Source organism: Chionomys nivalis, chromosome 8 (genome assembly GCF_950005125.1).
Source record: "Chionomys nivalis chromosome 8, mChiNiv1.1, whole genome shotgun sequence".
Taxonomy (NCBI): Eukaryota; Metazoa; Chordata; class Mammalia; order Rodentia; family Cricetidae; genus Chionomys; species Chionomys nivalis.
Window position 1 is genome coordinate 55,579,661 of NC_080093.1, and position 117,364 is coordinate 55,697,024.

The 117,364-nt window shown below is 47.6% G+C and overlaps 2 protein-coding genes across 3 annotated transcripts; one reads left to right on the forward strand and one right to left on the reverse strand.

Moving 5' to 3' along the window:
• The first annotated feature begins 4,885 nt into the window (after positions 1–4,885).
• On the forward strand, positions 4,886–33,220 carry Muc6 (mucin 6, oligomeric mucus/gel-forming). The gene is made up of 40 exons (XM_057778710.1): positions 4,886–4,946; positions 9,366–9,419; positions 9,574–9,814; positions 9,884–10,010; positions 10,284–10,374; positions 10,459–10,568; positions 10,728–10,935; positions 11,059–11,181; positions 11,516–11,636; positions 11,740–11,878; positions 11,959–12,063; positions 12,173–12,245; positions 12,341–12,478; positions 12,728–12,889; positions 12,977–13,071; positions 13,153–13,285; positions 13,497–13,746; positions 13,833–13,885; positions 13,985–14,094; positions 14,573–14,724; positions 14,915–15,056; positions 15,140–15,250; positions 15,756–15,941; positions 16,040–16,279; positions 16,982–17,138; positions 17,332–17,475; positions 18,285–18,347; positions 18,779–18,814; positions 19,203–19,382; positions 19,939–20,157; positions 21,952–22,201; positions 23,570–23,710; positions 25,079–25,219; positions 26,588–26,728; positions 28,097–28,237; positions 29,606–29,746; positions 30,552–30,880; positions 31,693–31,708; positions 32,597–32,699; positions 33,155–33,220. The coding sequence occupies exons 1-40, from the start codon at positions 4,886–4,888 to the stop codon at positions 33,218–33,220; spliced, it is 5,493 nt and encodes a 1,830-aa protein (XP_057634693.1).
• Positions 33,221–34,455: 1,235 nt separating this feature from the next.
• Positions 34,456–105,693, reverse strand: Ap2a2 (adaptor related protein complex 2 subunit alpha 2). 2 transcript variants are annotated; one of them, XM_057777875.1, is made up of 22 exons: positions 105,471–105,693; positions 78,950–79,018; positions 71,711–71,853; positions 70,211–70,404; positions 65,915–66,044; positions 63,238–63,339; positions 57,458–57,566; positions 55,369–55,516; positions 54,189–54,357; positions 52,474–52,611; positions 50,559–50,741; positions 49,998–50,095; positions 49,527–49,758; positions 49,260–49,433; positions 46,503–46,666; positions 42,281–42,363; positions 39,780–39,871; positions 38,330–38,451; positions 37,310–37,426; positions 37,134–37,203; positions 36,921–37,055; positions 34,456–36,197 (listed from the first exon to the last, which is right to left on the reverse strand). In XM_057777875.1, the coding sequence occupies exons 1-22, from the start codon at positions 105,535–105,537 to the stop codon at positions 36,120–36,122; spliced, it is 2,817 nt and encodes a 938-aa protein (XP_057633858.1). In that variant the 5' UTR covers positions 105,538–105,693; the 3' UTR covers positions 34,456–36,119. The 2 variants fall into 2 exon arrangements, with proteins under 2 accessions (XP_057633858.1, XP_057633857.1); XM_057777874.1 differs by having other exon boundaries at positions 55,369–55,519.
• Between the last annotated feature and the right edge of the window lie 11,671 nt (positions 105,694–117,364).

The window sequence follows — 117,364 nt, forward strand, 5'->3', positions numbered from 1 at the left end:
AGCCACCCTCACCCCAGGCTAAGACCTATTGGCTCCCTGGGAGTTCAGGCCCACCGAGCACCCCTTTCTGATGCCACCCTATTATCTACACTCCTTCTAAGTACCAATACAAGATATCCATGAACAAAAGGGACTAAAGGGCCCCAGCTAGAGGAGTATGATAGTGAGCTCTCCATCCATTGCAGAGTACAGTTCCATCCCACCCAGGTAGGACCTACCTTAGGTAGTCACTTCTCTGCCAAGGCCAGAAGTCAGGGCCCATATCCAGAGGGAGGGGCTGATCACAACCAAATCCCAGGCCAAGAGTCAAAGCCAAAGCAAGTGGTAGAGTCTAGGCACTCTGCTAAGTAGAAGCTGAGGGAGGCACAGTCACTGAAGGGGCTGTGGAGGGCACATACACCCTCTAGCTGTGGGCCACAGCACAAGATTTGCTAGCTTCATTGTTACCTTCATCAGAATTGACTCCAGCAGCTCAGGGTAAATTCTACAAGAGCCAGAGAAACAAGAGTTGGCTCGAGTAGGGGACCAGAGGCCAGGAGTTAGACAGGATCTTGAACATTCTGTGGAGCTAGTAGGGAATAGCGCAGCATGGCTCCAGGTAGGCGTACCAGCCGCTAGGATCCTAGGGCAAGAGCTGCAGGTCCCTGGAGGAAGTGGACCAGGACTACTTATCTCCTGTGTACTCCCAAGACAACCAGGAGGCCAGGGCATATGAGAGAGAGGGGCGAAGGGGTGTGACAGACCACTGACACTTGGGACAGAGAGGGGGATGGGACAGTCCCTTTTGGGACAGCTAATGAAGCTCAGGTCCCACTGAGCCACAGAGTACAAGGCTGACTGCCACCTACTACACACAGGACCCCCACTCCAAGGCTTGAAATCCCTCAGCCACTTGTGTCCAGGTCACCAGTTCTCACCTTCTCCCCAAGAGCAGGTGCCTATGAGCCAGCCCTGAAGCTCACTGACCACCAAGGTACATACAGCCCACCCCCAAGAAACATCAAGAAACATCAGGCCCACAGCCCCACACTTTATACCCAGTTCTTGGGAATTTTGAGCATCAACCTTCACCCAGAGTCCATACTGGCTTATCAGTCCTGGTTCACCCTCCTAAAGCAGGGCTCAGCCACAGAGAATTCCTACTTCTGGTGTGGACATCATTCACAAACACCCCCTAAAGTCTTTCCATCTGATGGTGTATGGCTGCCAAGCTGAAGGAATTAGGAAAACACTTGTTCTTCCCCCACAGAATGTCACCCCTAACCCAGATGAGCTCAGAAGCCAGGGACAGGTAGTCTGGGTGGGCTGACCAATGTGTTAACTTTTGTACCTCTGCGAAAGAGACAGAGAAAACCCAGAGTTTGGGGCTTCTTCTCTGTGGCAGGAGTGAGGATGCTGGAAGCACCTGTTAGGGACAAGAGCCCTCAACCCCGCACAGAGGCCTGCTTTTAGCTGGGCATGATCCTGGGCCACCACTCTCTAGACCAGTGGTTCTCAATTTGTGGGACATGCCCCCCCTTTCAAGGGGTTGCCTAAGACCATCAGAAAACATAGATATTTACATTATAATTCATAACAGCAGCAAAATTACAGTTATAAAGTAGCAATGAAATAATTTTATTTTATGCTTGGGGTCACCACAACATGAGAAACTGTATTAAAGGGCTTCAGTATTAGAAAGATTGAGAGCCACTGCTCTAGACGCTGGGCTCTAGGACCAGAGCTGGCTTAGGCCATACTTCAAAGCCACGCCTAGGCCCTGGGAGGCCACTGTCCAGGGCCCGACCACACTGATGGATGTGGAAAGCAAGGGTCTGAGCTGGACGTGAGAACGGACAATCATACGCTTGTCCAGCTGTAGGCTCCGCTTTCCCAGCCCGCCAGAGGGATCTGGGGCTTATCGCTGCGATAGCTGAGGGAACAATGGCGCGCACACACACTTATCTCCCTGTCAGAGCTATCTCAGCCGTCAGAGCTGTTTGCTCAGTGCATTCGCTCTCCCAAGTCAAAGGACAAAAACACTATTGAGGCATGATTTCCCACCAATCAAGTGTGTCGCAGAAGGTGGGCCCTGATGCCCTCCTGGGGCCCCTCCTCACCAGGATGGAGCCATCGACCCGGGAAAGGCCATGCCACTCCCTAGAGCTACCTTCTTGCCACAGGTATATGCAGCCCAAAACAGCCCAGAAGATCCTGGAAAGCACAGCTCTGAACCACTCATACGAGCTCACATGCACACACCCCTGCAGACTGTTAGACAAGCACATCCAGCCAGCCAAGCAGACACAGGGCTCCCGTTCTACATGACTGCCCTGTGTCCGGGTCCACCCTCAGTCCCTCCTCACCTGCCCAAGCCCAGCTGCAAGGCTGCAGTCAGAGCTAAACAAGTTTCATTTGTGTCACTTTGGGTGAAAATGTCACTCTGTTTCCAGTTTCTCACCTGAGTGGGTGCTGCTGAGTGGGAAGAAGCCACCAAGAGGGCAGGAGACACTGGCTCTATGGTTAAGATCACAGCCCAACACTGCCTACAGCTGGAATTCCAGCTCCAGCTCTGACTCCTCCAGCCTCGCTGGCATCTGCACTCACATGCACATACACACATAAATACCATATACATATAAATCAAAATATAAAAACTAAAAAGGAGAGAAATTGCTAAGAGGGTGGAGAAAGAGTTCAGCCATCCAGAGCTCTTTTTTTTTTTTTTTTTTTTTTTTTTCAAGACAGGGTTTCTCTGTGGCTTTGGAGCCTGTCCTGGAACTAGCTCTTGTAGACCAGGCTGGTCTCGAACTCACAGAGATCCGCCTGCCTCTGCCTCCCATTTGCTGGGATTAAAGGCGTGCGCCACCACCGCCGGCTCCATCCAGAGCTCTTGTTGCCATTACTGGACTGTTTATCTCAGTGGTTAAGCATACTGGTTGCTCTTCCAGAGAAACAGGGTTCAAGTCCTGTCACCAATATGGTATCCCACAACCATCCATAACTCCAGTCCCAGAAAAGCTGATGCCTTCTGGTCTCTGCAGGTACCAGTCACACAATTAGTGCTCTGACATACATGTAGGCAAAACACTCACACAAAATAAAAATAGACCTTTTTTTTTTTAAAAAAAAAAAAAAAGGAGCACCTATTGCTTTTATCAATAATCCAGGTTTAGTTTCCAGTATCCACATAGCAGCCCATAACTGCCTGTAATGCACTCGGGTTCCAACCCTTTCTGGCCTCTGCAGGCACCTACACGCACATGGTGCACATATACACACTATGGCTCTCACACACGTGCGCATGCATACACACACACACACACACACGACAAATGAATCTATTAGATAAAAGGAAAGATGGGAGGAAGGAAAGAAGAAAGTATAAGGCCACCCAGAAGCACACACAGCAGTAAGTGACCACCCCACCCACCGAGGCTGAACTCAGAGTTTCTGTATAGATCATGTTATTTCTCTGATTTCCGTGGAGAGTTGTTGGTTTTTTTGAGGGGTGGTGCTGAGGTCAGCTAGACACACACTGTATCGTGGTGCCACACCTAAAGGTCAGAACATCCTGATAAAGCTGAGGTTTATTTACAGCAAACAACATCCGTTGCTTTGTCACAGGATCTGCGGGGTTTACTCTGAGCCAAGCGAGAACAGAGTCTGAGAGCTACCTGTGTAGAGACGGGTGACCAGAGGAAACAACCTGGGCCCAGGCTATGGGGCTTGGCTTAGGTTGGCTATGAGATACAGGCTCATTTGGGAATCCAGACTCAGTAGGGCTAGAGCCAATACCAAGCCTGCAGTGGACACAGCTAAGGGCTGGTCCTGAGTTCCTTCAGGGGTGCAAGTGGCACCCCCTCAATACTCGCTGGAGTGACCAAAAACACCACCAGGAAATCTAAGTTCCATGCCCCTGGCTCCCAATGGGACTGGACAAATTCAGTGACTTGTTGGACCCCACCTCACATTCTGGCTGAAAGACAGTCTCAAGGAAGAATCTGCCCTTTCCTCACCCCAACCTTACCCCTGATTCTAGCCCGCAGCCTAACCTTTGTCCTAACCCTAGCATTAGCCCCTTAAGGGCCTGGCATGCACCCCACCTTTGGCCCCCACCTCTCATATTCCCAGGAGTCCATCTTCCCAGTAGGTTTGGCCAGCTGTCTAAGGGGACCCCATAGCTCACTCAACCCACAGAGATGCTGCAAAGGTAACTTCACCTACCAAGCAAGAACACAGATCACAGCAACCAGTGCTGGGGAACCTCCCCCAAGTACAGGAAGCAGGACCCCTCCCCAGGTGGTCTTTCTCCTGGAGGGAAAACTCACAATGAATGGAGAAAACCTGGCAAACAAATGTCTCTTGAGGTTCCAGGATCCAGGGTGGAGGCTGGATTGATTACCTGGCAGGGTCAGCAGGAGGCCCAGTCTCTCTGATACCCCCCTGGACCAAGCCCATCCCAGGCACCCAGGCATGTGACTGATGGTGTCCACGGTGATCTGGCAGTTAGGATGGATTGTGACAGGACCCACCATGGCCCCAAGGACAGCCGGAAGCAAGAGGTGTGTGTAAGGGCCCCTGGAGTGCATGTGTAAGGCCCCCCACTGGGAGAAGAAAGATAAAGGGGCCACAGCCACTGCAGAATTTTCCAATGAAGTCTTGAGCCCTGATAAAGCAGAACCCCATATCCTGTTTGGCCACTGCTGTGCCCAGCAGGCGGTGGCGATCACAGGCCTGGAGTATGGGGCACAAGTGGGTGCGGCAGGGGAAGGGCACACCATCCCTATATAAGCTTTGGAGAGCCAGACACTCAAGTCGCAGCAGAGGCAGCAGCAAGACTGCCTAAGCGCCCAGCAGTAGAAGACCGGGGCTGGTGGCCGCCTTCTGCTCCAGGGGTGCCACCATGTTCAAGGGTCAGCAGCTGCTGCTGTTGCTGTTCTTCAGGGGATCCCTAATCAATGCTGGTGAGTGGGCATCTGCCAGGCTATACCCGGGCGGGGAGGGGGAGGCAGGTACCCTATGCCTTCCACAGGACCCTGTGCATGGGAGAGTCTTCAGGTCTTCTCGCCTCGTTGACTCTGCCTAAGATGGGCTAGCCACGCAGACACTGATGGACAGGAGGCAGAAGCGGCCTACCTCCTGTGAGCTGGGTTTGGTGGCCAGGAAAGGAACATGCTCACCTGAAATGGGGGTGGGGCTCCCTCTTGTACAGTCTCAGCAGTTCTGGTGGCAGCAGCACACAATAGTAGCAGCAGGGCAAACCTGGCATTCTTCCCCCTCTCCCGTGGCTCTGGCCCTGAGAGGTCTTTGAGGAGCCTGGGGTATGTAGGGGCAGGGGCATGTGTCACCCTCACAGAGTTGCTTCTTTGGTGCTGAAGTCAAAGTTTCCAGGCTCCGTTACTCCTGACCTCACCCACTAACAGAACTGAATGGTGGGCTCCAGGTCTCAACTTCCCCTTCTGTTAATGTGGGGAGATCATATAGAGCCCACCCTCAAAATATGCCCAGCCTGGGGGTAAAGGTGCTAGGAGGGTCTCAGACTTGAAATAACATGATGCCCACCCCCACACCAGGCTGCTCTGCTTCTCCCCAGCAATGGTCTTCCCACTAAATAAGGCCAGTTGTCCACAACAAAGGTAGCGCGGAACACCATAAAGCAATGCCTATAGGCCCTACCTGGGACCCTGTCTTGCCTCTTACCCAGCATTCCTGGCAGAAAGAGAATGAAGTGCTGACTAGAACCAGGTCCCTTGGGTCAGAGCCAGGGATAGGGGACTAAGTCCCAGGAGGACCTGAGCGGGGCTGGGAGGCTGAAGGGACTGAGCTGCTCCAATAGCAGTTTTAGTGCCACTCTGTGCAGCCTAGAGGGCGGGCAGAGATGGGAGAATATGAAGTTAGACAGGCCAGATGGGACCTGAGGCTACAGAAGCTGAGAAGGGATTAACCCAAGACAGGTAAGGTCACCAAACAGACTGAAGGAAAATCATATGAACGAGTCCGCTTGGGCCATGGCAGAGGAGTCAGCTAACACAAGGTGCAGATGGTCTTGGTAGAAGGGGCAGCGATGCTGGTAATCCCCTGAACATCTTCAAAAGATCCTGCAGCTCAAAGAAAATCAGGGAAGCCAGACTCAAGCTGGGGCCCGGGAAAGGGAAACTTGTCAGGGGAGGGAGCCACCTACACGGGACAGGAGCCCCTTGGGAGCACACTAGACAAAACAGTGAGGCAATGGAGCCAGACCCATGGGACCAAGAAGGACCAGGACCTGGCCATTTGCTACTCACACCTCCTAGAATGAGGTGGCCGCCAGCGTTCCCATCCTGCCTGAAAGATGGCGAAATCTGAGCTACTGAGGGTGTTGCCCAGGGAACCTAGCCCATTCTCCACACCCTGAACAATCACTGGACAGGGGCAGGTACCGACTTCCCTAGACATTACTTTAGATCTCCCCTTCCCATTGCGGGCTGGATCCTGAGGAGGGATCCAGTGATCCAGGCTGAGGCTCAGTGTGAGTCCCACTCCTGCCAGACCCCCCATGGTATTGCCAGAGAGAGCCTAAGTCCCAAGAAGCACCCAGAAATGCCATGGTAGTTCTTCCTCATTAGCACAAATCACACAAGCCCTCAGCTGGTCCATTCTGCTCTTGGTGTCACTCAGAAGTGTACATATTCTGGAAATGACTGGCAGTAGTGACAGAGAGAGCATCTTGCCCAAAGCTCCTGAGATGACGTGAGGGCTGCTATCTGGCTGCGATATCTGTCGCATTAATGGGGAAGCTGATTCTTGGCTGATCGGGCTAGGTAAGCAAGCATCCCCTTCCTCTCTCACTGTTCCATGTGAGACCCTCCTGAAGTTATACTTGGTTCAGGATGCCCTTCCTCAGTACAGGGGACTGTTCCTTGATCGAGAGCACAGCTGTGCTCCCCAGCTAGAAACAAACGCCCCCAAACACCTCAGGAAAGCTTGGGGTAGGGCCCAAGAAGAGAACTGAAACCCAAAGGATGGAGTGTGGGGGCCAGCTGGTCAGCAAGGTGGAAAGTGTGTCAGATAAGGTGCTGGCAGAGGGATCGGGACATTACAGCCCCATGGGAGCCCGAGAAGAGTCCTCCCTCACATAGTCATCTTGTGGTTGCCTGTCCCTGACTGGCGGTCACCGTGACCGATGCTATTTGGCAATGGTCACCACATTCTAAGGGCCCACTACAGCTGTCTTAGAGGCTGCCAAGGAGGAAAATGGGAAGAAAACCAAGCACAGGGCCCCAGATGGGAGAGTAGGTAGCTTCTGGGTAGTTTACGGGATAGACCCACAGGGAGACTAGATAGCCAGAGCAGGGACACGGGGAGTGGCCTGGCAGAGGAGACAGCCAAAATCTGTCTCAGCCCTCTGTCCTCTCCTTGTTACCTCTCAGCACACCCCAGGTCCACCCTCTTTTTTTTTTTTTTTTATTCTTTTTTAATTAAAATTTCCAACTGCTCTCCGTTTCCCATTTCCCTCCCCCTCCTCCCACATATTGCCCCCTCCCCCCACTCCCCTCCCCCATCCCCACTCCTCTTCTCCTCCCCCCAGTCCATTCCCCCTCCCTCTCGATACTGAAGAGCAGTCCAAATTCCCTGCCTTACAGGAAGACCAAGGTCCTCCCACTTCCATCCAGGCCCAGGAAGGTGAGCATCCAAACAGGCTAAGCTCCCACAAAGCCAGTTCATGTATTAGGATCGAAACCTAGTGCCATTGCCCTTGGCTTCTCATCAGCCTTCATTGTCCGCCATGTTCAGAGAGTCCCGTTTCAACCCATGCTTATTCAGTCCCAGTCCAGCTGGCCTTGGAGAGCTCCCAATAGATCAGTTCCACTGTCACAGTGGGTGGATGCACGCCTCGTGGTCCTGATTTCCTTGCTCATGTTCTCCCTCCTTCTGCTCCTCATTTGGACCTTAAGAGCTCAGACCGTTGCTCCAATTTGGGTCTCTGTCTCTCTCTCGATCTATCGCCAGATGAAAGTTCCTGTGCCATTCTCCTTGGCCTCTCGTCAGCTCTCATTGTCCGCCACATTCTGAGAGTCTGGTTTTATCCCATGTTTTTTCAGTAGCAGTCCAGCTGGCCTTGGTGAGCTCCCAATAGATCGGCCCCACTGACTCAGTGGTTGGGTGCACCCCTCATGGTCCTGACTTCCTTGTTCATGTTCTCTCTCCTTCTGCTCCTCATTATAACCTTGGGAGCTCAGTCCGGTGCTCCAGTGAGGCCCACCCTCTTGTATCCTTGCTTACCAGAGTTTCACGGAGAGGAGTCCTGTGCAAAGGAGGTCCCCTCGGAGGCTAGTCCTACATTTAGAGTCTCCATCTGCAGGGCTCTGCAGCCTGGCTCAACTGAGCAGTGAATGGGGAGTGATCCTGGCAGTCAGGCATCCATGCTCAGGATATCCCTACCTGACATGGCACTTGCTCCCCAGGGATGTCCTGCTAGCTCTACTCCAGCCACAGGATAGTGTGTCTCTCCAGCATGCCCCAGAGTGGCCAGCACCCTAGGCCCTGTTCTCATGTTACATCCCTAGCAAGGCTGCCCTCCCGTTCCAGAATGCACAACAGCAGCTGACTACTCTTCCTTGTTTTGTGTGCCCATCCCTCCAAGTCACTTAAGCAGTGCTGTATGAGTGGGTGCCACCTTCCTGGGACCCTGCAGGAACAAGCTGTGTGCTATAGACCTATAGCACCTGACATGGTGACAGGCACCAAGCAGGAGCTTCATGCAGCCCAGGCTAAGCCAAAGGTGGAGTATTTGAATGAGTGAACAAACCAGGAAGTAATGAGAGCAGGAAAGATGTTACAGCTGGGGAAAACTGAGCTGGGATGCCAGGGCTCGGGCTGGACTCCACCCTCTGTCCTCCCTCAGAGCCTGCTACCTACTCAGTTAAGCATACTGCAGACAACTTGTGCCGTTCACAACAGACTGCTGCTACAAAGGACAGGCAAATGGGGGGTATGCACTTGGGCAGACCTGGGTCACAACACTAACCATGGGTCCTGCCCATGCAGGTCTGGACACCACCTCCTTTGCCAGCCTAAGTCCCTGGAAGCTGAAGGACTCTCCACAGACAGGTGAGAGCCAACAGCATCCACATGGCTGTTGACCAGAGTGCCAGAGGCCCAATGGCCCAGTGTGCAGAAAGGAGGGGGCCACACTTCAACACACACACACACACAGGCACTTGACTGACCACACCCAAGTATAGCATGCAGGTCTTGGGGGTGCTGTGGTTTGGGGTTTTCTCAAGAAGGATCCAGCAATGAAAGTCACAGTTCAGGCTCCAGTCAAGAGTTCTCATCCAAGGCACTGTGACCTCTGTGCCTACCCCTGGAGAAACACTGACTTGTAGCTTCTTGCCTTACAGGTGCCTGGACTGGAGATGCCACCAATTCTAACAGTGAGGACAGCCTGCAATCCTGTAAGGCCTAGACAGAAGGCAGACCCTGGGCTAGAGCTGGGTGGGCATGTGGGGTTGTGGCTACGGTGGGCTCTCCAGGGTCCCAGCTTCTGGGTCAGGCTGTCCCTGTCTGGTCACTGGACTCAGGACTGGGAGTGTATCGTTTTCTTTGCAGCCTCAGAAAAGGGCTGGTGCTCCACGTGGGGAGCTGATCACTTTTCCACCTTTGACCACCATGAGTATGAGTTCAGAGGGATGTGCAACTACATCTTTACGGCCACGTGTGGGGATGCCTTGCCCACCTTCAGCATCCAGTTGCGGAGAGATAGGGATGGGAACATCTCCCGGATCATCATGGAACTGGGGGCCTCTGTGGTCACCGTGAACAAAGCAATCATCTCTGTCAGGGACATTGGGTAAGCTATGGGGCAGGGCAACCAGGGGCAGGGGTAGAAGGGACAGCCGCTAACTTGTCTTACCCACAGGGTTGTTAGCCTGCCCTATACAAGCAATGGCCTCCAGATTACACCATATGGCCAGAGCGTGCAATTGGTGGCCAAGCAGCTGGAGCTGGAGTTAGTTGTCATGTGGGGACCAGATGCCCATCTTATGGTGAGAGTCATGAGCTGACAAACAGCATTCAAGAAGGGCCCTCCTCAGAGTCCCAGGAGCCCAGACTGGCAGAACAGCACTGACTGTAGGCCAGCAACCCAAGAGAACTCGAGCTTAAAGAGCAGCTCAGTTTTCCCGTTTGAAAAGGAGGAGGAATCAGCCGGAAAGAAACCCCACCCCCCAGAAAGGGCAGGGTGGGCAGGTGGGAACACCTGAAATCTGGGTGGGGAACCCCTATGCATTCGCACAGGGACCAACAGTGTCACCCCGCAGGTCCTGGTAGAGAAGAAGTACATGGGCAAGCTGTGTGGACTGTGTGGGAACTTTGACGGGAAGACAGATAATGAGTTTCTAAGCGAGGACGGTAAGTAGGCTTGGGGCTGAGTGGCTGAGGCCCAGGTCCCTCAGTGGTCTGTTTCTCATGCTGACCTCTGTCCTATGTCCCCAGGCAAACTTCTGGAACCTTACAAGTATGCTGTACTCCAGAAGCTAGATGATCCCAATGAGATCTGTGCCCATGAGGCCATTCCCAGGCCTACCACCCTGAAGACCAGATATGTATGTGAGGTGGCCCAGAACCCAGGGTCAGAACATTGCTGGCATGGGGGGGGGCATGTAAGGGTCTCTGCTACCCCCACTTTCAGCTTCCCAAGCTCTGGGTATGTATGATGCAAGAGGTGACCTCACCCATATGACTTTGAGTGGCTCTCTATTCAGGCCCAGATCTGCAACCAGCTACTGACCCTGGTGTCCCCTGGGTGTGATGTGCCTAAGGAGTCACTGGTGCTGAGCTGCCAGGCAGACATGGATAAGTGTGCCCAGCGAGGTCAGCAGAATTGCAGCTGTGCCACGCTGTCTGAGTACTCCCGTCGCTGCAGCATGGCCAGCCAGTCTGTCCGCAACTGGAGGACCCCTGGACTCTGCCGTGAGTCCTAGTCAGGGTCAAAGGGAAAGTAGCCTGGGTAGGAGAGGAGCTAAGTGAAATTGAAGTGGGAACTGTGGAAGGTGGGTAGAAATCTTCTTACCAGACCATGCCTGCTGCCTGCAGCCGTGGGCCAGTGCCCAGCCAACCAGGTGTACCAGGAGTGCGGTGAGGTCTGCGTCAAGACTTGCTCCAACCCACAGCACAGCTGCTCCAGCTTCTGCAACTTCGGCTGCTTCTGCCCCCATGGTGAGGACATATACCAGCACCCACTTTCCCCCAAACTCACTTGCACGCTGGCCCAGCTTGGCCTAGACATTCTGTATCTCAGCCCTGGGTCCAGGCCTTATCCACCCACCCCCAAACTTCCAGTCAACCCAGGACTCCCTACAGAGTGAGCAGGAGGAAGGAGGCTCAGAGTACTAAAGAGAGGTGGGCTTGGAATCATCCAAGGCAACTTCCTAGGGCTGGCAGGGATGGGGGAGTGCAGAGGTGGGACTGACTGACCAGCCAGCTAGGGAGAAGTCCTCACAGTGATAGGCCACCTAAGGAACATCCATCCAACCTGAGCCCGTGCCATTAGGTACACTGCTTGACGACATATCCAGAAACCACACCTGTGTGCCAGTCAGCCAGTGCCCATGTATGCTCAATGGTGTGATTTACGGCCCTGGGGAGATCACGAGAACAGCCTGCCAAACCTGGTGAGTACAGAGAACGAGTTCTACTGGCATGGAACCTGAGAAGGGGCACTATTTACCTTGGGCCTCACAATCCACTGGGGACTATTCCAATGCCCACCTGTAGCCAGTGTACCATGGGCCGCTGGACGTGCACAGAGCAGCCATGTCCTGGGCACTGCTCCCTAGAAGGTGGTTCCTTTGTCACCACATTCGACGCCAGACCCTACCGCTTCCATGGCACCTGCACCTACACGCTTCTCCAGGTAAGAGGAGTCCCAGGGCTGGGGGGAAGGGAACAGTGTGCTCACTCACTCACCCCTCCCCTACTCACTCACCTCCCCAGAGCCCACTGCTACCCAACAATGGCACCCTCCTGGCTGTGTATGACAAGTCAGGTTACTCCCATTCAGAGACCTCCCTAGAGTCTGTCATCTACCTGTCCAAGAAGGTAAGGCTACCTGCCCTGAACCAAGCACACGCTGGGGACAGTGGCCTGCAGACCTAGCATTTGGCCCCTGCTTCTCTTACTCCCTACTTCTATTCCTCTGTCCCTCCAGGACAAAATTGTGATCTCAAAGGATGAAGTGATCACCAACAATGGAGACACCAAGGTGCTGCCATACAAGACACGTAAGTCCTTCTGGGTCTGGCACTGAGAATTTTGTGTTGCTGTGCCTTTGGGGGCTGGCAGCAGGGACAGCCTACTTAGCCCTGAAATCTTGCAGACAACATCACCATCTTCAGGCAGACATCTACCCACCTCCAGATGGCTACCACCTTTGGCCTGGAAGTCGTGGTCCAGCTACAGCCTGTCTTCCAGGCCTACATCACAGTCGGGCCCCAGTTCAAAGGCCAGACTAGAGGTGAGTCACTCACTGTCCTGCTGGTCACTCCCAGAGTCAGCCTGGCTGTCTCTTCTGCTGCAGCTAGATGCAGAGGGGACCCAGGAGTGTCTTGCACTGGCTCTCCACATCCAGGGAACCCACAGACACAGCCCCCTGAGGACAGTGGTGACTAATGAGAGGGGCATAGCTGGATGGAGGAGATAGGGTATACGGAGGGGCTGGGTGGGAGGGCCAGGACTCAGTTGCTCTCACATCCCACCCCTTTAGGGCTCTGCGGCAATTTCAACGGAGACACGACAGATGATTTCACGACCAGCATGGGCCTTGATGAAGGCACGGCCTCACTCTTTGTGGACTCATGGCGCGCAGGGAACTGTCCAGCTGCCCTGGAGCGGGAGACTGACCCCTGCTCCATGAGCCAGCTCAACAGTGAGTCCCCTGAACCCCCACCCTCAGCCACCTAAGCCTGTTGGTGGGAGGGAACAGGATACCCACCGCTGTACCTGTTGTCCCCAGAGGTGTGTGCAGAGACCCATTGCTCCATGCTGCTGAGGAAGGGCAGTGTCTTTGAGAAATGCCACACGGTGGTGAACCCCCAGCCCTTCTACAAGGTGGGTCCAATGGGCAATGGAGACGGGAAAGTGATAGCAGCGGATGTAGTCCTTCACACCTGGGTCCTGCCCTCCCCACAGAGGTGTGTGTACCAGGCCTGCAACTACGAGGAGACCTTCCCTCACATCTGTTCTGCACTGGGGGCCTATGCCCATGCCTGCTCCTCCCGAGGCGTCCTGCTCTTGGGCTGGAGGAGCAGCGTGGACAATTGCAGTGAGTGCTGGCTGTGGTGAGAGGGTGGAGAGGGGTCAAGAGCAGGGCTGTGGACACAGGACAAATGGGAGCCTGAACCCCAACAGAGCCCCTGTGCACATCTTGAGGAATTTGAGGGCCTTAACCTCTGCTCAGCCATTTCTCATCCCCAAGCCCCAGACCCTCTCCCCACAACTCTCTGCCCGAGAACCTGACCTCTAGTTCCCCACAGCTGTGCCTTGCACTGGCAACCGCACGTTCAGCTACAATAGCAAGGCCTGTGACCGCACCTGCCTGTCTCTGTCGGACCGTGAGACAGAGTGCCATGCGAGTGCTGTGCCAGTGGATGGCTGCAACTGTCCCGAGGGCACCTACTTGAACCACAAGGCAGAATGCGTGCACAAGGCCCAGTGTCCCTGCCTGCTGGACAGCTCCAAGTTCGTCCAGGCTGATCAGTCAACCATGATCAATGGGGTCATATGGTATGGAGGGCATGGCTGGGCAATACCTGGTTTGTGAGGGGCCCCACACACCTGTAAGCTCATGGGTCCCTTCCCCTTTCTTATAGTTACTGCATCAATGGCCACCTGAGCTGCCCACGGCAGGCAGAGATGTTCTTGGGTAAGTGGATACTAGGAGCTGGCCATGAGGCCATCCCATAGGACCCTACACAACCTGGTGTCCCCCAGTCCACCTGACCCATGTTCCTCTTCCCTGCAGCAACCTGCGCAGAGCCCAAGACCTTCCAGTCCTGCAGCCAGTCATCAGAGGACAAGTTCGGGGCTGCATGTGCCCCCACATGCCAGATGCTGGCCACAGGCATTGACTGTGTAGGTAGTGAGGAGGGTTTCCACGAATCTTCAGGAGCCCGATGCAGGGCAGGGCCATGCTGCACCTATAATATCTCTCTAGTCATATCTACATCTCCATAGCCAGGGCTGGTACTGAGTCAGAAGCTGGCTGGCAGCAAGGTAGCTGGAGGACAGGGTCTTTGTCTATACAGTTGTGTAAGAACATGGACTGGCTGCCGCTTGGGAATTATGGCTACCTGTTCCTGTGCATGTGGCAGCCCATTCTGATAAACACACACATGCAGAGAGAGAGAGAGAGAGAGAGAGAGAGAGAGAGAGAGAGAGAGAGAGAGAGAGAGAGAGAGAGAATATGCTACTGGAAGGGTGGCTTCTCTAGAAGCAAAACTCAGCTACCCACAGAAGGCTAGACAAAAGAAAAGACGACATGGGGAAGTCTCAGGAGCTGGAGCTGGCGTAGCAGAGTGCTGAGAAACTAAGAACCCTGTCTCCCCACCAGGTACCCACCAAATGCGAATCTGGCTGTATTTGTCCTAAGGGGCTCTATGAAAACAGCTATGGGCAGTGTGTGCCTGCAGAGGAATGCCCATGTGACTTTGCAGGGGTGTCCTATCCTGGTGGTTCTGAGCTCCATACTGACTGTAAGACCTGGTAGGTCATGACTTAGTCTGAAAACACAGAGCCTAAGTGCCATCTGGGCAGGCAAGGACTCCCAAAAGTAAGTTGTTCCAGGTGGGGCTCTCAGAGGTGGGGTATCCTAGGGTCATGGCCCAGGTCTCCAACCCACCTCCTTGTGCGGAAGGACTGTCTCTTAACTACTCCTCCCCCTCCATCTCCCCAGCACTTGCTCACAGGGAAGGTGGACCTGCCTGCTCAGCGCGCAATGCCCATCCACCTGTGTCCTCTATGGCGAAGGCCACATCATAACTTTTGATGGACAGCGCTTTGTGTTTGATGGCAACTGCGAGTACACTCTGGCCACGGTAACCACTGGGCCCAGGGCCAAAGGCTGCAAGAAGCCAGGGTGGGGACCATGAGGGCTTTTCCTCAATACCCTTTCCTGCAGGATGACTGTGGTACCAACAGTTCACAGCCTACCTTCAAGGTCGTGACAGAGAACGTCATCTGTGGGAAGTCAGGGGTCACCTGCTCCCGAGCCATCAAGATCTCCCTGGGTGTAAGTGGCTGGGCCCCACAGGGTGGGAGTTCCCAGGTCTCACAGCCTCCACCTTCATTGCACATCCTTTCCACCATCTCTCATTTGTATCACAGGAAGGGGTGGCCGGAGAATGGTGACCGACTGGGTAGTTGCACACTCAGAACTAGCGGCCACATGGTCTCCACCAGTTTCCCAGGGATGTATAGCATTTGGGGGACAAAAAGTAAAGGTGCTCTCCAGGAAGCTAAGCCTGAACCTTCTATCCGGAACTGGCTCCCAGCAGACACTCCTACACATTGTTTCATTGTTCTTGTTATTGTTTTCAGACAGGGTCTCATGTAGCCTAGCTTAGCCTCAAGTTTATCATGCAGTTTAGGCTGGCTTTGAAATCTTGATCTTCACAAAGATGAGAATTTATTATGTTGGATTACACCTCTACCTTCCAGACACTCAAATCACAGACACCCTGGGTACTGGGGTAGGCAGGAAAAGAAAGCAAATGGTGACAGCCCTCCCCACACAGGGGCTATCCATCACAATGGCAGACAGAAACTACACAGTCAGCGGGGAAGAACCCTTGGTGCACCTTCAGGTGAAGCCCAGCCCCCTGAATCTGGTCCTGGACATAGACATCCCTGGAAGGCTCAACCTGACGCTCGTGTGGAACAAGCACATGAGCGTCTCTATCAAGATCCGCCGCGCCACCCGGGTACGCACCGCACGTCCGCCAGCCACGGGTCCCAGCTGGTCTCAGGGTGAGGGATTCCCCACCAAGCCTACATGGTTCCCCATCAACTGCTCCCACAGGATGTCCTCTGTGGCTTGTGTGGCAACTCCAATGGGAACATGAAGGATGACTTTGAGACACGCAGCAAGTACGTGGCATCCAATGAACTGGAATTTGTGAACTCATGGAAGGAGAATCCACTATGTGGGGATGCGAGTTACGTGGTTGATCCCTGCAGCCTAAACACCTTCCGGCGCTCCTGGGCTGAGCGCAAATGCAACATTATCAACAGCCAGACCTTTGCCGCCTGCCACAGCAAGGTAAGCCCTGTCCTCCAAGATGGAGGCATCAGACACAGTCCTCCTACCATGGGACTCCAGTTTGGCTGGAGGGTATTAGGTGTGGAGAGGGGAATACCCATCACCAGAGGCCAGGGTCATCCACAAGCTAAAGAGATGGTTAAAGTGCCCAGACCTCTGTCCACTAGAGGACCATAGCAGACAACAGTGAGTCAAGTGTCACCTCAGGCAGACAGCTGGCTGCTCTGGGATGCATGGTCCAGAGAAGAGATATTCAGTCACAAGGGACCAGCCATGGCCAGGGGTGAGTTTTCATAGACTCAAGAGTTTTTAGTACAGCCCTGATCCTTGGTGCTCAGAAAGAATGACAGGGGGCTACCCCAGGCGGTGCAAAAGCCCTGTAGCCAGGGGCCATCTGTGTTCAGGAAGGTAAAGAAGGGAGTAGAGAGAATCAGGTATGCAAGCAAGAGACATACTGCCTTGGTTTGCCACACCCTGGTCCCAACAGGAGTTGCCTCTCACAGACACCGTCGGGCAGGGTTGACTGAGTACCAGTGGCACCCACTTCTAGAAGGTGGCAGCTACTGATAACGGCAGCTTACACTAGAAGGTGCTTTCTCAGAGTGCCAGGGCACTCCCCCAGTACCTATACCCCAAGGCTGCAAAGTCTAACTCTAGCCTGCCACCATTGTAATGCCAACAGGAGACCTCTCCCCTCCACAGGTATATCACCTGCCCTACTATGAGGCCTGTGTGCGTGATACCTGTGGGTGTGACATGGGCGGAGACTGTGAATGTCTGTGCGATGCGGTAGCTGCCTATGCCAAGGCCTGTCTGGACAAGGGCGTCTGTGTGGACTGGAGGGCCCCAGACTTCTGCCGTGAGTGTCTCACCCCATGTCCAAACATGCTCAACCCAGGGGCCTACCCCGGAAGCCTCTCTCCAGGCGGCACAGGATGCCCTGCAGGGCAACCCTGGGTCACCAGCCGTTCCCCAGGCTCTCCCATAGAACCCAAGCCCTTCATACCGGTGCTCGGGCCTTGATGCCAGCTGATGTACATCCTTCCTCTCAGCTGTCTACTGTGACTTCTACAACATTCACACACTGGTGGGTGAGAATGAATACCAGTATGCTCAGGAGGCCAACTGCACGTGGCACTATCAGCCCTGTCTCTGCCCTGGCAGCTTGGGGACCTTCCCGGACACAAACATTGAAGGTATCAGGCATGGGGATGCACATGCGGTGCATGCGGCTTTTGTTCGTGCATGTATTCACATAGGTCTACTTGTTTATTCTCTAATGCAGATATATTCACAATGCATCCATTCGTTCACACACAGATCCACTCTCATGCATGAATTCACCCACACGTTACTCGGCACACATCTGCCCTACAAGTACACTCATTCACACACATAATCACTCATGAACACTCAGCAAGTGTGTCCTGAATTCCAGGCCTTGCTCTTGACTGGGTACATGGCCTCACACAAACTAGCCCTGCTCTCTGGCCTGGGAAAGAGCCTTAAAAACCAAAATAAGGAATTAAACTGCCCAATGACACACCCCACAGTGGGAGGTTAAGACAGGTCCACAGTTAGACGGGTTGCTGCTGGCAGAGTGAAAGATAAGAGAGGCCAGGAGCTGAGGCAGACAGGAGTCTCCACATCAAAAAAGAGCAATTAGGCCAGTCATGGTGGTACTCACCTTTAGTCCCAGCACTAGGGAGGCAGAGGCAGGCAGATTTCCCTAAGTTCAAAACCATTCTGAGTCACATAGGGAGTTCCAAATCAGCTAGAGCTAAATAGTGAGATGTCTCAAAATCAGAAGCATAAAAAGGCAGTTAAGACACAGGCACCGAGAGCCAAAACAAGGACACACAGGGCAGAGTTCTAGAGTCTGGAAGGTGACTTTAGAGCTGGTGTGACGTGAGAGGAAAGAGGTGGTGGCAGGAGCGTTGAGAAGGGAACAGAGAACAGTAGTGGGTGCGAAAAGGAGGCTGAGTCTGACCATTTTTTGCCCCAGGCTGCTACAACTGCTCCCAGAACGAGTACTTCGACCACACAGAAGGGACCTGTGTACCCTGTGGTAAGTCTAGCAGGTGTCCTTGCCACCAGGTAGTACAGCCCTTGTGTGGGTAAAATCCATCAAGCCTGTCCAGCCCAGGGACTCCTTCCTAGATCCTCTCCCTCAGGACACTGACGCAGAGGCTTGAACAGTGTCACAGGACACAGCAGAAACAAAAATGCAGTACTGGTCCCCTTGGCCTCAGTTCTATTCCCCATCTCAGGCATTACTTAGCCACAATCTTAGGGCAGAGTACCCCAAGCCAGCAAGGTAACTTGGGTACATGATGGGAATTTTCCTATGAACCCAGCTCTACGTTACCCTGCCATGGCACCCTGGCTGGTCTCACACTCTCCCTGCCAGGCTGACGAGGGAGGGAGAGAGGGAGGAAGAAAGGAGGCAGGAGAGGAATGTGATAGGCAGCAATTCCTGATGACTCCCTTCTCTTGCAGCACCACCCGCTACCACACTACCGCCAGCCACCACAGGTGATTGCTTACCCACTTGGTACCACAGGATGAAGGCCTCCCGCCTAGGGCTTACCCTAGCTCCAGTGGACAGCCCTCTCTACCCCACCAGCCCAATCTCTGCATCTGCTGGGTCCTGGGAGGGTGGGTAATGTACCTTGCAGTCCCAGGTCAGAAGGGAAATAGCAAATAGCATAGAAAACTTAGCCCCCGGCCACCTGATTGACTTTATGTGAAGTAGGAAGCAGGGCCTCAACAGGTAAGTCAGCCAGGAGTCCAAGTTGCCTTCATAGGTCCATGAGTCACTCTGAGCCTTTTGTCTAGCATTCAGTCAGCAGATCAGTCTCTTCTCAAAGAGGTACCAGAGCCAGGTCCTGCCCGTTCATGAGAGTACATATGCCCCACACAGGTTCACAGCCTACCACAGCAACCCCCACCAGCACCGAGTTCCGCAGTTCCAGCTCTGCAGCTACACCTATGGGCCCCTCCAACTTCCCAGGGCTTCCAACCCCACCACCTTCAGCCCCATCCTCCACTGAGGAAGTAACAGGATGGACCACCCCCAAGAAATCTACAGTCTCCTCAGGAGGTAAAAAGGAGGGGACGCAGTAGAAGCCTAGGGTATGGAGTAAGCATCACTGCCTCCCCACTGAGATATACCTGCAGGCAATGTCTCAGCACAGAGTTCCCTGGGCATGAAAGGCCGGGTGAAAATTTTTCTGAAGACCTAGCTTACAACTCAAGATAGCTGGTCACTCAGAGTGGACACTCAAGGTCATCTGAAACTCCCACTAGAATGTATGAGGGATCTGCTGGGCCTCCATCCTGGAGCCCGCCCTACTCACACACGGCAGCAATCCCAGATGCTGCTGGGGACACCAAGGAGAAAGAAACATCTGCCCAAAGAGCAGAAGTGTGGGCAGTGGGATGATCAGTGGCCCATGAGAGCCTGTGGTCAATGCCCTTGAGATGAGCCCATTCCAGCTAGGGGAAGTTACAGGCTAGGAAAGAAACAAGACTAGTGTTCATCAAACTATGAATAGATAACAATAAGTATCATGAAGGCAGGAGCAAAGAGGAAGGGACTCAAATATGCATCTGGAAAAAGCAGGTGGGAAGAACATTGCCATGACTTTCCTCTACAGAATACTCTCCGACTACTGTGGGTACCACACCACAGACATCAGATTTGTCTCCTACATCCATACCGAAGTCAACACCTACAAGGCTCCCAGTGACACAGGCTACAACTAAGCCCACAGCATCTTCCTCTAGTTCGTCCACAAAGACCACAGCTCAGTTCACAGAGAGTACCACAGTGACACCACTAATCTCAGCGAAACCTGGGATGTCCACCAGCCAAGGTGAGTCAAAGCCCACGGGAAGCGAGGGCACCTGAGTCAAATGTTCACCTCTGACCCTCAGAATTGCACATCTAACTCAGAGAGAGGGTCTGTACTGCTCAAGGGGTGAGGGAGAAGGGGAGGTCAATGGGGCAGATGAGTGGCAAAAGGAAATGGACACAGCATGACTCCCAGTCACACGTCAGGCCATTGGACAGTCAAGTACAGGAGAAAAGGGCTACATCAGGATACATGTACAGAAGGGAAGGTAAAACAGCAGAACACTCCAAAGAAAGCCAAGTGCCTCACTGAGGTAGGAAACTGGCTTAGAAAACAAAGTTAGAAAACAGAAAATCCAGTCCAGGAACACAGCACACCATATATGAAGGACTGTGAACATAAACTGAACATTGTTCACTGCCATGATCCACAGTGACATCAGCTCATCAGGAAAGTCACCATCCAGCCACAACAAGCCGAGCAACTGAGACCACAGAACTACCTCTCTCGGGAAAGACCACCCTGACCACAGGGCAAAGCAATACCCTACCACCACCTACTACAAGCACTTGGACCCAAAACACACTATCACAAACCAAGCCGACACTCATGCCATGGACCACACATTCTCAACCAACCGCTTCTTTCCACACTACAGAACAGTCCACAAATGCTCCATCAGAAACACCTATCCAGACAACAACCACCATTTCGCAGACGCAGAACTCACTGCCCTCTGTAAACCCAACACTTTCTACAGCACAGGCACCAACATCTCAGGCTCTCATGACACCAACTGCATCACATGTACCGCCATCACCCTCTACAACACACCATTCTACCACAATATTTCAAACCACCACAATCAAGGAAGTAGACACAACACAAACATTAGCCTCAGGCACACATACAACCAAAAACATGACACAGAGTCAAACCTCATTCTCCACAGAAACCACCTCAGCATCCTTAACACACCCTTCCAGAACAACACAGCAGCGGTCCACATCACTTCCTCCCACTACAGTGTGGAAAACGTCAACGATGGGTATAAATAGTAGCCCGGAAGTCCACACAACTTCAGGAACACCAAGTCGTCCTAATGCTCCACATACCACAGACCTTTCACCCACTGTTCCTGTCTCCAGCACAACACACACCACAGGGCCCCCGTTAAGAACATCTCTGCAGACAACTATCACGATCTCAAACCCTTCAACTCCTCAAACTGCATCCACAAAACTGCCATTACCTTCAATTTCCTCGGTGACACCAAATTTAATGACAATTAGCAGCCACACCAGCCAACACACAATATCACCACCCTCAACATCCATGACACTAGAAACTGCTCTGCCAACAATGATGGAATACACCACAAGACCACCACAAACGACATCACCTGATACTTACACATCCAGTACCACAACCCAAACCAAGAGCTCTTTCTCCACATACAAGACATCTACTTCCCACAATCCACAAACTTCCACCTTGACCACAACTCAATCAACATCAGCTCCAGTCTCTTCCATCTTGACTATATCCACTTTGGGTGTAACTGGCACCCCTGTGGTACACACCACCTCAGGTACACATAGCAGCACCAAGACTCCATATACCCCACACTCTGCACCCACAGCAGCTACCTCTAGTACAACACACACCTCCATTACCTCAGGAATTTCACAACAGACCACCATCACCTTCCCAACATCATCACCTTCTCAGACCTCTTTGACCACACAACAGCCATCTTTGTCAACCTCCTCTGTCACAACTTCTGAGGCACTTAACACCCCGACAAGCCAACAGACGACATTATCAGCTCCTACATCCAGCCCACACAGCACCCCTCTACAAACCACAGTGGAGACCACAGGGACCCCACATACACCGACAGCTGTCATTTACACAACCACAGCTACCACACAGCCTCAAAGCACATTCTCCACGGGCAGAACCTCTACTTCCCACCTTTCACCCACTTCCTCCATGACCGCCCATCCGTCCACATCAGTTCCCGCTACAACCGTATCAACTGGGACCACCACGGCTGTAACTGGTACCCCCGTGTCCCAAACCACCTCAGTGACACCTAGCAGTCCTCCAACGCCACACACCACACGCCCTTCATCCACTGCTGTTTTCTCCAGCACAATACACACCACAGGTCTCCCCTCAGAGACGTCCATACAGACCACCTCCAACGTCCCATCCACATCAGGTCCTCAGACCTCGTCCACACACCTGCCACCATTATCCACCTCCTCTGTGACACCAACTACCGAGATATTTAAGACCCCAACCAGCCCTCACTCGGCATCACTGGCCTCTACCTCCATGCCATTGAGGACTGTTTTACCAACCACCCTGGAAGGCACAAGACCATCTCATACATCAATACCTGTCGCTTATACAACCAGTACCACCACCCCACCCAAAAGCACACTTTCGACAGACAGGACCTCAACTGCCCTCCTCTCACAATCTTCCTCCATCACACCTACTCAGTCAACATCAATTCTAGCAACTACCAACTCGATGAAGCCCACCATGCCTGTAACTAGTACTCCTGTGTTCACAACCACGTCACGCATGCCGAGCAGTGCAAACACTGCATACACCACACACTCTCAAACGACAGTGGCTGTCTTCAGCACAACACACACCACATCTCCCCACTCTGCGTCACCTGAGCAGTCCACAACAACCTTCCCAACACCATCAGGGCCTCAGACCACTATGGCCACATCACAGCCTACATCATCAACCTCCTCTGTCACAACTTCTGAAGCACTCAGCACCCCTACAAGCCAACAAACATCATCATCACCTCCCACATCCAGGCCACACAGCACACCTCTACAAACCACAGTGGAGACGGCAGTGACCCCACATACACCAACAGCTGTCATTTACACAACCACAGCTACCACACAAGCTCACAGCTCATTCTCCACAGAGAGGACATCTACTTCCCACAATCCACAAACTTCCACGTTGACCCCGTCTCAGTCAACATCAGCTCCAGTCTCTTCCATCTTGACCACCTCCACTATGGGTGTAACTGGCACCCCAGTGGTACACACCACCTCAGGTACACATAGCAGCACCAAGACTCCATATACCCCACACTCTGCACCCACAGCAGCTACCTCTAGTACAACACACATCTCCAGTACCTCAGGAATTTCACAACAGACCACCATCACCTTCCCAACATCATCACCTTCTCAGACCTCTTTGACCACACCACAGCCATCTTTGTCAACCTCCTCTGTCACAACGTCTGAGGCACTTAACACCCCGACAAGCCAACAGACGACATTATCAGCTCCTACATCCAGCCCACACAGCACCCCTCTACAAACCACAGTGGAGACCACAGGGACCCCACATACACCGACAGCTGTCATTTACACAACCACAGCTACCACACAGCCTCAAAGCACATTCTCCACGGGCAGAACCTCTACTTCCCACCTTTCACCCACTTCCTCCATGACCGCCCATCCGTCCACATCAGTTCCCGCTACAACCGTATCAACTGGGACCACCACGGCTGTAACTGGTACCCCCGTGTCCCAAACCACCTCAGTGACACCTAGCAGTCCTCCAACGCCACACACCACACGCCCTTCATCCACTGCTGTTTTCTCCAGCACAATACACACCACAGGTCTCCCCTCAGAGACGTCCATACAGACCACCTCCAACGTCCCATCCACATCAGGTCCTCAGACCTCGTCCACACACCTGCCACCATTATCCACCTCCTCTGTGACACCAACTACCGAGATATTTAAGACCCCAACCAGCCCTCACTCGGCATCACTGGCCTCTACCTCCATGCCATTGAGGACTGTTTTACCAACCACCCTGGAAGGCACAAGACCATCTCATACATCAATACCTGTCGCTTATACAACCAGTACCACCACCCCACCCAAAAGCACACTTTCGACAGACAGGACCTCAACTGCCCTCCTCTCACAATCTTCCTCCATCACACCTACTCAGTCAACATCAATTCTAGCAACTACCAACTCGATGAAGCCCACCATGCCTGTAACTAGTACTCCTGTGTTCACAACCACGTCACGCATGCCGAGCAGTGCAAACACTGCATACACCACACACTCTCAAACGACAGTGGCTGTCTTCAGCACAACACACACCACATCTCCCCACTCTGCGTCACCTGAGCAGTCCACAACAACCTTCCCAACACCATCAGGGCCTCAGACCACTATGGCCACATCACAGCCTACATCATCAACCTCCTCTGTCACAACTTCTGAAGCACTCAGCACCCCTACAAGCCAACAAACATCATCATCACCTCCCACATCCAGGCCACACAGCACACCTCTACAAACCACAGTGGAGACGGCAGTGACCCCACATACACCAACATCTGTCATTTACACAACCACAGCTACCACACAAGCTCACAGCTCATTCTCCACAGAGAGGACATCTACTTCCCACAATCCACAAACTTCCACGTTGACCCCGTCTCAGTCAACATCAGCTCCAGTCTCTTCCATCTTGACCACCTCCACTATGGGTGTAACTGGCACCCCAGTGGTACACACCACCTCAGGTACACATAGCAGCACCAAGACTCCATATACCCCACACTCTGCACCCACAGCAGCTACCTCTAGTACAACACACATCTCCAGTACCTCAGGAATTTCACAACAGACCACCATCACCTTCCCAACATCATCACCTTCTCAGACCTCTTTGACCACACCACAGCCATCTTTGTCAACCTCCTCTGTCACAACGTCTGAGGCACTTAACACCCCGACAAGCCAACAGACGACATTATCAGCTCCTACATCCAGCCCACACAGCACCCCTCTACAAACCACAGTGGAGACCACAGGGACCCCACATACACCGACAGCTGTCATTTACACAACCACAGCTACCACACAGCCTCAAAGCACATTCTCCACGGGCAGAACCTCTACTTCCCACCTTTCACCCACTTCCTCCATGACCGCCCATCCGTCCACATCAGTTCCCGCTACAACCGTATCAACTGGGACCACCACGGCTGTAACTGGTACCCCCGTGTCCCAAACCACCTCAGTGACACCTAGCAGTCCTCCAACGCCACACACCACACGCCCTTCATCCACTGCTGTTTTCTCCAGCACAATACACACCACAGGTCTCCCCTCAGAGACGTCCATACAGACCACCTCCAACGTCCCATCCACATCAGGTCCTCAGACCTCGTCCACACACCTGCCACCATTATCCACCTCCTCTGTGACACCAACTACCGAGATATTTAAGACCCCAACCAGCCCTCACTCGGCATCACTGGCCTCTACCTCCATGCCATTGAGGACTGTTTTACCAACCACCCTGGAAGGCACAAGACCATCTCATACATCAATACCTGTCGCTTATACAACCAGTACCACCACCCCACCCAAAAGCACACTTTCGACAGACAGGACCTCAACTGCCCTCCTCTCACAATCTTCCTCCATCACACCTACTCAGTCAACATCAATTCTAGCAACTACCAACTCGATGAAGCCCACCATGCCTGTAACTAGTACTCCTGTGTTCACAACCACGTCACGCATGCCGAGCAGTGCAAACACTGCATACACCACACACTCTCAAACGACAGTGGCTGTCTTCAGCACAACACACACCACATCTCCCCACTCTGCGTCACCTGAGCAGTCCACAACAACCTTCCCAACACCATCAGGGCCTCAGACCACTATGGCCACATCACAGCCTACATCATCAACCTCCTCTGTCACAACTTCTGAAGCACTCAGCACCCCTACAAGCCAACAAACATCATCATCACCTCCCACATCCAGGCCACACAGCACACCTCTACAAACCACAGTGGAGACGGCAGTGACCCCACATACACCAACAGCTGTCATTTACACAACCACAGCTACCACACAAGCTCACAGCTCATTCTCCACAGAGAGGACATCTACTTCCCACAATCCACAAACTTCCACGTTGACCCCGTCTCAGTCAACATCAGCTCCAGTCTCTTCCATCTTGACCACCTCCACTATGGGTGTAACTGGCACCCCAGTGGTACACACCACCTCAGGTACACATAGCAGCACCAAGACTCCATATACCCCACACTCTGCACCCACAGCAGCTACCTCTAGTACAACACACATCTCCAGTACCTCAGGAATTTCACAACAGACCACCATCACCTTCCCAACATCATCACCTTCTCAGACCTCTTTGACCACACCACAGCCATCTTTGTCAACCTCCTCTGTCACAACGTCTGAGGCACTTAACACCCCGACAAGCCAACAGACGACATTATCAGCTCCTACATCCAGCCCACACAGCACCCCTCTACAAACCACAGTGGAGACCACAGGGACCCCACATACACCGACAGCTGTCATTTACACAACCACAGCTACCACACAGCCTCAAAGCACATTCTCCACGGGCAGAACCTCTACTTCCCACCTTTCACCCACTTCCTCCATGACCGCCCATCCGTCCACATCAGTTCCCGCTACAACCGTATCAACTGGGACCACCACGGCTGTAACTGGTACCCCCGTGTCCCAAACCACCTCAGTGACACCTAGCAGTCCTCCAACGCCACACACCACACGCCCTTCATCCACTGCTGTTTTCTCCAGCACAATACACACCACAGGTCTCCCCTCAGAGACGTCCATACAGACCACCTCCAACGTCCCATCCACATCAGGTCCTCAGACCTCGTCCACACACCTGCCACCATTATCCACCTCCTCTGTGACACCAACTACCGAGATATTTAAGACCCCAACCAGCCCTCACTCGGCATCACTGGCCTCTACCTCCATGCCATTGAGGACTGTTTTACCAACCACCCTGGAAGGCACAAGACCATCTCATACATCAATACCTGTCGCTTATACAACCAGTACCACCACCCCACCCAAAAGCACACTTTCGACAGACAGGACCTCAACTGCCCTCCTCTCACAATCTTCCTCCATCACACCTACTCAGTCAACATCAATTCTAGCAACTACCAACTCGATGAAGCCCACCATGCCTGTAACTAGTACTCCTGTGTTCACAACCACGTCACGCATGCCGAGCAGTGCAAACACTGCATACACCACACACTCTCAAACGACAGTGGCTGTCTTCAGCACAACACACACCACATCTCCCCACTCTGCGTCACCTGAGCAGTCCACAACAACCTTCCCAACACCATCAGGGCCTCAGACCACTATGGCCACATCACAGCCTACATCATCAACCTCCTCTGTCACAACTTCTGAAGCACTCAGCACCCCTACAAGCCAACAAACATCATCATCACCTCCCACATCCAGGCCACACAGCACACCTCTACAAACCACAGTGGAGACGGCAGTGACCCCACATACACCAACAGCTGTCATTTACACAACCACAGCTACCACACAAGCTCACAGCTCATTCTCCACAGAGAGGACATCTACTTCCCACAATCCACAAACTTCCACGTTGACCCCGTCTCAGTCAACATCAGCTCCAGTCTCTTCCATCTTGACCACCTCCACTATGGGTGTAACTGGCACCCCAGTGGTACACACCACCTCAGGTACACATAGCAGCACCAAGACTCCATATACCCCACACTCTGCACCCACAGCTGCTACCTCTAGTACAACACACATCTCCAGTACCTCAGGAATTTCACAACAGACCACCATCACCTTCCCAACATCATCACCTTCTCAGACCTCTTTGACCACACCACAGCCATCTTTGTCAACCTCCTCTGTCACAACGTCTGAGGCACTTAACACCCCGACAAGCCAACAGACGACATTATCAGCTCCTACATCCAGCCCACACAGCACCCCTCTACAAACCACAGTGGAGACCACAGGGACCCCACATACACCGACAGCTGTCATTTACACAACCACAGCTACCACACAGCCTCAAAGCACATTCTCCACGGGCAGAACCTCTACTTCCCACCTTTCACCCACTTCCTCCATGACTGCCCATCCGTCCACATCAGTTCCCGCTACAACCGTATCAACTGGGACCACCACGGCTGTAACTGGTACCCCCGTGTCCCAAACCACCTCAGTGACACCTAGCAGTCCTCCAACGCCACACACCACACGCCCTTCATCCACTGCTGTTTTCTCCAGCACAATACACACCACAGGTCTCCCCTCAGAGACGTCCATACAGACCACCTCCAACGTCCCATCCACATCAGGTCCTCAGACCTCGTCCACACACCTGCCACCATTATCCACCTCCTCTGTGACACCAACTACCGAGATATTTAAGACCCCAACCAGCCCTCACTCGGCATCACTGGCCTCTACCTCCATGCCATTGAGGACTGTTTTACCAACCACCCTGGAAGGCACAAGACCATCTCATACATCAATACCTGTCGCTTATACAACCAGTACCACCACCCCACCCAAAAGCACACTTTCAACAGACAGGACCTCAACTGCCCTCCTCTCACAATCTTCCTCCATCACACCTACTCAGTCAACATCAATTCTAGCAACTACCAACTCGATGAAGCCCACCATGCCTGTAACTAGTACTCCTGTGTTCACAACCACGTCACGCATGCCGAGCAGTGCAAACACTGCATACACCACACACTCTCAAACGACAGTGGCTGTCTTCAGCACAACACACACCACATCTCCCCACTCTGCGTCACCTGAGCAGTCCACAACAACCTTCCCAACACCATCAGGGCCTCAGACCACTATGGCCACATCACAGCCTACATCATCAACCTCCTCTGTCACAACTTCTGAAGCACTCAGCACCCCTACAAGCCAACAAACATCATCATCACCTCCCACATCCAGGCCACACAGCACACCTCTACAAACCACAGTGGAGACGGCAGTGACCCCACATACACCAACATCTGTCATTTACACAACCACAGCTACCACACAAGCTCACAGCTCATTCTCCACAGAGAGGACATCTACTTCCCACAATCCACAAACTTCCACGTTGACCCCGTCTCAGTCAACATCAGCTCCAGTCTCTTCCATCTTGACCACCTCCACTATGGGTGTAACTGGCACCCCAGTGGTACACACCACCTCAGGTACACATAGCAGCACCAAGACTCCATATACCCCACACTCTGCACCCACAGCAGCTACCTCTAGTACAACACACATCTCCAGTACCTCAGGAATTTCACAACAGACCACCATCACCTTCCCAACATCATCACCTTCTCAGACCTCTTTGACCACACCACAGCCATCTTTGTCAACCTCCTCTGTCACAACTTCTGAGGCACTTAACACCCCGACAAGCCAACAGACGACATTATCAGCTCCTACATCCAGCCCACACAGCACCCCTCTACAAACCACAGTGGAGACCACAGGGACCCCACATACACCGACAGCTGTCATTTACACAACCACAGCTACCACACAGCCTCAAAGCACATTCTCCACGGGCAGAACCTCTACTTCCCACCTTTCACCCACTTCCTCCATGACCGCCCATCCGTCCACATCAGTTCCCGCTACAACCGTATCAACTGGGACCACCACGGCTGTAACTGGTACCCCCGTGTCCCAAACCACCTCAGTGACACCTAGCAGTCCTCAAACGGCACACACAACGCACCCTTCTTCCACTTCTGCTATCTTTAGCACAGTGCACACCACAGGTCTCCCTTCAGTGACGTCCATACAGACCACCCCCAATTTTTTAAGCTCACCTGCTCCTTGGCCCTCATCCACACCACAGCCATTATTTTCAACATCGTCTCTGTCTCCCACTCCCAAGACCCCTAACACCCCAACTCTCCAACACACACCATCAGTTTCCACATCTATGTTACTGAGTACAATTCTTCCAACAAGCCCAACGATGGGTACACGTTCTCCCACCACAGAACCACCTGTCTCTTCTAGTACAACTGCCAGCACCCAATTTAATTCTGCATTCACAACAGCAACAACTCCCTCGGAGCTCAGCCCATCCTCAGTTCCCTATAGTTCTGTTTCCCCTTCCCCTTCTCCTCTCCCAACAAGCTTCACATCCACTGTGGTTTCTCTCAGTAGTATCCCACATTCTGCCTCTGTTCCATCCCCCACCTCTCTCCCATCCACATCTTTTCACTCTTCAGCATCCTCCCCCTCTTCTTCCATGACGTTCCCTCTCACTGCTACTCCCAGCTCAGCATCACATTCGCCATTGTTCACTACCCCCGCCACAGTGTCTTACCCTTCATCTGTTTCTTCCTTTGAGTCCCCAACTGCTGCCTCTACTCCTGTTATCTCCTCTGTTTTCCCCCTTGTCACGTCGTCCATTCCTTCCTCTGCTCTCCCCACTTTCTATACAACTCCCACCCTATCTCGTAGGCCAACCGCCAGCGTTAGCCTCCCATCCACTGCCAAGACTACATCTCACGCCCCCACCTTTTCTTCATTCTCCTCAAAGTCCACCACCTCCCAGTTCACCTCCCTCACTACCCAAGCCTCTACATCCGGGCTGCTGTCTTCAACCATGGGCATGACAGTCTTCCCAAGTTCCCCATACACCAACCACACGGCTAGACCTCCTGGTACCAGCCCACTGCCTACAACTGCGTTCCTGAGCAGCCCTGCTACTACCAGTGGAAGCTTCTCGCCTTCTACCCTAGAGTCACCCTCCAAACCAGACTCTTCGATCTCTCCATCCCCCCAACCTGGTAAGTGGTGCCATTGGCCGACTCCTTGGTCCCAGCCTACTTACATTCCAGCTGCTTACTCCACAGAATTCTTCACAAGAGTGGTCTGCTGTATAGTGTGTTTTTCCTCCCATTGTCCCTTGGTGCTTCCATGAAGGCCTGATCCTGAAGCTTCTTTTGGGTATTTCTGGACCTAACTGCAAGTTCCTTTTTCTTCGCCTCTCAGAAGCACTATTCTGTATTCCCCCATGTGTCTGAATTAAGGACTTGATCCCATACATTTCAGGTTCATTTGACTTCTCTACCCTCTGTTTCCTGCAAGGGACTCACCAGTGGCCCACGTGCCTCTCTTGTTCCTAACGTCTCTAAGCAGCGCTCCACACCTGCCCCTTGGGTAGCTAGCATGTGAGATCTGGTTGGGCCCTGAATTTAGAAATGCAGTCTACCTCAGTGCTAAAAAAAAAAAAAATGATAGCTTTAGTCCTGGCACAGCTCATCCGAGGGGACATGCAGGAGGCACAGGAGGGATGGAGGCCAGGTAAGGCCTGGAAACTAGTGTGTACATTTCTCATTGCCGTGGTTTCCACTCGTTCTCTACCCAACGACAACCAGGGTCCCCACAGGGCAGTGATCCCTACAGGGTCAGCCTGTACAGGAACATGAGTTCAACATATACACCCGATTTGAGTGTTCCTCTCAAGACACCCACCTTGGGACCAGGCTGTGCACACATGCTCTAGGCCTCCCTTGTGTAGGAAGTCCTCACAGAGCCAGCAATCCGTTCCTGTCTTATGGTTACAGACTGTCACTTTAAGTTCAGGCTCTTTCCCTAGAAAATGGCCTCAAGAAGTGAGGAGAGAAAGCAGAGTGTCATTTGAACAGAAGAGCACCAGACCCTCTTAAGACAATCAGAGCAGGGATAAGTGAGCACTTGAGAGACAATAAATATATGGAGCATATGTCACCCACAAATCATTTTTAACTTAAACCGTGTTGTGTGGAAACTTGCAGGAGCCAGTTCTCTCATCATGTGACTTCTAGGGACCTGTTGGACCATCTTACCAGCCCCCAACTTTTTGTTTTGTTTTTCAAGAAAGGGTTTCTCTGGCTGTCATAGAACTCTATCTCTGTAGACCAGAATGGCCAGGAGATCCACCCGCCTCTGCCTCCCAAGGGCTAGGATTAAAGGCGTGCGCCGCCACCACCCGACCCCAATTTTTAACTTTGTAACCCAAGTACCACTGGGCAGTATCTAACCTGGGCTTTTCTTGAACTCACTGACTTCCCACCTATGCCTCCTGAGTGCTGATTCTACAGGTGTTCACCCCCAGACACTGCCCACACTGGCAGTTCCGAAGGTCAAGAGAGCTGCCAACCTGCTGAGACATCACCACCACCATTTGTCACTGGATGTCATAGTCTCTGAAACCCTTCCAGAAGTCCAGAGCAAAAGGCTTTCTCTGCTGTGTCCCTTAACCCAGGTGGCACAATGCTATTCTTAGATACTGCATGTTCTTTTGTGAGGGACCCTCCTTCGATCCTTATTATGTCCTACATCCAACAAACCTAAGACACTTTTACTGGGGATTGTGGATGACTGACTCAGATCTACCAGGGCCTGGTTCAATGATTCTTTAAGAAAGCCTTGAATACTGAAGGGAAAGCTGCTGCATAGAGAAGAGAGTCGGGTGGGGACTAGGATGTAACTGAGACCTGCTCTTGGGCCTCCATCTCCAGAGACCTGCAGCTTGCAGGAAGAGGAGCGAGAGATTACCTACCAAGGCTGCACAGCAAATGTGACTCTAACTCGTTGCCAGGGTTTGTGTGCCTCCTCTGTCAGGTGAGTTTTTGGCAAACACCCTCCTTTTTGCTGGGACCCAAACCCAACCAGGAGCTGGGTTCTCAATGTTTCCCACGCCTACTCTGACAGAGTGGTGAGTGGTTCTCAGCCTATGAGTCGTGACCCTTGGGAGGGGGGTTGAATGACCCTTTCCCTGTCACCTAAGACAATTGGGAAACACGAATATTTACTTATGATTAATAACTGTAGCAAAATTAGTTCTAAAGTAACAATAAAAATAATTTTTATAGTTGAGTATTGCCATAATATAAGGAACTAAAGGGTAACAGCATTAGGAAAGGTGAGAACCATTGCTCTGGGCCACACTTTCCTTGCCCATGAGCAAGTGCTGACTCCAGAGGGCCTACAAATCAGTTATAGTATCCATTCTACTTTGGGACTGGCCTAGAGGGAGGGGGCCAATCCTGACCATACTGTTCTCTGCTTCTTGGCAGTTTCAATACCGACACCCTGCAGTTGGAGACCTACTGTGGCTGCTGCCAGCCTCTGAATACCTATGAGAAGCAAGTCTCCCTGCCTTGTCCAGATCCCAATGCACCAGGTCAGCAGCTCACACTCACCCTCCAAGTGTTCAGCAGTTGTGCATGTAGCTCCCTGCAATGCAAGGACTAAATAACAACCGGTTTCTTGGGCACAAGGGGGTCAAAAACAGACAGACAGACACACACGCAAAAACCATTTCTGATACTCCCCAACACTGTAACAAGCAATCCTCTTACTGGCCACCGGCATGGCCTCAAAGAGACCTTGGACATGGCTCACCCTGAGACAGCGGAGAAACAGAGCAACAGCTGTCATGCAAAGCCTCCCACCACCTACCTCCTGCAGACCTTGACCAAGCAAATCAGACCTTCTGTGGAAATGAACTACTCACATCCCTTCAACCTTTGATGCCTTGGGAATTTCCTGTCCACCTGTATACACCTCCCAGCCTCTGGCTATAATAACCAAGAGATCAGAGCACCAAAGAAGGTGCTGGGAAGACTGGGCGGGGTACCTTGGCAGACACTGGGAATAACAGGAGGAAGATGCAGGAGTATGAACCTTGGGTAGGGTCAGGCAGCAAGATAAGCACCAGAGAGGCACTAGGAAAGGTCTCCCCAGAGTCAGGGAGAAGTAAAAGGCATTGGCACCCGCTGGACAGGAGGCCATCACCCAACAATGAGCAGATTCCAAATAAACTGGTTCTTTTCAAGGCAGAACCTGGTGTGTGCGTGCTGCTGTCTTCTTCCAGGATCCTGAGCATGATGTCACAAATATTTGCACAGACCAGGTCATCAGGACCTGGGACTGTGCTCGGTGGGGCTAAGACAGAAATGCCCTGGTCTTGAACTACTTCCATCCAGGATTTTGCTAAGTCTGTGATCAATGAAACCCACTATCTTCCAGGCTTCCCAGGCAAGGACCATCTCTCATGTACAGCCCCAGAGTGGGGCAGGGAAGAGAAGTCCTGAGTCCATGGGTCCTATGTGCTTAGATCAAATCTTCCAGGCACAGACTTCAGTGAACTGTAGCCACAGACTTATGGTAGTATATGGACCCATGCTAGGCTCAACACACCCAGCATCACACAGACAGAACTAGGGCAATCACTTTCTGAGGTACCCCTGAATTTAGAGGCAAGTAGCACTTGAGAGTCCTTGGTTCTGAGTTGTACTCAATTCCACAGAGCAAGGACTGAGGCCAGTACCGGACACTCCCCATAAAGATCACACAAATGTTCCAGTTTCCTGTCCTAGCATTTATTTTTTTTTTCCTCTGAGAACAAGCACACTGTACTGACGGAGGCCCAGGAGACACAAAGAGTGGGCCTGTACCCCAGCAGCTTCCACGTGCAGGGATATTACTGAGCTAGACACCATCACTGGATAGCACATGGTACATAAGCCACAGTCACACAGACTGAGCTCTCAACATGGTCCTTGCAGCCGTGTGTGGATTGCATGTAATAGAGAGCCACGATGTCCAGCTACTGGAGCAAGAGAACTCCAGAGGCTCGCTGTGGCCACAGCTAGATCATCCTCCTGCAACACAAGCCTGTGCCATGGCAGATATGGATCACAACAATTGGCAGCCAGACTAAGGGCTTCATGGAACACAAGGGTCTGCATAGCAGGTGCTGGACGTTCTGAACTAACTGCCCGGGCTGTACAGAGTGGGACAGGAACCCTGCTACTATCCTCAGATCCACCATGGCAGGCTGGCAGCCTGAGGGGGAAAACCCTCATGCATATGTGACCACACCTAGTGCTCTAAGTGAGCAAGGGGCATCAACACTGTTGTGTAAGTACAGATAAGCTTGTACAGCTGAGCCACAGCAATCCCGGGCATCATCTCAAGACCGAGTGCAGGGATCCAGCTCGGTATCCCAAAGCTTCTGACATGGTCAATGCTCTTCCCCTGATGGGCCGCACATATAGTCCAATGCCCCCAAAAGGGTAACTAACAAATGAGCCGCCAGTACTCAAGCTAGGAAGTCCAGTGCATTCTTAGCAGAGCACCTGCCTGGGCTGCCATTTTCACCCCTGCCTCTCACTTCAATACTGCAATCAGGCCTCCCTTTTCCACCCAACCACAAGGGCTTCACAGAAGTGAGAGTGCAATACTGGGGCACCAACTAAGACCCTCTGGAGAGAAGCACACTTTATGAATTATTACTTCACCACCTGACCCATTAACCTTCAAGTCCCCAGAATGTACTATAGGAACAGCACATTCATTAAAAACAAAAGACGGGTGATGTCCATGTTTTCCAAAGTCAATAGGAAGCCCTCTACCCACCATGCTGCAAACCTAAGGTCTCAAATAAGTAGTAAAATGTTTAAACTGTCCCTTTAAGAACACTGGTATGCTAGGCACAGGATCCTGCCATGAATGGGGCATGGAGTTTGCCAACAGTCATAAACACAAGCCTTTCGGCACCATCAGGTAGTGTGCTATAGCAAACCCCAAGAGCTCTGCTCAGCTCATATGGTCACACACCTCTAGGCCACTGCTGTTACCATCCAGCATGGCCACATAGCCCTGCGTTAACCTTATAAGCACATGGCGCTGTTTCTGGATTCTGAGAGTGAGTCAGTGGCATTTTAATAAAATTTGAACAAAATTTCCACTTTCGTTCAAACTTCTAATTTTCCTTTAATTTGTAGTTGAACCACGGGACTGCCTTGAATTTCCAGGTCCAGGCACCCTTCTTTGATGAAGCAGGCCGGCTGCAGCCCTTTTCAAACTGTCCTGCATCCCCTCCACACCCACGGGGCTGGCTGTAGGAGTACAACTGGAGGTGCCTTGAGCGGCAGCTTTTCAGACAAGGGGTGTTTATCTGCAGTGCGGTACAAAGACAAACGGTAGAGACAAGAGAGACGCACAAACAAAAAGCCTGCTCTTCTGGCCTGTGGATTAGAACTGTTCCGACAGCAATTCACATAGTCTTTGAGAGACGGTGTCTTTGCTGGTACGCAGCGTGAGACGGTACATCTGAAACAGAGAGCAGCAGGGTGAGCAGGCACTGAGCCCCAGGCTCTTAGGTATTTTTGTGGTACAGGCCTCATCATTCACAGAAGCCCCCCCTCCCCCGCAAGCATCAGTTTTACCAGTAAAAATAGAAAAGTCTAATAAAAGCAAGTGTTTGCAGCAAAGGGGGATAAATGTTAGTGAGGTGGGAGTCAGCCTTTTGTATTTTGAGACACAGTGTTACTGTGTAGCCCAGGCTGGCAAGCTGTTACGCCTCCTGCCTTCTCATCCTGAGTATAGAGATTATAAGAATGCACCACAATACACAACAAGCTTAAGAGCTTCTCATCAAGTTAACTATGCAGCACCCTTAGAGATGATCATTACACTCCCCAAACCACCCAAGTGTTGTGAAAACAAGTACCCAGAATCAATAGAATACATAGACTGAAGTCTCTACAACACTGCTGAAGCAAGCAGCAATGTATACCACGTTCAGGGAGGGAGGAAGAACAAGATAGCACCAGGAGAGCTGGGCAGACACAACTCAGAGCTAGGCTGCTACATGGACAACGTGGTGGCCTTCTGTGAGGAGAGGGAAATCTATGTGCTCTGATGGCCAGCTGCTGTCTAATTGTCTGCACTGTCATATGACCAACACTTAGAGTCTGAGTGTCTCCATAAATAAACTTCACCAAAATAAAAACCAACACAATCATATTCATCCTCCTGCTGTGGAGGCCTCACCTGAGCTTGCAGATTTGGCTCCAGGCGCAGCAAGCAGCCGATCTGGGTAGTTTTGGTATGGATTATGCCAGCACCCACAAAATTTGCAGGGTTCGGATCAACTTCCTCAAGGAGTGCAGAACCAAATCCAATAATCTATACAGAATGAAGAGGCAGGTCAGGATGCACTGGTCACAATTCCTGCCTCAGCGGCATCGCCATACAACCCTTTACCTTTGCTTTAGTGATCTCTGTGTCCATCGGATGCTTTGCTTTGAAGATATTCTGCACTTCTTGCTGTGGACTACAAAAAGCAGCATGTTAGTACTATAAACCATGCAGAGACCCACAGATCATCCTGTCCGAGGACAGCCCCATGCCCCTCTCCACCCATAGTACAACCCTCTCACTTGCTCAACTGCTTCCAACGTTGAAAGAAATCCTGAGAAGCCATTTCTGTGGGCTGGAAAAATTTGTTAAGCGTAATGGGCAGCTTAACAGACACATTCTGGAAGGTACCACCATACCTATAACAACAGAGTCATGTTATGGAGAACAAATACCTGGTCAAAATGTTCCAGTTCATGGGTCTTCAGAACTTAGAGAATGGCCATGTAGCCACCCATCCCAATAACAGCCACTAAGACTACATACCAACAGTATTCTTGGAGGAGCTAAGCCACATCCTCCACCCGTTACAGTCCATGTCTATGCCACTCACATAGCAAGGGACCAAAGTCACTGCTTTGTGCCAAGTGTCAAAGGACCGGTTCCTCTCAGTCCTACTCCTTTGGCAAATGAAGACCCAGGACAGGCCCAAGCACACTATCAAATAAATTAGCCTTGTAACTCCCCAAACAAGGAACCACTGTGATGACTAAAAGTAAGACTACATGCCATGACCCAGAAGTCTGGGAAGAGAAAAGGCAGAGCCGCAGTCATGAGAGACGTAGTGGAAGCAAGATAAGAATGCCTACTAAGAAAAGATTCTAAGCCATGTGGCTAAACATAGATAAGAGTTATGAGTTAATTTAAGTTGTAAGAGCTGGTGAATAATAAGTCTGAGCTAATAAGCCAAACAGTCTATAATGTATGTATTTGGGACTGAAGAACGGCTGCAGGACCAGGTGGGACAGACACTTCTGTCTACACAGCAAGAGAGCCTGGCTCTCTGCCTCCCGGGAAGCAGGCCTTTCCATGTCTCACCACAAAATCACCTGGGTCAGAAATAGCCTAGCCCACAGACCCCATGGGTGCCCATTCTGTGTCATGGTCACAGAAGCCTCCTCCCTCTCCACTTGCTCCTATCCTCTGGAAGCTCCAGGTCTGGCAGGACTTTGCATACATGCACAGTGGCACAGCAGTAACTAATTAACGCCCTTGAGAAGCACACAGGTTGGGAAAGGACACAGGAAGCGCACACCCCTCACCTGAACTGGATGTTGAGGACAGGTGCCTCTGTGAAATCAGATATACACTCAATGTTGACCACCTGTTGCACCTGTGCGCCCCCATCCACAGTTGGGTCCACAGGCTTGGTCTGCAGGTTCAGATGTGAACACATTAAGGAGTCCAGGCAGGCAGGGAAAATGGGACCAGCATAGCCAGCCCACAACAGAAAGCAGCAGGGGCCCCCTACAAACCACTCTGCCAGCATCATAAATCAAGGCCCAGAACTGTTGCCAGCCTGTCCTTCCACCATTCAACATGTCCCACTGGCCCAGACCATCCACAGTCATTATGTATCTGACTAGTCCCTTTCTCTAAAAGACCTTGGATGTTGTACACTAGCTGCATACTGGCCTTGACACTGCCCAAGTGAGCTCTGCAACTGTGATGACTCCTGCTGTGCTCAGTAGAAGCTACGCCTGCTAACTCAAAGGCTTTACAGATCAGTGTAGTTCTGCACTTCTGTAAGCCAGAGGTTGCAACATGTGAACTGAAGCCTCTAGGCTCACTGAAACACCTTTTTATCCAGGATCCATGGAATCATAACTAGACTTGGGCAGTTTCTGCTTCCCTCCGCATGGCAACCTGTGCCCACAGCTCATGATCCCACGAAAAAGAGACACATAGACAGTAGTTCTGTATGCATCGGTCCTTTGTGTGTGTAACAGGGGAATGCTGGAGATTTTGCTTATACTTCGTAAGTGTGTGTAACAGGAGAATGCTGGAGATTTTTGCTTATACTAGAACTAGGATTTTGCTTATACTTCGTAAGTGTGCCTTCCACCACTGAGTCACATCCCTAAACACTACCCCAGTATTTTTTACTTATTTCCAAATAGTTGTATATTTAAATATATCATCTCCAATTGAACACAGATCTATTACAAAGATGATACCCACTGTTCTACATACTATGAGTTGAGCCCAAGGTTCGCATCCCTGGCCGTTGTGGATCCTGGTCTGCACACTGCAGCAGACCCCAGCTGTCCATCTCTCACAACCCCTCAGCTGCAGCCATCCAACATTCCTGACCATTCCTGATGGCTACATGGAGCCATCCTCTACGTGAGCAAAGGATGTGCCAAATAACACCTAAGCCCAGCAAGCACGAGATGTTCCATACTGGCTAGTTACCACAGGATCACTCTGCCTTCGGCCACAGCACCTTTGGGGGACTTCACAGAGTAAAGGGCAAATGATATCCACAGGAGAGCAAAACAAGCAGAGAGTGACTCACACAACAAGATGAAAGGCACAGCTGTGTGGGTGGTGTCGGATGCACCATCAGGACAACTCAAAGGGAAGGCCGTGGTTTGACTGGGATATGGAAAACACTGCCATCTGAACAAAAACAGCCTCCCCCAAACTTCCTCTAACCCTAATTGCTGTCTGTCTGTCTGTCTGTCTGAGACCCTAGAGATAAACAAGGATATTAGCCTGAAGGTCATCAGCACAGATTAGTGTTGGAGTGAAGTTCAGGAACTGCGTGGAGGTCTTGTTACCATAAAATATGAACATTCGGCCTAGGAAGAAACAGAGATAGTTTGTTTTATAACACATTATGTCACACTCATCATGAATAGTCAGTCAAAAGTGGCCCATGCAATTCCCAGTTAGATATATTATTGTAAACTATGACTATTGCTAAAATATAAAAACAACTTTGTGTGTGTGTGTGTGTGTGTGTGTGTGTGTGTGTGTGTGTGTGTGTGTGTGTAACCAAACAGTTGGTTTGGTCTTACTATATAGCTGCCTCTGGCCTAGAATTCTCAATGTACTCCTGGCTGGCCCTGACATGACAACCCTTCTGCCTCAGCCTCCCAAATGCTAGGATTATAAACACAGGCCACTATACTAAGCTTCTAGTTTAAAAGTAGCATAGCAGGCAGGCAAAGTAGCATTTGCTTGTCATCCCAGTGCTTGAGAGGTAGAAGCGGGAAGATCAGGGGTTCAAGGCCAACCTCATTTACATAGAACATTTGAGGAGAGCCTGGGCTACATAAACTGGGCAGTGGTAGCTCTCGCCTTTAATCCCAGCAGAGGCAGGCAGATTTCTGTGAATTCAAGGCCACTCTAATCTACAGAGCAAGTTCCAGGACAGCCTCCAAAACTGTAGGGAAACCCTTTTTAGGAAAAAAACAAACAAAAAAAACAAAAACAAAAAAACAAAAAAAAAGAACCTGTTTCAAACACAAAACAAAAGCCAAATAAAAAATAGCATGGCAGAATGGCAGAATGAGAAAAGGGAAATGGGGATGGGAGGGTATCTTCTCTTCTGCCCCTCACACCTGCCCTTGGGCCTCCTTTTTATGTAGTTACTCAAGGGTAGAAGTCACATTTCTGTAAATTAGAACCACAACCACAGACACAAGGTCAGGAAGGTCAGTAGCCCAAGCAGGACACCAGAGCCTTCTGAGGAACAGCCTGCCCTGTGTTGAAGGTACCTAGACCCACCCATGCATCTTCCACTTTTGTCTACCAGCTGACTCACTCGGTGATACTAACAGCCAGGACTGTCCTTCTAACATGCCATGCCCCTACAGTGACCAATCAGGACATGCTCCCTGTACCAAATGGCTAGATCCTGTTGACACTTACACCCTTGGAGTTCAGAAAGGAAACCAAACACTAAAAGTTGTGAAAAAAACAGTTTAGCTTCCCTCCTCAACCAAACCTGGTGAAATCACCATGACAAGGGGCAAAGCCTTGGTCAGACCAGACACAGGGGAACAGTCTCATCAGCCTGGCATCTCTCAGATAAATGCTACTGGTCCCCAGAATCCTGTAGGGCTGCAGGACAGGTCTACTCCCTTTTCACAGACATCAAATCCACCTTAGTAGTAACTCCAACAGTGTGGTGGGCAAAATGTTTTCTTTTATGACTCAAGAAAATTCCCTTCTTTTTTAATTGTGGTAAAGTGTATATAATTTAAGTCATGCTAGGCACATAGCTTAGTAATGTATAGCTATCCCCAACATTCAATTTTCCATGTTACTAGTCAGTGCACAGATTATAAACATTTCTCATTATATAATTTCCCCTAATTCTTTTTGGTTTTTTAAAATTACTTTATTTTAGACAGGATCTTACATTATTACCAAGGTTAGCCTGGAACAAATGACAATCCCCCTGTCTCAGTCTCCCAAGTGTTAGAACTAGAGATGTAAGCACCATACCTGCTCTTAAATTTTTGTTTTTTGGTGCTGTTGTTGTTGTTGCTGCTGAGGGAACTCTTGCTATGTAACCTTGGCTTGTCTGGAACATGCTATCTAGCCCAGAGTGCCCTCAAACACGCAATTCTCCTGTCTCTGCCTCCAAATGCTGGGGTTACTGTAGGCCCATATTTCTGTATGGCACAAAAGCCATAAGCCCGATCTGAGGTGGTCAGTAGCTCTGCAGACAAGCTGTCTCTGCGTAACAATAGCAAGGATGTGCTGCTCCTTTCTTTCTTTTGTTAGAAATGTAGATCACCTGAGGAGAGGTGTTAGCTGAAGCTGGTCAGGATGTTTGGTGCTTACTTTTTGGTAATTTGGAGGAAGTCTTACAGAGATGCTAATTCAGGCCTACATGACAGCTAGCATACAGGCAGAATGCAGATGCTACTAAAGCCCATTCACCTGGTTGCCTAGGAGACTGCCTAATGTGTTTTCCTGCTCAATTTATGTGATGATATATAAGCTGTTTGGAGTATAAACGTGGAAAATCTTTGGAAGATCGTCAGGAGAAAAGACCCTGAGATGCCCTTCCATGATGACTGTGTAAATTGTGTCTGATTATTCCTAGCGACTCCGTACCAGTCCCAGTTAGGGAAAAGAATTATCTATGTTGGACCCACACGGGCTTCAACAGGTTACATTTGTGTGTCACCGTGCTTGCTATTTCTCATAATTTCTTTTTTCTTAAAGAAACTGTCATTAAGTAAAACACATACCTAAATTCTGCCGAAATTCAGACTTAAGTCCAATCTGAAGCAGCTGGTTCTCAAACAACACACCATTATTTTTACAAACAAACCTAGGAGAAAAAGATAGTGAAGCATCACTCAGAGCCACCTGCAGCAAGCCGAGTTAGAAAGGGTTTACAGTATTTTGGAGCTAAAATATTTCTGTGGAGACAGGAGAGACAAAGTGAAGAGCTTCAAGGATCTTTCTTATCCCAGTCTTTAGAGCTGGAGCTAGAGTCTGGTGGCAAGCTTCCTCAGGTGCCACTCAGTAACAGATGGTGTCACCTGTGACTGTCACCCAGGGAGATCTGGGTAAGGAAGCTAGGATGGGGAATACGTAGAGGTGCAGCTGGGTTTCCAGTGCCTGAGACAGTGACATGTGGCAGCACATCTTAAGGTCTCAATGCACACTTGAATAGGCTCAGGGACCAAGCTAAGTGACCTCTGCCCTAGATCATACAGCAATCAGCTCAGCCAACTTTTCTACAGTTGAGCTGTTCCCTTGTACGCAGGGCAGAGGACCTCTGCAGCTCCCACTCTGCACTGTGCCACAAGAACAATGGAAACAGAGTACCCTCTGAACATACCATAGGCCCAAATGCCAACAGCTCTTCCAAGTCATCCAGCTACAACCCAACACTGTCTGCCCAGTTCTGGCAACAGTGAAATGTCCCAAAATAAAACACTGTCTATTCGGTATAAGAGATAATTTTTCCAACACTTCTGAGAACATATAACAGCGCACATGAGAATGACTGTTCTCTTGTAGGATGTGGCTGGGCTCCAAACACTAGCATAGGCCAGCACTCTACTCAGGCCCAGCTTGGATATTACTCAAGGAGCCTAAGCAGAAGTTATGGGGCTCACACACTTAGATCTGGGTATCAATCTATCATCCAAATGATAAAGAAGCCCTGCCATCCATGAATGTCCAGCTGGCTATTTCCAAAAGGTCACTTCAATTGCACTTGACCTAAGGGAACTCATAGGTAAACAGTCATGTTAAGCTTATGGAGGATGCAACCTCCCTCATGCATGCTGCACTGCCCAAAGCAACAGGTCCTTCCACAACGCACCACACAAACATCATGTGGTAACCCCGTGTGGCCACATCAAAGTCAAGACAGGCAAATTCCTGCACAGGGTAGTATCCTGAAGAAATGTCCCAGAACCTTAAGAGATGGTATCAAGGATCAGACCAGTAGGCCAGGATAAAGAAAAGTGCATGACCTACTGAAGCTAGACAGCACAAGCCAGAACCTTACACCAACACAGGAAGACTCAAGTCTGCAAACAACTAACACCCATATTCCCTACCCCCATCTTCACAGGACACCAAGGAGTAGCTAACCCACAGCCCATGGCTGTCATGGAGTAACAGTAACAAAGCAAAGCTAGGGTACTCCTAGATACAGACCCTGTAAAAACTAGGGTACATAGCTGAACCCCATGTTGCCCCTTCAACAAGGGTCTAGGAAGCTGGGTTTTCCACAGCTGTAAAATACCAAGCTCAGCAATTCTCAAGCCATCAGAGGTCTGTTCACAGCCTGCTCCAAACACACATTTCCTAACAGGAAGGAAGGATCATGTGCAAAATGAATACAAGGAAATGAAAACTCTAAAACCACAAGAACCCTGGTATCATCTCCAGGCAGGAAACAAAGGTTATCCTAAGATACATTCTAACCTCCCCAGACAAAATCCATTGCCACTGGAGGGTACAAGTGGGGAGCTTCACATCAGCCATGAACCAGGACACAGCAGAGTAAGGAGCAGCAAGGGAAGCTGGCAAAGTCAGCCAACAAGAAGGAAAGAGATTCTAAACCTTTGAAAGTGGAAAACAGAGAAAGTGGGTGGACAAAGGGCAAGTAAGTGAGCATGTAAGGGGCACGACCCAGGGAGTCAGCAAGTGATGTGGGATGTCCTTCTTGTAGATGTGTTGCTTTTAATGGCTAATGAACAAAGCTGTTTCAGCCAGTAGCTTAGTAGAATAAAGCCAGGTGGGAAATCTGAAGATATATATAGAGAGAGTAGGCAGAGTCAGGTTTGGAGGAGAGAAGAAAAAGTATAAACAGTGTAAAAAAGAAGTAAATAGTTATAAAAAATAAAGTTTTAAAGAAACAGTAAAAGTAATATAAAAAGTACAGACAGTCATAGATTAAAAGAGTAAAGAAAAATAAGCCATGTAAAGATGGAAAATACACAAAAAAATCTGGATTATGTTTATTATTGTGTTTTCTTTGAATTTTTTGACTGTTAATGAGCTAAGTACAGAAAGACATTCCATTGTACAGGCCGCTAAGAAAAACCAACATATATATATTTTAATGATATCTTGACTTCAAAATTTGAGTCAAAGAATATGTTACCTTGGAAAAGAGATTCCGCATACGTATATTTCTACTCTTGTTTAAGATATTATGCTTATGCGGCTCATTTAAAATATAATGTATAATTAAGAAATACAGGTTAATAGATAATCATCTAGATATATAGAGATAGATTTCAGTTAAATATTCTTCAAACCTTTCAAAGATCTATGGAATACAGCATTTAAAATGTTTTAAGAACTTAAGACTTTTCTGGACAGTGAGACATGTCTGCTTCTGGCAGCACTGACTATTTCAGAGAGATTCGTGAACAGTGAAGAAACTCGTTACAGAATTTGCCTTCAATGTGACAAGGCTAGCCATTTTGTTCTTGCTTGGACTGCTTGATTAGGTATGCTGTATAAACTGGACATGCAGGACCCACAGAAAATGGTCCTTCAGGGTTCCTGCTTCACTTCACAGAGGAAACTGCCTGACATTCTGCAGGACACAGAAGAAAGCAACTGATGAATATTGCCATTACAGAACAGATCTTTAAATTTCTTGTTTCACACAAAATCTGCTGGATACTACGGGCCTGTGGGCTAAAGATGGATGCACCAACAATACAGAAGAACTTAGGTAACTGACTATCCAGGCAGTAAGATGTCTCTGTCAATTCTAGAGTTTTGGAAGTTGCTTACTTACAGTGCATTTCCTGTTTACTTAGGTAATATTATATCCTTCTGGGGTCTTTGAAGAGTTGAAGACAGACAGTTATAGTTTATCTTAGTTATGATAAAGGATCAATTATATATAAAACTTTAGACTCACAAAGATAGAATAGATAAGAGTATTTTCCTTTTGTCAAATGCAAATGAACTAAATATTGTAACTATAATTCTTTTTTTTTTTTTTTGGTTTTTTTTCGAGACAGGGTTTCTCTGTGGCTTTGGAGCCTGTCCTGGAACTAGCTCTGTAGACCAGGCTGGTCTCGAACTCACAGAGATCCGCCTGCCTCTGCCTCCCGAGTGCTGGGATTAAAGGCGTGCGCCACCATCGCCCGGCTGTAACTATAATTCTTGATAACTGTTTTGTATATGTAATTTTACTGTGTTAAAGTTAAAACCTTCCTTTTTATTTAGACAGAAAGGGGGAGATGATATGGAATGTCCTTCTGCATATATGTTGCTTTTATTGGATAATGAATAAAGTTGTTTCGGCCAATGGCTTAGCAGAGTAAAGCCAGGCGGGAAATCTGAACAGAGACATAGAGAGAGAATGGGTAGAGTCAGGGAGACACTATGTAGCTGCCCAAGAAGTAAGTGGTAACAAACCACAAGCCTTGTGGTAAAATACAAAATAACAGAAATGGGTTAATTTAAGATATAAGAGCTAGCTAGAAATATGCCTGAGCTGTGGGCCAAACAGTGCTGTAATTAATAGAGTTTCTATGTAATTGTTTGGGTCTGGGCAGCCAAGAAATGAACGAGTAGTCAGGGTTCCTGCTTCAAGCAAGAAAGAGCCAGGCAGGTGCCTGAGGCTATGGTGAAAAGGCAGCTATCTATGCACAGTACTGAAGGGGATTTAAAAGGGTATCTGTTAGAAGGTAATAAAAAAACCAAACTGAGAGGAAAGCACCACAAGGGACATGGGGGTGGGGATGGGGGGATAAGTGGGAAGAAATAAGCTCAGTATTTATCAAATATCTCGAAGAAAAGAAACAGCAAGGGTACCATCCGACTCCAAAGCAAAGCACAGGCACTCACATGCTCTCTCTCTCAACAAGAACACCAGACCCCTCTCTAATAGTACTTTAGGTGTTAGGGACTAAGCACAGAATCACCCATGAGGTACAGCTCCCACCATGCCACCCAGGCAGTACTCAGAAACTGGGCTACCTGGCAAAGTTGTCTTCGGAGCCGGGTGCAAGAGGTGCAACTGCAGAAGCTGAGTCTGAGAACACGTCCACTAGCAGCCCACCGCCAGAAGAGGGAGGGGGCCCCGTGGGAGCAGGGGGAGCAGCTCCCAGACCCAGCAGGTCTGCTGATGGAGAAGGTGTAGACTGGAAGATAAGAAAAGGGAACATCAGCATGGATCCTTGGATGCTCAAGACTCACACAGCCCTGTGTCCACTCCCAGGTCAAGTAACGAGGAAGTTGGGGAAGGGGGCAGGAAGCAGTCCAGAAACTACAGACCAGCAAGAGAGAGCTGCTGACCACATACAAAATAAGCCTACCCATGAGTTCAGATGAAGACATTCATTCACCTCATTATACCATCATAATTTCATACAACTAGAAAGTCGTCTGCATTTTCCCACAAATGCTATTTGAGCAAAACGACAAAGTTCTAAACATGTTTTGCCACCAAAAACGTTAAATACAGGGGTTAAGAAATAAGTTCATGCAGATTACTGTCAACTGTTCAAAAACAGTAAGGTTTGCGTACGGTGCAAACAGGGGAATAGGGAGTTCAAGGCTATCCAATGCTACATAGCAAGTTCTAGGCCAGTTTAGGCTGCACAATGAATTCCTGGCTACAATATGAAGGCCTAGTTTCAAACAAACAACAAGAGAAAAGTTTTGGTGTGTGATCTACTGAGTTTAATAAGGGCCATCTATATAAGGTTGTGGAGCTCTCTGTTGGAGCCTGGTGGGCTCAGCAGTGAATGCACAAGGGAAGATTCCACCTCTCTCAGAATCTATCAATAGCCAAAAGCTCATCAGCAAGGGTTAGAGTCCTGTGCAGGAAGGAAAGTAGGTAGAAGAGGTGGGAAGAGAGTAATCAGTATATATTATACATGTGTGTAATTATCAAAGAGCAAATTTAGTTAATAAACCTGTAAAATTCAAAAAAGTAAAAAAAAAAATGCAAAGGTAAGCAAAGAGATTGCTAGGATGCATTCTCAGCTCAGCATTAAGTCTGTTTCCATTATGAAAAGAAGCAGATAAACAAGCACATACACTTCTTACAAACCCTTGTTTTTCAGTCCAGGCAAAAGTGTAAGAAAAGAGCCCTTGAAGCCAGGCAGTAGTGGCGCATGCATTTAAGCTCAGCACTCAGGAGGCAGAGGCATGGGAATCTCTGAGTTAAAGGCTATCCTGGTCTTTAAAGCAAATTCCAGGAATGCCAAGGCTACACAGAGAAACCCTGTCTTAAAAGAATAGGAGAAGGCCGGGCGGTGGTGGCGCATGCCTTTAATCCCAGCACTCGGGAGGCAGAGGCAGGCGGATCTCTGTGAGTTCGAGACCAGCCTGGTCTACAAGAGCTAGTTCCAGGACAGGCTCCAAAGCTACAGAGAAACCCTGTCTCGAAAAACCAAAAAAAAAAAAAAAAAAAAAAAAGAATAGGAGAAGGAAGAGGAGAGCAAGGAGAAGGAGTCCTTGAAGTCATTACTGTATCACACAGGACAAGGGCCTAACATACACAGACCTGACTTACCCAAAGGTGCCCTGCCATACCATGGCCAATTCACACACCTGTGTGCTGTCCATAGAGCTCCCCAGGCCAGTCTATAAATGTGGGGTGCTACTGGAATGAGACCCTGTGTTCAAGAGTTACTTTGAATAACTTTTGAACATCCATTGGTCATTCACAAAGGCAAACATAAGGAAACTAGATCCTGAAGCCGTTCTAATAGAGCACATCTTGGGCAGAGTGGGTGCCCAGTCGCTGCAAGTACCCTACACACAAGTGGCAACAGTCTGTCCCAGCCACAGAAACTCCTTCAAGTAGGGGCAGAACTCAGAGTGGGCCTCAGCAAAGAATGCTGAGTGTAGAAATTAACAGGGAAGCCAAAATGTTTATTCTTTGAAACAGATGTAATTAATATGCTGTGCTTTTATAGTTCATGTGTAGGCATGTGACAATGTGTATGAATATTATTTCAAATAAATGAGACGCCCAGAGTCTTTGTCATGTAAGGGGCAAAGGTATGAGTGACAGCCTTGCCAGACCTTAGGCCAGGCACAGTCTTAATTGCTCCTACTGGTCAGGAAATAAGGAGACTGGGGACATAGTAAGCTCCTGGGTCCCCTCATGTGGCTGCATAACTCTTTCAAAAGGGCTACCAAACATAGCAACACATATTCCCCTCCAAAGGGTTACAGAGAGGCTGGCCAAAGAAAAACTAGAAAAGCCTGGGATCATAGCATCTGATGAACCACATCTACAGCAACCCAGGGCAAAGGTGGTCACAAGACCACATTTCTAGCCCTGCTTTAGTTAAAAGACAGTAACAAAGCTCTCCAAATGGCGTCTCCCACCAATGATCATCAGATGTTGTGTTCCTCCATCCACAGGAACAGCTCCATTGTGTCACATCAAGGGGAAGTTTGTTCTACTTCAGTCACTAAGGGAAACCTCCAAGAGGAAAAAGGCAAGCAATTCTAAATTTATGAAGAACACACACCAGGTCTCCTCTAGAAGTGTGTAGTCTTGGGTCTAAAATAAGTCCACCACAGAGAGCCACAGGTGCTCACCTGACCCCAAAAAGCTAAAAACTGGTCTCATAGAATAGGTTTCCCTGACCACATGTCCAACGCTGGATTTCACTGGACTACCCACAATCTTTCTCATAGACACCCAGAATGTCATTCCCAAGTCTAGGAACGGAGGCCCTGATGGGCACCAGGTACACAGTGGCAGGGACCCACCGCTGCACTGGTGCTGGCTGGAACAGGTTCAGGACCCCCATTCACATCGATGCTTCGCTCACGCTTGCTCTCCTCCAGGTCAGTCACTGTGCTCGGGCCCTTCTTCTTCTTCAGCTTGGCCAAGATGGAGGACTCACGCTCAGGAAAGGGTGGCATCTCCTCCAGGACAGTTGCCTATTGGAAGGAATAGAAGTTGGTGTGGCCATTCTGGCACCCACTACCAGCCCAGTGGCCCCAGCATCAAACAGCCCAGCCAGGAGCTCGCACCAGGATGTCGGTGCTAGCAACAGTACTCAGTCGCAGGTACTCCACAGCCCGCTGCTGCAGCTCCACATCTGCATTCTTCAGTTGGCTGTCGCTGCGCAGCACGTCCTGAATGGTAGCCTTTACCTCTGGAAAGAGGTTCACGAACTTGATGTAGGTGGACAGCAGGAGTGCCCGGGTGGGGACGCTGCACAAGTGGAACTTGGAGTGGAGCAGGTTGAACTGGATCAGAGGGCTTGAGAGGGGCAGAGAGCACAGACGGGGTCACACTATCTCATCTGTCCCATGTGCTGTCTTGTGTTCAGCCTGCACCTGCAGTGGGGACCCTATGCTAAAGCAGTGCCTCTTTAAGGAGGGCACACTGCCAGCTCCCAGTGTAAGGGTTTCCTCCTCCCTCAGGATGTCAAAGCAGTGTAGACAGGGAGCAGGGCAGTCCAGTGCAGTGCATACCCCTGGTTCCCTGGGGTCTTTTACCTGGAACGTGGGTCCCCAGCTATCAAGTTTCCAAACTCCCCCAGGATGTAGCCGCCCACTTTGACCAAGTTCTCATGACACGCTGGAGCCTGCAATGCCTGTGAAACAAGGAACATCAGGAGCCAGGCCACAAAAAAGGCAGCTGACATGAAGTGAAGCCACAGCAGACACACAGGCCCTTCCTTGCAAGGTGTATTTTGAAGTCAGTGAGAGCTTCCCCCTAAAGCCCTGGCAAACCCTGGCATCCTACAGCTGGCTGCAGTGCCAACAGCAGAGGGCCCAGCAGCAAGACCAGTGACTGTCCCTCGAGACTCTTGAGATGATGTCCCTCATGCACAGGACAGCTAGTAGGTCGCTCAACAGCCCCATCAGCCCGAATAGGCTTTTGGAGATTAGGATGAGAGGAAACTGCTGCTTGGTGGGGGACGTTAGTTCAAGAAGGGCATAAGCACCACCGAGACAAAGAAGGGCGAGAAGCAACACCCCTGGAGCCCATCTCTGTCCCCTCAAGCTTAGACACCACTGCCCCTAGTGAGGGTGTGCACCCCTCCCCCACCATACCTCAAACACTGTCTTGGCAGCATAACCCTGCACATCGTCACGGTTGATGACAATCTGGATGACGCGATACCACACCTCTTCACTCACATAGTCGCCCGCGATGCGGATGAGGTTGAGGATGGTGTCCACATACCAAGTGTAGTCCACTGCATACTTCTCAGCTAGGATGGCCACCTTCAACACCTGCAAAGAAGACAGGGCCCTCAGAGAGATACTACTGAACACATCAAGAACAGACTGGCGCACAGTCTATGCTGGGTTGCAGAAGGACCTATCACAGGGTGGACAGAAAGCTTCCAGCAGATCTTAAGAGGGCCAGAGAGTGGAAAACAGCTGACTCAAATGAGGAAAACTGGTCAACTTCAGGTACACAACAGTGCAACTGTGCACAACAGCTGCGTCTAGGACAAAGTGCTAACGCTCACAACAATCTACTAAGGTCAGCCATACCCCAACCCTGCATTACCTTACCTCCCTAACTCCATAGCACCCCCAAAGTTTGGTAGTTTGAATGAGTCTATGCATGATCCCCTTAAGCTCTTACATTTGAATGCTTGGTCTCTAGTTAGTGGAACTATTTGGTAAGGTCTTGGAGTGGGTGTAGTCTTGTTGGAGGAGGCTTGTTACTAGGGGTGGGCTTTGAGGTTTTAAAAGCCCATGCCAAGCCCAGTCTGCCTATAACCTACAAGCCTTATGAGCCCTCAGTGTTCCAGAAGCCATGACTGTCTACCTGCCACCATACTCCCCACTGTGATGATGCACACAGACTAACCCTCTGAAACTGAAGGCAAGCCCCCAATTAAATATTTTATTTTAAAAGTTGCCTTGGTCATGGTGTCACTTCACACTGACAGTATGGACACTAAAACCAAGTTAAATGGGGCCTCACGAAGCTTAAAAGCTTCTATATGGCAAGGACACCTCCATTCCAGCAAAGTGCAGTCTACAGAATGGAAAAGGTCTTCACCAGTAACACAGCTGATAGAGTGCATCTAAAATACATGAAAAACAAAACACAAACAGAACTAAACAGTTCACAAAAGATGAAATATAAATGGCTAAGAAATACTTGAAGACATCTTCAATATCCTTAGCCATCCAGGAAATGCAAATTAAAATTACTTTGGGATTTCACCTTAACCAAGTCAGAACGTCCAAGATCAATAAAACATATGACAGTGCATGCTGGCAAAGATTCAGGGAAAGAGGAGTACTTGTTCACTGCTGGTGGGAGTGTAAACTTATACTGCTACTAAGGAAATCAGTGTGGCAGTTCCTCAGAACCTCAGGAAACTAGGAATAAATCTACCTCAAGATCCAGCTATAAAATCAGGCGTGGTGGTACAAATCTTTAATCCCAGAACTCGTACGGCACATAGGCAGATCTCTGTGAGTTCAAGGGCAGTCTGGTTTACATAGAATTTCAGGATAGCCAGGGATACGTAATGAAGGAATGTCTCAAAAAAACCCAAAAAGATCCAGCTATACCATTCTTGGGTATGTACCCAAAGGATTCTATATCCTATTCCTAGAGATACTTGCTCATCCATAGTCATTGCTGCTCTATTCATAACAGTCAGGAATTGGAAACAACCAAGATGCCCATCAACTGATGAATGAATAATGATTTTCTTTCTAGCTCCATCAATTTACCTGTGGATTTCATAATTTTATTTTTCTTAACCACTTTGGAGAATTTTTCCATTATGAAATCAGCTCACGTTTGCTTGGCACAGATGACTACACCCTGGAAGGTCAAGGAGACAGGAAGCTGATACCAAGGAATCTTTTATGTAGCGTCTCATAGACACTCATGTAAGCCTGCTGGGCACTGAAAATCATCCAAAAATTATCCACTGGAACTCATGTCCACAGTAGGGAGCAGCTTGGACAGCCCTCAGGCTGCAGGACTCACAATTTCCTCTCGGATGGAATAGTCAGCCGTTTCTAGGTAGCTCAGCATCTCAGCCACAATCTGCTGGGCGTTGCTGCGGTCACACATGGCATAGAGCAGATCCACTGCCCGCTGTCGTACACTCACATCTCGTTCCGTCTGGGAAATAAGGCAGAGTCAGAGTCACTCCTTCAAAGCACAGGTTGGGGGACAGTGCCTATCCACTGCTATAGGAGAGTCCATAAGGTAGCATCTATTTATTCCATAGGAGTTGTCCTGTGGCACCCTATAGCACTGTCCCCATCAGGCTGGGTGCTCCCCTATCTCAAAGTCCCTTAAGGGGCCCCTTACTATCAATATATGGGACTCAACAATTTAGGCCACTTGGAACCCACAAACAACTCACTGCCAGTCCCTTCATTCTTAGTCCAGTCAAGATAAACTCCTCCCTGACCAGCTCTTCTAAGGCTACACTCAGGCCTAATGAGCAGGTGACCACTAAGGCCTCTCCATTGTGTGGGCACAGACCAGCACCTTCCATGTTGCCTGGGAGCTGGTTCCGAGGCAGGTTCTTGGGCCCCTCTCCAGGTGGCATGGGAAAGAAACCCTACTGCACACAATGCTTGAGAAGCATGATGCAGGTATTTGTAACCCCCGGCAGTGGTCGACAACAGTTGCAGGATGACCCAGGGCAGGACAGACGAACCTAACAAGAGTTAGCGCAGCTTGAGATGAGAGCTGTCTTTATGACCAAAGGGAATGATGAGAAAAGAGATCAATCAGGACTAGGAGAACACAACTTCAAGTTCAAGACAGGCACCGAATGCCTACTGAGTTACACAAAACACAGATCATGGCCAGACCTGCTCCCCTACAGCTGAAGACTCACCAAGATGAAGAGTGTGAATCCACAGTTCTCTGATGAACTAGCCTAACAAGCAGGTACAGTGTACAGTGTGAGCCGTGCCAGAGAAGCACACCAGCAATGTTACTCACACCCAGAAGCAGGTATGAGAACAGGTAACCTCAGCTAGGCTCTTTAAATTCTGGAATTCGAATTCTTAAAAAAATCTAAAATCCTTGAGTAGGAATTTTGCTTTGTAAAAGGTGAAGCTTCCTGGAGGTAAAAACAAAATATTTCCTCTTTCTACCAAAGAAAACTACTTATGGGGCTGGGCGGTGGTAGTGCACGCCTTAAATCCCAGCACTTGGGAGGCAGAGGCAGGCGGATCTCTGTGAGTTCGAGACCAGCCTGGTCTACAAGAGCTAGTTCCAGGACAGGCTCCAAAATCACAGAGAAACCCTGTCTCAAAAAACAAACAAACAAAAAAGAAAGAAAGAAAGAAAGAAAGAAAGAAAGAAAGAAAGAAAGAAAGAAAGAAAGAAAAAAGAAAACTACTTATGTGTACTGAACTATACTATCTTGGACTCCAGACAGGTGTCACATGAATTCATCCCATGGGACAGGACTGTCACAATGGAGAAAAACTCAGGTAAATGTGCTTGGCTAGAACTCTGTTCCCAGGTGCTACGTCCATGGGAATGGCAGGACTTCACTGCAGGAATATAGACAGATTTCTCACCCAATTGCTGCATCCACCCCATATGTCTGCAAGTGACAGGAACCAGGTAAACACCCTGGGATCCAAACCAAACAGCTTGAAGGAACTCATCTATGCCTACATGAGGCACCTCCCAATTTTCTGGCACCCACACATGACCAACAAGGAGCACACCTTCAAGGCATTGATGACAGTCTCAATGTGGGTCTTTACAGCTTCGTGAGAGAACTCAGAGCTGGCCAACGTGCACATGCTCTCCAGAGCCAGGTAGCGCAGGTTTGTCTCACGGTGCTGCAGGAATTGGCCCAGCTGGTTGCAGGCACGGACAAGCAAGTTAGGCTCGCTGCAAGGAACAAGGGACATGGTAAGAAGGAGAATACAGTCGGGGGGGCTGGGAGCTACAAGAAGAGGACACAGTAGAGGGGATGCACCGTAAGGAGGGAGTAGATAAGTGCAGTGAGAAGTGAGAGAGAAGAAGGGGTGCTGTAAGGAAGGAGCACAATGAAGGATTGTTGTAAAAAGGGTTACAATGAGGAAGAGCTGCAGTGAAGAGGAGTGACTTCCCAGTGAGTCTGCAGGATCTCCTCTACGCCAGAGTAGACTCTAGAACGCTCTGTAAGAAAGCTTCACTTTCTTCAAGTTGTGTCCAGAAAAGTGACTAGGGCAGCAGCCATCCTGGAGCAGGGCTGTGCAGGAAACTGGACCAGGCTAGGGTGAGTGGTGAAGGCTAACGGGGAACTCAGGATAAATCATCACAATTCCTCCTCATATAAGTTTCTTAAGGACAAATAAGACTTTCCTCATATTGCAAGATTTGCTTTTAACAGTTCATTCTCAACCCTGCTCCTGTCTGACACAGTTACTGTTTCTGTCACAGTAACATTTATCTAAATGATGTAGCAAAAACAGCTGTGCCCAAGTCTCATGCCTCTGGCAGAGACCCAGAGCACAGAGCCACAGGCATACATAAGAACATGCCACCAGGATTGAGCAGAAAAAGAATAGAAGCAAGCCTGTGCTGTATAAGACAATCACAGCCCGTGACCCATCCATGGCCTCTATAGGGGTTGGGAGTCATCACTATCATTGTCCCAGGAGACCCCCAGAATACTGGAGTGTACCTTCCTGAGCAGCAAAGCTAAAAGTACATAGATGTCCCTTCCTTTCAGAGAAGTCTCTTGGTGACAGGGACACAGCAGTTCTAGGGACACTGCCACAGCCAAAGTATCTAAAAGGCACGTTGAGCTGGAGAAATGTGAGGAGTCACCTGTCACCATCTGCACAAACAATAGACACCAAGTGCCAGCCTCCGTCTGCTATCTCTGAGAGTGATGTGTTGCTGATAGTGGCTCACCTGTCATGGTGGATGATCAGGCTGATGGCCTCAAACAGCACAGCATTCTTGGCATTTGAGTGTTGGACCTTCTTAGACTTGGGTGGCTCCTGAGCCTTGTTCAGGATGGTCTCCAAGCACTCAGTCAGACGGCCACGCACCGCAGGGTCTTCTGGGCAAGACACAACTGTCGGCTGGGCTCCTAGGCATTCATCCCACCAGCCCAACCCACACCTTAGCAAGAGGCCTCTGACACACTGTCCTGTGGGTGCCTTTGACGGTTATTCCCAGCTGCAGATATGACAGGGAGCATTTGTAAATTGCCATGGAACAGCTCCCTGTTCCAGTGTCATAAACATAAGGTGGAGACAGAGCAGCTGTGGTAGCCACATCTGCTTCTGATTCAGATGGCAGAAAGTACTTCCTCTGAGACAACAGTATGTTAGTCATAAAATCCAAGGATTATGGGCGAAACAGCTAAGAAGCTTCAGGGGCAAGGAGACTAGTTTTTATTATTACCCACAAAAATAGAGAAAATATACAGAAACATAAATAGAAAGAAATTTTTAAATTTGGTTCAAAGCAGAAGGAAAAATTGTGCAAAAACTAAAGCCAGCCATGGTGGTACATACCTGTTTCATAGTACTTAGAAGGCAGAGGCAGGAGGATTAGGAGTTTAAGACTACATAGTTAAGTTCAAGACCAGAATGAGTTACACAAGACCCTATCTCGGTAAGAACAAAACTAGGGCCAGTGAGATGGCTCAGTGAGTAAAGGCATTTGTCATTAAACCTAATGAGCGCAATCCTCAGAACCCACATGGGGAAAGAGAGAACCAACTCCCACAAACTGCCTCTGACCTCCGCATACATGTTGTAGTACATGCACTCCCATGTACTACATACACATACACACAAAGTAAATGTAAAAACTAGTAAAGCAAAAACCTATAGAGAGCAAATTTGAGTCACAGTGGTAGGAGGCTGCTATCCCAGCACCTGGGAGGCTGAAGTAGGAAGATTACAGTGAATCCCAGGACAGTCTGGGCTGTGTAATAAAAACCTATTGCAGGCCGGGCGATGGTGGCGCACGCCTTTAATCCCAGCACTCGGGAGGCAGAGGCAGGCGGATCTCTGTGAGTTCGAGGCCAGCCTGGTCTAGAAGAGCTAGTTCCAGGACAGGAACCAAAAAAGCTACGGAGAAACCCTGTCTCGAAAATAAAAAAAAAACAAAAAACATTGCAGCTGGGTGGTGGTGCACACTTTTAATCTCAGCACTAGGGAGGCAGATGCAAGGAGATCTCTGTGAGTTCGAGCCAGCCTGGTTTACACAGTAAGTTCCAGGATAGCCAGAGCTGTTACAGAGAGACCCTGTCTCAAAAAAATCAAAACCAAACAAAAACCTATTACAAAAAGGAGGAGAAAGAGAACAGCAGAACCAAAGCTCTCAATAAATTTTATGCATGGTACTCAAGTAGTTGTGTGTAGATATATGCGCATGTGGGAGGGGTCAGCCTCAGGTTCCATCCACATCACATTTTTGAGATAGGGACACTCACTGGGACGTGAGTCTTGCCAGTAGCTTACACTAGATCCTCGTGTCTCTGCCTCCCTGCTACTATGATTACAAGTATGTACCACTAACCCTGGCTTTTCAGTTGGTGCTTTAGATTGAACTCAAGTCCTTGTGTCTGCCATGCCAACACTTCACTAACTTGACGTCGCTCTGAAGCACCTCCTAATAAACTTCCAAATCTAATAAACAAGATATTTGGCTGGACAGTGGTGGTGCACACCTTTAATCCCACTACTCGGGAAGCAGAGGCAGGCAGATCTGTTTGAGTTCGAGGCCAGCCTGGTCTACAGCTAGGGCTATTACACAGAGAAACCCTGAATGGGGTATGGGAGATCTAGTAAACAAAATTTTGATCAACTGAAGAATTAAATTTTCCCTCATGAAGAATCTGGAGTGAACTGTCATGGAGTAGGGGCTGCACGGCGCACCAAGGAAGGGGTATGGGGAATGCTACTTGGGGGGCAGTGCTATTAAAAAAAAACAACAAAAACAAACAAACAAAAAAAACACCTAGAAGGACTGCAGGGAACATTACCTGGGGGTGGGTAGCACTGCAGCAGTCTCAGAAGTTTGACTGACAGCCAAGGAGCTGGGACAAAGTAGTAAGTATAATCCTGAAGATCTGTTGATGCCGACGTCACAATCTGTAAAACAAGTGAATGGATAAAAGGCACCGTCCTCAGGAGTCTCTGCGGGACCCTTAGAAGAGCCACACTGGTTCCCTGGCCCATACCTTCTGAGAAGTTTACAGTGTTAGCTATTTTCAATACTGTTTCCTGTTTCCCCTTGAAGAGAAGCTGGCAAGGCCAAATCAGTTCACATTGAATGGGATGGTGCACCCCTTCTAGAGAACAGCTCCAAAATGCTCTCTCCACAAGGGCTATGGTGCCTCTCCACAAGGGTTATGGTACCCCAAGACACAAATGACCAAGGCTGCTTCCAAGCAACAACCAAGCAGAAACCATCCCTTAGTACTAAACACTGACACCTGAAGAAGGAAATCTGTCTTTTGTAGGCTGGAAAATGAACAAAAGTCTAAAAGTGCCTCAGGCTCACTCAGAAGCTAATGTTGTTCTGACCCACACCCCATGGCCCCCAGCCTGAGCCAGGCTGTGAGTTTGTAGAGCCAGGCAGCACTTGCTCTACTTACAATCTCCACCTCATAAAGCAACATGGCCCCTGGCCTAGCTGTGACAACTGTCTCCACAGACAGTTCTGTGTCCTGTCCACCTCTTATACCTTTCATTGTTGACAATGTTTTTGAGACAGGGTTTCTCTGTGCAACAGCCTTGGATGTCCTGAAACTTGGATGTCTTGTAGACCAGGCTGGCCTTGAACTCACAGAGGCCCACCCACCTCTGCTCTCAAATGCTGGGATTAAAGGCGTGCACCACCACTGCCAGACTGTTACCTCTCATTCTAAGGATCCAGAATTGCTCCCTCCCTAAAAGTGTACCTGTGTGACCCTTTAGCCATGTGAGCACATTCTAGAAAGCTCATCCTGATGATACTAGCCTGGAAAGTCAGGAAAGGACTAAACAGGGCAAGAAATCAACAGCAAGCAGCCAAGTCAGGCAAAAACAAGCCCCAAACCACCTCTGGGAAATGCAGAAACAGGCCCAACACAATTTGTCTTCCAACATGTACCTTCCAGCTACAGAATGGTCAGAGAGAAATCTGAAGCTTTAATTGTATTCAATTACAACAGAAAGGCAAGAATAACTCTTGAACATTTAGGAAGAAATAAAGCAACAATGATACAAGCAAGAACAAAATAGTGTTGGGGAATATTTGCAGGTGTGTGGCTTTTGTTTATGCTGCATTTGTTTGACTCCGTGAAGCTGTGTTATTGTGCCTATCTAAAACACCTAATGGTTCTAATAAAGAGACAAAGGGCCAAGAGAGAGGCAGAAGCAAGGATAGGCGGGGCTGGCAGGCAGAGAGGATAAATAGAAGGAGCAACAAGGAAAAGAAGGCGCAGCAAGAGAACAAGGAGAGAAGGACATCAGGGGCCAGCCACCCAGCTACACAGCAAGCCATGGAGAAAAAAGTAAAGAAAGGTATACAGAAATAGAGAAAGATAAAAGCCCAGAGGCAAAGTTAGTCGGGACAAATTTGGTTAAGAAAAGCAAGAAACAAGCCAGGTTAAGGCCGGGCATTCATAACTAAGACTAAGCCTCTGTGTGTGCTTTATTTGGGAGCTGGGTGGTGAGCCCCCCCGCAAAAGAGTTCAAAGAGTAAAAAACATCGCACAACAAAATAGGAAAACAATAGAAGATCAAGAAAAAGAAAACGCCTACTTTCAGAGGAATTAGTACAGTCAATGGAGCACACCTCAGATATGGTCCATAAAGCTACAATAGAGAGGGGGCTAGAGACATAGTTCAGTGATAGAAAAACTGCATAGATTCAGGCCCTAGGTGCAATCCCAACACTGCCTTGGGGGGGGGGGACGACAAAAAACCCGAGACTTGCCACTTCTGCAGATGAGATAAGCACATGGCCAATAAGCAATGAAAAGATGCCCAACCTTGTAACATGAGGGGCTTGCTTGTTGGGGTTTCTGTCCTGCCCAGTTCCCCAAAGAAGCAGGATGTGACCTGCCCTGCTGAAAAAGGTACTGAGCCATGTGGCTAAAATAGATAAGAATAATCGGTTAATAAGCTACAAGGGCTAATAAGAAGCCTGAGCTAATGGGCCAATCAGTTTATAACTTATGTAGACCTCTGTGTGATTTTCTTTGGGATTTATTGGCTGTGGGAACTGGACAGGACAGAAACCCCAACAAGCAGGCCCTCATGTTACACAACCTCATCATTAGGAAAATGCAAATCACAGGATACACCCCTATACCTGTGAGTAAAAGCAAGAATAAAAAATAAAACATGCCAGCATAATAGCAAGGTAGTAGGTATATACCTACAATCCCAGTACGGGGGGCGGGGGCTAGGCTACAAAGCAAGACCTTGTCTCAAAGGGAGGTGGGGAGGGTGGGCCAAATGGCTCAGTGGGCAAAAGGACTTGCCTCACAAGCCTGACAACCTGAGATCAATCCCTGGAACCCATTAAAGATGGAGAGAGCTAGAGAGATGGCTCAGTGTTTCTTCTAGAGGCCCTAAGTTTAGTTCCCAGTAGCCACATCAGGTAGCTCATGACTACCTGTAACTCTATCTCCATGGGGATCTGATGTCTCTGCTCTCACATGTGCATACCTACATGCAAACAAGATATGCCTACACAAAATTAAAAACAAACCCTTTAAAAAATATAGGAGAACCTAAAAGTTGTCCTCTGACCTCCACATGAATCATGATGTGCATACATACAACACACTAAAAGACACACATTGGTGAGGATGTGGAGAAATTAGACCCTTGCGTACCGTTGATGGGATGTAAAATGGTATAGGTACTATGCAAACAGCATATCAGTTCTTTAAAAAATAAAATTAGCATATAATGCAGCAATTCCACTCCCCCCAAAAAAGCAGCATGTAGGAGACATTTGCACAGTCACATTTACAACAGCTCTATCCACAGAAACCAAAATATGGAAGTAGTCCAGCATCCAAGTAGCCCAAGTTAGCAAAATACATGCGACAAAAATTCAGAGCTGAAGAGATGGTTTAGTAGTTAAGAGAACATAATGCCTCAAAGGAATGTGCTAGACTTTGTTGACTCCCCATGGAAAGTCTTACTCCCCCTGAGAAGTGGATGGGGAGTGGGGTAGAGGGGAAGGTGAAGGGAGGGAGAAGAGGGGAGGGAGTGGGAACTGGGATTGGTATATAAAACAAGAAAAGATCATTTTTTAAAAAGATAAACAAATTTTAAAAATTATAGCAATAGACACGGCTTATGGATCTTTTTAACACCAATGAACTATAAGATTTTATGTGTATGCCACCACACTACATCTATTTTTTGAGACAGAGTCTCACTACGTAGCCCTGGCTGGCCTTGAACTCACAGAGATCTGCCTGCCTCTGCCTCCCAAGTGCTGGGACTAAAGAAAGGTGCTACCAAGCCTGACCCCTCAAAAAAAAAAAAAAAAATTTAAGCAGTTGCATAATGTTATATAATAGTTAAAATACAAATTTGAGATTGGTGATACAGTTCAGCAGTGGAGTGTTTACCTAACATACACAAGGTACTAGATTCAATCCCCTGAACATAAAAATAAATGAATAAATAAAGAATATTAGGTAATCACTGAGAAGAGCATTTTAAACATAAAACAGAGCTGTCAGTCTAATATAAGGCGTGGGGGGAGGGGTGACTGATGATGGAATGGCTGTGGCAACAAGATCCTGGAACAGCTTCCTCAAAACCTAAAACTAAGGCCAGTAGCAGGTGGATGTCATGGCAACTGAAACACCATTCCAACTCTGAAGGAACAGACATCCTTCCTATCAGCATACTAACATGGACACCCACCCTCCCCTCAGAACTTCAAAAGGGCAATCTTTCTCTTCCACTTACTGATGAGACCAAGAGCACAATTCCCATTAAGAGGAGGATGGCTGTGTTGCAAACTAAAATTGTGCTTTACTTCCAGGGCCATTGTCTGGTATTTTTTTTTTGTTTGTTTGTTTGTTGTTTTTTATCTTTTTTTTTTAATCTTGGGTGAATTTTAAAAGGAAATACTACAATAACCAGAAGGTTTAAAAAAAAAAAAGACAACCTTTTAAATTTTGTATTGCATCATAAAAAATTTTAAAAAGCTACAAAGGTTACAGAGACACCTTGTTTGCAAAGGCAAGTGACACCACAGGACTTGGGCATAGGGACCAGGTACACAGATGATTTGTGAGACCTGAGACTGACTGGGAAAGCTCCAGAGAGCAGTGTAGGCAGAGCAGGAAGTAAAACTCTCAGAGTAGAAGGTTCTCCAGTATGGTCCAGGATATTGGGTCCCTCACATCTGTACGGTGCCAGCTGTACCACCTAGGTGTGGCCTTACAGCAAATGACTTCACAAGCAGGATTTACCATGCTGACTAGAAGAGGTTCAGCAACTTAAAGTCTCTAACCAGAGGACTCTACAAAACAATGCCCTGGTAAAGTATCTGGCCGTGGAGGAAGGAATGTCAGTTCAAGGCCAGTCTGGACTACACAATAAGAGTCTGTCTCCAAGCAACAAGAAACCCAAATAGCATGTCACACCAACTTCTACACATAGATCAGGGAAGGCCATATACACCCACAACCTTTGAAGAATAACAAAGGGTAAGTGGTGGCAAGTTGTCTGTTCCAATCCAATGCAGCCAACAGTACCAACAAAACTCACATGAATGATTCCCAGCCTCAATGACCAACAGGCCCTATCACAACAAAATACAAGTCCAAGAGACCAGTGTGAGCAACCTCAGGCAGGACCAAAGCAGAGGAGCCAGCCACATTACTGAAGATAGCACATTACTGCAGAAGCTACTGAACACCCCACAGCCTGGGCAATGCCATGGAAGGAACTGGGCTGCTCACGGTCAGCCACTAGTGATGTCTCCAAGCAGAAAGTACCAAAAGGCTTGAGAGATGAGGGATGACTACACTGCAGTTCACTGAACTGTCAATTCTTTCTCTGCAGAATCAGAAAGTAATAACAGCTACTCCAAACATAAGTGAGGGGTTTACACCCAAGGCTTCTAGACAGACCTTGTAAAATAAACAAGCCACAGACCCACTGACAAAACCTAAGACACAAAGTCAGAGCCAGTCCTAGCTACAGTGAAGGTGGGCAGGGAGTACACCAGCTAATGGGCTCTCCCCTTTAGGAAAGGAGACAGAAGAATGCTTCGCACTGGCAGCTGCCCCTCAACATGCACACTGGTAGGGCAGGGTACTTCTCAACTAACAGAAAAAGAAACGTCAAGGACTGGAAGAGGCAATTTTCACTCTGAAATTTACAAAGCGGGCCAAATATCCTGTATTCTAAAATGAAAAAAAAATTTTTTTTTTTTTTAAAGATTTATTTATTTATTATGTATACAACTTTCTGCCTCCATTTATACCCACACGCCAGAGGAGGGCGCCAGATCTCTTTACAGATGGTGGCGCACGCCTTTAATCCCAGCACTCGGGAGGCAGAGGCAGGCGGATCTATGTGAGTTCGAGACCAGCCTGGTCTACAAGAGCTAGTTCCAGGACAGGCTCCAAAACCACAGAGAAACCCTGTCTCGAAAAAACCAAAAAAAAAAAAAAAAATAAAATAAATAAATAAATAAATAAATAAATAAATAAATAAATAAAATGAAAAAATTACTTCAGTCAAGCAAAGAAGATCAAAACCACCCTGCTATCTGTGCCCACCACAGACTTACTCTGCTCAGTCGAGAGACAGCTAGAGAGACAGAAGTCTTGAACTCCTCGGGATTCTTCTGGGCCAGTGTGGTGATGAGGCTAGTTGCAGCAGTCACTACACCCTGAAAGACAAAGACTCCAATCAGGAGGCCCACAGGAACCACAGGTGACAGACATATAAAATGCAATCTACAGTACACAGAGTTCCAGGCCTGCTCTAAACAACCCATGAGGTTTGCAAAACTGAGACAGGGAATACCGGCTTCTTCTATTTCCACCTTCTCTCTGGAAACTGGAAATCTAGTCCAGCTTGGTCAAGATACTTGCAGGTGAAGCAGGGTTGGAGCTGGAAAATGTGTGAGCCCTATTCTGTCCCCATCTGCTCTGGTTGCTTTCAATTTAAATCACCATGCCTACTGTAGTGGGAGACAGAACCTTCCAGCTCATTTGAATTTTCACAATCCTGTTGTATCTGAACTTGGATGGGTCCCAGACCCAGGGCTCCCTTGCAGAGACCCCACACCCTACCTGGGCTCAGATTGGAGCAGCTCAAACCCCAGTGCAGCATGGCAGTTACCCATAAGGCCTTAAGTCTACCACTGTACCAGGAAAACAAACAACTGTGTCCAGCACATTATCTCTTGAAAGATTCTGGTTAAGAAATTCCTAGCCAGGCAGTATAGCACACCTGTAATCAAAGTACTTAAGAGGACGAGGAAGAAATGTTACTTCAAGGCAGCCCAAGCTATATAGCAAGACACTGGTTCAAAACCAAAAGTAAATTCTGTCAGGAGTCAGGCACTTCTGGGTTCCCAGCATTTGGAATAGGCCAAATCCACATGAAAGGTAGCTACTCAAGCTATGTGCAAACACCTGACTATTGGCCACCAACTCAGTCTCTCTCCATGTCATGGTTTGTGCTTGTGTGGTCTCACTGGAAGCTAACAACAAGCACACTGCTATATGGTAACACACGGCCCTCAAATATCCCCTGGCCTCATTTTGCTCCCTCTCCAAATCTCTTCCCCAGGTAGCAGGTTCAGACCTCATACCTCTAAGTCATCTGTTCTACCTCACCACCCTTATGGGTCATCAGAGCTGATCCCTGCCTTTCCACCAGTAGATCCCTCTTCTAACGGCCTTTGTGTATTCCTGATCTCACCTGCAGATCCTTGGCCTTGAGATTATACACTGCTCTCAGAAGAGGCCACCAAGCTCACTATAAGCAGGCATCTGACATCTTAACCAGAGTCCCCGAACTTGAGGCTAGGATAGCAGTGTCTCAGGCCTTCTCCAGTGACAAAGCTGGACATGGGTTTGGAGCAGCTGAAAGAACAGCATGCCATGCAGCTGAGGAAGGCTGAGCATATGGATATAATGCCCCGTCCTTTTTGACTCTGAAATGAGTTCCTACCACTAGCCAAGATGCTAGGAAAATAATATGCATGTGAAAAACCAAAAGCAACCAAGAAATTGGAGTCAAAGAATCAGTATCCAGAGAGGTGATGTCCTGGTACCAAAGACCCAGCCTTTCTACCTGGAAATGACTTGATGGCCATGGTAATGTGACTGTAGGAAGCAAGAAATAACTTCTGCCAGAATTCTACAGACAAAACTATCCACAGAAGCTGCTGAACCAGAGCAAATGCTGCTCAATGCTCCTCACAGCTGGCTCACCAGCACATCTGCGTGACACGTGGCTTTCACAGTCTCTGAAAACCTGGTTGAAGTCTGAAAACTATACTTTGACAAAGAGAATCTTCATCTTTCTGAGCCTTGGTTTCTTCAGCAGCAAAACTGGGAAATCCCTACATGGTGGTGGTGTACACCTTTAATCCTAGCACCCAGGAGGCAGAGGCAGGTGGATCTCTGTGAGTTTGAGGACAGTCTGAAAGAGTTCCAAGACAGCCAAGACTATACAGAGAAACCCTGTCTCCAAAAATAAAAACAAAAACCTGGGAAATTCCCACTGTTTATAATTTACAAAGTCTACTGACCGTGAACTACCATTTCTCTGACACAGCTGATGGCCTCCAGCAACACCTTCTGACCCCTAAGTGGTCAAACCTGCAAGGGCTCAGCTATGTGCACCAGTGCTCAGGACCCACTCACAAACCAGCATTAATGGCTCACTTCCAGGGCCCTCCGCCTTCTCTGTACTCCCTGCAAGATCAACTCCTATCTCAACAAGCACAAATAAAATGTCCACTGCAAGCCCCATGTACTGTCCTCTGAATGTTCATATAACAATCTTTAACTTTCACAGCAGATTCTCCTGGGGTGGGGAGATAACTAGCAAACACACTTGCCTGACTCCAGGTCATCAGACTCACTTGCTCAGCAGTCCAAGCACAGAGGCCATGGCCCACAGCCAGAATCACCATTATAGTCCTCTTCTACAAAATGTGTAGCTTAGTAAGACTTGAACACTGAAGCTTAACCAAGAGGTGGAACACACCCATCACAGCCCCCACGCAAGCAGCTTATAAGGACATAGGTGCTGAGTGGGAATCGCCCTGCATAGAGGGAATTCCTGGAGAATGTCTTGCTACAGGGAGATGCTGGCAGTCTGTGTGCCTGGCTGCAGGAGACAGTACATCACCTTCATCCTCCTGAGAACCTCAAAGGGCCACTTCTACAACACTCTCTGAAAAGCTTATTGAGTGGTTAAGAGTGGAATGAAACACAGGCACTTACCAAGTGCTGGTCATTGAGGAGGTGTACCACTCGGGATGTCCAGTCGCCCATGGGAACTAGGTCAGGTGATGTCCTATATAGACGCAACAAGCACAGGGCTGCACTTTGTTTCACACTATCCATAGTGTCTCTGGAAAACAGACATCATCAGTCAGTGAGGAGAATGGTGGCCTCTCAAGGTACCATAAGTTAAGCCAATCAGAGCAGAGCATGGATCTGCATACAGAGCACATCAGGTTCACCAGGAGACAAGTGGGTCAAGAAAGCCTGCACAGCTCAACATGCCAGCCCTGCACAGGTCATTCTTAAGGACAAAGATCAAGCAGGAATCTAGCCCACAGGTAAAAGCCTACATCTGGCCTCCAAAGGCTTCAACTCTCATCCCTTCCTGGACACTGAATATGCAAGATGGGCTACAGAGGCCAGGCATGTCTATGACACTCCTCTCTGAACCACAGGACTCTTCCCCCTCTGCACCCAATTCATCAGAGCAAGAATGGATTGGAGGCCTGAAATACCAGAGAGGTTTCTACACAATGTGTCCTGTCCCACTACTCTGAAGAAGCAGGTTCAAGTTGTCTTGTCGCGGTGAAGAAATGCGGTCTCTTTTTCTTTTGCTTTAGATTTTGTCATTGTTTGATGCAGGGTGTTGTCATGTATCCTACACGCACCTCAAACTTAAGATTGTCTTGTCTCAACCTCCTGAATGTTAAGATTACAAGGATATGTCACCATGCCCAAAGCTAAGACTATCTTAAGAGGAAGCATGCTTGTGTCCTGGCGCAGCCTGCAGCCTCACATCAGCACCTGCTGCAGCTGTGTGTCAGCTGTGTGTCAGCTGTTGTGCTCCCTTCCTCACCTGACACGCAGCTGCTGGCGTCCAGTCACACTGTGCATGAGAGGGCCTGAGGTAAGCAGCCTCTGGGGTCAGAGAGTGCTGTCCTCTCTCCACTCACTCCAAGGCCAAAAGTTGTAAGTGGGTGCAGACACCAAGCAAGAAGGCAACTGTTTTCTAATCTGTTGAAGACAGGCGCTCTGGGGGCTCCCCTTCACCATACCAGACCTTGTTAAGAAGTAGGAAAGAGGCCAGGTGTAGACCTAGCACTCAGGAGGCAGAGACAGAAGGATCCCTGTGAGTTCCAAGCCAAATAGGACTACATATTAAGACCCTGTCTCAAAAACAGTCAAATAAAGCCAGGTCGTGGTGGTGCACACCTTTAATGGTGCACTCGGGAGGCAGAGGCAGGTGAATCTCTGTAGTCTGGTCTACAAGAGCCAGTTCTAGGACAGCTAGAGCTGTTACACAGAGGAATCCTGTCTCAACACCCCCCCCCCCCAAAAGTCAAACAAACAAGCAGTGGGAAAACAAAACAGGTTGGCCAAGTTAGCTGAGGAGCGAGCATCTCCAGAAGAACCAGAACCTGCCAGAGTCCTTAGGGCTGAGGAGGAGCTGTGACTGTGATGAAAAGGAAAAGAAGGGTCGGTGGGCCCTAGCTCAGCTAACTCTTGGTTATTGAATTTTTTATTCCCAAATAAAACAAAAATCAAAAGGAAAACCTTCTAAATCTCCCCCAGGACTATTCCAATGAAGAAAATTACTACTCTGAATAACTTTGGCTTATGTGTAGTGCACATATATTAGTGCACACATATATGGGTTTCACATATATTAGATAAATGCTCTACCACTAAGCTGCAGTCTAGCCTAAAAGCCTAAAAGTCCTTTTAGATACTCATCCCATGAGGAGAAGAGCAGGCCCATGCCTCATTCTGGCTTTATATCAACCCCATGGGAGTCACTGGCAGGTGCCCTCACCGTAGGCTACAACTGCAGGGTCTGTGCAACAAGAACCATACTTGTTTCTACACATTCAACCAAGGTGCTGAACCAGGAGACCATCTCCCCTTGTTCCCAGAAACCTCAAAAGAAAGGAGCAAGCACCTGCCAGCTCAGAGGTAAGGACACAGAGCACCCTCTTACACCTGCTGAGCCCAGAGCAGCCCCCACCTCTTGTAGGTATTCTTTCTGATCCTCTACTGTATCCTAGGGGACCGATGCCACCTCTCACCTCAGCACCACATCCTACTTGCTGCAGAACTACTCCATCATGATGTCATCCACATTCACTGGCCTCCCATCCCCAGGCGCCACACTAATTAGAACTGTGCACAACGGTGCACAAACACTATTCACAGAATCATCCAGTGTTCACTAGGATTCGCCTCTTGCTTACAAGGTATCATGGTAAGCTTTGCCTACGAACTGGCCCTACAGCCCAACATTCTCCAACTGGGAGGTATCACCTGTCTTCTGCTAAAGAACCTTTACTCAGCACTGGGCCTTGGGGGTCACTGTGCATGTGTGCTTGCAGATTTCAGAAAATATGCCTGTTCAATGTTTTTCAAGGATTACCCTGTCTGCATACTCTCCATTGGACCAGCCCTGTGGCAATGCCAGAGGGCAGCAACATAACAGGGACATCCAAGCCAGAAACCCTCAGGGAACACAGCAGGCAACACACAGGACTCCATGGTGACTACTAGGAAGGAAGGCCAGGGAGGCCTTACTAGCAGCTCACACTTGCATTCTGCCCAACTTCCTTTCTCTGTGGTCTCAGCTCTAGCCTTTCCTCTACCCCAACACCCACTGTGGTCTCCTACCTCAGGTACCCTGCTGTTCTCTATGATTTACGCTTACAGTCTACAGTAATAAAGCCTTCGAGTTCCCACTGCTGCTCAGCTCTGTAATGTTTGTCATCATCAATCTCCCATGGTCCACACCTACATTTCCACAGGACAGTTCTTTCCAGCTTGGCTCTTCTACCTACCTATGCTTCTTATCACTCAGGGTTGAGGTGCCAAGGCTAACGTAAAACTCCTACACCACAGCACAGCAACAGAGGCCTGCATTGTTCTCTATTTTGTGTCTGTGCCATGTGTAGGACATTTAGTAGTATCTTTGGCCTCTGACTACTAGTAACAGAAGTAGGCCCTCCACTATGAAAACGGTAAATGCTCTGAGTCTTTGTTCAGTGCCAGCCCCATCCATTACCCCAGACAGCTGACTAAGTAAAGAATGTGGGTTAGCTCTGTGATGGGGGAGAGTCTTCTGTTTTGTGTTAATTTCATTGGTTAAATAAAGAGACTGCCTTGGCCCTGATAGGACAGAAAATTAGGTAGGTGGAGTAGACAGACAGAATGCTGGGAGAAAGAAGCCGAGTCAGTCAGACACCATGATTCTCCCACTCTAGACAGACGCAGGTTAAGATCTTTCCTGGTGGGGCTGGAGAGATGGCTCAGAGGTTAAGAGCATTGCCTGCTCTTCCAAAGGTCCTGAGTTCAATTCCCAGCAACCACATGGTGGCTCACAACCATCTGTAATGGGGTTTGGTGCCCTCTTCTGGCCTGCAGGCACACACACAAACAGAATATTGTATACATAATAAATAAATAAATATTTAACAAAAAAAAAAAAAAAAAGATCTTTCCTGGTAAGCCAGCTCCTGGTACTACACAGAATATTAGAAATGGGTTGGATCAATATGTAAGAGCTAGCCAATAAGAGGCTGGAACTAATGGGCCAGGCAGTGTTTAAAAGAATACAGTTTCTGTGTAATTATTTCGGGTAAAGCTAGCCGGGTGGTGGGACGCAGGCTGCCGTTAATACAACAGCTCTGACCTATGGGAGCCCCCCTACCTATACTCCAGCTTCATAGGCAGCAGAGGGCTGTGATAACAGCTCCAAGAGCCTTGACACCCCATTCAACTCACTAACAACTATCCTATCCTGTCTCCTAGACCATGATGAATGTAACCACTATGTCTGTAGACTGGCTGGACATCAGCATAAAGCACATGACCAGGCAGAGGCTAGCCTTGTCTCTGCCAACCCTGAGACCTGACACAGCTCAGGGCTGCTTCAAACTCTTCCAGAACAGCCCTTTGGCACCACTTGACAGTTCTCCAAATGAACTGAGGGGAGAGATGATGCAGAATTCTCAAGATACAAGGGTTTGGCCTTTGCCCCAATGCTTCTGGGAAGGGATGAGACTCAGCCCTATGCCAAACAACTTTGTTTCTTTCTCCTTAGAGTTCATGCAAGGCTGGAGTTCTTTCTGGGCTGTCAGGATAAGAAGGGTTTTCTTCTATGATCTGCTCTAGGTGTCAGTGATCTCAGGGAGAGAATGACAGTACCTCGGGGCTCTATACTAGGGCTTCGTGATGTCTCACACTACACATAGTGGAGCGTGTTCAGACGGAGAGCATGCTGTCTGTCAATAGTACCCAGATACATACCCTGCCACGAGGATCTTGGGGATCTCTCCAGCGAAGGCCTCCGCCATCTCACGGCTACCCACATTGGCAATGCAGTGCAGGGCCAGGCCCATAAATGTGGGGTTGCGGCTGGCCAGGTCATTCTTGATGGCATTGTTAATCAAGCGGATCAGTTCGCTGTTCGAGTTCACCAATACAGAGATGAAAAGGTAGCCCTGTATTCCCAGAAGGCAGGGACAAAAAGCTTATGACAAGACGCCTAATATACAGTGCACAGATAAGCAAGCCTGGAAGGTCTCAAGCACCATCCCAATGGATGCCAGAGAGACTTGTCGCTGTAGACAGTCCACATTCAGACAATGTATCAGTGAACGATATTTTTGCTACCATTCAGCTCTGATGCAACATTCCCATTAAAATGTGTGCATAGTCAGAGGCTCAAGGAAACCAGACCACCTAGTCCTTCCCCAAGCCTCACTTCCTTCTCAATAGTTCACACGTCTGTGTCCAGAAACCACGGTATCCTCAAGTCAGGATGGGAGGGAGCTGTCACTACAAGAACCAAACCTGGCACCGTTCACTAATAAATATACATACATGTCTGCCCAGAACCCTACTTTACTGCTATCCCCTCCTCCCTCAAGTTTATGCCCACTGCTACCTCACTACCTGTTCAAACCCAGTCTCATATCACCATTCTGTCATAAGATGGGAATGTGGAGCCTGAAAACACAGAAGGCTAATTTTCTTAAGGAAAATCCTATATTTTGATTTCTGTAAGTTAAATTTTTAACAAAAAGAGAAAGCTGTTTAATTAAAACACAAACAGCCTTACTACAAAAGAAAGCAGAGCTAAAACACCAAACCTGAGCAAGTCTGAGCAGACTGCATAGCCGGGACCCTCAACTCTAGTGCAGGGGAGGAGAGGAAGGGGACAGCACCTTCTATGGCTTTATTTCTTTTTTTTTTTTTGGTTTTTCGAGACAGGGTCTCTCTGTGGTTTTGGAGCCTGTCATGGAACTAGCTCTTGTAGACCAGGCTGGTCTCGAACTCACAGAGATCTGCCTGCCTCTGCCTCCCGAGTGCTGGGATTAAATGCGTGCGCCACCACCACCCGGTTTATGGCTTTATTTCTTGTCCCTGTGGGTACAGATCCCATTTCAGATAGTCATGAAAAAGGTCAGGGAGTAAAGTCATGACTGTTACTGTACTCCCTAACAAGGGCCCTTGAAAAGAAGGCAATAAGGCCTGTGGGTAGCAGACACAGGGGTGTAAACACAGAGAATCTACCAGTCTAAGCCAACAGAGCAGTGGGAAGAAGGCCACCCCATCAAAGTCTATCCTTGGCTCCCTAGAAGCAAAGAACTAAGTTGGAATGGACACGGCTCTTAGGTACCAGCACCAGGCAGTAACATGGGCCAGATACAAACGTGGTTAGTACCCAATTTGGAACAAAGTAGAACAAAGAGATTCTACAAACTGCACACAGGGTACAAGGCCCTGCCCCTCAATCATACTTACAATCTGTTTTTCCGTGTATCTGTTTGAGCTCAAAAGATTCACAGCTTCCATGTGTCCAAAGTCAATGTCATGACCAAGGAGAAAGATGAAGAGCAACTTGCAGACATACTTCTTTTTACTGTAGCCATCAAGAGCCTTGTCACCTACAGAAAAGGTGAAGAAAGGTTTATATCCAGTGGGCAAGGTGAGGAAGGCAGAGAACTGTGTAGCAGAGTAACAGACTGCAGTAAAGGTCTCAAAGAGGACACAGGCCTCCAGCCAGGCATGCAGCTACAGATGCAGGCAAAGCAGCTATCTCACCTGGTAATCATGGTGCACACCAAAAACCAGAATACCTTGCAGTTAGTGTTCTGTTGTACCCAATAAGACCTGCTAGTGCCTGTCAGTGGAACCTTGACCTCCTTCAACCTGCCTTGGCCCCCAAAAACCCTGAAGGGATCTATCTGCAAGCCCTGCAAAGTCATCAAGATAATCCTTTAACCAGGCTTACTGCCTTAGGCAGATACACTTACTATAAATTATCTTCCATTTCACAACAATTATGGGGCAAATCACCTAGCCATAAAACCACACAGACACAGTCCAGGAACACATGGCATGGCTGAACTCCCTCCTGATCACAGCAATCAGGTTCAACAGGAGACTTACTAGAACACAAAAGCTCCACATGTAACCAAGCACCGTCAGCACTACTGCTCACTTCATCTAAGCACAGGAATATTCCTGAGCTGACCTGCAGCAGTAAGGAAGGGATGCTGCCATATGCTCTTCTCACTGGGCTGGGCCTTCCAATGACACTGAGTCAGTATAAGGTATGTATGGTCTAAACTCTGTGAGTTCTAGGCCATACTAACTCCTCATCCAGACTCTTCAAATCTCATTCCTTTTCTGTAGTTGTGAAGAGTGGGAGGCTACAATAGGAGGTAATTCTTTCCAGAATGATGTTTTGATGATTTCACAGTTCCTGTAACTCACCCTCAAGGTTCAACAGTTATAAACTACTACTGTGAATCCCTGGCTTGCTCATGCACAGATGTGGTTTGCAACATCAAATATTTCCCTGTTAGTGACAGTTTCACATGTGCAACTTTGTGAGGGGTGATGAGTGAGACAAAGCCTCATTCTATATCCCAGGCTGGTCTGGAACTCACTAAGTAGCCCAGGCTGGCCTTAAACCTACAGCAATTTTCCTGTAGTATAGCACCACATATCTATAATTCCAGCACTTGCCAAGAGGTGGGAGGATCTAAAGTTCAAAGTCAGCCTTGGCTGCACAGCAAGTTTGAGACTATCCTAGGCTATATGAGCCCATGTCTCATTTTAAAAAATTAATATTGTATCCGAGAATCACTGTATTAAATCGACCAACACAATGCTGTAACTATTGGAGGTGGCCAAGTGTCAACTAAAGGGCTGGAAACATAGCTCATTGATAGAATGCCCAACATTAGGAAGACCTGGGTTTGATCCCCACACATCTGCCCCAGAAACCAGGTAGCAAACACCTATAATCTCAGAACTAGGGTGGTGCAGGTAGGAGAATCAGAAGTTCAAAGTCAACCTTTATGACATCACACTTTCTAGGCCAGCCTGGTCCTTCTAAGTCTCTAAGTCTAAATTAAAGTAGTGCCCTCTTGTATAACTCGGCATCAATCATTCAGTAAGTTTAGACTACCATAAAAATATAGAGATATAGATTCAACTCTCCAATGTTCACTGCTCACATTTTATCTGTTTGCTATCAAGGACTTAATGTCTACATAGACTTCAAACTCAGGACATCAGTGCCACACATAATCACCTTTTAAATTTACCCAACATCCTCTGCTTTATCATTCCTTTCTGTGTAACTGACCTTGTACCTGGAATCACGAATCTGTAAAAGTTCTTCTGTCAGAGAGGCCTGCCGTTAAGAAATTCTTCCACTTTGTATTTAAGACATGTTTAAGCTTTATTATTATTATTTTAGGGTTTTGGAGGGGCTGGTGTTTGGGTTTGTTTTGTTTTGTTTTGAAATGGGGTCTCACTATGTGCTATTGGCTGGCCTGGAACTTGCTTCCATGTAGACAAGGCTGGCCTCGAACTCACAGAAATCTACCTACCTGCCTATGCCTCCCAAGTGGTAGGATGAAAGGTATGTGCCACCATGCCTAGATTTATTATTTGGCTTATTTTGTTTTATAAGTATAAGTATTTTGCCTGCATGTATCATCATGTGTATTCAATCCCAGAAGAGGATACTGGATCCCCTAAAATGGGAATCACAGATGGTGGTGAGCAACCATGTGGGTGCTGGGTATCAAATTAAACCCAGGTCCTCTGGAAGAGCAAGACTCTTAACCTCTGAGCCACCTTTTCAGTCCTTATTTCGTTTTTTGAGACAAGGTCTCACTATAACAACCATACTGATCTTAAACTGGCAATCCTCCTGACTCGGCCTCCTGAGTTTTATAAGCGTTTGTATATGTAAGCTTGCACTCACTTGTGTCTTCTCCCTCCCCTCCCTTCCTTCCTCTCCTTCCCACCCCCTTTCCTTTCCTCTTCCTCCCCTACTTACCATTGTTTTAATTCTATTTTCCTTCAGCTTTGGTTTTGTTTTTTAATAAGACACTTTTCCCAGAGTCACCCCTAGAATGGACTTCCTCAATGTCTGGACTTGGCATCCTTCTTGCTGCTCCTGCTGTTCCTGCTCAAAAACTGCCAGCCTTGCACAGCTGCCATGGAGACAGGACTCTGCTCCTCACTGCTCAGAGCATCTGTCTTTGAACTCACACATTGTATACTAACATATTCAGTGGAGATTTCCTTTATTCTGTTTGTTCCAGAGATTCTGAGTTTTCTAAAGCCCATCAGATCTGCCTACCCAACCCCGTTTCTCTAAGACGCCAAGCAACGTTCCAGCATCAACTCTAGTCTGTACCTCCCACCATCCATCTACTACCTTTTCCTCCCTCTGAGCTATAGTTTCCATCTGACTAACCTTCCAGAACACCAAGGTTTTCTTAAATTACCCCTGACACCATAGCCATCTACTGTATCTTCATTTAAGTTACTGTAACTGGTCTTATTTCAAAATCTGCCCTCACTTCTGACGCTTTCTAAGTTTCCTACCGAGTCTGTCTTTTAAACCTTTAAAATGCTGTAAACCTAGTTCATTGTAACACAAACCTGATGTAAAATCTTCATGATTCCATCTCCTGGGCCTCTGTAGGCCCTAGTTCACAGGATCTTATTTCTCTGAGCACCCCTGTTCTCTCTGACTCACTAAAGAGTGTATTTAAACCAATTGCATTCAAGGTCAGGGAGATAACACTTTCCTAACAAAGGGACTGGTACTCCTCACCTCAACCCATGTCTAAGTGTGAGGCTGTATGCAGTGCCACGTGCCAACAGAGCCCAGCTGCAGTCTGAGAGAGGCCAGTAAACCCAGTTCCCAGAGCTCTGGGGTGATTTTGGTTTGATGTAGAAGAGGGTCTCCAATCTGGTGGGTTCTGGACTTTGGCTTTTATCCCTCTACACAGGGAATTCTGACAGGATTATGGGTGTCCAAAGCATCTAGCCTCTGCAACCTGGATGTCAGCCTATATCCTACCCCTAGCTGACAACCAAAAATGCATTTCTTGCAAAAAAGACAAGATCATTCCAACCAATGGTCAGGGCTCTGAAGTTCCTAACGCCACCAAAACAGCTCTGTCTGGACTCCCTTTCTCAGGTTAGTAAGGATAAAGGCAGACAGTGCTGGTCCTAGATTCACAAGCCATAGCCGCTTCCTGGGTGACCTGGGAATGTTTCTTTTTTCACTTCATACTGTCTACTCCCCAGCTGACTTCCAATGATAGAACAGGTCTCCTGTGGTATTCAGTAGAGGAGGCATGTGCCACCTAGGCTGCCAGACACCTGGGGATGCAGCAGGTCCCAATGGAGATCAGTTCCAAATGTGAAAGAAACACAAGAGGTGTCAAAGAGTTACATGAAAAAAAGCAGAGTACACCTCTGTAACTTTTGCTACCAATAACATGTTGCAGCAATATTTTAGAAGCCTGAGCTACACAGAGTACAATATAAAAACTAGCTTCATCTATGTCTATTTACTTCTTTCTGTGAGCTATTTGGTGCCAGGTATGGTAGCATATACCTTTAATTCCAGCACTTGGGAGGCAGAGACAGGCAGACATCTGAGTACAAGGTAGCCTGGTCTATATAGTGAGTGAGTTCTAGGACAGTCAGGGCTACATAGAGAGACCCTACTTAAAAGAAAAAAAATCAAGACAGAAAGGAAGGAAATTCGGACTCAGGAGGTACCATCTACTTCAGTCTTAAAAGTAGTGCAGACCTAAGCCAGCTGGACTGCTCTAACCAGAGAGGACACCTGAGCCACACGCTCACCAAGGACAGATAACAGACTTTCTGTCTGGCCAGTGCTCAGGAAGGCCTTCCTTCCTGCACAGAACAGCTTGCTTTCCCAAGACTTCCTGGTTCCACAACACTCAGACAATGTTTGTAGAATGAATAATTTAACACCATTCCTTGATTTTTTTTTTCTTGGGCATGGGAGGTGTCTGGGAATCAAATGTAGGGCTTTGTACATGTCAGGGGAATACTTTACCGGTACATTATAGTCCCAGCCAAAGTCCTTAACCTCTTTCTGTTTTGTTTTTTTTTTTTAAACACTTAATTTTTTGGGGGGGGAGGGGTAATGTGTGCAAGTGCATGGGGGAGCACACATGCCAGAGTGCAGATAAGAAACAATTTACAGAACTCAGACCTCTCCCCTGCAGTGTGAGTTCTGAGGATGCTGTCAGAATGATGTCATAATCAATGAGCCCTATCTCTCGGGCCCCAAAGTCTTTAATCTTTAGCTTATACATGAACAAATTAGATTATTGATATTAAAACTGACAAAATATCAACATTTAGGGCTGGAGAGATGGCTCAGTGGTTAAGAGAACTAGCTGCTCTCCCAGAGGACCTAGGTTCAATTTCCAGCATCTCCCTGGCAGTTCACAACTATTTGTAACTCCAGTGTCAGGGGATCTGATGCCCTCTTCTTGCCTCTGTGGGCAACAGGCACACACATGGTGCACAAACATACCTGCAGGCAAAACACCCAAATAGGACAAAATAATTTTTCAGCTGGGCAGACATGGAATAAAATAATTTTTCAGCTAGAATTGGTGGCTCTGCCTTTAATTACAGAACTTGGGAAGCAGAGGCAGATGGATCTCTGTGAACTCAAGTCCAGCCTGGTCTACAAAATAAGTTCTAAGACAACCAAAAATGTTACAAAGAGAAACCCTATCTTGAAAAACAAATAAAATATATAATATTAATATTAAATTTTTATTTCAACATTCAAATTTAATCCTTCCTATTCTGAAAGTCACAAACTGTATTAATCATATAGATTAAAAATGTATTAGGTGCTCATCTTTTATCAAATAAGCAAGTAATATGCATTTTCTCATATAACACAGAACAGCAGACACAAGCACTTCACAATGAGGCCCAGAGCTGCCAGCGTGTGAGAGCTGGAGGGGTGGCTCTGTCCAACTCTGCTCACTTTTGCCTGAGTCTGAGCAGCGGTGACTGAAGGCCCCAGAGGAAGGTCTGACTTCTCAGCTCCCCAGTAGGTTACAGGTGACTATCAGTCAGTACTCCTGCCCTCCACATTATATTATACTGTGTGTCCTCTGTAAATCTTCGGCATCACAACCCCATCATGGGGTCTGCACTGGCAGAGCCAACCATTAGCATTCCCAATCTGCAGAGAAGCTAATGGGCAGCCCCACCCCTCCCAAAGTAATGAGTGACAGACTCCCAAAAACACAAGACAGTCACTACATGTATAGTGTCAGGGCTTTCAAAGGCCTGTTTTAAAATACTCAAATGTAATACTTTCTGCTAGCTCAACACAAATACTCTGAGAAGTAGTAATTTAAATTCTACTAGTTTTCACCCTGCCTGACCAACCAGGAAATTCACTTTCAAGACTCTTGGGGATGTCCATTCTATGAGTCTAGGAGATCACAAGGATAACACTTAATTGACCTTGCACCTCTTTGGGATACAATCCAAGCTTCTCCTCTACTCATCATTTCTGGGAAATTACAGCTGTTCTCATGGTAAAAGCATAATCGGCTTAAAGGGTTATCTGGGCTTTCCTAAAGGTCTTGCAGACAGGAGTCTAGGCCTGTGCTGTGTTGTGGGCAGTTTCAAGGTAAGAGTGCTCAGTGGAGCACATACCTTTTTAGCAGAAGCAACATGGTAAAGACAGGTTTCTATTTTCAACTGACAGGGCAGATACACTTCAGATAAACAATAGCAAGGGCCTTCGGTGTGTTTAACAGACAGAGGCACCCAGGGGTCCCTGGCCTGTCAAGACAGCTCCACCTCGGCATAGTGCTGAGCAGCACTTTCCAGACAAGACACAAGGTCAGTGTTATTTCCAACATCCAGGAAAAGAACAGGGCCACAGCAATTCAACACATGCTGTTCTCACTACCTGGATCCCTCAATGAATGGATTCAGTGTACTAAGAACCTGATGTGTTTTAGGAGTTTTAAAGAAATGTAAAAAGCTGGGTGGTTGGTGGTACACGCCTTTAACCTCAGCACTCAGGAGGCAAAAGCAAGTGGATCTCTGTGAGTTCGAGGCCAGCCTGGTCTACAGAGCAAGTTCCAGGACAGCTAGAGCTATACAGAGAAACCCTGTCTTGAAAAACAAAAACAAAAACAAAAAAATGTTAAAAGATCATTTCTGTGTTTATTACTCTTCTGATAGTTGTGACAGAAATACCTAAGAAAACAATCTAAGGGAGGGTTTATTTCGGTTCACAGTTCAAGGGTATGTCCTACATGATGAAGAAGTCCGCTTCAGGAACTTGAAGTGGCTAGTCACACAGCATCCAATCAGTATGACCAAATAAGATGAATTCACAGACAGGCCTAAGGATCACTTTTTTCCTGTGCACACTTGCTTATATGAGCAGGTATCACTGGGGCTAAACTGGGAACATTCCTGAAGCTGGAGGAATATAGTCAACCCACTTTGTTCTTTTAATTCAGTCTAGAACTCCAACCCATGGTACTACACACATTTAGGGTATCTTCCTTCTTCAGTGACCCTAACCTAGATATCCCTCATGGGCATGCCCAGATGGATCCCGGATCATCAGGTTGACAAAGGACATTAACAACCATCACAAGGCCCTTACTATATTTAGGAAAGGGTAGCACTTACCTTTAAATTTTGATCTAATATTTGCCAATTCCTTGTTTATCCTCTTTATTTCAGCTTCTTTACTTTTACCTTGGAAAAAAGAATAAAAATACATTTTTTTTCATTGCCTCTAAAGAAGCACTCATTTCTTCTAGGACCCACATTGAGAACTGATGCCAGAATCAAGGTTTTCAGTGGTGCTGGGGTAGGGAAGGGCTGTGAGCCACAAGGATGTCAAACTACAAAGCCCTGGGGTCGCCACTCAGCCTCATAACTTGAAGACAGGAGGCAAGACCAAGGAACAAAATAAAGGCCAGCAGCAGAACTCAAAACCCTAGTTGACTGGCCTAGCGTGGTGACCGCAAGGTGAGCACCCCATCAAGACCAGATGAACTGGACTCACAGCCCCTCACAAGGGAGCACCACACCACACCAGTGCGTACCTCTGTGACATACCTCTGAGGCTAGAAAGCACCCACAACACCCACTGAGAGCTTCCCCAAGTAAGCCATCAGCTATAGCTCATGGAAGCTGACTGCCATGAGCAAAGATGAAATAACAGTTTAACCCCGCAGGTTTCCAACCGTCTTCTCTTGGAAAACCCACAAACCTGTGAAGCCTAGGAAGTCTGCCCCCAAGGCAAAATGAAGAAGAAAAGAAATGGAAGAACAGCTACTTCCAAACAGTCAAACTCCTACTACATGTAATATCCTTCCAGGAACACTAGCCTGTTACATGTCTGTCTTTTAACTTTTCCTGGATAATCAAACCACAGTCCAGAGAGTGCAGTGGAATTAACCAGGACCACACATCTTACCAGGTAAGGATAACTGTGTGTACAAACAAGTTGCTGTATGTTTAAATCACTTTTTAAAACAGGAAGAAAATAATTAACGGGACCAGAAGGCATCACAGTGGGTAGGACAGTTGCTACACAAGCCTGGCAGTCTGGGACTGATCCCCAGAAACCCAGACAAAGGTGGGAGGTAAGACCTGACTCCACAGAGTTGTCCTCTGGCCTCCACACGCACATCATACTCCCTATGCACATGCAATATTAATAAATAAGATTAAAACTTTAAAAACAGCATTGCCAGGCATGGTGGAGTAAACTTTTAACTCCAGCACTCAGGAAGCAGAGGTAAGGCCAGTCTATTAGTGAAATCATGTCTTAAAAAAAAAAAAAAAAATCACTTCAAAAACTGATAGTTGCTCAAAGAGGGAGATGAACTCTTCTTCTGTGCGAGTGTGGGTGTCAACTGGCAGATTTCCCAAGTCCCACATCTGTGCATATGAGCAACATTAATTGGACCTAGTGAGGTATCGGACAGAAACAAAACAGAAGACAACATGAAATTCAGAGAGATATGTTGAGGAGGAAATACAGGGGATATTGAAGGAGGGAAATGAGATATGGATATGACAGAAATTTCATTGTGTACATGTATAAAAATCTCAAAAGAATAAAAAAGCAAAAGAAAAATGTAAGTTTCATGCATAAAAGCATTATAGACAATGCACACACAGTACCACACATGCTACCCAACTAATATTATGATTTTTGTGTTTTTTATAGACAATTTAAAAATAAATTTGAATTTTAGAGTTCTTTTTAAATAAAATTAAAATGGTTTCAAGTAAAAAATAAAACAGATTCAAGGCCAGAGAGAGGTTACAAGCATTTGTTCCTGCTGCAGAGAGAGGACTCAAGCTGAGTTCCTAGGAGCTACCTACGTCATGCAGCTTACAACTCCTCCAAGTTCAGCTCCGAGGGACTTGATGCCCTTATTCTGGTCTATGAGAACACTGTAAGCACATGATGTGTATACATAGCATATATACAGCAAACACCCATACAAATAAAAGTAAATCTTAAGTTGGAGTTGGGGGGAGACTGGAGAGATGGCTCAGCAGCTAAAAGCATTGTCTGCTCTTCCAGAGGACCAAGATTTGATTCCCAGCATCCACATGGCACCTCACAAGTGTCTGTAACTTCAGTCCTCGGGATCTGAAGCCCTCCTGTGTACAGACATACATGCTGGCAGAACACCTGTACACATGAAATTAACCTCAGTTTTAAAGAAAAAGTTAAAGAAGCCTCTCCATGACAGTGAGAAATGCAAGTGCTGGGGTTGAGCGGGTGGATATGACTGAGATACACTGCATTCATGTACAAAGTTAAAATAAAAGATGTAAGTGAAAGATAAAAATAAGCCAGGTGTGGAGGTGGACATCTTTAGTCCCAGCACTCAGGAGGCAAACAAAGGCAGGCAGATCTCTGGGAGTTCCAGGACAGCCAGGGCTACACAGAGAAACCCTGTCTCAAAAAATTAAGAAACAACAACAAAAAAGATTTAAAAAAATTAAGGACCCTCTCAGGTTCATCCTGATTTTACGGTTGATCTTCCAGAAGGACAACCCATCTGTAACACCAAACCCAGGCCCAAGGTTGTCAGAGCCCCAACACTGACTTAGCCACATAAAACCTTGCAGGGCCTGGTTTCACACTGCTGCTGCCCAGCTTATCTGCTTCCCAACAAGGCAGGCCCAAGTATCACTTATCTCCTGTGCGTACTTGCCCGTGAATAGAGCTCACTGTGGCTGAACTGAGAACATGTCTGAGTCCAGCTCTGCCCTAGCAAGCTCAAGATGCACAGGTGAGCAGGACAGGCAAACAGGTTCCTATGCAGCTGGGACACAGAGCAGCAAAGCCAACATCCCCTCCTCACTGTCACCAGTCTTGATGGAGCAGGCCTTAGGACCCAGACTCCCATGAGCGGCTGAAGGCTCCGTCAGGGTGGGCACAGGCTTAGCACTGGTGCTTCATAAATGGCGAAGGGCAAGGTAAGGAGAAGTCTTTTTATCTAAAGTTTTTATTAATACTGTCTTTAACCAGGTATAGTTCAAATTTATAATCCCAGTATTGAGGAGACTGAGGAGTTGGAGGCTAACCTGGGCTAATAGTACAAAGAAAAAAAGAAAGTAAAAGTTAAGAATAAAAAGCCAGGCTTGGCCGGGCAGTGGTGGCGCACACCTTTAATCCCATCACTCGGGAGGCAGAGGCAGGCGGATCTCTGGGAGTTCGAAGCCAGCCTGGTCTACAAGAGCTAGTTCCGGGACAGGCACCAAAGCTACAGAGAAACCCTGTCTCGAAAAACCAAAAAAAAAAAAAAAAAAAAGCCAGGCTTGGTGGGACACACCCACCCTACCCTAGCATAGGCCTCATCATCTCCACAGCGCCTTGGAGTATCAGGCCCCACCACATCCTGCTCTAAAGAGATATCGGGGTATCCCCTGCAAGAGGCCTAGCCTTAGAAGAAAAGCTCTTGGAGTACACGGTTGTCACCTGAGGTCCCAAAAAACTTGGACTGTAGCTGTACAGTTCCTCTGGTGATACAGGACCACCTGTGTAGAAAGGCTGCTCCTCCTTCCAGAACTGTGGCTATGAACTGGATCATAGACAACATTTACACAGAAAACAGGGCTATAGAGTTTCATTTCAGCAAAGAAATGTTTGAAGTAAAAAGGGCGACTCATTTTTGAACCTACTTGTTATCCAGAAGCAGTTTGCCTGCAATAGTGAAGTAAGGGTTGTGGGGGCTTCAGTTATTCTAGAGAGAAAGAACTAAGATTTAGGCCATGAATAAGAAATGAAAAAAAATCTTAAAAATGAAAGGATTTGCCTACATTGTTTTGTGTTTAAAATAAACTATAACAGCTTTAATTTGTAAAATACTTCATAATCTTTTTTTGCCCTCCCCCCACACTTTGAAAGAGGGTCTAACAAAGAATGTGGTGGCCTCAACTAGCCTGGAACTCATGGCAAGCCTTTCCACCTTGGCGTCAGTCACCACACCTGGCTCTCATTTTCTATTTATTTATTTGTTTGTTTGTTTGTTTGTTTATTTAATTTAGATTTCTGCCTCCTCCCCGCCACCGCCTCCCATTTCCCTCCCCCTCCCCCAATCAACTCTCCCTCCCTCAGCAGCCCGAAGAGCAGTCAGGGTTCCCTGTCTTGTGGGAAGTCCAAGGATCTCCCACCTCCTTCCAGGTCTAGTAAGGTGAACATCCAAACAGCCTAGGCTCCCACAAAGCCAGTACGTGCAGTAGGATCAAAACCCAATGCCATTGTTTTTGACTTCTCAGCAGCCCTCATTGTCCGCTATGTTCAGCGAGTCCGGTTTTATCCCATGCTTTTTTTAGAACCAGTCCAGCTGGCCTTGGTGAGTTCCCGATAGAACATCCCCATTATCTCAGTGTGTGGGTGCACCCCTCGCGGTCCTGAGTTCCTTGCTCGTGCTCTCTCTCCTTCTGCTCCTCATATGGGCCTTGGGATTTCAGTCCGGTGCTCCAATGTGGGTCTCTGTCTCTGTCTCCTTTCATCGCCTGATGAAGGTTAATATCCAGGAGGATAACTATATGTTTTTCTTTGGGTTCACCTTCTTATTTAGCTTCTCTAGGATCACGAATTATAGGCTCAATGTCCTTTATTTATGGCTAGAAACCCATTACATACGTAAATCTATCAATGTAATCTACCATATAAATAAACTGAAAGAAAAAAACCATATGATCATTTCATTAGATGCTGAAAAAGCATTTGACAAAATTCAACACCCCTTTATGATAAAGGTCTTGGAGAGATTAGGGATACAAGGGTCATACCTAAATATAATAAAAGCTATTTACAGCAAGCCAACAGCTAATATTAAATTAAACGGAGAAAAACTCAAAGCCATCCCACTAAAATCAGGAACACGACAAGGCTGTCCACTCTCTCCATACCTCTTCAATATAGTGCTTGAAATTCTAGCAATAGCAATAAGACAACATAAGGGGATCAAGGGGATTCGTATTGGAAAGGAAGAAGTTAAACTTTCGTTATTCGCAGATGATATAGTATACATAAGCGACCCCAAAAACTCTACCAAAGAACTCATTTTCTTATAATAAAGGAAAGGGGACCTCTATTAGGAAACATATACATTCTGATATTATCTGTAACTGATCATTCCATGTAAATATGCTTTGCAGAGATATAATACAAACACCCTTTAAAGCCGGGCGGTGGTGCACACACCTTTAATCCCAGCACTCGGAAGGCAGAGACAGGCAGATCTCTGTGAGTTCAAGGCCAGCCTGGTCTACAAGAGCTAGTTCCAAGACAGGCTTCAAAGCTACAGAGAAACCTTGTCTCAAAAAAATAAAAAATAAATAAAATAAAAAATCATAAACAAACACCCTTTAAATTAGGTGTATAATTATAGATTCTAAATACATTATTTAAATTAAAAAATGACACTCTTCCAGAAAAAAAACTTAAAAACGCAAGATATTGGCTAACAAGAAGATGGTAAGAAACAATCTTATGAAAAAGAATGTAACTGAAGAGGTATAGAATGCCTACCTGGCATGACAATGCCCGGGTTCAATTCCAAGCACCACCCACATTAAAAAAAAAGTAAGACAGTATGGTTGCCATGTGTTCAAAGACAGCCTGGAGTAGAGCAAGGCTTTCAACAGTGGCAAGTAAAGATGTCTACTACCACACTGAAGACCTAAAATCCAACCCCGCACGTTGTCCTCTTACCTCCGCCAGTACAGCGACACTTGCACCCCATGTATACAAAATAAAGCTTCAGATAAAAGGTCGACTGTACACAGCAGCTTCTGTTTCGTGTTGTATATGTATGTTATTTGTTCTTTAGTTTCTTTAGGCTGGATTTCATGTAGTGAAGGCAGGGAGATGCCTCAAATAAATAAATAAATAAATAAATAAATAAATAAATAAATAAATAAAAACAGCTACCTGTGGTGACTTTCTGTGAGTTCAAGAATAGCCTGGTCTACACAGCAAGTCCCTAACCTGGTCTATACAGCAAGTTCCAGGACCATGCCTCAAAAATAAATAAATAAGTAAATAAATAAATAAATAAATAAATAAATAAGGGATTGAATGGTCAATAGCTAGGCAGGAAGAGGTTAGACCGGACTTCTGGGGACAAAGAGAACTCAGAAAGGAAGAAGTGGGGGAGGGGTCATCAGCTGGACACAGAGGCAACAAACAGGACGCATCGGAAGAAAGGTAAAAGTCATAAGCCATGTGGCAGCATGCTGACTAGTAGAAATGAACTAATTTAAGTTTTAAGAGCTAGTTAAAACTAAGGCCAAGCTTTCATAATTAATGAGTCTCTCTGTGTCATTATGTGGGAATTGGCTAGCAGGACAGAAAAAGACTCGTAACACTAGACCACCCTGCTCCCCAAATTCTTTGTGGGCCATGGACTTCAAACATCCAGAGTCACATGAAGAACCATCAGCATATGACTGTGTGAGGAGCATGAGTTGGGGGTGAGTGCAAGAGTGGACATAGGTATTTGGGGGACAGTCTAAATATACAGGATGGGTGAGTGTGCAAGGGGAGGGCATACATGAGTGTGCAAAGGGAAGTAAGTTCAGAACCACTATGTCCAGGCAGTGTAAAAAAATGGGCAACTGTCACACACACCTCCCACGGGAACACAGCAGGACAAGAAGGTGGCAGTACCTACCTGGATCAGAGTCATCACTCAGAAAACTTAAGTTTCCCCACTCAGTGGTCCCCAGTGAGAAGGAAGACCTGTCCACCCGCAACCCAGAAGCAGCACTGTCCTGAAAGCGTGGTCAGTCCTGGCTCTCTCCAAGTGGAGATCCCAGGTTCACTGTTAGTAGCCCTGGCCTTTCCAGTGTTTCTGACCTACCCTGTCTCTGCTCCTGGGTCCTTCAATCCATCTGACCATGGTTTCCCCTACAGAAAATTCAAGTCTTCCAAGAACAAAGAATAACCCTAATCCTTTAAAGAACTACCATTTGCCACCAGTACAGTCCTAAGCCACCTCACCTTCTCCTGGATTGATGCCCTCAGTCCTTCTCCTGGACCAGAGCCCTGTGTCTGCTACCTCCCAGGACTGCAGACTGAGGAGCAGCAGGGTATAGAAAGGAGAGCAGGTCAAAATCTCCTCCGTGAGGAATAACCATGAGCTGAGCATGTACGCACAGACTCTGGTACTGCTGCCCCAAGATGGGCAAACGTTTCCCAGCTCTGTGATGGCTCTAGGCCTGCTCTTATACGGAAGACAGCATCACAGAACCTGACGTTACTGTGAGGATTAGGTAGCATGAGTGACACAGGTCATAAACACAGCCCTCTTCAAGGTGTTGTTATTTTCACTCAGTTGAGCACAGTGGTCACCAAAAGTTGAACTCTGGAAACGCCACAGAGGAAATCACACCAGATGAAGTGATATGCAGGATTTAGAGAACAAGGGATACTAGCAGACCTGTCCCCATATGCCCAGATGTTTTGCAGGTCACATCTACATCACATGTATGCCCCCTGCCTTGTGTCACACTTCTAACCCTCAGGCAGAGGGCCTCATCTTGCTAAGAACAGATCTAGGGAGGGGGGAAAAAAACCAGACTTTGTGGCAAAGCATTAGGTTGGGATCAGATGAAGTGGTGTATGCCTTTAATCCCAGTATTCAGGATCATTGAGTATTGAGATCTTTGGGGTCAGCCTGGTCTACATAGAGAGTTCCAAGCCAGTCAGGGTTATAAAGTGACATTACAAAGTGTCCAAAAAATAAAATTAAAATTGGATATAAGCAAGGACAGGGGTTACTGACTTATTCTGACTTTAGAAATCAATTTTGAAAGGGTAACACCAGTCTGAGTAACTAACAGGCCTGTGTCAACAAGCCTGCCAGACAATCTGAGCTGTGAGATTCTGGTCTTAGCCACCTTGACTCTCTGAAATGCAGCAGCAATTTCAGCATGGACTTCGGAGCACCCCTGGCTAATAAGTGACCCAGACTAGCCGCAGACATTGGCCAGGAGCAAGCTGTAATTTGCCTCAGTGAATCTCAAAGAATGCACAGAATGGGGACAGGCTGGGATTGAGCACCTAGGAGAAAGCTCATTCCTCAGCAACAAGCTAGTTAATCATTTCTTCTCCACAGACCAAACTCATCCCTGATGATACTGATAGGGAATGGCCTATATTACAAAATACCTGCCTAGGCTGGGCATGTTGGTAGACACCTCTAATCCTAGCATTCAAGAGGCTAAAGCAGGAGGATCACACGTTTGCGGCCAGCCTGGACAGAGCAGTAAGACCTTACAGAAAGAGAGACAGATAGATATCAAAACTGAGCTTTGACATGTTCAATAAAACTCTGTCTAAGACAAAGTGAAGAGTTTCAGTCAATTGTATGCAGAGGCTGAAACTCTTCATTCTAGATTGTCCACATTAATGAAGAGAAGCACTGAAGATGGTCACCACAGTAGCCACTCACAACCCAACCACAAGCTGTTAAGACCCAGGTTGCTGGACTTTCCCACCTCAGATCTTCTACTGACAAGACTACCATCAATCAGAATGCTTTGAAGATAATGGGCAGAAGATAGTGAGTGGCCATGGGTTTGACATGGTTATAGTTAGGGATGCCTCTGTGGTCTGTGTTAACGGGGCAGGGGGAGAGGGAGTGTGATCAAAATCCACACCAACAAACACAAGTGAAAGAGTGCACAGACAGCCTGGTGGTGCATGCCTGTGATCCTGAGCATGTGAGCCTAAAGCAAGGTTGACAGCAGGGATATGTAATAAGGAAGGGAAGGAGGAAGGAAAGGGGGAAGGAGAAAAGAAGGAAGAAGGGAGGGAAGAAGGGAAGAAAGGAAAAACTTATTCATGGAACATTAAAAACCATTCTGTTGATAAACCCCAGAAGATAACCCCATGTGCCTTTAACACACTAGCTGGCCCATCTTTTTGGGATATGATTCCCAAACCACATGGTTCAATCACATAAAGCATGTATGTCATTGGCTTCCCACATACTCAGCTCTGTCTGTCCTCTATCTCCCCAAAGGAAATCATTAGCAGCCACTCACCAACCAGCCTGGGCCCCAGTTCTGGCAACCTCATTAGCTCTTAATAGGCTTGCCTCTTCTCAGCCCTTCATCCAAGTGGGAAAGCACAGGCTGCTTTCCCTTAGCACAACGCTGTTGAGCAGCAGTTAATCTATTAGTGATGTGCCTCTACGCTCCATACTTTGGTACCTAGTAGCTTTTGGGGTTCTTTCTACTTTTAGGCTATCAAGAATAACATCCTGGGGACTGGAAAGATGGCTCCGTGGTAAATAGCACTTGTTCTTGCAGAAGACCTAAATTCAGTTCCCACACTCACAGGGCAGTTCACAGCCATTCACTAACACCAGCTCTAAGGTAACGAACACCCTCTCCTGACTTTCATGGGCACCAAGCATGCACAGGGTGCAGATATACGCATGCAGGCTAAACAGCCATAGACATAAAACTAATAAATAAATCTTTAAAAATGTATGCTAGAGGAATGACTCAGCAGTTAGGAGCACTTATTCTTGCAGAGGACCTAGGTTCCATTCCCAGCATCCACATGGTGGTTCACGACTGTCTGTAACTCCAGTTTTGGGAAATCCAACGCCCTTTTCTGGACTCCTTAGGCATAGTGCATATGAGGTACACAGACACACACAGGCAAAACACCCATATAAAATAAAAATAAATAAATATTAAAAATTTTAAAAAAAACTTGCCAGGCAATGGTAGCATATGCCCTTAATCTCAGTACTTGGGAGACAAAGGCAGGTAGATCTCTGTGAGTTCAAGGCCAGCGCCTGCTCTACAGAGCTGAGTTCCAAGACAACAAGGACTACACAAAAAAACTCTACCTTGAGAAACCTTAATAAATTAACATCCCACAGGGTCAGCCAAAGCTACAATGAGACCCTGCCTCAAAAAAAAGGAGGAGGAGGAGGAGGAGGAAGAGGAGGAGGAAGGAGAAGAAGAAGAAGAAGAAGAAGAAGAAGAAGAAGAAGAAGAAGAAGAAGAAGAAGAAGAAGAAGAAGAAGAAGAAGAAGAAGATCATCATCATCATCACTAGGAATATTTACATGCAGGTTATTGCACATTTCCTTATTCTTAAACCATGCCTCCCAGAGGAATTCCTGCTCTATGGTAACCATATTTTACACGGAGCCACCAACCTCACTGTATGTGCCCACCCTAGACTAGCAGCCAGTCAAGGAGGGGACTTAAGCCCTCCCATAGGAGCCACACTCAGCACATAGTTTGCAAGTAAAAAAGAGAATTTACCCCAGATCCGTTTCAGACACCAGAAAAATCTGTGAGACCCACTCAAGTAAGTTGTGAGCCACAGTGATTAGGGTTCATTCCTTCCTTCTTTCTCTTTCATGTGTATGTATGTACACGTCTGTGGATGAACCTGCCCATGTGTAGAAGCCAGAGATAACTCTCAGATATCATTCCTCAGGTGCCATCTATACCTGGGATTATCTTCTTTTTTTGTTTTGTTAGTTGGTTTAGGTTTTTCAGGACAAGGTTTCTCTGTGTAGCCCTGGAACTCAATCTATAGACCAGGCCAGCCCTGAACTTAAAGAGGTCCACCTGCCTCTGAGTGCTGGGATTAAAGGCCACCACCACCTGGTTCACCTTGGCTTGTTTGTTTTGTGGGGTTTGTTTTGTTTGTTTGTTTGTTTTATGGGGTTTGTATGTTTGTTTTGTTTTGCCACTGAACCTAGAATTCACCAAGTAGGTTAGACTGGTTGATCAGCCAGCCCCAGAAATTCCCTGTCTCCTCCTTCCCAGTGCTGTTTTAAAAATGTATACCATGGTCAGGAATGGTGGTGCAAGCCTTTTAATCCCAGGACTCAGAAAGCAGGGGTAGGCAGATTTCTGTGAATCTGAGGTGAGGCTAACCTGGTCTACACATTGACACCTTGCCTGGCCCCCAAAAGGACAATGCCACATGCAATTTTTTATTTGGTTGGTTGGGGAGAGGTGTTGAGACAGTCTCCCTATGCAGCTGTAGTATAGACTAAACTGGCCTCAAACTCAGACTTGCCTACCTTTGCTTCTCCAGTGTTGGGATTAAAGGCTTATGCCACCTATACCAGGCCTACAGTTTTTTACAGGGTTCTACTAGGGGTTGAACTAAGACTTTCACACTTACAAGACAAGAACTTTAATAAGTGAGATATCTCCCAAGCCCCAATGATGCTTGGGTGTGCTATGGTTTTAAGTGAACCTGTCATGAAGTAACAGGAAGCCAACACACCCACTGCCTCTGCAGTCACCACCCATCCTCACTGTTCATATAGCAAAACTTTTGGAAGAGTTAAGCCAGCTATGATTATCCCTTGAGCCACCCCACCAGACTTACCTAAATCTTCTTCCTTACTGGTCTATGATGCTCTCTACCCCAATACACCTAGGACATCCTCAAAAGAAGGTATGCACTGTAGTCTGTAGTATCCATGACCTGAATCTGGGCCCCAGCACTCAGCAGTAGTCACAGCAGCTGCCTCACTTGCTCAGCCGAAGCAAGGAAATGCACAAAACCAGAGTGATGGTTCCATTTCTCCTCCTGGGCTTGTACCTTTCTGCCCTCACCCAGTACACCCTCCACTCCAGCTCTAAATGTAACGGTACCCTGTATTTCTACCTCTAGCCCGAATCTCTTCTCTAAACCCCACGCTCTTTCATAACAAGTCTCCCTACTCTCCTAAAGATCTAAGACACCCAAGAGCCAGGCAGTGGTAGTGCACGCCTATAATCCCAGCACTCAGGAAGCACAGGCAGGCAGATCTCTGAGTTCGAGCCAAGCTGGTCTACAGAGTGAGTTCCAGGACAGCCAGGGCTAGCTACAAAGAAACCGTGTCTCAAGAAACAAACAAAACAAAATGAAACAAAACAAAACAAAAACACCAAAGCTAAGCTTTGGCTCCAGCCTCCTGCCAAAGAGAGGTGATCCAGGCCTGCTGTCTCACTTAAGCAGGAGAGGGACTCTATAGAAGTGACTTGACAAGCACTGACTGACCTGGTTAAAAGGAAACCACTCAACTACAAAGAGTCCAATGTGGCCAGCTTCTGGAGAAAGACCCTGCCTTAAACGAGGGAACGAGAGCCAGGTATTGTGGTTCACACCTGTAATTCCAGTACTCAGTAAGTGGAGACAGGAAAATCATGAGTTCAAGTCCAGTGTCCACTACACAATAAGTACACAGTAAGATGGAGGTCAACAAGCCTACAAGACTCTGAGAGAGGGGGGTGGGGGGAGGCAGGCAGACAGAGACAGAGAGAGAAGAGTGAAATTAGCCCTGGGCCTAAGGCCACTCTAGTCCTTCCTTGATAGACCAAACTGTCTCCAAATGACAGGGCTTCAGGCCAGAACAAAGCTCTGTGGTACTTATAGACAAGAGGATGATTCAAAACCAAGGTGGGACTCACAATGTCTAAATCCTAGAAAAATGTCACCTGTGGGCAACGAAAAAAAAAAGAAGCAACATAAAAGGAACAAGAAGCCAACTAACAGGCAGAGGCTGTGAATGGCAGAAGGATAGAGCCGGTGGGGCAGCACAGGGCATTCAGAAGAGATGAGTGAGACACGTGGTATCCAGCATGTCAACCAGACCTAACACTGCAGAACAGCAGCTGGGAAGGCAGCCCCAGGGACTTAAGGAAGTGGAGCAAAAAGAAAGACCAGCAGTGAGGGCTGAGGAACTTCATGGGGCCTGACAAGCAACTAAAGTGTGGATCAGAGTGCAGATGGATTTCAAAATTAATGAGAACTACAGCTACCATTTCCAGAATCTGGAATGTCCCCCAAAAGTCAATGTGTTAAAGGCTTGTTCCCCAGCTTGAGGAAGAACATGAAGCGGGGCGGTGGTGGCGCACGCCTTTAATCCCAGCACTGGGAGGCAGAGGCAGGCGGATCTCTGTGAGTTCGAGGCCAGCCTGGTCTACAAGAGCTAGTTCCAGGACAGGCTCCAAAACCACAGAGAAACCCTGTCTCGAAAAAACAAAAAAAAAAAAAAAAAGAAAAAAAAAGAAAAAAGAACATGACCTCCCAGCACTGGCCATGGGTGGAAGCAACCTATTTGAAAGTGGGACACAGGGCAGGTCTTTTGAGTCATGGGGGCTTTGCTCTCCTAAGGAGCTGTGGGCCCCATCCTCTTCTACCCTTCACTTCCTGATGCTTAGTTAAGTGACTTTGCTCCATGTGTTCCTTCCAAGAAATCCTGCCACAGGCCCACAAACAATAGGACCAATCCAATCACTCAAGAACTGAAAACTCCAAAGCTGTGAGACAAAAGTCAACTTTTTCTCTGTTTAAGTAGATTATCTCATCTATCTTTCAAACTTCGAAACTATAAACTCACTGGCCTAAAATAAACTTAAATCCCAAGGATAAGAAACATTAACTAATGTCAGCCAGGCAATGGCAGCACACTAACTGTGAGTTCTAGGAACTGAACTCTGGTCCTCCGCAAGAGCAGAAAATGTTTATATCCACTGATCAATCTCTTCAGTACCTATTTCAAACAATTTTAAAATCTGGGGCACTCAAGCCAAGAGATCAGGCAGTTGACAAGGGCCTCCTTCCAGATGATCCATTCAGGATGGAAGGTGACAGGGTAGAACAGCATCACGGTAGATCTAAGCCAGGTACAGGGCTCAAGCCTTTAATCAAAGTACTAAGAAGGTAAAGCAAGCTACCTCTGTGTAAGTCTAACCTAGTCTACACAGAATTCCAGCCAGTAGGGGCTACATAGTGCAACCTGTATCAAAATATTAATTTCAAATGGGTGTGTTGGCCCATGCCTTTAATCCTAGCCCTCAGGAGGCAGAGACAAGCAGATCTCTATGAGTTTGAGGCCAGTCTGATCTATTCAGCATAGTCAGAACATCCAGAGCTATGTACGTAAAAAACCCCTCTCTCAAAATCCAAAATAATAATAATAATTTTATGTATTTCTTTAGTGTTGGTATTATAAGTGTGTGTCACCATCCCTGACATCCAGTGCCCATGCATACACACAACCTAGAAAAAAATAAAGGAAATTTGAAATATACATCCTCAGAATACCCTTCAAGAATGGTACTGCATTGCCAGGCGGTGGTGGCGCACGCTTTTAATCCCAGCACTCGGGAGGCAGAGGCAGGCGGATCTCTGGGAGTTTGAGGCCAGCCTGGTCTACAAGAGCTAGTTCCGAGACAGGCACCAAAGCTACAGAGAAACCCTGTCTTGAAAAACCAAAAAAAAAAAAAAAGATATCCCAGCACTCAGGAGACAGAAGCAGGTGATCTCTGAGTTCAAGACCAACCTGGTCTACACAGTGAGACCTTGTCTAAAAACAAAACAAACAAACAAAAACCCATAGCAACAAAAGTGTGTTAGCACCTGGAATCCCAGCACTAGAAAGGCTAAGATGGAGGGGGAGCGGGTAATCAAAGATCAAGGCCAATCTAGCTACATGGTAAGACCTTGGTTAGAAAGAAAAATCACCTGCAATTTACTATATAGTACAGAGAGCATGTGTCTAGGGATCCCACATCCCCAGCTTCTACCCCTAGCAAGGCTAAAAGAAAATAAGAATAAAAGTATAGCAAAGGAACAAGAACATAACACAGAGATCTGTGGTTTTTCTTTTTTGTCTCTCTAGTCTCACCTCACACCCACTATCCTCCTGCCTCGGCCTCCAAAGTGTGTCGATTCTAACGGTGCACCTTCACATCCTGCTTGTTTTCTAGGTTACTTGTTTAAAAAAAAAAAAAAAAAAAAAAGATGAAGAAGCATATTTAAATTAGGTCTGCAGCAAATGTCTCATCAGAGGATATCGAGGATATCAAGAATACAGCACTTCACAGAACTGGATCCACACCCTCCCACCAAAAGGAAAACAATGACAAGAATGTCAGCTTCAAAAGGCAGGGATGGTGGTGCACGCCTTTAATTCCAGAGGATCCCAGGCCAGCCTGGTCTAAGAAGTTGAGTTCCAAAACATCCAGAGCTACCTAGTGAGACCTGATCTAAAAACAAAACAAACAAACAAACAAACAAACAAACAAAGAATTCCAGCTGAGCCAGTCCCAGCAGTAGAAGGACGCGCCAGGAGTACCTGCCTTACTCTTACTTCCTAGGAGAGTGACTTGCTACTCTATGAAGGGATAGTTAAATACAGCAACAAAGCTTTAACAGGGAGAATTGACTGAATGCAGCCAACAGGGCAGCATACCAGTCTTCCCAGCTACCGTAGCTGAAGCTGAGGCAGGAAAATGACTGAATCCAAGAGATGGAGGTCAGCCTAAGCGATGTAGCCATCACAGAGTGTGTGTGCTAATAGTGGTGAGGAAAGAGAGCAAACTTTAAATTCCTTGTAACAACAGCCCACAATACCAATAAGCTTAGAACTGGTCAAAGATTTTCTAATTTCTATAGGCACAATGAAGTTAAAAAGCAAGGCTCTGATCTGTTGGTAATGTGACCAGAAACAACCACCTCCACCAAAAATAAAAAAAGCTAATGATCTGGTTTTTGTTGTTTGTGGGTAGTTTGGTGTTTTGGTTATGGTTCAATTTGGTGTCTTTTCAGAAAGGTTCTCAAGTCATCTAAGGCTAGCCTCAAACTTGCTATGTAGCCAAAGGTAGCCTGATCCTCCTGCCTGCCTTGGCTTCCCAAGTGCTGGGGTTCCAGGCACGCACAGGCTGGGCTTCGGTCAGAAGGGCTTCTGTAGGAGGAGCCACAGGATACAAAGCTGGGCTGTTTGCTTGCTTGTTTTTTTGGTTTGATTTTTGTTTGTTTGTTTGTTGTTGTTGTTGTTGTTTGTTTGAGATAGGTCTCTATTAGCTCTGGCTGTCCTGGACTGTGTAAAACAGACTGAACTCAGACTCACAGAGATTCACCTATCTCTGCTCCCAAGTGCAAGGATTAAAGACATGAACCACAACACCCAGCCTCAGAACTATATTTTGAAGTATAAAAAACACAGAACTTTTCCAAAATACTCAACTTGTATTTTCATCCTTTAAAAAGATTTCACCATAATCTAGTGCTTTTGAAACTGCAACTAGAACACAGACTTCCTCTCTACCACCTCACAGAAGGAGGCATAGCCTGCCCTCAGGCAACTGTCTGGGAACGCAGGGAGCCAGCAGCCTAGGCCCCAGGGCAACCTGAGGGCTCACCACACCTACCTTACCACCAACACACTTGACCTTCATCAGAAGACAATCCAATGTGAATCTGGCCTTCTGCCTTTCAGCTATCCTTGAGGCCAGTGCCAACCAAGGAAAGTAAGTGGGAAAGCGGTTAATGCCAAGCCACCGTGGTTCTCATAGGTTGAAGTTTCAGGCTCCAGATATGCACAGGGCAGAGGAACCAGACTGACACGAAACCCAGGCTACAAGTTTTTCCACATGAGCACACAATGCAGGAAGAGAGGCACTGACTCAAAGCTTTGGTGGCCATGTGAACTGCATACTACAGCACCTAACAACAGTGAATGGGACCTCCACAGCAGGACCCCTCTTCCACTGGGGCACAGGCAGATGTGGACACATCCCTGCCCACCCCGCTCTGAAAATCACACTACCACCAGTCCAGCATTGTACCCTGTGGCTCCTCCTAACCTACCCTCATTCCTACCTCTAATCCTCAGCCCTTCTTCTCTAACAATACTGAAGAGAAATGGGTGAGGTTGGTGACAGAATTCTTGGCTGCAGGAGCCACAGGGTGGCCAGGAGTAACACCCTTTTCCACCCAGTTCCCTGGAGGGTTTTGGCAACTCTGACTTTGTAACCTCAGGCTCCACACTCTAGGTCTTCAGCAGTTCTGTGTACAGGACCCTATTTCCCAGTGAAGCCTCTGTCTACTCACAAGCTATCTATTTTATACATCTTGGCCAAGCCCTAACAATGCCACATCCACCCCAGGACTAATTATGAAACACTGCCATGGCCCTCATCTCAGCACAGCAACACCCAGTTAATCCTAGACACCTTGAAACTCTCCCAGAATAAAACTGCACATGTGGCACTGTGTTTTCAGGACGTGTCACCCTTGTTGACCTTCACACGGAAGTCAGGAAAGTATAAAAAGCAAACCCTTATTATATATTTTTGCAATCTGAGTGTAAGGCAGCATACAACTTAGTAAAAACCATCCGTTTGATTTTGATCTCTGGTTTGAATTTGTTTGGTTTTTTTTTTCTTTTTTGTTTTTTTTGTTTGTTTGTTTGTTTGTTTGTTTTTTGAGATAGGGTTTCTCTGTGTAGCCCTGGACGTTCCGGAACTCGCTCTGTAGACCAGGCCTCGAACTCACAGATCTGCCTGCCTCTGCCCCCCAAGTGCTGGGATTAAAGGTGTGCGCTACCACCACCACCCCGTCTGGAGTTTGTTATTGCTGCTGTTTTCAAACAGGGTCTTCCTGTAAAGCCCAGAATGATCTGGAATTCATGATCCTACTGCTTCACTCAGCCTCTGCAGTGCTGGGATTACAAGCGTGCAGAACACCTAGCTTACTCATTTAGGTTTTAAGTGAAGGCTATTCAATCTGCATTTCTGTCTAACTAGGGAGATTTTTATTTAGCGTCTACACACAGAAGTTGAAAGATGCCATCCAACTTTGTACCTCCCATAGCTTCCACATCAGGCCACACCAGGCCACATGCCATTCACTGCGGACCAGATGGGAGAGTGGGAGCGGAACATTCCAGTACTTTATTAACCTGCAGTCAGGTGAGGACTACACCACACACTTCCATTCCACCTGAAAAGAATGCTTGCTAGGCAAGGCCGCACCCAAGTACATAATCCTCCAAAGTTACCTTGGAATTGCAGATTTGTAATATCCAAATACCTTATGTAGCTCTATTATTTCTCCATACCTCCTGTAGGATCACCCGCCTCCAATCAGAAGTCCATCAAGAAAGGTGTCCATCCCACTCCACCTCCAGATCTAAGAAATCTATCAAGCAAGAGCCCACCATGTCCATCCTAATGGCAGTGCTGGTTCACTGCTTTTTTTCTTAAGTTTTCTGATTTATGAGGGTTTTTTTTCTTTGTGATGGCATTTCACTGAGAAACCCAGGCTGACATCAAATGCAGTCTTGCCTCTGGAATTAAAGGTTTACACTACCATGCATAGCTTCAGCAGTTTTTTGGTTATTTCTTTTTAAATTACATTTACTTATTTGTATATGTGTGAGCATGCACATGTGCCATCGTACATGTGTTGAAGTCAGAGACAACGTGAGGAAGTCAGTTCTTTCCTTCCATCATGTGGGTCCTAAGGATCAAACTCTGGTTGTCAGTCTTAACCCTCTGAGCTATCTTGGCAATCTAGGCCAACCAACACTTTTGACAAATTTATTACAGATTAACAAAAATACTTTTGTTTTTGGAACCTTATAAATCTTCAAGTTTGAGCTCAGGGGTTGGCTCAAGAATCTGCCACAGATGAGATCCACCAGCGCTCAAACCTTCTGCTCAAGAGTTCACAATATGTATTTCAACTCTTTTCATACTATGTAAACTCTCTTCAAAATACCATTTTTGGGGATGGGAAGATGATTAAGTGGTTAAGAGCACTTGTTTTCTTGCAAAGGCCCAGGGTATGTTTCCCAGCACCCACCCAGCACTCAACAGTCATCCAGAACTCCAGTTGCAGGGAATCCAACACCTTCGGACCTCAGACACCAGGCATGAATTCAGTACTCAGACATACACGCAAACAAAACTTATACACATAAAATCAAACTGATTTTTAAAAAAAATAACCATTTTCTACAGCAGATGCTCATCTGCCCTTCTAGTCTGACTCATTTGTTTTTTAAAGAGCCAAGGAAATGCCATTTAATCCCACAGAGACAGCCTTTCTAAGAACCCTGCTGCAAGCAGCTGCCAAAGCAGCAGAGAGAATCACTCTAAGAGGAAAGAGGTACCAAGTGTGGTGCCACACACTGCAATCCTAGCACTAAAAAGGCTAACCTGGACTACACGTGAATTCAAGGCTGGGAGCAGGAAGGGCCATGTGATCACTGCTAAGTTCTGACATGGGAAGATGCTATGGGATATGCAATGGACAGCCAACTTGTCAAAGAAAGTGACACCACCCTTCAGAGAGGAGGGAGAGAAATTGCTATGAAGATGGCACTATGGCGCTATGAAACCCCTGGTCAAACTACAGTGCAGCACAGGGCCCTGCCTGTAGCAGAGACTTCCTTCCTCATCCCTCTTCATACTGTCACAAGCTTACAAAATGGGTTTCTAAGGAATATGAATTATGCAGAAGATTGCAAAAGAAAATGTGCAAGACAAGCATTCTTCTCAAAAAGTCAGCACTTTCAATGGGACAGTCAGGAAAGAAGACAAAGTGAACTGCATAGACTTTAATTTTGAAGGTTCTTTTTAAAATTCAACAAAAAGTTAGGCATGGTGATACATGACTATAATCTCAGCACTGCAGAGGCAGCCTGGACTACCTAAGACCTTATTTCCAAATTAATTAGTCAATTAATAAATATGCCAAGTGTGACAGCTCACACAGTGCTCAGAGGGCTAAGACAATAGGACTAAACAGTGAGTTCCAGGTCAGGCTGTAGTACAGTATGAGTCTCACAAAAGTAAAGATTTGTTTAAACTAAAACAAAGGCTGGAGAGATGGCTCAGCAGTTAAGAGAGTTTGCTGCCCTTACAGAGGACCTGAGTTCAGTCCCGGCACCCACATCAGGTAGCTCACACCCACCTTCAGCTCCAGCTCTAGAGTATCTGATGCCCCACAGGCACCTGCACTCATGTGCACATAACCACATCAAATACAATTAAAAACAAAGCAAATCAGTCAGGCACTGGCGGCACAAGCCTTTAATCCCAGCATCAAGAGGCAGAGACAGAGGCAGGTGGATCTATGCGAGTTCAAGTTTGAGGCCAGCCTGGTCTACAGAGCAAGCTCCAGGAAAGGCTCCAAAGCTACACAGAGAAACCCTGTTTCAAAAAAACAAATAATAAAAATTAAAAAAAATAAAACAAAATAAAATAGAGCAAGTCAAACAAAGAAAACAAAAATTAAAAAAGAGAAACCCTGTCCCAAAAAAAAAACAGCCAGGGGGATAAGAGCACTGGCTCCTCTTCCAGAGGTCCTGAGTTCAATTCCCAGCAACCACATGGTAGCTCATAACCATCTGTAATGAGATCTGGTACCCTCTTCTGGCCCAGAGGGATACATGGAGACAGAATACTGTATATATAATAAATAAAAAAATTAAGAAAAAAAACCAGCCAGGCAGTGGTGCTGCATGCCTTTAATCTCAGCACTCAAGAGGCAGAGATGGGCAGATCTCTGTGAGTTCAAGGCCAGCCTGGTCTACAAGAGCTAGTTCCAGGACAGCCAGGGCTATTACACAGAGAAACCCTATCTTGAAAACCCCCCCAAAAAAATAAATGAATGAATAAACAAACAAATAAATAAATAAAAATATTCAACATACCAAGTTTAATTTGTCTTTACCATTATGCAGGAAAATCAAATAACAACTTTATATTTAATATTTACATGGAACTTAAGCAGAATTTGAATTGTTATGCTCCATTTCTGAATGTCCAACTTACAGCTAATAACTGAGGTTCTATGAATAAATAAATATTTGAGACTTTAGTAATGCTAAAGTACAGTTCAAAGGGACATCCACAACAGCAGACCTGATAGCTGCGCACAACAAACGACATTCTTCTCTTAGGAACATTCAAGACATACCACTTGGCCACCCTGTCTTCCTTCACTTGAGCCCTAAGGAGGCACCTAACCTACATTGTCTCTAAGCCCCAATCCCAGCCCCAGCCCCAACACAGGGACAAATGGCAATTTTTGCAATTTCCTGCCCATGGCAACATGACTACTCTCACAAAGACCTTCTGTCTTTCTGTTGTAGTCCTAGCTGTTCTGCATCAATTCTCAGAAAATGCTGTGTTCAGCACGGTCACAGAAAGATGCTCTTCAACTTGTGATGAAGTTGTGCCCAGCAAACCCACAGTAAGGTGAAATAGTGCACAGAAAAGGCATTGAACACACTTAGCCCAGAGCCGCAAGCTCAGCAGCACACTGCAGAACTTGTCTATACTAGTGGCCAGGGACTGAGGGGATGCGGCACTCACTGCCACTGCTCAGTGTCATGAAAGGATCATGCCACAAGCAGCCCAGGAGAAGATACAAACTCAAAGTCAGATTTTCATGGACTGTGCATTGCTTGCATGCACATTAACAAGAACAAAAACCCCATCGGGCCAAAGCACCTTAGTCGGGGATCACTGGTGTTCCCAATCATACTGGACTGTTGGTATGTCAACAGCAGTAGACAAGTTCCATTTCACTGGGGCTGTGGTCCAGTGACAGTGCTCTCACCTAACATGAGTGAGGCCTGGGTTCCATCCTCAGCACTGCAAAAGCTAAAGAGGAAGGCATGCTTATTTAAGCGATATATGGTTCTGCCTGATGGACATACATCACTCGTGGAAAAGCAAGTGAAATTCCAAACCCCTAATGTCAGACAGAAGGATTGTTGTTTCCTTGGAACACTATCAATACAACAGGCTATATAGGTGTCAAGGACCACGCTGAGTGAAAAAGCCAACCTCCAAAAGGTCACATGCTGTACAATTCCATTTATGTGACATCCTTGGGATCACAAAATTACAGAGCTGGTGAGCAGATTAGCGGTTGCCATGGTGGGAGGCAGTAGGTGTGGTTATGAGAGCTGATGCCACAGAGCTTCATGGTAACAGAGCAGAGCAGTCTCTCACAGAGGTGGAAGTCACACGAAGCTACTCAAACTAAAACCACACAGCACCACACACACACACGCTCAGGTACACGTTAAGTACAGGTAAAACTACTGACATGTAGGGGCTGAAATACTCAAGGCCTCAATTCAAAATCCAGCACCAAAAAATAAATAGCCGGGCGGTGGTGGCGCACGCCTTTAATCCCAGCACTTGGGAGGCAGAGGCAGGCGGATCTCTGAGTTCGAGACCAGCCTGGTCTACAAGAGCTAGTTCCAGGACAGGCTCCAAAACCATAGAGAAACCCTGTCTCGAAAAAGCAAAAAATAAATAAATAAATAAATAAATAAATAAATAAATGAACAAAGAAAGTAATGAAATCTATATAGCCCAGTGGTTTGTACTGTTTTCCAGTGTTGAAAATATCCTATTTACAAAAGATGTCCACATCAGGAAAGGTGGGGTAAAGGACGCCAAGGACTTTCCTGTCAATTTCTTCACAACTTCTGTATTGACTGGTTTTGTGTGTCAACTTGACACAAGCTAAGCTAAAGTCATCAAAGAGGAAGGAGCCACAGTTGAGGAAATGTCTGAGACCCAGCTGTGAGGCATTTTCTCATTTAGTGATCAATGGGGGAGGGTCCAGCCCATGCTCAGTGGTGCCATCCCTGACACTGCTGGTCCTGGGATCTATAAGAAGGTGGGCTGGACAAGTCATATGAAGAAAACCACCAAGCAGCTCCCCTCCATAGCCTCTGCATCAGCTCTACATCAGCTCCTGCCCTATTTGAGCTCCTGTCCTGACTTCCTTCAGTGATGAGCAGCAATGCTGAAGTGTAAGCCCAATAAACCCTTTCCTCCCCAACTTACTTTTTAGTCATGGTGTTTCATCGCAGCAATAGAAACCCTAACTAAGACAACTTCCTATGAATCTATAAATATTTCAAAATAAGAAATTATAGCTGAGCAGTGGTGTCACACGCCTTTAATCCCAGCACTTGGGACACAACAGGCGGATCTCTGTGAGTTCGAGCCAGCATGGTTTACAGAGCTAGTTCCAGGACGGTCAGGGCTACACAAAGAAACTCTGTCCTGAAAAACCAAAAGATTAAAAAGAGAAAGAAAAAGAAATTTTAAAACTTAGACTTCAAAAAAAAAACACTAGAATTTTACTTTTTTAACATCTAGTGGGGCAGATGTGCCAGAGCAAACACGCCGTGGTGTGTATGGAGATGCTAAAGAGCACTGTTGGGAATGAGCTCTCCTACCACAGGGTACCAGGGATAGAGCTATGGTCATGGGCTTGGCAGCTAGTGCCCTTACCAGTTGAGCTATCTTATCAGCTCAAATTTTTTTCTTCATGACAGCTTACAAGAGAAACAGCAATGGCCCAGCAGTTAAGAACACTGGGTATGCCAGGCATACCATTTAATCCCAGCACTCGGGAGGCAGAGGCGTCTCTGTGAGTTTGAGCCTGGTCTACAGAGCGAGTTCCAGAAAAGTCAAGACTACAGAGAACTACAGAGAATCCCTGTCTCGGGGAAAGAGAGAGAGAAAGGGAGGGAAAAAAAGAAAAGAATACTGGCTGTTCTTGCAAAGAATACTGGTTCAATTCCTAACCCTCACATGGCTGCTAACAACTGCCTATAACTCCAGTTCCAAAGGGTCTGATATCCTCTTCTGACCTCCACAGGCAACAGGCACACATGTGGCATACATACATACAGTCAGACATGCAGGCAAAACATTCATTTTATATATGTATATAAAATGTATATATTCATGTATATACATATATATATAATACTGGATGCATATATATATTGTATGTGTATCTTGTTAAAGAAGCAAAAATCAAGCTGAGGTGGCCCAGCAGTCAAGAATATGTGCTGCTCTTGCAAAGGACACAGGTTCAGTTCCCAGCACCCACCAACCACATGGGTAGATCACAACCACCTGTAACTCCTGTTCCAGGGAATCCAACAGCTGGCCTCTTCTGGAACCTGCAGGCACATGATACACATATAAACAAGCAGGCACACACATATACATAAATAAAAATAAATAAAGGCAAGAGAAACAGAAGCAATTTACAGGACTCTGACACACTGAAATAACAATACTGAATTCATAGCCCTGGCTGAAGTAGATCAGGAAAGAGCAAGTTAGTCTTAAGAGACAGAATTTGAGCCGGGCCATGGTGGCGCACGCCTTTAATCCCAGCAATCGGGAGGCAGAGGCAGGCTGATCTCTGTGAGTTCGAGACCAGCCTGGTCTACAGAGCTAGTTCCAGGACAGGCTCCAAAGCCACAGAGAAACCCTGTCTCGAAAAACCAAAAAAAAAAAAAAAAAAAAAAAAAGAGAGAGACAGAATTTGTCTGTTACCTGAGCTGCAAAGCTACAGGTCTAAGTGATGTGGTAGCGGGGTGGTGGCCGCCTATGCTAAGAGGGTAAACTAGTAACCCAAGTGGAAACAGATGCAGAACCTTCCCGCTTATATCCCTTTGTCCCCCTTGATCCTTCCCTTTCTCTCAAGGTTCAACACAGGCCTTCAAAGAGAGAAGCATCAGGTTAAAAAGCTGCGGAAACAGATTCAGACGATACTGCGGCCTACAAGTAACTCTTGAGAACCAAGGCTCACTGGCAGGTGGCTTCCAGTTACGGGGCTGGATGCAGAGCCAGGATCCTGCATTGTACCTTGGGGGCTGACCTGGGAGTACCTCTCCACAGAGCCACCACTCACTCTTACCATGAGTAAACAACAGTGGCCCCCTCCCCATGGCCTAGGGATCAAGTTCGCACCAACTCTGTCCCTGCTCCCTCCTGAGAGCTTCTGTGTCTTACTTGTAGCTGACTCACTGACAGAGGACATATTGTGTGCCAGACACTGAGGGGCACGGAAGGGGTGAAGTGAAGAGCGAGGACAGAGGGCCCTTACTTTGGTGCTTCCTGTACAGCAGGACACAGACTCCACTGGAAAAGACAACATCACAACAGAGGACACAGCTCCTTAGAGGAGGGCCACAGTGTCGATAGAGGCCAGACAGCAGGAAAGCCAGACAGAGACCTGGATCCCAGATAGGCCCAGGTACCCCCTCTTTCAATGGTTCCTCTGGGAATGATCTTGTATGCTTCCTACATCTTTGAGGAACAATTTACCACCATTACAACTGAGGCACCTGGTGCTACCAAACATACTCCAAGACACAGAATGCCCCCCCCACAACAAATGCCAATCATTCCCAAAGATCAGCTGCTCCAACACAGGGAAAGCTTGCTCTACAGTCAGACAATAAGTCATTTACCAAGTTCTCACTAGGTGCCACCTCTGATCAAACACTTGGGTGAGAAACTGGCTTTCACTTTCAATGTCCTGATCAGCTGAACTCTCCTCAGAGAACACAAGGACAGGACGGGGGAGATGGCAGGGGCGGCGGGCCAGGCTGCCATGCCATACCTGAAGACCCACATGATGGAAGAAGAAAAGGGATTTCTCAGAGAGATGTCCTCTGACCACCACCTCAGAGGCACCATGGCTTGTAGATGAATACACCTACACACACACACGCACCTATAAATGTAGTTTTTTAACAAAAATTTTAGAAAAAAATGCATCATGACTATGAATGCTATGGTCTACAATTTTGGTAAGCCCTAGTCCAAGGATGCTTGTTTCTTTGCAGAGGACAGCAATCTACTCCTCCAGAATCCTGCAGACCCAGGCAAGCTGGGGTCCTGCACCCAGTCTTAGGGAATACAGTCTTAAAGTGTTAGTATGATGACAGCACCGGACAAAGTTCCTCAGGACACACGTTAATCTCTAAAGTAACAAAAGTCATGGAGTCAGCTATTTGCTGGGGGGAGGAGGGGATTTAATAACCAACTGACAGGAAAATGGCCTTTCTTCTCTTCAGTAAGCGGCTGTCTGATAACCCTCCGAAGTTTCTGTAAGCCAAAGTCCTGGGCACCCGCCCTACCTGACCTTTAACCTTCCGATCCATTTCACTTTGGGCGGATTTTTTTTTCTACCCAGGGGACACTGTCTACAGAACTGCTCTCAGCAGAGAAGCAAGAGCAGCTTCCAGCATCCACACCCGGCTGCTGCCGGTTCCCTGGGGGAATGAGTCACTTTAATCGCAGTGGGTGAGATCTAATCATCGCCCAACACTCCGCCTGAATCAGGTCCGAGACGTACGGTGTCCTGATCCCCGCCCAAAGAGAAAATCCACGCTGTTTTGGAAAAGGCTGGGTTAAAAGCTCCATTACTAGAAAGACCAAGATGACATCATGCTGGGGAGGGGCGTCTTGGGCCGGAAGCCCCTCGACGGTGCCACAAACCCCACAGACACCCCACCCCGCCCCACATTCCCATTGCTACCCCTAGCTCTCAAGACACCTAAACCCCGCATCTCAGTCTGAACACCCACAGGCAATCCCCAGCTGTCCAAACCGATACACGCACCCACTCCACCCGGGGTCCGCACCCCCTGATCTCTGCCTCGCACCTCCGCTTCCTACCCCCACCCCACTGCCAGATTAGCACGTCCAGGACCCAGCCCCGCACGCTGGCCTGAATCTCCACTCCACACCCCCACTGTCTGTCCAACACCAGGGAAACAACCACCCCCGCCCTAGCCTGGGTCTCCGCAGCAGACAACCAACTCCCGCCAGATGTGCACCCAGGACGCGCGCTCTGTACCCTAAGTGCCCGCGCGGGACCCCCGCCCCACCGCGCGATCTTCACCCCGCAGCCCTCATTCCCAGGCCTCCGCCGACCCGCGCGCCCGCTCACATAGCCCTCCCCATCGGGGCCGCACCCCCAGGCCCCCGGCCGCACCTGCGGACCCCCAGCCGCGCCCCCACTCAGGCCCTCCCAGTGCCTAGCACTCACAGTTGCGGATGTCGGAGATGAAGACCGCTAGGCCCCGCATCCCGTCCCCCTTGGATACGGCCGGCATCTTCGCGCCCCGGGAGCGGCCTCGGCGGCGGGCTGGAACAGCGCGGGCGCGGCCGTCACGCCGAGGAGCCCTGGAGCGCGGAGCCGCCTAGCCACAGCCGACTCGGGCCCCCGAGCGCCGCTCGCTGGGCCGCGCGCGCGAGCACGCACGACGCACGCGCCGACGCGCACGCTGAGCCCTCGCGCCCGGCGGTGGGCGGTGCGAGAGGGCGTGCGCATTCTCGCGGTGCAGGGCTCCGGGGCGGGGGGGAAGGGGGGAGGAGGAGGCGTGGCGCTGGATGGTGCCGGACCGGGGCCGGGAGAAGCCTAGCTGTGCTGTGCTGTGCGCGCAGGCGCCGCGCCTCCTATTTTCACCGCCAGGCAAAGGATCCTTCTAAAGTAAACCTGACTAGCCCCCGGATCTTGCTATCACGAGTGGGCCCGGCTTCACGTAGATAAGGACACCGACACCAGAGCCGACCAACCCTGTGTCACGCAGAAGACGGGGGAGGGGAGAAAGTGGAGTGCTGTGCTGCTACAGTAGCACCTGCAGCGGTCAACCTTCGTCTGTCAAACCCGCCTCAGCTTAGCTCTCTTGCAGTGGGACTGGTCTCTTTGCCCTACCACCCGTGTGGAGCCGGAGCCGGAGGCGCTTGCGAGCCTCTAAACTGGGACAAAAGGAAGCGCTGCTCCAGGACCCCACTTCCTTTACAAAAGGGGAAACGGAGGCCTGAAGATATACTGACCAACTTGCCGAGGTGACTGTTGTATGGAGTGCAACCTCTCAGCACCCATTCAGGCCCCTTTGCTTCTTACTTCTGCTCCCCTGTTCCACTCTCTAGCCAAGTGGACCCAATGAATCCTTCCTGTGATCCCATTTTGCAGAGGACCTGGCTGGGCCCAACACTTCGGGAAATGGAAAGTATGATGGTCCTTCCCCAGCTCTCTTCTGTGAAACCAGGTGGTTTTGAAGAGGAAACTCCCCACCTCAGGTGGTTATACTGGCCCAAATCCACCAGGCAGACTTTTGTCCTTTCCCATCCTTTTTTGCAGAGTCCACGTGGAGTCTAGCCTGGAGATGGAAGAGACAGGAGGGCCCTCCCAGGAATCAGCCACCCCACTAAGGCCCCTTAACTGAGATTATAAAAAGCCAACTCTCTGGCAAGGCTGCTGAGTTTGCCTAAATTTGTTTTTGTTTTGTTTTGGATTTTTTTTTTTTGGTTTTGTTTTTGGTTTTTTGTTTGTTTTTGTTTTTTTTGTTTCCGAGACAGGGTTTCTCTGTAGCGTTTGGAGCCTATCCTGGAACTAGCTCTTATATCAGGCTAGCCTTGAACTCACAGAGATCTACCTTCCTCTGCCTCCTGAGCACTGAGGTTAAAGGCGTGGGCCACCACCGCCCGGCTGCCTGACTAAGTTTTCTAAGGCAAAGAGCCAGCATCAGAGAATAAACTTCCCACAGTCACCTCCTGGCAGAGGTATTGACTCTTCAGCTTGTCCTCCCCATCAAAAGGATGATGCTTCTGGGCCATATGAGGAGTGCTAGGCAGGGAGCAATATGAATTCCCAATGCCTATGCCCAGAGAGGAATACAGATGCAGAAAGGGCTCAGACTCCTCCATTGCACTGACTCTAAGATTCACCACAACTGTTTGTGATGGTTAATAGTTAAATAAAACTTTATCATATTCATTGAGGAGTATGCAATGTGGAAACCAGAAGACACCTCATGAGAGTCGGTTCTCTCTTTCCATCTTGTGAGTCCAAGGAAGCACCCTTACCTGTTGAGCCATCTCAAAAGATGGTTAATCTTGATTGTCAGTTTGAGGGATTTATAATCACCATGAGAACAAACATCTGGGCAAGCCTGTGAGGAAGTTTCTAGGTTAGTTAAATTGAGATGGGAAGGCCCACCATAAATATAGGCAGCGCGGGTCCTGTGCTGATTAAAAAGAATGGATGGTGTAGGAGGGTCTTCTGTCTTCGTGTTGCTTTCATTGGGTAATAAAGAAACTACTTTGGGTCCTTGATAGGGCAAAACTTAGGTAGGCAAAAAAGACAAAACTAAATTTTAAAAAATAAAAATAAATAAAAAGACCGGGCGATGGTGGCGCACGCCTTTAATCCCAGCACTCGGGAGGCAGAGGCAGGCGGATCTCTATGAGTTTGAGACCAGCCTGGTCTACAGAGCTAGTTCCAGGACAGGCTCCAAAGCCACAGAGAAACCCTGTCTTGAAAACCCCCCCAAAAAATTAAATAAATAAATAAATACCATAGAGCCGCCAGAGTCAGACATGCTAAATCTTTCCCGGTAAGCCACTTTTCATGTGGCAATACACAAATTAATAAAAATGGGTTAAATCAAAATATGAGAGTTAGCCAATAAGACACTAGAGCTAATGGACCAAACAGTAATGCCTTGGCCTAGTTGATAGGGCAAAACTTAGGTAGGCAAAAAATCAAAACTAGCTGGGCAGTGGTGGCACACGCTTTTAATTCCAGCACTCAGGAGGCAGAGACAGGTGAATCTCTGTGAGTTCGAGGCCAGCCCGGTCTACAAGAGCTGGTTCCAGGACAGGCTCCAAACGCTACAGAAAAACCCTGTCTTGAAAAAACAAACAAAAAAAAAATAGAAAAAAAACATAAATCCTCCGCCTGAGGCAGATGCTGGTTAAAATCTTTCCCAATAAGCCACTGCCACATGACAATACATAAATTAATAGAGATGGGTTAAACTGAGATGGAAGAGTTAGCCAATACAAAGTTAGAGCTAATGGGTCAGACAGTGCTTTAATTAATACAGTTTCTGTGTGGTTATTTCGGGTGTAAGCTAGCCAGGTGGCCAGAACAAACAAGCAGGCCCTCACTCTACAACAGAACGGGAACTGAATTCTTCTCTGTTTCCTGGCTGTGGTCAGAATGTGAGCAGCTGCCATGGCGTCCCCACTGCGATGGACTATATCCCCTAACCATGAGCTTCAACAAGGCCACCTTTTCTTTTTTTTTTTTTTTTAAAGTTTTTTTTTAAGATTTATTTATTTATTATGTATAGAGTATTCTTGGTATTCTGTCTACAGGCCAGAAGAGGGCACCAGATCTCATTACAGATGGTTGTGAGCCACCATGTGGTTGCTGGGAATTGAACTCAGGACCTCTGGAAGAGCAGGCAGTGCTCTTAACCACTGAGCCATCTCTCCAGCCCCAAGGCCACCTTTTCTTAACTTGCTTTTGTCAGGTGTTTGTCACAGCAAAAAAATAAATAAAAGTAGACAAGATAGGGTCACACAAGTGTGCTACATCAGGCCTGACCAGGGGCTGTAGGAAAGACTCCTCCACCTGCCAGCACCTTTTCCCTCCCAGAGACACAGGTACAGGGATCACATTCACCACCCAAGCCTGGAACCTGAGTACATGGTCCTTCAAGGCCGCTCCTCATTGGAAGAGAGGCTGCTGATGTGCCATCCTGAGGAATGAGAGCCCCACCTTTCACCATAACCACTAGGCAGTAAGGGCTCTGCAGGCTCCAGCTGGGGTTGTTCAGAGAGACTAGCAAAGCATCCCAAATGGACAGCTTCTGCAGCACCACCTGACCTTGTCTCGGTTCCTGTGCTCACCTGGGTCTGCTCACACCTCCTGTCGGTTTTATAAATGGCCCAGTTTTCCTATAATTTCTTCAGTAGGTTACAGATAATAACCTTGTGGAGTGCTTGGGGGGTGGGGGGCGGGGCGGTTCTCTGTCTAGCACAGGTGTGCCTAGATCCTGAGCTTATTGAAGTATAGAGATGTAGAAGTCCTCAGACCCAGTGGCTATCTCTGTGATTAGATGACCTGAGGTCATCAGAAGTGACAAAAAGCCATGGAAGACCAGGTCCTGAAAGCAGAGTAACCCATGCCCAAAAACAATGTATACATATGGAAGGATTCAAAAATTCTAAAGTGGTTGTGGGTATGGCTCAGTGGCAGAACATTTTTCTTGAATGCATGAGACCATGCCTGAGGTCCACAGGACCATAGAAAAAATAAAACAAATGTCATTGAGCATGGTAGTCCATAGTTTGTAATCCCAGCTACTTCAGATGCTAAGGAAAGAGAACTGGAGGTATAAGATCAAATAGGCAAGTTAATGAGACGCTTTCTCGAAATTAATTTTCGTTTAGACAGGGTCTCATGTGGCTCAGGCTAGCCTCAAGCTTGTTCTGTAGCTGATACTGGTCTTCAAATAATCTTTTTAAAGGCTAGTGTTGTAGCTTAGTAGCCAAAGGTTAACCTAGTGTAGAGATCAGGCTGTACCCTGCTCTAAGTTACTACATTTTATGTGAAACCACGGCTTTCAGGCTGTGCCTTGTCTTGGGTGACTCCATTTTACAAGCAGCGTGTGACTCTATTCTGAGTGCAGAAGTAGAGGCAGGGCAACTCTGTATCTCATTCAAGCACATAGGCACCACCACCTTTCCAGCACCACCCATGAGGCACAGACTGATAACTGACATTACTAAGAAATTGCAAAGTTACCACCTACAAGCTTATCAAAATATATTGGAACACAAGGACACATAGGTGCATTAAAATGGTCTCAGAAAAGCCAGGTCTTTCTGGGTAGTGGTGGTGCACACCTTACTCCCAGCCCTTCCAAGGCAGAGGCAGGCAGATCTTTGAATTCAAGGCCAGCCTGGTCCAGGGCTACACAGAGAAACCCTATCTCTAAAAAGAAAAAAAGAAAAAAAGAAATTGAATGTATTGAATACACCAGACACTTAAAAGGAGAGACAACTAACTCTCCCATGGCAGCAGTGGTGGCAGAGATAGTCCCATAAACTGACATCTGACCATCACATGACCATCACATGACCATCACATGACCATCACATGACCATCACATGACCATCACATGCAGTGTGTGCCTCGAGGAATGTATAGACATTAAAAAAAAGCTCCTTATTGTTCCCTGGGGCAGGATGTCTGACTACTTGTCACTGTCCACTCAAATTTCAGTCTGTCCACTTTTCCGTCTGGACGCAGTCCTGCCATGGCCCTGCTCCTGCACATCTCCAACAGCTCTCCCTTATCGTTAGTTACTTAATATCTTATCTAATCACATGCATATAAGCTCTCTGCCTCTGTCCTTAGTGAAACCTCTCTGAATTCACCTCTGTCTTTGTTAGCGTTACTATTGCTGTGATGAAACACCATGACCAAAAACAGAAATTTAAGGAAGAAAAGGTTTGTTTTGTTGACACTTCTGAAGTCACAATCCATTAAGGGAAGCCAAGGCAGGAAATGTAAACCCAGCGTGCCCATCATAGCTTGTTCAGGACTGTCTGTCTGTCTGTCTGTCTGTCTATCTATCTACCTACCTACCTATCTCTCTCCCTTCCTCTCTTCCTCCCTCCCTCACCCCCCTCTTTCTCTTCAGTTTTTTAAGACAGGGCTATCCTGGAATTCACTCTGTAGATTAGGCTGGCCTCTTGTCTTCTGAGTGCTGGAATTAAATGCAAGCAACACTAAACTCAAGTCAACCTGCTTTCTTGTAGAATCTAGGACTACCAGCTGAGAGGTGTTCTCCACCCACAATGTACTGTGCCTTCCCTTATCAATCACTAATTAAGGAAATGTCATACAGGCCTGATTACAACCCAATCTTACAGAGGCATTTTCTCCAGTGATGTCCCCTCCTTTATGATGACTCTGCCTTATTATCAATTTGGCGTAAAATTAGCCATCCCAACCTTTTCATGGTAATTGTTTCTTTTTTTAAAAAAAAAGATTTACTTTTAGTTTATGGGTATAAGTGCTTACCTTCATGTATGTATATGTACTATATGGTGCCTGGTGCCTGCAGAGGACTGAAAGTGACATTGGATCCCCTAGAAATGGAGTTACAGATGGGAACTGATCTTCGGTTCTCTGCAAAAGAAGCCAGTTCTTTTCATCACTGAGACATGTCTCTAGCTTTTTTGTTTTATGTATATTTGTTTTTGCTTCTTTTGGGTTTGGGGATTTGGGGGATGTTTGTTGTTGTTTGGGGTTTTTTTAATATTTATTTTTTATTTATTATGTATACAATATTCTGTCTGTGTGTATGTCTATAGGTCAGAAGAGGGCACCAGACCTCATTACAGATGGTTGTGAGCCACCATGTGGTTGCTGGGAATTGAATTCAGGACCTTTGGAAGAGTAGGCAATGCTCTTAACTACTGAACCATCTCTCCAGCCCCCGGGTTTTGTTGTTTTTGTTTTGTTTTGAGACAGAGGCTCCTGTAGTCCAGGCAGATCTCAAACTCACTATGGAATCAAAAATGAACTCACTATGGAATCAAAAATGAACTTCAACTCTGTTTTTCTACCTTCACTTCCCAAATGCTACTTACCCATCCCTTTAACTCTTTACTAGCCATTCGGTAACCAACATTCTGATGCTGTGGAAAGACATACACATATGTGTGTGTGTGTGTGTGTGTGTTGCTATGTGACATATAATGTGTGATCTGAGAGTTAATATTAGTAATTAATACTGAAACAAAAAAAAAAACAACGAAAGACTGGGGATAAAGCTCAGTTGGTAGAGTATTTGTCTAACATGCACAAACCCCTGGGTTTGATGGCTAGCAGGACATAAAACATGGTGCGATGGTGCATGCCTATAAGTCCAGCACTGGAAAAATGGAGGTGAGAAGATCAGGAAGTGCAGAGTCATATTCTGCTCCGTAGCAAGTTCAAGGACAGCCCTCCATTTTTGCTGTTGTCAAATACAGTTAAGATTCCAGAAATTCCTAGAATTAATGAATAAAAAGGAATTCATAGATGTCAGTGCTTGAACCCGCCTGGCCCGTCCTTTGACTTTGGAACTGTATAAGATACAGAAAGTCAGCATCTTCTCAGGCTCTTGGAGATTACCCCCTTAGATTGGCAGAAATGGTGGCAAAGGTGAGCTCCTCGCTTTAAAAAGCACTTGGTCAAGATGATCATGGCCCAAAGAACAGAATATCCTGCTGGCTACAGAGTCTATGACATCATTAAATGATCTGCTTAGCAATGGCACTGGGGTGGGGGGGGGCTGCACAAGGGACCCTTTAACCAACAAATTGTCAACTCTCTAGCCCCTGCCTGGTCATGAAAATTCCAGATTTGGTGAATCATGACTAATAAAAGGCATTAACTCCTCCCTGATATCCAAAGACAGACCAGAATCCAGACCCCAGATCCTCCCAGAAGAGGAGATAGGTGCTGCTGAGAAGAAGCAAAGCCTATAGTAACATCTCAACTCTGCCCTCCCTTCCTGGTGTACGATCAGCGAAACAGGGGAAAGAGACACCTAAGGGTCAGAGTTAGGAGACAAAGCATTGGACTCTATGGTAGAAACTCCTTTGGCCTTCTGGCTGAGAGAGTAAAAAATGACCACTGGGTAAGACTAAGGTAGGATAGCTGGGTGAAGACCTTGGGAGGGAACACCCCTACTGCTCACTGATGCCATGCCCACCTTCAGAAGTTCTGATGAAATGGCCTGGTGAACTAATATGTAGCTAAGGATAATCTTGAACTCTTGATCCCCCTTCCTCCATTTCCAAAGTACTAGGATTATAGTTGTAGGAAGGCATTTCTGTTTTGTGTGTGTATGTGTGTGTGTTATAGGGGGCTGAACCTCACATATACCAGACAATTGCTCTACAACTCAGCTATATTCCCAGCTCTATAGTGCTGGAAGTTTTTCCAAATATTCTCAGTACCAGAGTGTGGTCTGTAGCAGGTAACTGCTCTGCCCAGCCATTTAAAGGAGTAAGATTCAGGAAGTGTTCTGGATTGTCAGGTATATAGCTGTAATGGTGATGGTATCTCAGTTTTATTATCCACAGAATCTAAAAGGAAAACTAGTCAACTTGTAAATACACAGACCCTGTCTCAAAAAAAAAAAAAGAAAGAAAGAAAGAAAGAAAGAAAGAAAGAAAGAAAGAAAGAAAGAAAAGAAAACTCGCTGGGTGGTGGTAGTGCATGCCTTTAATCCCAGCACTCAGGAGGCAGAGGCAGGTGGATCTCTGTGAGTTCGAGGTCATCCTAGTCTACCAGAGCTAGTTCCAGGACAGGCTCCAAAGCTACAGAGAAACCCTGTCTCAAAAACCAAGCCAAACCAGACGGGGCTACACAGCAAGACCCTGTCTCAAAATAGGAAAAGACATACATACATGTATACATACATATGTACTAATAATATGTCAGTAATCCCAGGACATGGGACATGGAAGCTGGAGGATCAAAGCTTCAGGGTCATCCTTAGCTAGATAATGAATTGGAGGTCAGCCTAGACAATGGTCTTCAACCTTGTAAAGATATGTTGCTTGTATTGCTTTAATAGAATGCTGATTGGCCAGTAGCCAGGCAGTAAGGATAGGCAGGGCAATGAGAACAGGAGAATTCTGGGAAGAGGAAAGGCTCAGTCTGTAGTTGCCCCCCAGATGCAGAGGAAGCAAGATGAGAATGCCTCAGTGATACAAGGTACCAAGCCACATGGCTAACACAGACAAGAATTATGGGCTAATGTAAGATGTAAGAGTTAATAAGAAGCTTGAACTAATAGGCCAACCAGTTTATAATTAATGTAGATATCTGCGTGTCTCTCTGGGACTGAACTGCTGCAGGACCAGGCCGGATAGAAATCTCTGTCAGCATGCATGCATACGTACATACATAGGTACTAATAACATGTCAGTAATCCCAGGACTTGGGACATGGAAGCAGGAGCATCAAAGCTTCAGGGTCTTCCTCAGTTAGATGATGAGTTGGAGGTCAGCCTGGAATACAAGAGACTCGACTTCAAAAATAAACAAATAAATCAAACAAATACTAGGATGTAGCATAGATGTAGAGTTTTTACCTATCTTAAGTAGGTTTGTCAACTTGACACAATTTCTACTCATCTGAGAAGAAAGCTTCTTGATTCAAAAGATTATCTGGATCAGATTGGCCTGTGGGCATGTCTGAATGATTGTCTTGAATAGTAACTGATGAAAGAGTGTTTGGCCCACTATGGGTGGTTCTATCCCTAGATGAATGATCCTGAGCTGAATAAAAAAGCTAGCTAAAGCTGGGCAGTGGTGGCTCATGCAGTTTGAGGCCAGCCTGGTATACAAGAGCAAGTTCCAGGATAGGCACCAAAGCTACAGAGAAACCCTGTCTGGGTTGGGGGCGGGGGTTGTGGCAGGGAGAAGCTAGCTAAGCAGGAGGCTGTGAGCCAACAGCTTTCTTTTATGGTTTCTGCCTCCAGGATTGTGCCTTGAGTTCCTGCCATACCTTCCCTCGGTGATAATGGACGTGACCTGGACATGTAAGCCAAATAAACACTGACCTCTTCATGTTGCTTTTAGTTGGTGTTTTATCAGAGCAACAGAATGAAAATAGAACACTGCCTAACATGTACGAGGCCTTGGGTTCAATTTCCAGCACTGGTGAAAAAACAGTCAACATTTACCATGCAAGGTGTCAACAGCTACAATCCCAGCACTTGGGAGATGAAGGTAGGACGTTCAGGATTTTAGTGTCAACCTCAGTTAAGTAGTAAACTCAAGGCCAGGCTGAGTTACCTCAAACCCTGAATCAGAAAACAAGCAAGGTTGGAAATGTTTGCTATGCAAGCATCTAAGTTTCAAACCCTAGAAACTGGGTGAAAAAGAAGGTCATGGTGACATCCTGAATCCCGGTACTAAATGGCTTGTCTTAGTTTCTACTGCTGTGTTGACATACTATAACCAAATCCAACTTGTGGAGGAGAGGGTTTCTTTGGCTTGCACTTCCATATCTCAGTTCATCACAGAAGGGAGTCAAGAACTCAAGCAGGACAAAAAAACTGGAGTCGGGAGCTGATGCAGAGCCCATAGAGGAGTGCTGCTTGCTCCTCATGGTTTGCTCAGCCTGCTTAGCTGATGCAGAGGCCATAGAGGAGTGCTGCTTGTTCCTCATAGTTTGCTCGGCCTGCTTTCTTATAGAACCTGGGGATGGCCCCACTCACAATGGGTTGGGCCTTTCTACATCAATCACAACTTAAGAAAATATCCAAGGCCAGGCGTTGGTGGTGGCGCACACCTTTAATCCCAGCACTCGGGAGGCAGAGGCAGAGGCAGAGGCAGGCGGATCTCTGTGAGTTCGAGACTAGCCTGGTCTACAAGAGCTAGTTCCAGGACAGGCTCCAAAACCACAGAGAAACCCTGTCTCGAAAAAAAAAAAAAAGAAAAAAAAAGAAAATATCCAATAAGCTTGCCTTCAGCTAACTCTTATAGAGCCACTTTCTCAGTTGAAGTTCCTTCCTCTGAGATCACTCTTGCTCATGTCAACTTGACATAAAAGGAGCCAGGAGAAACTGGAAGGTGGTGGCGCACGCCTTTAATCCCAGCACTCGAGAGGCAGAGGCAGGCGGACCTCTGTGAGTTCGAGGCCAGCCTGGTCTACAAGAGCTAGTTCCAGGACAGGCCCCAAAAGCTACGGAGAAACCCTGTCTCGAAAAATCCAAAAAAAAAAAAAAATAAAAATAATCCCAGCACTTGGGAGGCAGAGGCAGATGGATCTCTATGAGTTCATGGCTAACCTGATCTACAGAGTGAGTTCTAGGACAGCCAAGGCTACACAAAGAGACCCTGTCTCAAAATATAAAACAAACTAACTAACCAAGAGAGTGGGTGACCCTTTGGGGTCACTGGAGAACAAGTCTAGCCTAGTTAGTGAGCTGTGAGCTGATGGGACCCTTCCTCAAAGGAGGTGGCTTGAGTTTCTGAGGGTGACACTCAAGGTTGTCATCTGACCTCCACACACACACACACACACACACATGCTTGGAAAATATACAAAATACAAATAAATAAATAAAAACCGAGAGACCAGAACTTGATAAAGGGCATGGGATTGATTGCAAGTTGGTCAAACCTGAACGAGAAAACAACAAAATCCATCTTAATTTCTCTCCACCTTTTCTGTGGTACTCTTATAAATTTTTAATTATGTATGTGTGGTATCTGGTGTCTGCCTGCCTGCCTGCCTGTCTGTGTGCACGTGAAGGCCTAAGGAAAACCTTGGGTATAATCCTCAGGAATTCCATCCATCTTCTTTGAGACAGAGTCTGGCAATGGTCCAGAGCTCATTAATTATTCTAGACAACCAGGCTAGTTAGCCCCAGCCATCCTCCTGTCTCTGCTTCTTCAGTGCTGATTTTTTTTTTTTTTTTTTTTTTTTTGGTTTTTCAAGACAGGGTTTCTCTGTGGTTTTTTGGAGCCTGTCCTGGAACTAGCTCTTGTAGACCAGGCTGGTCTCAAACTCACAGAGATCCGCCTGCCTCTGCCTCCCGAGTGCTGGGATTAAAGGCATGCGCCACCACCGCCCGGCTTCAGTGCTGATTTTACAGGCATGCCTTTATACAGGAACCTGTATCATTCATGTCTTCAAGACAAGCCCTTTGCTGGCTGAGCTATAGCCCCAGAACCTCAGTCTTACAGTTTACAGAACAGATGAAACAAAAGAAATGAGTAAATCCAGCCATGAGACAAATCAGTGCCCTTTGCAGGCAAAGACAGCTCCTCCTGTGCTTGTGCCCAGGCTATCCCACTCTCAACAGGGCCTTAGATCACTGTTAGATTCTTTCTGGGAAGACAGAGGCAGGCAGATCTCTGAGTTTGAGGCCAGCTTGGTCTACAAAGCTAGTTCCAGGAGAGTTAAGAAACCCTGTCTCAAAAAGAAAAAAAAAAAATTCTTTCTGGTTCAGCATTAACTTCCTTGCTGAGGATTCCAAGGGAAATATTTTCTCCTCCTTATGCAACAGATCCCGTCAGCTCAGGCCCACACCCGTAGCTATTGACCTGGCTAAAAGCTCTTTGTTT

What these genes read in the sequence shown, in the direction of transcription:
- Muc6 (XM_057778710.1), top strand. Translation starts at nt 4,886, where the DNA reads ATGTTCAAGGGTCAGCAGCTGCTGCTGTTGCTGTTCTTCAGGGGATCC. An exon ending in GAGGACCCCTGGACTCTGCC is followed by an intron (nt 10,936 to 11,058) that starts GTGAGTCCTAGT and finishes TGCTGCCTGCAG; the next exon opens with CCGTGGGCCAGTGCCCAGCC. An exon ending in GCACCTACACGCTTCTCCAG is followed by an intron (nt 11,879 to 11,958) that starts GTAAGAGGAGTC and finishes TCACCTCCCCAG; the next exon opens with AGCCCACTGCTACCCAACAA.
- Ap2a2 (XM_057777874.1), bottom strand. Translation starts at nt 105,537, where the DNA reads ATGCCGGCCGTATCCAAGGGGGACGGGATGCGGGGCCTAGCGGTCTTC. An exon ending in TATTAGATCAAAATTTAAAG is followed by an intron (nt 71,854 to 78,949) that starts GTAAGTGCTACC and finishes CCTTTTCTGTAG; the next exon opens with GTGACAAGGCTCTTGATGGC. An exon ending in CTGTCATCAATGCCTTGAAG is followed by an intron (nt 52,612 to 54,188) that starts GTGTGCTCCTTG and finishes CTTATTTCCCAG; the next exon opens with ACGGAACGAGATGTGAGTGT.